The sequence below is a fragment of the Podarcis raffonei genome, chromosome 3 (genome assembly GCF_027172205.1).
Source record: "Podarcis raffonei isolate rPodRaf1 chromosome 3, rPodRaf1.pri, whole genome shotgun sequence".
NCBI classification, from domain to species: domain Eukaryota; kingdom Metazoa; phylum Chordata; class Lepidosauria; order Squamata; family Lacertidae; genus Podarcis; species Podarcis raffonei.
This window is the reverse complement of record NC_070604.1, coordinates 20,283,487-20,405,382: the sequence shown is the minus strand read 5'-3', so window position 1 is coordinate 20,405,382 and position 121,896 is coordinate 20,283,487. Positions and strand designations below refer to the sequence as shown.

General features: G+C 42.3%; 2 protein-coding genes and 1 long non-coding RNA gene across 4 annotated transcripts; 2 read left to right on the top strand and 1 right to left on the bottom strand.

Moving 5' to 3' along the window:
* The first annotated feature begins 2,807 nt into the window (after positions 1–2,807).
* On the top strand, positions 2,808–14,059 carry ALLC (allantoicase). Its single transcript, XM_053383621.1, has 10 exons — positions 2,808–3,755; positions 4,674–4,724; positions 5,454–5,541; positions 5,727–5,852; positions 7,235–7,314; positions 8,017–8,113; positions 9,661–9,734; positions 10,082–10,190; positions 10,752–10,879; positions 12,140–14,059. Exons 1-10 carry the CDS (start codon positions 3,666–3,668, stop codon positions 12,290–12,292), a joined length of 996 nt encoding a protein of 331 aa, XP_053239596.1. The 5' UTR covers positions 2,808–3,665; the 3' UTR covers positions 12,293–14,059.
* Positions 14,060–15,263: 1,204 nt separating this feature from the next.
* DCDC2C (doublecortin domain containing 2C) lies at positions 15,264–58,556 on the top strand. Of its 2 annotated transcripts, XM_053380730.1 has the most exons (15): positions 15,264–15,400; positions 16,049–16,380; positions 18,892–18,943; positions 20,259–20,335; positions 24,905–25,036; positions 25,820–25,957; positions 32,680–32,728; positions 38,374–38,527; positions 39,146–39,246; positions 41,131–41,190; positions 42,612–42,650; positions 46,978–47,035; positions 53,134–53,511; positions 57,945–58,082; positions 58,440–58,556. In XM_053380730.1, exons 2-14 carry the CDS (start codon positions 16,082–16,084, stop codon positions 58,043–58,045), a joined length of 1,638 nt encoding a protein of 545 aa, XP_053236705.1. In that variant the 5' UTR covers positions 15,264–15,400; positions 16,049–16,081; the 3' UTR covers positions 58,046–58,082; positions 58,440–58,556. The 2 variants fall into 2 exon arrangements, with proteins under 2 accessions (XP_053236705.1, XP_053236707.1); XM_053380732.1 differs by lacking the exons at positions 15,264–15,400; positions 53,134–53,511 and having other exon boundaries at positions 15,807–16,380.
* LOC128410056 (uncharacterized) lies at positions 30,766–34,695 on the bottom strand. The gene is made up of 3 exons (XR_008329376.1): positions 34,537–34,695; positions 33,930–34,045; positions 30,766–30,830 (listed from the first exon to the last, which is right to left on the bottom strand). It is a non-coding gene; the product is annotated as an uncharacterized LOC128410056 (long non-coding RNA).
* Positions 58,557–121,896: the final 63,340 nt, after the last annotated feature.

The following is a 121,896-nucleotide window of genomic DNA, read 5'->3' as shown; positions in this document are numbered from 1 at the left end:
TGAATTACTCAAGCTGCCAGAGTAAATAAAAAATGTCTGCTGTTTGCTCCAGGAGACACAGCACAAAATTGATGGCAGAGACAGAACTGGTGGTAGGTAGAAGAAACCAAATTCAGGTAACGGGCTTGGATCCTGAGATGTCCTGTGTCGGCAGAAAAGCACTTCCACTTGCGCAAGCCTGGTCCCTCTGAATTCGTTCAGCATAGGGCCCTGCTCCACCTCATTCCACACCATTCAAGTGGCAGTGGATATAATGGGCAGAGGGAGTCAGGAAAGCCCTTTTTCGTGAGAGCTTATTCGTCTCTGGATTCGCCACACTGACTCCTTTGCAAGATATCACCCTAAAACAGTTCTGGAAGACCTTTGGCAGGTTTAAAGAACTGAAGTAAAGCCAAGAGTCACCTCCAAAAAAATCATAGTTAACACTAAACTAATATTTGGAAATTAGTTTTAATATAATATAAAATAGATTTAGGAGCCCATTTGTACCCGTTACGGCAGTTCAGGAGATCTGTTGGCGCACGATAGAGAGTACCTATGCATGGCTTATTACTGAGGAGGATGCCATAAAAATAAGGATGAATTAAAGACAAACACTCAGCAGGAAGGAGCAGAATTAAATAAGCCCATTATTATGCATAGGTGTTGCCTTGAAAAGAGGAATGAAAAAGAAATGCAATACGATAAGCTGTTTAGTTTAGCCATTTTTCATTTAAAACAGGCAGTGGAGGATATAATTGACTTAATATTTCGTATTTCATCAAGTGGTTGGATTTTACCTTTAATGGCTCTTAGCTAGCTTCTGATGGAATTTTGTTTGTGTTAAATTTTTCATTTTATTTATTTCCGGATTTTTTTAAACATGCAATTAAATTTTATAGGCACATGTGAATAGAGAAGAGAAAATAGAGGTATGAAGACTTCTCTTTTCATAGCTCCTGGACAATTTTTGGTTTTATGTCAGTAAAACGTAAGTCTCTCCCCCCCTGCCCCAGTCTTTTTTTTAAAAAAGCTGTCCACTTTAGAGGCAAACTCGGAATAAATAAAAATATATATAATATAGCATTAATAAATTCAAAGAACCTTGGACAAATCTTGGAAGAAATAAGGAAGAGCGCAGCAAATCAAGAGGGATTGCTCGCTGCAAACAGAATGAGAGCATGAGGGGAACCATTTGCAGTGCTGATGGTCTTAGGGCCCTGGCAACTGATCAGCTTCTCAGGCTGTCAATTTGCTATTAGGAGAAAAACCACCCCTGCCTCCTGTTTCAGCAGATGGGATATGATGTGCATATATACACTCACACAGTATTACTACAGGCTTTCTGCCAAGGTAAGTCCACACTACATGAGAATGATCATCCTCTGGCTCTTGTGCTGCTAATACTGCAAAAGAGACCTTCCATTCCAGGCATGGTTCCAGGAGCAAAGTTTGTGAAGGCCAGGATCATGGTAGAAAATATGAGTTGAAAATGTGTCACAAACACCATGCTTCGTGCAATTTGCGAGGTTAATTTAAAATACGCTGCTTAAGAAAAATATATATTTTAGATTCATAAAGAGACTGCACATTCTTTTTGTATGTTTGTTTGAGGAAGGGGGTGGGCGTTTACATAGATCCCTTACAGAATCAATAAAGTCTAATGATTGTCTACCAGTTGTGTAACCTGCTTATCGGGGATTGTCCACCAATCCTTTTGAAACACTAGTAGTCTCTTCACAGTGCAGATTATTTACGGCTGTCGTGGACCAAAACTACTAATAGAGTAAGACTAATTGATTTTTATTCATTTCTCTTGACATGGCAAAGATATTTTGGACTGAATTATTTAAAATTATCCACAGGAATGTCCATATTTCATGTTTTCCAGTGAACTGTGAAAAGTTTCAATTCAGTATAATTTAACTATTTTGTTCCCATTTTTGCTGGTGTGCCAAGACGACACAACTTGGCTATTTTGCCTGTAATTGATTAGCATATAGTTATTAGAATATATAGCACTAGCTTTTACAACTGAACTGCCATTGCTCTGCATTGAAATAATTACGGTAGCACAATTAATCACATCTTATTTGCAACCTTGTAATTAAAAACAAAAATCAGCATGGTTTTATATTAATAACTGAAGAAAAGTAATCTTTTAACTGTTTTTACAAAAAAGAAATTGCAACCTTTCAGCAGTCCCACTTGGTCAGGAGGATGTCCAAGTATATAAACACTTGGACCTCGAAAAAAGATACTGACAAAAGACTCATGAGTAACTCTGCAATAGTAATAATATCTTCTCAGAAGTAAGTCCTATTGAATTCTGAGGCGCTTACTCCCAGGTAAGTAGGGTTGGGTTGCAGGCTAAACCTAGCAAACGTGGTAAATAGGGACGGTCCTTTTTAGTTCAGTAATTGGCTAAACAAAAAGCAGATGGAAGGAATAAACTTGTTTCAAAATGGAGGCAAGTAGGCAATGAACTGTACAAGGATCTGTATTGTGGATGTGGACCAGTGTTTTTATTTAACATCCATTAATGAGTTGGGGGTAAAGAGTGAACAGTGAGGTAGCCAATTTGCAGATGACACTTGATTGTTCAGGTGAATACTCAAGGAAAGAGCTCCAACATAATTTCTCCAAACTGAATAATTGGGCAACAAAACAGCAAACAAGATTCAGTGCAAGTAAGTATGTAACACTCATTAGGGGGAACGATTCCCAACTTAATATGTACGCTGACGGGATGTAAGAAAGCTGTGAAAAAGGGAAATTCCATACCTGGGATCATTATGAAAGGATTAGAAATAAAACTGCCAGCATGGAAGATTTATATATATCTATTGAGTTGCCAAATTGTGGAATGCTGGGCACACTTAAATTAAATATAACTGAGGTGGAAACAGTGCAGAAAAAGGAAAACCCAATGAGCAAATGTTAGAATTTCTTTCATAAGAGGAAAGCCTAAGTGCTTGGGGCTCTTTTTCTTAAAAGGCAACAAATAGATGATCATGAATAGAGTCTTAGTACATTAGGCATGATTTTGATGAAGTAGGTAGAGAAAATACTATTCTCCCTCTCTTTTAAACCTAGAAAGTGGTGGTCACCCTGTTAAACCAGTTTGCCATAGATTCAGAACTGCTGTTAAATTACAATAAATGTACAGAATTTGCTGCCACAAGATATGGCGACATAGCCCACTGGCTTAAATGGGTTTCAAAGAGGATTTAAGTCCATGAGGTGAAATGATACTTCAGTTCTAATGGCCACAGCTAAAAGGGAACTCCAGAAGGCCAGCCACATGGGGCCATTCTGCATTTACCATTTATAGTGGTGTAGTTGCTGTTTGATCCAGCATTTGCCTCCTTCTTTTGGTCACATATCGCTGTTATTAGCGAGTGAGTATGCTGCTTTCCTTTCCACACAAATTGTGGGTTGTGCCTGTACTGAGCAAATATCCATACCTGTAGTAGCCTTGTGTTCCTCCAGCCAGTAAATTCTCGCGTTATTTATTTAATCACTATTATTTACTTAATCAAATTACAAGTGTGCTTTTAAGAAAGGGGGAGCTTAATGTGATAAGGTGGGGATTTTTGATTTACTTTATTTTTCTTCCCTTTTAGAAGAGTAATATCTGTTTAACAAAACAAAACAAAAAATTCAGTGTGATCTTTTGAAGAAAGATGACCGCTCATCTCTCAGAAAAAAAGGGCAATGTTTTACCTGACTTCCTGCATCTGAATGACTTGGGATGCGAATCTGTAGGAGGGAAGGTAAATTCAAAGAAATTCACCGAAACAAGAGAGGTTCATAAAAGCAGATGATGTTTAGTTTTTGTAAATTTATTTTTTTAAAAACTAACTTCTAGAGATATAAAGTCGTTATCCTAATTATTATGATACCAAGATGTGTTTGTCTGTTTGAAAATATTTTGGTAATAGAAACAATAGATTTCCATAATTAATTTTGATAGCATTTTCAAATAAAAGTGCTGCATAAAATATTAAATCAAAAGCAGCTCCTTCCTGTAGGGCTACAGATACAATTGCACACTTTCAAGTGTAATGTTGATGTTCTTGTGCAAATGGTATCACAGGTGCACAAGTTTAAGTGTTATTGAGGCAATAATAATAGCAGTTGAACTAGGATTTGTGTAGTCTCTTTCTCACATACAAGACACCCATTGGATTTGCCTTTTGTGTTATGTGGCGTGAGCAAGCTGGTGCAACTGGATATCATCCTACAGCACCTTAAGCAATTTAAAACCATATCAAATATAGAACACGATAAGTATAATAGCAATAATAATAATAATAATGATGATGATGATGATGATGATAATAATTCATCTGTAGCATTTGATTCATTTCAAGATATCCAATGTATCCAGCAAGCCATTCTGGTAAAGATTAAAAAACAGAATTCACTACTCATTGAAACCCCCCCCCCCACTAAAACTCATTTTGAACAAATGCAGTTTTAGAGCTCACGTAAAAAACCAAGGTGAGGGCTGAAAGTATGTCTCAGGGAAAGGAATTCCATAACTTGGGGGGCCATCACTGAGAAGGCCCTGTCCCTCATACCAGCCTGCCTAATCTCAAAGAGATTTCCAATGTCGCATGTAAAATAAAATTAGTAGTTACATGTAAATTGCAGCTGTAATTCATGCTTCTTTTTTTTATTTTGTAAAGGTTTTATTTGCAACGGATGACTTTTTTGCTCCTGCAGAAAATCTCTTAAAGGTAGGTATGCAATATCTATATGGCTCTTCTTTGGATTGCAGATGTATTCTGGTGATAAAGGCCACTGCGATCCACTGATCAAGGGTGGTATATAAATTTAATAGATAAATAAAGGCCAATTAACATTCTAATGCTTAAGGTATTGTTGCACAATTGCCTTTTCCAAGCTGTGAAAAGTTTGGGGGGCCACACTCTACAGAGTTTCCTTTCCTTTGTATAAGAATAAGCATTTGGCCAATTGTGGTAGTGATAATATACAGCAGTTAGATATTTTCAGACTCTGGCCTTAATGACTGTACATGGAAGAGTGTCTCTTTAGGTGGTAATGGTGTGCAACTTCACTTATTTCAAATGGCCTTACATTACAAGGGCTCCCCTTATAAACTAGCTCTGCTTCATTTGGAGTCGTAGCCCACCGCATTTCTGAATTGAATTCCATCCTCAATGGCACCACTATATGGCAGCTGCTGTGCTAGGCCTTTTTCAGACTGACACCAATCTCAAGGGAATGGCCATAGGTGGCTAGCCAGCCCACTAGCCCTCCCCTTGCCCAGTTCACTTTTAATTTGGTTCATTTCACACAACGAACACAAAACCCCCGAATCAAGGCATTCTGAAGCACCTACTATAAACATATAGGTTTGTACTTCTGTCAGCTTTAAACCTTATTATAATGAAGGGCATAATGCAAGCACTACCTTGGTCTTTTTTATATATATGGTTGCTTAGAAACAACGGCCAGCATATCATGCAGACCTATTCACCGAGTTTGGAAAGTGGAGGGATGGATGGGAAACCAGGAGGAAGCGCATTCCAGGTAAAACTGCTGAACTGACATTTATTTATTTTTAGAAGACTTTTCTTTTCTGAAAAAAATTCTGAGATTATGGCGAAAGGTGGGTAAGGAATCTTGTAAATAAATAGGATGGAAAATTTCCTAAATCTACATATATTAACTTTGGTTGGGTGTTGCATTTTAAAGGTTCTTCCTTTGCGTCTTAGGTCATGACTGGTGCATCATTCAGCTGGGGGTGCCAGGTACGATTTATGGGTTTGAGGCAGACACATCTTACTTTGCTGGAAACTGCGCTCCTCAGATATCAATCCAAGCTGCTTGCTTGAAGCCAGGTAACTTAAGATCTCAAGAACTTTGTAGAGGTTCTGATTACGCTGTATCAGAACACGGAAAGGTGACAGGAAAGGGATCCTAGCGGCAGCAACATCAGGAGAACAGTCACATTGCCTGAAACCCAGTGGGAGATAAGCATCATTGAGAGAAACTTTTCTTCAAGGCCTAGGGCTAGAGCAGGCATTGGCAAACTTGGCCCTCCAGATGTTTTGGGACTACAACTCCCATCATCCCTAGCTGACAGGACCAGTGGTCAGGGATGATGGGAATTGTAGTCCCAAAACATCTGGAGGGCCAAGTTTGCCTGTACAGTGGTACCTCGGGTTAAGAACTTAATTTGTTCTGGAGGTCCGTTCTTAACCTGAAACAGTTCTTAACCTGAGGCACCACTTTAGCTAATGGGGCCTCCTGCTGCTGCTGCCACGCAATTTCTGTTCTCATCCTTAAGCAAAGTTCTTAACCCGAGGTACTATTTCTGGGTTAGTGGAGTCTGTAACCTGAAGCGTCTGTAACTTGAAGCGTCTGTAACCCGAGGTACCACTGTACCTGGGCTAGAGATTATGAAAAGTCATGGAGGGGGCAAGGGAAGCCAAACATGGACCCTCAGCAGGAGGGATTGGCTATTGGGAAAGTGTGAAGGAGACTTTTTCAGGTTTAGCTACCGGGCACAGGATTTCTAGGGACTAATACAGGCACCGGAGATCAAAAAGTCATAGTAATGTTTCACCATTCATGACTCTGCTTATTTTTTATATTATATGTGGATAGTTACCGGCACAGAGCTATGCTGACTATAAATGAACAGCAAGGGTATCCAGATGCCTCAGTTGGTAGAGCATGAGATTTTTAATCTGAGTCGTGGGTTCGACCCCCACGTCAGGCAAAAATATTTCTGCATGGTCCCTTCCCACCATACAATTCTATGATTCAATGTCTGAAATGGCACATATGTGATTAGGAGTGTGTACTGATTATGATGCAGTTATCCCTCATGCTGTTACGTTGTGCTAATTCCAACCTCATCGCCATCACAGGGACATCCTGACAGAAGCTTTCTTTACCCCAGCAGTATCAATGTAGTAAACGGCAATGGTCGTGTTGGCAATGATGGAAGCGGTTGCTGTCTCTCACATATCAGCAGCTTTTCATTTTTTCATGTTTCTGCGTGTGGTGTTCAAAGTCATGTTTAGTTTGCTCTTTAGTCTCCCCAAAGGACCCCCGCCCCCTTAGCCCTACAGTAGATACCCTGTTGCTAATATAATATTTTACGAGATAAAATAGTGAATCTAAACAATTAGCTTTTCAGAAGTGGATGTGGAAGAGGTTTTGATTATGCCCACATTATCTGCTTAAATTTCTGTTGGGCATATTGTCTTTGCAGAGGAGGTACCAGCGCTGCCAGCAAGAGGGAACAGAATAGGCACAGCCGCTTCGGATGAAGAGCTGAGGATTGTCAAGGAGGTAACTGGGATGCCTGTGTAGGAAAAGCACCAGATAACACTGAGTTATTGCACTAAAATTGCCGTGTTTTATCAAAATGTTAAGGCACATTATTTTAGACTACCTTCACCACCTATTAGTGTGGAGCGGTACCTATTTATCTACTTGCACTGGCGTGCTTTCGGACAGCTAGGTTGGCAGGAGCAGGGACCGAGCAACGGGAGCTCACCCTGTCACAGGAATTCGAACCGCCGACCTTCTGATCGGCAAGCCCTATGCTCAGTGGTTTAGACGACAGCGCCACCTGCGTCCCAATGAAATTGCCTCTTGGCATCTGCAAAATACGAAGGTGGGGAAAGGGGATAGGCTGCACGATGTAGGTGCCACATATAGGGAGTGACTAGCAGCAACCAATGGGGATAAAGGCCTATTATGCTTCTGAACTCTATACTATCTTCTGCTTCTCTGAACCATCTCCCACATATCCCCTCTTTCTCAATTTATTTACCCACAGCTGTCTCTGCAGCCCCAATCTCTAAAGCCTACTTTACAAATAATGATAAGGAATGAGTTGTTAAACCACAAGTTAACTATGAGTTATCCCAGACCACCCAACAAGCCATGGCTTGTTTCTCCAAAGAGAGCCAGTGTGGTGTAGTGGTTAAGAGTGGTAGACTCATAATCCAGTGAACTGGGTTCACATCTCTGCTACTCTACATGCAGCTGCTGAACCACTTGAGTGATTTGGTGGCAATGGTGAACGGAGGTGTCTGTGTTGGATACAGTGATGCTCAGTTAGGCCATCCTGGGAATATTTTAGGTAAGAATCACACCAGGCTTTGTTTATAGCCATTGATTTGGTTTCATGTAATGCAGCGTGATGTTTTCGTGAAATTAAGCTGTCAACTTTTTAGTGAACCGCTAAACAATCCCTCACAATTGTTGTTTATGGGAATAATCCATAAAATACTACGCCCATTAATGGCACTTATGCTCAGTAAACCCAAGTGAAATAAACAGGCATGGTGCAAGCAGTAGTGTTTGGTGAATTCCATTCTGTTTTAGCTGAGAGTCCAATGACATTGGTTAAGCATGATATTTTGCCCAGCTGAAAATAGTTTCTCCAGTTTATAGGTACAGTAGATGAATGGGCAGAGCAAGGCAGAGAATTTTGGATATAATTTTTCAGATATATTTTTTCACACTCCTCATTTCCTCTAGCATCAGGAAATTGCAGTGGGTAGTGGTTCACACATTCAGCTTCCTTCTGAGGAGAATGTAATTTGTGGTATTTCTTTCTTCCAAGACTTATTACAAAGCAGGGGAACAGAGAACCACTAGTCTTTAACACAGTACAGTGGTACCTCGGGTTACATATGCTTCAGGTTACATACGCTTCAGGTTACAGACTCCACTAACCCAGAAATAGTGCTTCAGGTTAAGAACGTTGCTTCAGGATGAGAACAGAAATCGTGCTGCGGTGGCGCGGCAGCAGCAGGAAGCCCCATTAGCTAAAGCGGTGCTTCAGGTTAAGAACAGTTTCAGGTTAAGAACGGACCTCCGGAACGAATTAAGTACTTAACCCGAGGTACCACTGTATTGGTTCCCCTAAACAGCCTGTTCTTGGATTCCTCTTGTTTCCCACGACTGCTTTTTGCCTGGCAGTTATAAATCTTCAGACTCCTTTGCTATTTATAGTAGAATTCCAAACACATGGTCATAGAAAATGAAGGAAAATATATATATATAAAGGAACAGAGTAAAAATCATGTCTAGATGAAGGATTTGTATTATCTGCAATATGGATGAAAATCAAATGTGATCTGCCACGAACACTAAATTCTGGGTTGCAATATTTAGTTATTGAATTAGTTTGATCAATTAATTGAAAATGGTTTTGTCAGCTACAAACATGCCTCTTATTAATTAGGGAACCCATAAGTACAGGAATGTGCTTAGTGAAAATTTGGACACCCTTGTATTTGAACAGCAGGTTGATATGCCATATCAGAAACTCATTTTGAAACTTCACTCGAATTAATGTTTAATATGCACAAGTCCAAATCCCTATTGGGTATGCAGAACTAATTGTGTGGTTCTTTGGAACCTGGCTAAAACATTTTTTCCCTTGGAAACTGTTGTTTTATTGTTAAAGAAATTTAATTAAAAAATCATCATTAAGTGACCAATTACAATATTTACAGTTAATTAGCTGAGGTTTATCTCATCAATAGATAGCCCTACTAAGTTCAGAAAAAAATCACTTTAGAACATATAAAATTAAGGAATAAGGTGATTCATAGTTAAGACTTTTGAGTTATTCTCTCTATATAGTGTCTCTATTCTTTTGTTTTGGTGACGGGTTAGGGCCAGGAAGAGCAAAGTCCATGAAAGATGGATGGGAAACAAGCAGAAATCTGCAAAGGCCACCCATTTTAAAGGTAAGAAACAAATTATTTATAACAACTCCTATCCAATTCCTAAACATAATTCATACACAGAAGAACACTGATCTTTAGAAGCTGCAATGAATGTAAGATTTTCAGTATTCTTCAGCTATTTCCTGTCATTAAAGTGTTTTATTGATCTGTATGATGCTTCCCATAACAACGAACACACACAACAGTATATTGAAACAATACGTTTCCAGACAAAATGCAGTTTTTTGAGCGAAGGAGATAACATTGAAACTGCTGCGTATTGGGATCCCCCACAAATGGATATTAATATACGAGTGGATCACAAGGGGGAATCAACCACTAAAAAAAAGTCTTCCTTTTAATTCCAGCTTGGTGACAAAGGAATCTTACTTGTACCAGGAAGTGAATGGGCCATCTTTCGATTGGGACATTCAGGTGTTATAACGCACATAGAAATAGACACCAGTCACTTTAAAGGTACAAATTTCTTGTTATGTTAGTCTTATGTCAAACCCTCTTTACCTAGATAACTCTGTGAAAAGTTTACTACTCTTCAATGTGTTTCCAAAGATTTTGGTCCAAATAGATAGATAGATATGGAAGATTTTGTTAAAATTCAGCAGATTTTGTTATATTAAATCGAGCATAATGAATGTTTTAAAAATTTGTCCCTCCTTTCAAGCTGTAACAATCAGGCAGATGTTTTAAGAAGCAGACTGTAGTGGGTAATATTCATATTTCACCTTTGAAAATGCCACAGGGTATTACTATATAATCTGTGCAGTATGATCCTAAGCATGTTTATTTGGGGGAGGGGGGACCCTCTTATCACTGAATTCAGTGGAGTTTTACCTCAGCAAGTGTGCAAAGGGTTCCAACCTTAAAATGCAACCATATATCTCTTTACTCAGAAGTAATACTTACTGAGTTGAATGGGACTTCTTCCTGGGTAAGTGTATATAAGATTGCAGCCCTAATTTATTTGGAAGGAACTATTAGTATATCACATTCAATTATTTTATTATATTTTACTATTAGGAAACTTTCCAGATACATTTAAACTTGAGGCCTGTATTTTGAGTACAGAAGAAGAAAATGAATATAATGCACAGAAGTGGACTTTGAAGCAAAGTCCAAAATGGAACACGCTGGTACCTGCAACAAAGGTCAGCTATGAATCTCTAGATCAACTGAATATGAATATATCTGTATTATGGGTGGGAAGCACTTTACAAAAAGCAATATGAGTTCCAGAAAAACAAAAGCCACAAACATACAACATCCACAAAGCATGTTCTCCTTCATGGAGAGCATGTGTTGCGGTGGGGTCTAACAGGACACCCCTTCTTGGTTCCTGGGCGGGACCATTTGGATGGCCATGACTGTGATTGGGCCAATTTGGGTTGTTGGGGGGATTTTGATGCTACCATTTAGAGGGTTGGCCCGAAGGTTATGTATTCTTGGCATGTAGCCTTTTTCAGTCTCTTTTGCTGCGTGCATCGGATCGCCCGCCCACCCTCCCTAATTTATGGTTGTTGCGTTTGACATTGCTATGCCTGTCATGGGGTCGTCTGCTTTTGGGGCAGGGGCCCAGTAGGAATTTTGTCCATTTGGCAGATTGGCTGGTGCTATTTGGTCTTTGCCTACTGCATAGCAAATCGTCACAACTCGTAAGGTTGCGGTTAGGAATTGGTTAATTTTTGGTTGGTGGAGATGTGGTTGGCAGTGCCTGCCCCTCCAATGCTGCTGCTGCAAGGGAATTCCGTTAAAGGAATCGAGGGGCTTGCTATGCTTTCATCCAAATCCCTAGTCTGGGGCTTGGGTCGCCCAAGCCCCCGGGAGCATGCGGGGAGAGGTGAGGGTCTGGTGCCCGGCTCCATTCTCTCCCCAATATTGTTTTCCCTTACTGGCTTTCGCTGGAATCCGGAAGTCAGTTCTGTCCCTGGACGGGGACAGATAGTTGGAACCAATGCCTAAGCAACCACTCACATTTATGTACAGTGGTACCTCGGGTTACATACGCTTCAGGTTACAGACGCTTCAGGTTACAGACTCCGCTAACCCAGAAATATTACCTCAGGTTAAGAACTCTGCTTCAGGATGAGAACAGAAATTGTGCTCCGGTGGCGTGGCAGCAGCGGCAGGCCCCATTAGCTAAAGTGGTGCTTCAGGTTAAGAACAGTTTCAGGTCAAGAACAGACCTCCAGAACGAATTAAGTACTTAACATGAGGTACCACTGTATTTTAATATAGTTGTGGCCAAAATTATGCCAAAAATCTTAAACAAAAATTCTGTATGAATTTAGATTTATTTAGGGGGTGGCTGGGGGACCTCGACACACAACTAGACAAAAAAATATAAGATTGGAATGAGAATCTTGTCTGCAACTACTATTACCAAATTTATTGTCTTCTTTCTCCCCCAGCTTAAACCTCATACGAGACATTTTTTTGATGGTACTGCCATAAAGATGCTGGATGTGTTTACTCATGTGAAACTTACTTTTGCTCCTGATGGAGGTGTAAGTAGGATGCGTCTCTGGGGATTTCCACGGGCCTTGCCAGACATGAGGAAGTAAAAACGTTCTCAGGAAAAAAGGCTCTGCAGAATTTCACTCATGGTTAATACAAGCCCGAATACAATTCATCTATCTGCATTCATTGAATTATACAGTTTTCCACATCATTGGTTCAAATGCAACAATTTGTTACGGTTGTACAATAACATCATTTCTCTAGCTAAATGAATAATTTACATATATATTTGCTAACAGGTTATCGGATTTGGGAAATGGTATTATTTCTTAAACAATGTTAAGAGGCAATGAATGCAGCTCTCGAACAGATAGAGCACATAAGGTAGAAAGGTTTTGTTTTTGTTTTTTAAAGCGCAGTTACATATCAAGCCGGTTATATTGTTTAGAGTGTTGGACTAGGATTTGTGAGACCCGGATTCGAATCTCCACACAGCCATGAAACCTACAGGTTGACCCTGGGCCAGTCAGATACTCTTAGTTTCTTGCCTTGCAGGGTTGTTGTGAAGATAAAACAGGGAAGTGTCAGAACTGCATTTGCCACCTTGAGCTCCTTAGGTGAAAGGAGGGATATTAATGTAATAATAAATAACCAGGACTGACCCAAGGCAGTTTGCTGCCTGATATGTGGCACTGCAAAAGGCATCGCCTGCCCTGTCAATAGTACCCAAAGCAGAAAATCGCACTTCTCCCCTCCCTGACAATAAGAATAAAATTTTAAAAACTTAAGAATTTAATGGCACCCAAAATCAGCTACCTGAGGTTTCCCCTTCATTCTGCCTTGTGTGAGGACCAGCCCTATTCATTAAAAATAAAATCAAATCCTATGTGTAATCTAATTTTCATCTTTGCTTACATTAGTCCGGAATATCCAAAATATGTCCTCATATATGATGCCATTTATCACAGCCTTATTCTATGCTAACTTGGAATAATAAATAATAATAAGAAATTATTCCTGCTTGATTTGATTGAAGAATTTGAGCAAGTGTGCTTAGGAGTGCAACGTTAAGTGATGCTGTTCATAAATAGCTGAGAGATTCTGAAACTATTAATTATCAAAACAGAGCAAAACTGTATTGAACATCTGTGCAAGAATATGCTTCAGTATGTCTGAAGATTGTGTACTAAGAATCAATCTTGCATTATTATTATTATTTGCTTAGATAGTTGTGCCTATCTTTTCCTTTTGCCATCTAAAATTGAATTATGTTATAATAAAAGAATACTTACCCTTCCTGGTTCGTACATTGCATACTTTATATTCTGTGCTTCCATCTTTTCCTATTGACCCAAATTTATTTAACTTTTGTTGGTACTTCTGGTTGTTTGTTTGTTTTGTTTTGGAGAGTGTGTGCTTTTCAGGTGTTGGGACACACCACCAAGCTAGCAGATCTCCTACTCAATCACATTTCTTTGTGGTTAACTTTGCCCCAGACATGGGTAGGCAAACTAAGGCCCGGGGGCCAGATCCGGCCCAATCACCTTCTAAATCCAGCCTGCAGACGGTCTGGGAATCAGCATGTTTTTACATGAGTAGAATGTGACCTTTTATTTAAAATGCATCTCTGGGTTATTTGTGGGGCCTGCCTGGTGTTTTTACATGGGTAGAATGTGTCCTTTTATTTAAAATGCATCTCTGGGTTATTTGTGGGGCATAGGAATTGATTCATCCCCCCCAAAAAATATAGTCCGGCCCCCCACAAGGTCTGAGGGACAGTGGACTGGCCCCTGCTGAAAAAGTTTGCTGACCCGAGCTAAAACAACGGTGGGGGTTAGAAAACGGATGTATAACACCCCTGCCCCATTTCTAGTAAGAATTAACGAAAAGATTTGATGAAAATAAATAGGCCTGCTTCTCCGAGTGCTCCATGAATGGGAGAACAATGCCCCTTTTTAGAGCCAAGTCACATGTAATAATAAAATTAATATATTTTTTAAAAAACATGGTTAGATAGGGTGGTATTGAACTGGGTTTGATTTAAGAGTAGACCCAATGAAATTAATAAATAGTACTAAGCTTGGCCCACATTGGGTAAAACAGAGTTGAATCCCACCCACGGTGAAATCCTATGCATGTTTACACAGAAGCATATCTCCAATGGGGCTTCCTCCCAGTTATTGGAAGATGCAGTCAGGGCTGGATTTAGGTTTGATAAGCTACTGAAGGTAATGGGGCCCTTTATACGTCCAGCTGTCCTTTGCCAACAACAAATTGTCGCTGTTTTTTGTGTTGAATGTATGTTATATGGTAATTTATGGACCTAATAGGTATATAAAGCCATTTGTCACTGTTGCTGTATGTAGGTTTTATTTTATTTGTTTTTTATCTTATATTTTGGAACTGTACATCGAGGATTTTTTCCTTTAAATTTTTTGGGGGTCCCCCAAGAGAGCGGGGCCCTAAACTATAGCTTATTTAGCTATACATTTAGCTTATGCGGTTATCGAAACAAATAATAATAATGATAATAAAATTCCTTCCAGTAGCACCTTAGAGACGAACTAAGTTTGTTATTGGCATGAGCTTTCATGTGCATGCACACTTCTTCAGATACAGCTATGCTCGTTTACCTAGGAGTCAGCCGCAATGAACACGATTTGGCATTGCACTGGGAGGCTTAAAAAACGTTTGCTTGCTTGTATCCCTCTCTCTCACAAAGTCACGCCCTGAGCCGGCCTCCCCTTCCAATATCTTGCTTTCCAAACGGTCAGGTCCCAGCTGAGCTGATTCTTGAAAAACAAAACACAAAACAAAAAAGTGTGTGGGGGGGAATCTGTTTCCTCCTTATTTTGAAATGCCCTCCCTTTCCCACAAGTGCATTTGCGTTGCTGCGAGAGATCTGCAGAAGGTTGTGCAGATTTAACAGGGCTGGCTCGTCGGTTCTTTTCTCTCAACGAAGGCGGGAAACACACAACCTGGGTTTTGTTTTGTTTGCATCAAGGAGAGGGCATAGCAATAAGCCCAGGCGGGGCGCGAGGCAGCAATCGATCTTTGTTGTGTGGGGGAAAGAATCAGGAGAGAGGGGATAACTTTGCACCCCCAGAAGGGGGGGGTGCGTAGTTGCAACTCCCTGAGGAGACAGCAGTGAGGAAGAGGAAGGTGCTGCGGGGTTTTCACCCTTTTATTTTAAACTGGAAATGAAGCGCGCGGTGAGTGAGGACTTCTAGATAATGGAGAAACTCCCGAGGAAAGGGGGGGTTCTTGGTTTGAGGGGAGCTGCATGTGGCCATTTTCCTTGACCCATAAGTGGGGCAGGCGGGTCACTCGGTTGGCTCCAAAGGAAAGCCGCCGTGCGAGGAGGCGCGCGCCCGCACAAGTCTCGCGCTTCCCGCCTTCCAAGGCTTCGGGATCGCGCGCAGCCCTCAGGGCGCCTTGGAATCCCTTTGCAGCCTGAGCCACCTCCCTCCCTCTCCCAATGCGTTTCCAGGGAAACCCTTGTGGGGACCTATTTTGTTGGCTGAGGGCTGCAGTCATAATCCTGCCACACACATGGCGTGATGTCAGGCTTTTATGTATTGGGGGTGTGAGGCTCAGGTGGGAGAGAGAGACACAAAGTTGCCCCCTGGAAGACTTTGGGGTGGGGCTAGGGTGGGGTGGGAGTGTCCCCACTTTGGTGCCATTATGAAGTAGGTGGTTAGAGGTCTGGACAGGAGATCTGCAGCCAGCTCCTCTGCCCCAGTTCCCTTTGCTTTGGGGTGTATGGGAGGGGTCCTGGATTTGTTTTTTGGGGTTTCCTTTCTTTTTTAAATGCACTGCTGTATATTTTGTGTTCTTCCCCAAACGCCACTCCTCCCCAGCCCTCGCTGTCTGTCTGAACTGGTGACTTCAGTATGGTGGGAGCGACTCGGCCTCGAGCCGTCTATAGCTTGACAGATGTCACCCCTGCCCGGACGATTTGGGTGTACCGTAATGGCGACCCCTTCTATTTGGGAAGGAAGTTTGTGATCAACCACCGCTACGTGCCTAACTTCGAAGCCTTCATGATACAACTCAACGAAGGCGTGGCCACACCCTTTGGGGTGAGGAACATATACACACCCCGCCAAGGGCATTCGGTTATGGACCTGACCGACATTGAGCAAGGAGGCAGATACGTGGTTGCCGGCAGGGAAAGGTTTAGGAAACTGAAGTAAGTATCAAGAGGTTTGAACGGAGGCGATCAGGAACAATTTGGGTGATGCAGATCCTGTAGTCTAGTGTATCAAAATGCGCAGGAACTTGAGATTTCTCTTCAATTGGAAACCGGAGTGGCTTTCCAAGACATGCATATTGTAGAGAATTTTCAGATGTTAGTCTTGCATAGGAAAGGATTGTCCTTGTATTTCCTAAGAAGATAGAATTGTAGAGCCTGGAAGGGATCCAAAGGGTCATTCCTGTGCAATGCAGGAATCACAGCTAAGGAATCTCTGAGGTTGACAGCACAGCCATATTCCATTACCTAGGCTTGACACCTGAATGTACTACACCAGAAAAAAGTGCCTGTGCTGCAAAAGGTTTCGTGTCCCCCTTCCATCATGTGGACTTTGCCACCTTGATTTGATTTTGCAATTTTGGCCTTTCAGATAGCTTACACTCTTTACAGAGATTAAAGGTAAAGGTAAAGGTACCCCTGCCCGTAAGGGCCAGTCTTGCCAGACTCTAGGGTTGTGCGCCCATCTCACTCTATAGGCCGGGGGGCCAGCGCTGTCCGCAGACACTTCCGGGTCACGTGGCCAGTGTGACAAGCTGCATCTGGCGAGCCAGTGCAGCACACGGAACGCCGTTTACCTTCCCGCCAGTAAGCGGTCCCTATTTATCTACTTGCACCCGGGGGTGCTTTCGAACTGCTAGGTTGGCAGGCGCTGGGACCGAGCAACGGGAGCGCACCCCGCCGCGGGGATTCGAACCGCCGACCTTTCGATCAGCAAGTCCTAGGTGCTGAGGCTTTAACCCGCATCCAAACCCTACCTGTGTAGACATACCCAAATAGGGACTGGCCTCTTAATACAGGACTGAGGAACCTGTGGGGCTTCAGATGTTGCAGGACCGCTGCTTCCTTCACTCCTGGTTGTTTGCCGGGCTAGGGCTGATCAGAGTTGAATGTAGTCCAAGAACATCTGAAGGACTCCCTGTTCATTACTCTTAACACAAACAACTTCTTTTCCTGCTTTGTGTCTTCTCCCTTTCCAGTGCTCTTTGATGGTGTTCACTATTCTGCTCTCCGTTGCCAATCCTCTTTCCTTCCCTCCTTCATTCCCTTGGTTACGAGCCCAAAACAAGTCTGCAGACTCTTATGATTACTTACTATTTCACTAAAGGGTGATTGAGTAAAAACATCTAAGATTTCCAACTTAAATGTGAATCTCCTGTCTGGAATACAACAGTAAAAAGCATTATACCAACGTGTTCCTGACATTGTTCTTGCTTGGTGAATTTAATGGAGAGAAGTGCAGGCAGAAATTGGAACCACTCACAGATAACAATTCTTTGAATACTGAAATGCAGCTTTCAAGGCCATTTATTTAAATTCTGAGCAGCGGTTTTGAGTAGGCTGTGTTTACATTCCTCTCTGTGTTGTAAGTGCAAACCCGTTTGATCAGATTTTTGTTTGAACCTACTTATGCCCTCACAAATGCAGGATGACTGCTGTTTGCATTTGTTTATTAGTGTTTCAGGGCAGAGGAAATAAAATCCATTTCCTTTCTCTTCTCAGAGTTCAATACATTTGGAGTAAACATGGAATGCAGAGGTTTCACTGTAGGTTACAAGTCTGTAAAGTGCCTATAAATTTGTGAATTTGGATGCCTGTGAAGTGACTCTTCTTATACAGTTGAAGAATTGAAAATGACACCACACCACAGTAGATTTAGAATAAACTGAAAGATCCCAAGCACGTTCTGTTTATGGGTATGGTAAAGTACAGTAACTTTACAGCGTCATTTTTCATTTTTTTATGCTTAAGCATTTTCTATGAGGCAGTCATTTGTGGAAAACTTGAATGTTTCTAAAACAACAGTCTTGTAGAACCTTAAAGAGTAACAAGTTTATTATTTACTTTACTTATTTATTTATTGAATTTATATACCACCCTATACCCCCAAGTCTCAGGGCAGTTCACAGAATAAAATCAGAATATAAATACCACAAAATACATAATCAAAATAAAAACAAAACCACCCAGGAACCCTCCCCCTCAACACATTTTAAAAGGGCATAAGATGTCAAAGGAATGTTTTTGCCTGGCACCTAAAGGTGTATAATAAAGGCGCCAGGCAAACTTCCCTGGGGAGAGTATTCCACAGACGGGGAGCCACTGCAGAAAAGGCCCATTCTCGTGTTGCCACCCTCTGGACCTCTCGTGGAGGAGGCACACAAAGAGGGGCCTCAGAAGATTATCTCAGGGTCTGGGATCCCTACTTCATCTAAGTCAGTGAAAGCTTATACCATTTCTCTCCTGCTCTGAGACTTCAAAACGAGTTGCTCTTTCAAAGTCAGATGCCTGTATCTGGTGGTACAGCAGCCTCTTTTTCTGTTACTACATTTGGACTAAGAAGATTCAGATAAATCAAGGTCCTATATTCCGTGAGGCCAAAATTTTTAACTAAATTTGCAAGCTGTTGAATAACATTTTGTTTATTCTGATTATATTTTTCCTTTTAAGTTATTTCAGTATAGGGGCAAAGAAACCTCAAAGAAAGAAGAGGGATGAGGTGGTGAGTATTTGATAAGTGGCGTTTTCATTTATTTGGCAGCAGGAAACGTTTGCTCAGTCTTCCTAGCACCAACTCATTTAAAAAGACAAGTTCAAGGCACCTTTGAAATTATGCTAAAGTCATGCTCAACTTCCATAAGCTCCAGCCAGCATTGCCCCAATGACCAGTGATTTTTAAATCCCTGGAGGACTGCAAGTTCCCCACCCTTCCTTTAGACCAGGGGTAGTCAACCTTTTTCATGGGTGGCGCTGTGGGTTAAACCACAGAGCCTAGGACTTGCTGATCAGAAGGTCGGCAGTTCGAATCCCCGTGACGGGGTGAGCTCCCGTTGCTCAGTCCCTGCTCCTGCCAACCTAGCAGTTCGAAAGCACGTCAAAGTGCTAGTAGATAAATAGGTACTGCTCCGGCGGGAAGGTAAACGGCGTTTCCGTGTGCTGTTCTGGTTCGCCAGAAGCGGCTCAGTCATGCTGGCCATGTGACCTGGAAGCTGTACGCCGGCTCCCTCGGCCAATAAAGCGAGATGAGCGCCGCAACCCCAGAGTCGTCCGCGACTGGACCTAATGGTCAGGGGTCCCTTTACCTTTACCTTTAGTCAACCTTTTTTCTTGATGGTAAAATTTCCTTACCGCCCACTAGTGCTGCAGCAACATGTGGTGTAGAACCCCCTACCGCCCACCTGGAATCCTGAAACGCCCACTAGTGGGCGGTAGGGACCAGGTTGACTACTCCTGGTTTAGACTAACCATGATTTGTTCGAGTTTATGCAAAACTGCAAACAGTGGGTAGTTTAAAAGTGGAAGCAAAGAAAAGAACCCCCACTGTCTTTCGATGCTGTAGTTTGCCCATAGAGAGACCTGTAAGTTTGGCCATGGAGTAAATAGACAGCTGTTTTAGGGAGGGTTTAATCAGGAAGACAGCATTGGGGTGGAAAGGCTAACCTCTCTCCTCCCGCATACCTGCGGTCCCAATCCAGATAGTTCACATGCATGGAACATCTGTTTTACCTTGAAGGGAAGGATCTTCCTCATTCTGCCTGCTAGTGACTCTCCTGCTGTGTGCCAAACAGCAACTTTCAAAGGTTGCTGAAAAGGCAGTAGTTGTGACACAGCATGCTAGGAAGTTCAAATCAATTGGGACTTTAGGCTCCTGGTGGATTTCTCCAACTTCTGAGCAAGTGTAGCAGCTTAAATTATATCATTTTATTTATATATGCTGCTTGCTTTAATTATATTTAATTTATATATGCTGCTTGCTTTAATTATTAAATTTTATAAACCTGTTGCATCATACAATTTGAGTTTCACTGTTTTGGCAGATTCGACCTGTGGTCCACAGTAATATAAAAGTACCTTCCAAATGGCAATCAAACTATAATAAGCCACTAAATATTAGGTAAGTATATGGTTGTTGCTGTTGTTATTTAAAAATAGTGCATATATTATGAACAAATCCTCAGATGTTATCAATGTTCTTCTGAAATAAAAAATAACTATAAAGATGCCTAGAGTGTTTGACTAGGATCTGTGTTCAAATCCTTAGTTAGGCATGAAGTTAACCAGGTGACCTTAGGCTAGTCATTGCCTGTGTCCGAAACATCACCACTAGGCACGTCCAAAGTCCGCTTCAGGGGCTTAATTCAGCCAGCCGGTTGGTTTAATCTGGCCCCTGTGGCAGTTTATTTCCTGGGGTAAAATCCTAAGAAAACCTCAACAACTTTCACCCTTCACTTTCATCAAATCTGGCCCTCTTTGAAAAAAGTTAGGACACCACTGCGTGGCGCAAACCATGGCTTGTCATGCACAAAGACTGGGGACAAATAAACAACAATCCCCAGCTTAATGTTACCTATGAACAGGTGCAGGTAATCTTGGGCCATCTAGATGTCTCTGAGCAATTCCCATCATCCTTGGCTGTTGACCATGTGCATTGGTCTTATGGGAGTTGTAGTTCAGTAACATCCAAGGGCTGGACGTTTCCCACACTTGTCTCAGAACCAGGGCTGCAAACGGGCACGACAGTCTTTGCTCCCTTTGTGTGCTACTGGGAAGGAGCAAAACTATTGGGGCACATTCATGGTAAACGGTTAACTGTGGTTTGCACACGGGGCTGCTACCTCTCAGCCTAGCCTAGGATTGCTGTGGACAGTGCTTTTTCTCTAGAAAGCTAACTCACCATGATGCTACAGTAAGTGCTACTCTTTTTAACAACAACAAAAAAGAGGTTCCAGTACTGCGTACCCTTGAGTGCCCCTTGGGGAAAAAAGCACTGGTTGTGGGGAGAGAATCATGTATGCTGTCCTGAGCTCCTTGGAGAATGGGTGGGATAAAAATACACGGAATAAATTACAGAACTTAAGTTTGTCTCCATGTGAGAGAAGTTTTGCAGAGCAAGCTGCTGTCTTTAGTTCTTTTGTAGTACAAAGGAAGTAAGCAGAGTACCAGGCTTTCACAGTGTTTCAGCATTCACAGCAACTAGTATTTGAACAATTTGTATTGCTTATCTGGATTGAGGGGTATCACATAAAGACAATCTAATTCTCACTTTTCCAGACTTCTGAGTTATGTAAAGCAAAATGGCAGGGATGGGAGTGTTTAAAAAGTACTTGAAAATGCGTTGGGATATCCTTGACCAGAAGGACTAACAAATACCTTCTTTAGACTATTCATATTTATTATTGGCACAATTATATTTGTAGATGAAATTCATTTTAATTTAGGGTTCATGGTTTGTATCTATGCCCTGAGAATTCCACTAGATGGCCCCAAATATCCTCTGATAGCAACCTATGTGGCTTTTAGAATTTTGTTTTAAATAGAAGCAGCCAAATATGAATATTTGACTTGAGACTTAATCTAAAATCACGATTTGAGTTTGTTGGTGTCTCTGGTAACGTCTCTCTCTTACATAAATTTGAGTTTGTTGGTGTCTCTGGTAACGTCTCTCTCTTACATAATAGATGATGGTGGTTCATATTTATGGATGGATGTTCTGTATTATTTTGTTAATACTATTGCTACAAGTCTGTCATTGCCTTTTGCTTGAACAATAAACCTATTTGATTTGAGACCAGAATTGTATATCAGATCATGGAGGTTTGTACCTTGCAATTTTGGGTACATAGCTGTACTAGGGATGATATTTGAATATTTATAAGATAAAAATGCACTTGTAACCACACACACACAATAACAGTTGTTGTAATGTGAATTAAATATCTGTTGAGGTCCTGTTACTTGTGATGTTTAGGAACTGTATTCAACTAAGTTGTTACCTTTAATCAGAGTAGACTCATTGAAATTAATGGACTTAAGTCTGTGCACGCATTAGTGGCTTAAAACACATCGAGGTTGCTTTCTCTGTGTGTTTTTCAAGTTCAGTTTGCCTGTTGCTGTGCACATTAGCATGGCTTGATGGGTACTGAAGCCACATGCTGTATGCCCACACCAGTAAGTGGAAACTGGGTAGTGATGTCTTCACCTTATGGAATTGCCCAACTGTTTCCCCACACAGTTTCCACCCCTGGAAATTCATAAGGAAAGCTCAAATGCACAGACCCAGGTTTCAATGTTACCATGTTCAAGTTGCCTTGAAGGTGGCTTAGGAGAAAGAACACCAATACGCAGTATTTCGCTAGAAACTACAGGATAATTCTGGGCAAATTTATGTGTACACGGATTCAAAAATGAGTGGCGGTGGCAAAATAGAACCAGAGTAAAATCATCATGTCTATTAACTTTGGCGTATTTAGTAAATAGGATAAAATGGGAGAGGCAGGGGCATTTATTCTGTCTTAATTTCTTTAGAGGAAAAGGTGGAATATAATTGTGATAAATTATTAGCTTAGAAAATCATGCAGTGCTATTCTTTGGAATGAAGCAGAGAGCTGTAATATCAAATCCTCAAATATACTGCTAACTAGCCAGATTGTGATCTTTGCTGCCCCAGAATGAACCTTCTCATTTTCTGTCTTATCTCTCTGCAGCCTTTAGGCCAGGGGGTAACAGGTTAGAAGCAAGTATGAAATACTCTATTAGAAGCCAAATTAACCAGCTGAATGGTTAGCAGAATCTTAAAAGCTTGAGCTCTGCAGCTCTCTTAGTTTCTATCAAGAAAAGCCAGTTTATGCATAAAAGACTTCTGGAGCAGGGTCAGCTGTAATGGGAATACTGTAGACTGGAAAGAACACCTCTGAGTCAGTCTCTCACCCCAAAAGTAATGAACTATAGCACTTCACAGACTTAAAGAGGAGCTTCATCCAGGTGATGATACACACTGTGTCCGTAAAGATACAATTAAAAACCAGGCAGCATCTAGCACAACATGTTACTATTGCTACAACAGCATATAATTAAGTGGTCCACCAAGACCCTCAGCAATTCTGAAGTGATCTGTGGGGAAAAGTTTGAGAACCACTGCCATAATGTAGTTTTATTGATACACTCTGTGATGCTAAAGCAGGATGTGAAAGTAGGTTGGGGTAAAGTATACAGAGCTGGATCTTTAGCACTCCTGCCACGAAATTAAAAGACGCCTGCTTCTCGGGAGAAAAGCAATGACAAACCTAGACAGCATCTTAAAAAGCAGAGACATCACCTTGCCAACAAAGGTCCGCATAGTTAAAGCTTTGGTTTTCCCAGTAGTGATGTATGGAAGTGAGAGCTGGACCATAAAGAAGGCTGATCGTTGAAGAATTGATGCTTTTGAACTATGGTGCTGGAGGAGACTCTTGAGAGTCGCATGGGCTGCGAGAAGATCAAACCTATCCATTCTTAAGGAAATCAGCCCTGAGTGTTCACTGGAAGGACAGATCCTGAAGCTGAGGCTCTAGTACTTTGGCCACCTCATGAGTAGAGAAGACTCCCTGGAAAAGACCCTGATGTTGGGAAAGATGGAGGGCACAAGGAGAAGGGGATGACAGGGGATGAGATGGTTGGATAGTGTTCTCGAAGCTACGAACATGAGTTTGACCAAACTGCGGGAGGCAGTGGAAGACAGGAGGGCCTGGCGTGCTCTGGTCCATGGGGTCACGAAGAGTCGGACACGACTAAACGACTAAACAACAACATGCTATTGTAGTCATAGTTAACCCAGCCTTATATATCAGATGTGTTGTTTAGCTTTTCATATGAGAGAGTAGAACTACTACCCCTTTCGTAGTAACGTGCTTTAAGGAAGTTAACAGCAGTGTTAAGAAAAATCCTTTCAGCAAATCTTGTTGCTGTATTGTGTGTGTTGGCTCTTCGTTTGATTACACTATTACTGTAGGAGGAATGATGCCCCACTACACAGACACACTTTAAGCAGGGGAAAATAGAGGAGTGGAGATTTGGAATAGCCATTCTCCAAAAATATATAGGTACTTCAACTGGCTTAGTGTCTGTCTCTGATTTATCCAAACTTTTGCTTCTTTTCAAAGCTTTTGCAGCCCAGTTCCTAATCATATTTACTCAGAAGTAAGTCCCATTGATTTCATTTATACTTAACTTCCAGGTCAGTATACTTAAGATTACAGCTTTAGTCTCAAAGTGGTTCCATGGATCTTTGCAGGTAGAGGAAGAGCCATTTTCTAATGTGAGCTTCGCTGAAGAAATCAATTGATTCTATTATCTCTTTAAAAGGATTGTGGTTTATTTCCTCTGGGAATTGTTGAGGACATCTTTTGTCGGTATAGGAGAAAGTAATTGAATTTTCAAAGGCTGTATCTTCCTTGGGTTCTCCAACTGAACGTATTTCACTTTTGTTTCCCCTATCATGTCAGATGGAAATGGGTGAAAATATACAATACTATCTGATGAGTTAAAATGTTTTGTCGGAGAGGTTGAGATTTGAAGCTTGTCCCTGAAATGCAACTAGCTGGATTCCTAATGAAACATATTCTTATCAGAGTAATTTTCTAAATATAATATTTTCCCCCAGAAGTTTCCTTACTTAAAATAGCTTGTTCCTGTGTCTTTTTGATAGTGTTTTCACAAATGGAGACATGTTGATACCGCCTGTGAAAATTCTCCTCCCCAAGTTCACCCTGAAAAGTTGGAATGGTGTCCTTGGATTGATAAATGAAAAAGTGTCTTCTCGCTCTGGGGGTATCCATAGGTAAGCAGTGCTTATGTGGCTAATGTCATGTGTACACAACTTCTGAAGACAGTGGTGGGAGTACACCAGATGCAGAGTAGACGGGATTGTATACACAGCCTTAGATTACTTTAAAAGCAGCTGAGTCACATTCATAGTGGCTACTAGCTATTGAAGCAAGACAGCAAGTATCTGAAGGCCAACTCCTGAGGAGCAACAGCAAGAGAGGTATATTGCCCACATGCCCTACTTCTGGGCTTTCTATAGTTATTTGGGTGGCCAGCATTGTGTCTGCACTGGGCCAGTGTAGTCTTCATGGGTTTAGCCAAGATTTGGGGAGGGGGCAAGCCTTTTGTTAGGCAGAGGGCCTTCTCGGTGGTGGCGCCTGCCCTGTAGAACGCCCTCCCATCAGATATCAAGGAAATAAACAACTATCTTGACTTTTAGAAGACATCTGAAGGCAGCCCTGTTTAGGGAATTTTTAAATGTTTATTCTGTTTTTAATCAGTTGGGAGCTGATTATTGAGGGCAGGACTCTTGTTTGGGACGGGGCAGAACCTCAGTTATGTATTTTTATTTATTTGTATTGATTCAGGAGGAGCAGCTGCCTTTACCTGCCTCCCCCTTGGCTACGCCCTGGTAGCCTTTGAAAATTGCTTCAGAAAAATGGAACCAATTTTCTTGGTTTTTCCAAAGTTATAATTAAACAGGCTGCTAGTGGAGCTGATAATTATGCACACTGGAGGGACTGTATTCTGTTGATAGGTATAATATACTTACTTTTTCAATATGCATTTCTTACAGACTGTTTACATTAAATGGCCAGTCTGTACATGGGTCTGATGAGCTAGAACATAACCATTTCTACGTTGCATGCGGCAAAGAAAAATTTCAGCCTTTGCCGTACTGGCAGCATCCTAGAGTTCCAGAAGATATTCGGCGGTGAGCACAATATTAATGATATAACTTAATTGATGTTACATTGCTGGGATATTAAAAACTGACATTATACCTCCTGTCACCCCCCAACCCCCCCGCCCTTTGCTTGGGTTAGTATAAGTATTTTGCTAATTTGGATTTCAGCCCTTTTAGCGGAAGTTAGTGTTGCTAAATTGTTCCAAATTCGATTGAAATCTGTAAACATTAAGCGCCTGAGTCCTGTTAAACGGTCTTAGAATGTTGCTTTCTTTATTGTAGGGAGTTTTTAGGGACAGAACGAACCCTTGTTTTCTTAGGCATTCGATAGATTGACTTTCATATTCATGTCACTTGGGATTTAAGTGCTAAACATTTTTTTGGGTTTCTTATAATGGGAAAGGGCAAACGCTACAGGACAAGTGACTTCATAATAGTTGAAGGAAATATGAAATCGTTTGGAAAGGTTTTATATATATTGAAAGCAGCAGCCTGAGCCCACAGCAGCCCCATTGCTTCAAATGATTGGTTCATAGCACTTCTATTTTGTACCAGTGGCATTTATTTTATTTCATTTTATTGTAATATTTTTATTAATTTTCCATTTCATAACATTTAAATACATCCTTATTATTCACATATGTTTTTGCTCATATGAGCTAATTAATCGACTTACCTCCCTCCCGTCTAATGGTTTCCCTAATTCCCTAAGTGTTGTTAATTGTTTACAAATTTCCTTCAAATATTGTACAAATTTACTCCAATCTTTTGGGAAGGCTTGATCGCGCTGGTTTTGGATTTTCCAGGTCAGTTTCGCCAGTTCTGCATATTCCACCATCTTTATCTGCCACTCTTCTATTGTTGGTAATTCCTGCTGCTTCCATTTTTGGGCTAAAAGAATCCTTGCTGCCATTGTTGCATACATAAATAATTTCTGATCTTTTTTCGGGATTTCTTCACCTACTATACCCAATAAAAATGCTTCTGGTTTTTTGTTTTTTTAAATGTACTTTTGTACATTTTCTTTAACTCATTATATATCATTTCCCAGTAAGTTTTACTTTACTGCATGTCCACCACATATGATAGAAATTTCCATCCTTTTCTTTACATTTCCTTATTTCTAGTCTTATACATATTAGCAAGTTTAGTTGGTGTTATATACCATTTATACATCATTATCATAACCTTTTCTTTTAAAGCACCACAGGCAGTAAATTGAATTCCTTCGTTCCATAACTTTCCCCATGACTCTAACTGAATATTATAACCAAAATCCTTAGCCCATTTATGGATATGTTTACATTTCATGCTAAACCATGTCTTAGCACTGCACACACTGGTTGGGCTTCCACCCCACCCCTGCCTTTCCTGCTCTCCTTGCATCCACCCGTAAAAAAACAAACACACAAATCCAGCCACTGTAGTTTGTTAAGGATTTCTGGGAATTGTAACTCTGTGAAGAGTAAACTACAATGCCCAGAATTCTTTGAGAGAGAGAATGTGCTTTGAATGTGCTTTAAAGGCATAGTGTGCACACACTCCTAGTAGGAGGACTTTGGCAGCTTTGGGGGCCAATTTCATTTAAATTTAGTCATTGCATGCAAACTCAGGATCGTGTTTTTACCACTAACCTCAGTGGTTTACCACTAACCTCTGTGGTTCTGAAGCTGGCTTGTTCTTACAGAGACCTTACATTTTAGTATTTATATCAGGCTTCCTCAACCTCGGCCCTCCAGATGTTTTGAGACTACAATTCCCATCATCCCTGACCACTGGTCCTGCTAGCTAGGGATCATGGGAGTTGTAGGCCAAAAACATCTGGAGGGCCGAGGCTGAGGAAGCCTAATTTATATCATAGAGGTGATAGATCCTGCATGGTAGTAAAATTGATGAGGAGTAAATTATAGATCTACTTCAGTGCAAATCTTCAATGAATAAAGTGCATCATGGTTTGATTCCTCCCCCTTTTTATTTTTGCGGGAAGAAGTTTTTAAACTGTTAAAAGTTTTTAAACTGAGCATAGTTAGTGGAAACCACTAACTACCATCAAAGTAACAGGGCAGGGGGTGCAAAACAAACCCAGAAAACCATAGGGAACTTGATCTTGCAGACAGCGCAGCACAAGAGATACTACTTTGTGAAAGAATTGGAGAACGTTGGATTCATTTCAGTGGATTTGTCTACTAGCCAGCAGCTGTTAGGATCTCTTCTTCTCTGTTTTCTTTTCAGTGCTACCCTCCTTTTCCCCCCTTTGTGGAAGAATCAAGCAGTGAGTCTGAGCCATTACGGCTGCTCCCCCCCCTTCAGAGCTCTTGCTCTGACAGGACACAGGAAGGGAGCTGGATGTGTTGAAAGCATAGCACAACTCTTGTGTTCACTGCTATGGCCTGGCTGCCTCTCTCGGTGAACTTACTCCAGGAACATAGGATTCACAGAACAGTTGGAAAGGGGATCCCAAGGGTCATTGAGTCCAACTCGCTGCAGTGCAATAATCTCAACTAAAGCATCCATAACAGATGGCCATTCAACCTCTGCTTATGAAAGTACAGTCATACCTCTTGTTACGTTTGCTTCAGGTTAAATCTTTTCAGGTTGCGTCCCGCAGTGACCTGGAAGAACCAGAAAGAGTTACTTCCGGGTTTCACCGCATACGCAGACGCTCAAAATGACATCATGCGCAGAAGCGGCGAATCGCGACCTGAGCACATGCAGACGCGGGTTGCGTTCTGCTCATGTTGCGAACGGGGCTCCAGAACGGATCTTGTTCGCAACCATAGGTACCACTGTACTACCTAAGTCAGGCATCCCCAAACTCGGCCCTCCAGGTGTTTTGGAACTACAGTCCCCATCATCCCTGACCACTGGTCCTGTTAGCTAGGGATGGTGGGAGTTGTAGTCCCAAAACAGCTGGAGGGCCGAGTGTGGGGATGCCTGATCTAAGTCAACAGAAATGTGGAAGAGATTTGTAGGCTTGTTTCAACCTGGCCAGCATCCTTTGCAGGCACACTGAATGCATGTTCTAGAAGCCTCTATGCCATAGTGTCTATAGTGTTGCGCCCTGCAGAGCCAGAGGGCTCACGGGAGTTTGGGTTTCGCTGAAGAACCAAGGAAAAAGTCTAAAACGCCAGAGTGACCACTTCCAGTGTTTTTATTGAAGAGCACCTGTGGGACGGACTCCACAGCAAGGAGATGGCTTAGTCCAGTGAGGGACTGTCCGCACCCAAGCTAAGATGCATACATTCATTATACAGTGGAATAGCATTTGTCAAACAGGAAAACAGGTGGCAAATGCCCAAACATTGCCAATGTTTCTCCTCTTTGTGCCCAACCTACCAGGCCCACAGATAAGGGTACCATCCAAGCTGGCCAATTAGTGGAGATCAAAGCAAGCTATGTATGAGCTCCATGCTACAGCAGGATGGGGTCATCTTGAGTACCAACATGGCGTAAGCAGAGCACCTGGAACAGTCCACCATGTAGCTGGCACCTGGGGGGAGCTCTTCTTTGCTCTTTTGCCCCTCAGCAACTGTTATCTAGCCATATTGACTTGAATTAGTTCAGATGGCCAAGTATTTTCCCATTGTTTTTATTCCATCCCACAGTAATGTTTGTTATCTCACCACAGTTTACTTTCTGTGTCTGAAGCTGGTTTTGAAGCGATTAGAAGACCTTTCATTATATGTCAATAACTCTACCACAATGTTGGGAGAGTTTTCTTGGTCTGTGGTTCAGGTTTCCCCCCCAGCTTTCATACTGATCCAATTAGGCTTGTGTAAAATAAAACAGATATTCTTAGTGTTTGTTCCCCAACCTAAATGCCTTCATCTCTTTGCTTATGAGGTTATGGTTGAGGGCAGCTCATTTTCAGGAAACACTTGTCATAGAACATTCTTTAATGTATTTCCATTTGCTCTGATTTAGCTCAGGAGCTAAATCCTGAAGGTCCATTCCTGAAGGTCAGTCAGACCATCTTGTTAGAATGCTTCTTTTTTTTTTTTGCCCCAGTCACTCTCTATCAGATTCCTTTAGCTGAGAGACATCAGGTGACTGACTTCTTGGAGCTTTGCCCACACTTTCATTAAGCCTCCTTATCTTGATATAGGCCTTGACTTAGATCCTTCTTTGTAAAAGTTATTCACATTCTCTTGCTCTCTACTTAAATACAGTCATACCTCAGGTTACAGACGCTTCAGGTTGCATTTTTTCGGGTTACGGATGCCCCAAAACCCGTAGTACTGGAATGGGTTACTTCCAGGTTTTGGTGGTTGCGCATGCACAGAAGCGCTAAATCGTGCTTTGCGCATGAGCGCCGAATCGCAACCCGTGCGTGCACAGATGCACCGCTGCGAGTTGCGAATGCTGCGGGTTGTGAACGTGCATCCCGCACGGATCACGTTCGCAACCCGAGCGTCCACTGTAATGGTTACTCATTTGTTTTGTACTCGGGGTTATGCCCAGTGTGTTTTTGTTTTTGTTTTGTTTCTTGTGTTTTTTTTTTGTGTAGGCGCAACTTTTGTGCATAAGCTCTGGACTTTGTAGAAAGCTACAAAGGGGCCGAGTTGCACAGTTATGCTAACTACAGCCTTACTATTTTCAGCCATGGTTATAAATAGAAAAGCAGTCTGTCCCACCAATTAAGCTTATTGCTTCAGCTGAGTGTAAACTCTTCCCAGAAACTGCAGTAGTGAGCAACAGTACAGGATCCAGGCAGCCAGTAGCCTTGTTTCTGTAAATATAATAAGAGCTGCATTTTTATTTTTATTTTGTTTAAAACTTATGGCAGAATTATTGACAGCAGATTTGATTCACTTGGCAAATGCTTCTGACATAGAGGTCAACAGCTTTCTCTTTCTCTTATAAAATAGGGCAGTATTCCTTCTTTACATCCACAGGTTTGCTGCATTAGACAGAAAGTGTGGTCTGTGATGTATTCCAATATCCTGAGTAAATTACTTTTCATGTTTAAAAATATATAGCATACATAGTTTATAAAGAGGCTTTTGAATATGTCTTCCTTCAGTCTTCCTTTTTCCTGTTTCTACAGTTTCCCTGCCCCATGTTTTTTTTATCTAAAAAAATGAATCATGGATATAAAATCAATTATGTCTCATCAATAGATGTTATGAAATATTCTTAATTTGCACAGTTTATTCCAACTGCAGAATCTGGGGTCCTTTCTCGCAGAATTTACAAAATTTGAGGCACAGAATACATAGGCTGACTGTGTGTAGTCACTCTCTGCTTTTGGCACTGCATATACTAGGCCTATACGGCCTAGGACCCTCGTACCTACGGGACCGCCTCTCCTGGTATGCCCCACAGAGAAACTTACGGTCTTCAAATAAAAACATCTTGAAGGTCCCAGGCCACAGAGAAGTTAGGCTGGCCTCAACTAGAGCCAGGGCTTTTTCGGCTGTGGCTCCGACCTGGTGGAACACTCTGTCACAAGAGACTAGGGCCCTGCGGGACTTGACATCTTTCCGCAGGGCCTGCAAGACAGAGCTGTTCCGCCAGGCCTTTGGCCAGGGCACAGCCTGACTCCCTCCCTCGGCAATCTTCGCAGAGCTCTGGCCCAATGGTGGCCAGTGGCTTGAATTTAATTAATTTTATAATGAATGATTTTAGAGTGTTGTTTGTGTTGTACTTTTGTACTGTTTTATTGTTGTTAGCCGCCCTGAGCCCGGCTTCGGCTGGGGAGGGCGGGATATAAATAAAATTTATTATTATTATTATTATTAGATAAATAAATTGTAATTCTGTACCTATCTGCGCAGACATTTGTCTCACTGAAGCCAGAAACTATGGTTGCCTGCCCTAAATTATTGCAGCCCTGCTTTTGTGTTCAGTTTCAGGAATAAAGAAAAAGTTAGAAGATCGTTTTGTTCTTTGTTTTTTTAATTGCTGCTGCCTAAGAACTGTCTAAACTTTACCTGGCACAGTCTCTAGTAATCACTCCCTTCAGAAGCAAAATGTTTGCACCCTTAAAAAAGTAGTATACATCCATTGAGAATTCAGTGACATTTGTAACTTCAAGAAGCCAACTGGATTTTGGTGCCTCTTAGAAGAATAAATGACGGTGGAAGCATTTACATGCTTCCAGATATCGATAAATGGTTTTCTAAGCAGAAAGAACATGCCTAGGGGAAGTTGTAGGAAGGAAGCTTCTACCCATAACTACTCATCACATTGTTTGTGGACTATCTAAGTTAAGCACCAAGCACCAAAGGATTTGAACCAGGAGTGTTAGAGACTGTGCAATAGTTCCTTAGTTGTTATCACTAAGAGTGAGTGAGCTGCAGGTGCTTACAGCCTGCAGAGTTTTGAATTCACTTGATTCCTGAGTCTTTAGGGGCAGCCCACCTTATTGGTCCACCACCCTGGACCAATACAGAGAACTACCGGTATATTGACTGTTTTCAGACCAGTGCAAAACATCAAACCAAGCAATATGTCCTGGTTTGTCTGTGGGCAATTGGTTATTGCCTGAGATAGACCTGCCATTATCATGTAGACTAGCGATGGCTAACCTGTGATTCTTCGGCAGCTGTTGATCTACAGCTTTCATCATCCCTGACCATTGGTCATGCTGGCTAGGGCTGATGAGAGTCAGAATCCATATGGGCAATACTTAAGTTTGTACTACCTTTCAGGATAACGGCATTTTAAAACAAGGTGGTTGTACTAACAATATTGAGCTTTACACTTATAAATATTCACATTAAGTAAATTACACTTTATATTTTTAGGTATTATTCTAACACACCTGGACCTCTAGAAAGACCCCCTCCGAAAAAGGTAAGATTATCTATAATGGCTTTTAAACATTCTTATATTCTCTCCTCTCCTCGCATTTAAAAACGCTGCATCAACAGCTGCTCACTGTCAAACAGACAAGTTTCGGATGAATTCAAGTTGGGCACATCCAAATGGATTTCAATCTCTGGCCCAACTTCAAGGATTTGCAAGGCTCTGTAGTCTACATGGAGCTCTGCGTGGACAATGTGTGTGAATTACGATACAGTGGTACCTCTGGTTACGAACTTAATTCATTCCGGAGGTCCATTCTTAACCTGAAACCGTTCTTAACCTGAGGTACCACTTTAGCTAATGGGGCCACCACACAATTTCTGTTCTCATCCTGAGGTAAAGTTCTTAACCCAAGGTACTGCTTCCAGGTTAGCAGAATCTGTAACCCAAAGTGTTTGTAACCCAAGGTGTTTGTAACCCGAGGTACCACTGTAGTTGGGATCCAATGAACTGCATGGCTCAGTCTGTGCTGTGAAGGAGATATTGCCTCCTGGCTCCCCGGCCACAGTTCCAACTGCGTTCATTACTGAGATAGCTTTGAACAGCAGATTGTGATATGCCAGAGATCTCATCTTCAAAGGTAGGTGTGTGTGTGTGTGTGTGTGTTTGTGTGTTTGTGTGTATACGTGGAATCAAAAATCCTAGGGCATGCTTAAACTGTTAAGTGTGGTTAAAGTACCATCCTTTTCCGTGTATAAGACTATGCTTTCTTAAATGTTCAAAATCTGGGCTCGTCTTATACACGGATAGTATCTTCCCCCCATTTTTTTAATCAGAGTCCCCCAAAATAGAGGGCGTCTTATGCATGGGGGCGTCTTATAGATGGAAAAATACGTTACCTCTTTGAATCCTATCCATTGCCATTAGCAAGAAAGGCAATGACCATTTCACGGTCGTCCAATATGTGTGCAACCATTCAAATGCACATCACCACAACCTGGAAGTGGCCAGAAAAGGCGTGGGACGGGGCAGAGCTGGCTTATGCATACTCTACTGGCACGTGGTGTGTGTGGGGGTCTGTCTTCCCACCTTGTTGTTTCATTTTCCTTGTAATGTGTGATTTGCAATACATTTATCACAGTCTGTTTCCCTGCAAAATTTCTTTGCGCTACAATAATACTTTATTTCAAAATTGTCTCCTTTTAATAGCTAATACACAAATAAGAAGGAAAAAATCTATTTAAAATACCTTCGATTGTGTTTGAACACTATAGTCTTGTTCTTTATATTATTATAGGCTTTAGGCCATTTTTTTTCATGTGGGTGAATCTTATAGTTATCAGAATTACCTGAGTTTGGAATTATCTGTAATAAGAAGAAGTAAAACATGAAGAAGAAATGTTCTTAATGTGAGACGGCAAACAGTAAAAAGAAGCAACTTTTATTAAAGAATGTGAGTTGCCTAAAGCCACCAAGTTTTGGGTTGAACTGAGGTATTTTTTCTCAGTCCTAATCATGCCCAGCCACTAGACTAGGGGGGCACCAACTTTTTTTGGACCAGCGAGCACATTCTGAGTTTTGAGAGACTGCTGTGGGTTCCAGTCACAAAGGGGGGGGGCATAACTCAATTAGGCTGCTTTTGGGAGGCATGGTGTCTCACACAAAATTAGAGAGGGGACAGTCATGGTAAAGCTTTCCCCTAATTGCATTTCTATACCAGAAGAGGCTTAACCTGTTGAATTTCTGCCTGCCTGTACAGCTGTTAAAGGCAAATATGCTTTTCTCCAGTGCCAACTCTGAACCAAAGTCCAGACTGTCACTTAAATGGGAGGAATCCCTGTAAAACGTGAACTTACTTCTGAGTAGACCTGGATACCATTGGACTGTAACTTAACTGTACAGTGAATACTTAATGAGTGCTTGGTCTTTAGCTGCCTAAAGCTCTCTGCAGAGTGAATCACATTTGCCTTTTGTGGAGATTCGTATTGCCTGGCGTTCAAAAGCCTCACTTTTAAAGTCCCTTCAGAGTGATGAGGGTATTTGGTTCTAGTGATGTCATAAAGGCACTAGCCAGCGGTCAACCCTTAGCAGTCAATCATACACCTGTAGTCTTCTATTTGGGATATGTTTTCACAGCCACCAAAGCAAAAACACCCACCTCATTCTGAAAATGCTATGACTAAACAGTCGGTAGTTGCAATCCTGTATCCACATACCTTGGATCAAGCCCTGCTAACTTCAGTGGGGCTTATTTTTGACTTGATATATAGGTTTGCTTGCTTTGTTGGGTCAGACTTGCATGTGAAACCTTATTTGTCCTATAAAAGACATCCTTATCAATATTGCTTTTTATTGACTGAAAGGAAGGCGAGTTATAGGTCTTCTCACCCAATATTTCCTTGTTTTCACATTTTGTTTTAAATGTATACTGCTTTTCACCAAAAAGCAACATTTAACTAAAATAGTAACATAATGTAGTAATATAACACTTTGTCATTTTCTTGGAAAGGAAGTAAAGAGTTACAACTTGTTTGCTTGTTTGTGTGTTCAGATATATAGCCCTCTTATCATATGGGCTTAAGATGGATAGTAACGTATTAGGTTTTAAAAGTTATATAATTAAATTCAGAGCAGCAGTGGGGAAATTCTGGCCTGCAGGCCTAATCCAGCCAGCCACATCCTTCAAGCTGCTCTGCCAGGCCTGCCCCAGAGCCTCACCCACCTATTAATCATCCCATGTGATTTTATGGCTTTTTTGGGGGGGGGTGTCGTTTTATGGCTTTTACCATTAGTCATCTTGCCATGACTAATGGATCATTTGGTGCATCTACCATGTTTTAATCATTAGATTGAAAACAAGCCCTTAAAGAGCTGGCAAAGTAATAATGTTATCTCTGATCTTAGCACTAAGCACCACAGCACAGCACTAAGATAAGAGAGATAAGCGCTAGAATGAGAGTGGAGGGAACATAGTGCTAAGATTGGGAGAGAAAATTCCTCTGGCAGAGGGATCTTTGTAGCCACCTGCAGACATGTGCTATAGTGGAGAAAAAGCTGGAAATGTGCTCTGTGCGTGTGTGTGTGCATTTTTCTTTTTTTAAGGATTCATTTTGTTTCGCCCTGCTCACCATTGGAATGTGGCCTACATTGTCACAGATCGTGAAAATGATAGAGATCTTCATCAGGTTTTGCAATGGATAACGCAGGCTGTAGCTCATGTTGCAGAATATGTCGGTCGTAGTTCATGCCACAATAAATGTGTTAAGGTTGTGTGTGTGTGTGTGTGTGTGTGTGTGTGTGTTTAATGCAAAAGATCTCTTACAAGTAAATTTATCTTCTGTCTTGAAGTTGAGTCATGAGAAGAATTTCCAAACTATGTAATAAAGATGGTGGTGATTTATATTGTTTATCAGGGGGCCCTTTAATTTTCTCTCTCCGCATGGTGTGATGTATTATGTGCCACAGCACTGATACTACTGTACCCTCCCTCATGCCAGTGCAGGTAGCCAAGCCTAAGCAAATCCCAGGCATATGTAAGAGACAGATATCATTCAGCTCACAGGCAGTGAATCTGTTATAGACTCAATCGGCGACTCCTGGCTTTGGACTGTAATGTGTTGGTAGTTGCATAAAGTGGTATTGGGCTCTCATGCATTCTTCGAATTGTATGCCTGTGAGATTGAGAAGAGGGTAACATAAATGCAGCACGTTGTCTTTGCGAATTGAAATCTAATTTGTTTACCTGCTTATTTCAGTTTTGTATTAGGTAGTAGAGTCATGAAGAGTAATAAAACAGTAGTTAAAAAAAGGCTTTAGGAAACAGCAACAGGGAATAATTTGTTTACATGTCTTCTGATGCTGCAAAATGTCCCTGTTAATATTAAAACCTGTAATAAAAATGCAAATAGTGGTGTTTGCATATATTTTAACACTTTTGTTGATTTATTGAATGCATGTGTTTTTACATGAAATACTAGACCTAATTTGAACATTTGCTTGCCTGCCTGCCTCTCTCAGTATAAGTATATGTGCGTGTTTGTACACAAACACATATACATACATACATAACATAAGTACTAAAGAGAAACTGTAGCAGGTGAAAAAAATAACATTAAGGGAAGAGAGCTATATCATAGGAACTTAACCAATAAAACCCAGCAGTTTAATGCATTATGCCAGATACGTAAAGTCCAGAGAAGAATGTTTGCTTCAGAGCTGACATTTCAGATTAGTAATTCCAGGGACAGGGCTGTATCTCACAATAAATGTGGAACATTCCCTGTCATCAGTCAAGATCATGAAGAGGCTGCGCTAGAGTTCAAATGTTAGCCAGTCTTCCATTTTAATAAATGCTCAGATTAAATGTGTGCTGTATGATGAAGTATGTAGGCTCCCACTCAAATGATGAGATTCACTTGGGAAAACAGCCAAATGTCTTCTGGTTTGCCTTCCACTTTGTTATGGTGAGAGAGAGATTGATTTTTAGAATAGGCCGAAACTTTCCTTCATGTAGGCTTGCTGAATACCCCAGTCACTTGGCCCTTGAAAAGCTACTTTTCTTTGCTATATCATACAACTTTGGTATCTCATACAACCTTTGTGTACTTTTTGATGTTTTGAATTGTTTATGGCTACTTTTGTTATGCTTGTCATTATGCATTTGATAAATGTATTGTAAGCCGCCTTGAGCATGGTCTTAACTTTGGATAGGCAGCATACAAATAAAATGGTTGATTGACTGATTGATAATTTTAAAATGTATTGAGATTATTGCAGTACAGTGGTACCTTGGGTTAAGAACTTAATTCGTTCTGGAGGTCCGTTCTTAACCTGAAACTGTTCTTAACCTGAAGCACCACTTTAGCTAATGGGGACTCCTGCTGCTGCCGTGCCGCTACCACGTGATTTCTGTTCTCATCCTGAGGTAAAGTTCTTAACCCGAGGTACTATTTCTGGGTTAGCGGAGTCTGTAACCCAAGGTACCACTGTAGGTCTGTATAACAACTGTGCTTTGTTTGAAGCAGTATTAGAAGCTGAGATATGAAAGCTAGGAGCTAAATGGCACCTTAAACCTAGGTTATGGGCGAAACTCCTTGTCGCAAAATGTGCCTAGAACAATGGGAGTTTCAAACACTGAAGTACAATGTCTCCGTCAACTGCAAAGCTATGAATTTTCACATAGCAGCTTCTGAATCAGTCCATTGTTCCATAAAATGTTAGTTTATAAGAGAAAGAAAAACTGTACCAGGCAACTCACTAAGGACTTGTGTTCGGTAGGTTCCAGGATCTATGCCAGGCACAGGCAAACTCAGCCCTCCAGCTGTTTTGGGACTACAATTCCCATCATCCCTAGCTAACAGGACCAGTGGTCAGGGATGATGGGAATTGTAGTCTAAAACATCTGGAGGGCCAAAGGTTGCCTATGCCTGATCTATGCAGTGTTGCTGAAAGCCGAGTACTTATTGAAACAAGCCCCTGACCCAAAATGAAAACAGAGTGTTGGGGAAAGGGCATTTGCCTTCCGGAATAGCTTATATAACCAGAGGCAGCTGCAGCTTGAGATATTTTGCTGCCCATGAATACTGAGCTGTATTAGTTTCTGAATCTTTTAACAATGTTGTTAGAGTAGTCGTTTGCTGCAGATCTAAAGGAATAGATGTTCTTTGGATGTTTATTGAGTGTGTTACCTTCAGCCTCCTACAGAACGAGCAAAACGGGGAGCCGGCATGCAGCCTGCCATACCACCATCCAAACGAGGAGCAGGAGATAGGTCTTCAGTTTATTACGCAGAACCCAAGAAGGCAAGTCGTGACGCTGAGGCTAATAAGCACCTGACATCCGATGATGGTAACACAAAATATTGTATCTGGTACCTAAGACCCCATAGTTAAATGCAGGCAGATTTGGTATTGATGTCCTGGTTTACATATTATGCTTATCTTTCTCCAGTTGTAAAATGTATATAGTCACTTAAGCCAAAATACTTGTATTCAGTGTAACATGTGCACCAGAGAAACTAAGCCTTAAAAAAAGAAGCTTATTAAGAATCAAATGCAAACCAATGCATATTTGCAGACATTACAGGTCTTTTTCAATGTTCTCACTGAAAAAGTTTTTAAATTTACAATTACAGCATAATTTCCATATTCTTTTACTAGATAAAAGCTCAATATTTAGTAACTGTTAATGTCTCTCTTATTTATAACACGACTCTTGCAACTTTGCATCATATCATCTTCTGCCTCCTTTTTATTATTAATACAGAAGTAAAACATTTCAAAATGATGAAATTTATCAGACTGCTGTTATTCAAAAATATTTATTGTATACAAACATTGCCCTTAAAGAGGTTATTGCTTTTTAGCTACGCCTAAATATTGTTATAATTTATTTATGCTGGTAGTTTTCACAGTGTGGAGTAGATAGTGATTAATACAGATATATTTTAATCCTGTTTATTTTCAGGACGGGGGGTCTATAAAGCTCGTACACCCCCAGAAGAAATTAAAGAGGCTCAGCAAATACAAGAAGATAAAAATTTGCAAGTGGAAGTACCTGTTGACCAGGTAGATTTAAAGTACATTTCTTCTTTCTGAATGAATTGATTATAGCACTTCTCTCTCTCTTTCATCTGCTTGTGCATAGAAACAAATATTGGGCATGATTGACTGGCCACAATCCAGCAAATTTCAGTGCATTTAAATCCCATTGACTAGGATGGATGCAGTCTACCCTGTGTAAGGGCAGAAGGCAGTTCTTACACAAAAGGATGGTGACTGCAATTTTACCTTCTGGCTGCTTCCCCATCTACTATGTTGAATTCATCTCTCAGGGGTCCTCCAGCATCTAGTGTAGGGTTTTGGGCAGAGCAAGGGGCTGCAATGGGAAGGAGGAAGAATAGAATAGGCCTGGTGATATGCAGAAGTGCCCTTTAGATTTCAGCTATTAGATTTCAGCTGTTAATTTCAATGGAAATCTTACGTGTATACTTAAAGCTTATTGCAGTTGGTGGGACAGAATTGCTCAAATTTGGCTAGATTGTAGTTCTGGATATTTGAATGTGTGTTTTTGTTTTCTGCCAGAAGCAAACCATTATTTCTTGTTCTGTTAAACCATTTGTTTTCAGTCTTTCCAGATTCTGGATGCATCTTTAGCCCCAACCTGAAATGTCGGGCGTAGGTTTAATTTTAAAATAAATAAATGTTTGTGTCCCTTTTTTCTCTTTCTGTATTTCCCCCTTCACACACTGTCTTTCTCAGAACAGATCTGCACTGTGGATATACTGGTTTTAACGTCAGTAAGGGGCGTGGGTGGCGCTGTGGTCTAAACTACTGAACCTCTTGGGCTTGCCAATCAGAAGGTTGGCGGTTCAAATCTGAAGAGCAGGGTGAGGTCCCATTGCTCTGGCCCAGCTTCTGCCAACCTAGCAGTTTGAAAGCATACCAGTGCAAGTAGATAAATAGGTACTGCTGCAGCAGGAAGGTAGATGCCGTTTCCATGAGCTCTTGTTTCCGTCACGGTGCCCCGCTGCACCAGAAGTGGTTTAGTCATGCTCACCACATGACCTGGAAAGCTGTCTGTGGACAAAGGCCAGCTCCCTCGGCCTAAAAAGTGAGATGAACACTGCACTCCATAGTCGCCTTTGTCTGGACTTAACCATACAGAGGTCATTTGCCTTTTACCTTTACCTTAAAAGTCATTCCTTCCTTTTAACAAAACTAGTGAATGGCACTTGTTACTTGTGTGTGCATCAAGAGGGAAGGAAGTAGAATTCCCTTCAAAAGATGTTTAACATCCCTGCTGTATAAACGTATACTTACCCCCCAACCCACATGTACTCAGTCCTTCTACTCTTTTTCTAAAAGGAAAAGCAGATTTTATCATGCCACAAATGAAGCACTCCCTTATGACCCACCTATTGAAAGCCAATGTACCATTACAGAGCAGGTGATGGAAGATGCCTTTGTGGAGCCACCATTTCATCCAAAGCCCTGCTGACTTACTGTGTCCAGGGCAGAAGAAGCATTCAGTTATGAACTCTCACCTGTACTCTAAAGTGAAGCAGTCTTGTTAGAAGTTTTCTACCTCATTTACCATTTGCAAAAACGGGACCTTAGGTTCACTTTACAGTTTGAGAGGACTTTACCCATTTCCAGGCTGTCACATTAAAATAAAGGTAAAGGACCCCTGACAGTTAAGTCCAGTCATAGACGACTCTGAGGTTGCGGCACTCATCTTACTTTACAGGCCAAGGGAACCAGCGTTAATATTGTAACACCAGTTTAGGATGGCAAGCTTTCAGTAAGGCATAACTAGTTTGTTTTCAAGAGTGGGGACATGGGAAACAAGTCGATTGCTTGATTTTTTTCTGATTTGTGATAAAATTACATAAGAGCATTTTTCTTTTCTTGTGTTCATGCAAATCTTTATTGGAATGCATCATACTCAAGGCTCCTGCTGAGGTTGTCCACGATGAAGACATTTATGCAAATTGGAGTACAGAAGAAGAGGTTAGTTTTGTTTTTGCAGTATTTGAGAACTTTTTTATACAGTTAAAATGGAATCTTGATCCTGGGGTGTTCCTTGCCGATTTTTACATCAGTCAAACAAATTAACTTCTTAACACCCAAAGCCATTCATATTGTGGCATTTGAGATGGGTTAGTATAGCCCCAGAAACTGCATTAGTTCAGACCTGCTGAGATCAATACTTTTATTTAGAAGTGTAGTTGTATTATTTAACGTAGACAATAAAAACATTTGTAACTACTAAGTATGCTTTCATTTCAGGGAATGAAATAAAGGAATTCTCCTTTATGCAACTTTAATAATCAGATGAAGCTTCTCCACCCCTAAGTACATATATAGCTGGAATGGCTGAGCTCTTGTTGCTGTCACTCAGAATTGTGTAAAGTTTCTAAGATATAATGTCCATTCTCATTATGACAGCCTGCAACTACATTTAGGTTTTGTTGGAGTCCTTTACTACCTTTTTGTAATAAGTTTGTAAACACAATGTGTAAACACAAATATTAAGCCTTTGCTTAATTTTAAGTAACTGCCAGGCCATGATGTCCCCGCCATAAGCATGGCTAGCATACCATTCAGATGGTTAGAGGGCAAATAGGGTAAGAGCCCCATTTTGTTATAGTGCACTTTACAGTTAATTTGAAACTGAATTTGAGATGGTAAGAGACCTGCTGGATTTTTTTGGGGGGGCCACAATCTAGTGCTGTCCTCTGTTTTAAATGTAGCCATGCAAATGCCTCTAAGAAAGCTTAATTATATCTAGAGATTTCTGGATATAACCTTCCGAAAACAAACCTCCTCTTTCACTATCATGGAGGTTCCATTTTAAGCATATGCATAACTTACTTTTTCAGAATTTTGCTTCATTCTCCGTTACCTTTCAATTATTAAAGTACTTTTAAAAGTAGTACTTTAATAGTGGTACTTTCCAGATGTATCTAAGAAGCTTGTTCATAAAAAGAACCTGTATTAAAATAAAAATTTGTACTCACACAGTTGTGTGTGTGTGTGTGTGTGTATAAAATTATTTTATTTTGACAAACTATAAATAAGAATAAAAAATTTGCACTCCATGACCGAGACCATTCTATTGTAACTATCCAACCTCCCAAAATTTCAACACCTCCTGCAATGGTTTGACCCCTTTCTGTTTTAACAGTACAAATTCTACAGACACCCTCCATATCTCCTCAGAATCATTTTTCCTGCACATTCCCTGTCTTACCTTAATGTCACATGTTAATTTATCATTAATAGCTATACCCCACACCTCTTTATACCATTCTTCCCTTTTTATAATCTGGTATATATTGTATAGTTTAGCAAAGTTGTACATTTTAGTTGTATGTTTAGATAACAGTAGAATGAAGGATTAATGATTGCTTGTGATTGTTATCATGTAGGCTGAAGAATATTATCAAGACGTGAAACCTGAGAAAAAGGTCTGTTTTAAATACCCAAATATTTCAGTGTATAGAAACTATGAAACAGCAAGAGTTGAAGTACCGAGTAGGGGGAATTGGGGTGCCCCTCTTTCTTCATAACGAGCATTTGCCCAAGTGAATTAGTTTATCAATTCAGGAGGTACAAGACCATCTTTCATGTCTCCCCTATTATACAGAAATGATGGAGCCCTTTATATAAAATATATATTTCTCCCATCTAGTCAGGCTCAGATAATAACAAAATAGGAAAGTGCTTATAGTGTGGTCCAGTCATTTGTAATACTTATGTGGACTTAGGGGAAGCACTTGGGATAGAAATTGCTTGGGAGCACAGCTTCCTTACACTGATCTGAACTGAGTATTCCCATTTACCCAAGCCACTGACTTTCTCTGCATTATATACTGGATTTGGCTTGGGGCCTGACAGGGGTGCCAACTTGAATAAAATATTGTGGGGGCCCCAGGTAAACCTGCCCCACATAACTGATCACATGATGTAGTGCATCCACACCATTTGAATGGAAATATCATCAACTTTGTGGGGGCACGACCCCCTCAAATATTTTATTGTGGGGGCTGAAGCCCCCATGGCCCCTAGAAGTTGGCTCTTATGGGGACTGAGTTGTCCTTCAATTTCCCATTTCTCTGGTGGCCTCCCATATCATCTCTCACGCTGTTTGTCCAACCGTCCTGAACAAGAGTTTCTTGGGGCTGCAGGGGGAAGAAAAGTTTGGTGGAAATTGCCTCCTCCAGTGGCAGCATCCCTGAACAGAGTTCCGATCATGGGAACATGGGATCGGAACTCTGTATACTAAGAGACGAGAAGGATGGGAAAATACTGGTTCATGCTGCTGAAATGGAATCACTTCAACATATCCGTGTAGTTAAGCACGCCACATTAATATCGGACTTAGAAAATTAAGCACATTGTTAAAGTTGAAAAATCATGAATTCTTGGCTGAAAGACAGTGAAGAGCAGTGGGCAATATTGGTAAAATATGTTACAGATTTGCTCTGGAAGCAGTTATGAAGTATAAACTGCTAACATTAGATTAAACAAGCTGTGGGTTTTAATATATGCAAAGATTTATAGTAATAATTTAGTGCTATTGATTTCTTTAGCAATCAACTACCAGCAAAAGAGTTTTCTTTAATTAATAATGCCCGAACTGCCAATAAAGTGTATATTAAGTGTTTTCTCCGCCAGTGAAATTTTGTAAAATCAAATATGTATTGATTTTATAATTGGCTTTCTTATTCATTGCTCACGAAATATATTTAAGTTGATATCTCTTCTTACTTTCTTGATACAGTTTTGTGGCTATGGTTGAAGTATTTTAGAACTTTGCTTGAAAATAGGATTGATATTGACCGAACCAGAAGTATTAAATGCTGTCGAACAGGAATGCATTGGGGAGAATCCTCAGTGTTAAGATTTTTGGTCCAGGGCTGCAACTTTGCAAACAGTGGGATTTATAGTAGAATCCTATGCTTATCTACTCAGAAATAAGCTCTGTTCAATGGAGCTTGTTTCCAGTGCCTAAGTAGATGTGTATAGAAGGCAGAGGCAAACTCGGCCCTCCAGATGTCTTGGGACTACAACTCCCATCATCCCTGACCACGGGTTCTGTTAGCTAGGGATGATGGGAGTTGTAGTCCCAAAACATCTGGAGGGCTGAGTTTGCCTATGCCTGGTGTATAGCATAGCAGCCTTAGTAGTGTAAGTATGCAGAGAAAAAAATGGAATTTAGCCAGTGTGTAACAGGACTGCAGCCTGGGGCTTTATCTGAATACTTTGCTTTATAACTATGGAAAATGATTAGAACTGTATTTATTATATCTGATGACTTTACGTCAGGAAAGGTTGATAAAAGGTGGATAAATGGGTTTTTACTCTGAAATGCAGTGTGTCCCGATAAAGCTGCTCCCAAACATTTTAGGGTAGGAGTTCTGGTACACATGAACCAAAGGATTACTGGATTGTATCCCCCATGTTAGCTCAAAACATGTCATTAATTTTAAAAGTTACTAGTTTGTCTGGAATTCAGGATGCCTCACACAATATTTTAAATGCTGCTACGTTCAAAAAAAGTCAATTCTCTCACGCAGCCAAAGCTGAATCACCCATTCAACAAATCTTCACTTCCTTTTATCAGTCCGTTCATTGGGCTTTGAAGAACGGAGTCTTAACTATTACATAACAAGCATACATTAGCAATTTGTCATTTTCTAGCAGAGAATGCCTCAGTGCTATAATAAATCTTGCCAGTTTTTAACTGCAGGTGCACCTTGTTTAAGACATTACAAAAGTGGATTTATTACGGCAATTATTATGCTGGTGTCTATGAAATATACTGAAATTTCATAGGGATTTGAATTGCTAGATTGTTCTACCCTGCAGTACAGTCTGTCAGCTTTTATCACATTTAAATAAGTTGGATTTAAAATCCGTATCCTATGAATGACTGCTAGCCCATATCTATCTATCTGTCTATCTTTCTATCTATCTGTCTGTCTGTCTGTCTGTCTGTCTGTCTGTCTGTCTGTCTATCATCTCTAACTATCTATGCATCCATGCCCCTCCTATTCTCATGCTGTGTGTGAGAGAGAACAGCTACTGTTGCTTCACTCTGTCACGTGATAACGATTGTCATGGCTTGAGCTGTATGGAATTCTAAAGAAATTCCATACAAAGTGCAGAATATGTTCAGCTTCCTCACCAAAACATCCTCAGCTGATTGAATTAATTGGTTATAGATATCAGATGGTTTGATGTAGATGTTGAGTGTGTATCTTGAAATCAGCTGCCTGACTGCTGCTTGGTGGTTGAATGGGGTTGAGCAGGCTTAAGGTTGTTCTTCAACGTGCATCACATCTGAGTGGCCCACAAGATCGCTGGGAGGGAGTGCTAAGGACCGTCAGCCCCCGAGTTTGGCATCTGGACATGAAGCACCCCACAGGCTGCCTTAAGGGAATGCTCCATGACAGCATTGCGGGGGGTAGGGGGCAGCCAATGCCTTTCCCAACTCAATGCCTTCTCTGCCAACTAGTTGTGGTGATTGTGATGTAGGCAAAACCTGCAGAGGTTAGTCTGCAAGGAGAATTCCTCTCTGGCCTCTGAATACAGTGACCAGTGTAATCCATAGCAAGGTCCAGCAACAGCTTTAGGCAGCTCGTAAACCACAGAAATGGTAACCCTGGCAGTTGGCAGAGCCACAGAAACACTTCTGCGCCTCTTTGCCGTATCTCTGGAGCTGGTAGTCAAAAAGTTTATCTCTGAGCCTGACGGAACAAGTTTTGTGGTGAAGAAGCCAACCCACAGCTGCCCGTTCATTGTCCATTTCTTCGTCTCACAGTTTGGCTTGCAGCTGTGGTTCATAAAAGGAGAGCAGTTTCCTTTCTGGGTGGCATCTATTACCTCATCATTTTTTGAATGACATGAAATAATAATAATTCTTGCCTCGGGCATACTCCTTCACTCGGGCTTTGAACTCTTTGCGATTGAGCGCTTCACCAGAGTATTCCAGTACAAAGGTGTTGAAGAGTAGGTCTTTTGCTGCTCTCAACAACGCCCCCCCCAGCCTTTCTTTTCTGTCAGAATGACTTCAACATCTGTGTGTTGTTTCTTCTGAAACCATCGGTTGGAACAGTACTCCCTATTGGGGCGTCTTGAGGAACATTCTATCATGAGTAGATGATTAAGACACTCTTTTCCACACGCCACCTCTCCTTGAGAAATGTGGGAGGAGAATAGGAAATCCAGCCTGGCTGCCGAAACCATGGCACTGCTGGCCTTATCAGGGAGTGGACCAGAAGGAAGAGGTTCTCCCTCCCCAGCCCCCAGCAGTGGCGTCCCCAGCCCCCACAGGCACGTCCCTAGCAGTCAGTGCAACAAGAGGAGACAGAAGCGCCCTCTCCAGCCAACAGCTACGCCCACAACAGTTGCTTCCAGCAGGAATGAGCCTTTCTGCAAATTCTCCCTTCCTGCTGCAGCCCTCTCCTGCCTCAGCCCCATATTGGCCTAGAAAGACTCCCTGCTCTCAGGAGCAGGGGAAGATGAGAAATCTCTCTGTAAGTGAAACTCCACTTATGGAGCTTGGGATTCAAAGCCTGTGCGTGTGTGTGTGTGTGTACACACACACACACACACACACATATATATTTATATATATATACATACACACACACACACACACATATATATATATATATATATATATATATATATATATATATATAATATTGCTATTCCATACTGATGATTATACTGTTTTGATGATCTAGAGTATTTTAGAACCTTAACTGATGTTGATTTTTGTTTCAGGAAAGAAAGGGCGTTTTCAAAAAAATGTTTGGATTCTTCTTCAGATCAAAGAAGAAAGGTATGTCATAAATTTATTTACAATACAAATAAGAAATAGCAAATATACTCCATGGCTAATCTGTTCTACGGTACCATTATGTTGGGATTACAGTATTTCTTTTGTGTGTGTGTTTTTGAAAACCAACAATGTAAGAATTACCATGCTTGGCTAGACCTAATTCTGCCGAGCTCAGCATTCTTTCTGCTGACATTGGACAACCAGATATATGCTAAGCATAATTCTTCAAGCAAGATGTAGTTCTGCTAGTCACCCTTTCTTGGTTACTCCCCATCATCTACAGAATTTGACTATTTCTTAATATGAAAATTATGCTCGTGGTTCTTAACATGAAACTGTTCTTAACCTGAGATACCACTTTAGCTAGTGGGGCCTTTGCTTCTCATCCTGAAGCAAAGTTCTTAACCAGAGGTACTATTTTTGGATTAGCGGAGTCTGTAACCTGAATCATCTGTAACCTGAAGTGTCTGTAACCCGAGGTACCACTGTACTAATGATTGTCACGACATTCTTTGGTAGTAGGTTCCACAGGTGAATGTGTGTGTGTTTGTGTGTGTGTGTTTGTGTGTATAAAAACTAACCAACCCAAACCACCCTCCATTGTTTGCCCTAGATTCACTGCCTGTCTGTTTCATCCGAAACGTTTTGAAAGCGAATACTTTTACACTCTGCACATCATTCATGATTTATTAACCTCTGTCCTTAGGGCAGTTTTTGATGCCTCATAAAGGCAAACCCAGATCTGCCATTGAATTGCATGCTCAGCACAGCTACAGCCATTCATGATTTCCTGATAAGCATACATGCATTTGTCACTTTAACCCTTTAATTGTTTGTGTGGGTATTTCAAAACAGATGTGCATCTAAAAGTGAATTGCGTGGTGTGGCCCTAAGTTGTCTTTTTCAAAAGTCAGACCAACTGTTGAAACTAGTGATCCTCAATGTGTTTAGCTGCTGAGGCTAGAAACCTCAAAACAACACTCTCACTGTCATTGATCAGGAAGGAGACTTAAAATTTGGCCTCTGAATTTTCATGCACAACTATTTGCAGCTGGTGTTTGGAGCTTGAAAATATGGTTCCCTTTGTGCTGAATTAGCACTAGCAAGGCTTCCACCAAATCATAAAACCCCATAGCTGGTGGATCTTGGCTGTGGGCTTGTGCCTTAAATCTCACTGTTATTTTCCTTTCCTTTCCTCTCTTCATTTTTTGGCTGATAAATCAATATGCCCAGAATATACAGGCAACCCCCCTTTTACATGCATTTGATATGTGCACAATCGTGTATACGTGTATCGCGCCAAACCTGGAAGTGACTCAGAAACATCATAACAATACCAATGAAACATCACTAAAATCAAGGCAGAGGCAGGATGGGACGTTTGCTCACTTTTTCACTTATACGTGATTCCGCCAACGCATGCAGTACCTCGGAACGTAACCTTCATGTACACAGGGGGCTGCCTGTATCTCATATTGTTCTCTAACTTTCTGAATGATTTATATTTTTATATTGGCATCTGTCTCAAGAGACAATGGAGTGTGCTTCCGGGGGTGAAAGCAAGCCACTGTGTTAGCAACACCGAAGCGAGCTCCCTGGAGCGCAAGCAGTGTGTAGCAGTCCTGGACTGCCCAGACAACAAGACCTCCTTGTCCCCCAGTCTCGCTGATGTGGTCCAAAGGAAAGGAAAGCAATACGTTTGCCACCAGCTTGGCTGCAGGAGTTGCCGGAAGGAGGCGTGCAATGTGCCATCCAACTCTCTTGGGACTCCATGCTGGATTTGTGTAGGGCAGGGGTCAGCAAACTTCTTCAGCAGGGGGCCGGCCCACTGTCTCTCAGACCTTGTGGGGGGCCGGACTATATTTTGAAAAAAAGAAGGAGAACGAATTCCTATGACCCACAAATAACCCAGAGATGCATTTTAAATAAAAGGACACATTCTACTCATGTAAAAACACGCTGATTCCCAGACTGTCCGCGATTAGGCTGGCACCGGCTCCCATGGTTGCCTACCCATGGTGTAGGGCTTACTCCTGAGCCTTTTCTTCTCCTGAAGATAGGCTGTGGAGGTTTAGGATCAGGGTTTTCCTTCTCCTAAATGGGATACCTTCCCAGGTTGACAAGCCCTATCTGCCCTTCACTTTGCTTTAAAGCACGTTCAGAAACCATTAACCATTGGACCCACTACTGGTCTTGTCCACTCAATCTGCTGGATCTCGTCTTTGCATTCGTCCCTGAGAGTTTGAGACCCATCAACTACTCTCACCTGGTTTAGCCTGCCAGTCGAAAAGCTTTGCAGCTGTTACATTGCATATGTTTCCTTTCCCCCTTGAACAATTTCTTCTTTGTAAAATACATTTTATAACAAATAAAGTACAAATGCTAACAGGAGGGAGGCAGGATTTAATCCCTCTGACCGGCTGTGTGTGGATCTTTGCCATGCTTATCTACAGCAAGTCAAAACTAAAAATTGGAGGTGGTAGCTCATAGTATGTGCATGGCACCGTGAAATGTCATGCGTGGAGGTGGGGGCTGCTTCAGATAGGTCTATGGGCCCTTTATACAACACAAAACTATAGGTTTGTAATGCTTTCCAGTGTAGGGCTTCCTCTCATTACTCCTAAAGTTTTGATAAAGGAAAAGTGAGTAACTAACATTAAATAACCGGATAATTTAGGTAAACTCCCGAGAGAGTGCTTCTCATATTTGCAACAGTGAGCCAGGAAAATACTTACAGCCTCTTGATTTAAACAAGCTGTCTCAGCAGTTCATCTTTACAGCTTAAAAAAAGAAAGAAAGAAAGATTTGCACTTGTGAGTGAATCCATATTCTGACAGCATTAAATGTTGGTTGTTTCTTCTGAAATATTTTCCAGCAAAGTATGGTAACCTATTCAACATGAGCCTTAACGCCAGCCAATTCATTCATTCTTGAGAACTATTATCTTTGTCCTGTCATAGACTCGTTTTGTCAGCTGGGAAGCTACAGAGTTATGCATTTTGTCCTTACACATGAATGCTATCTTTTTTGGTGAAGTTATATTCATTAACTGGCTTTTCATTGAAAAGCTGCTGTAGCTTCTGGACTACAAAAGCCTGAGAAATTCATTTGGGTAATGCTACATGGCTAGAAGTCTACATTTTCACAAATGTCTTGGTTTTAAGTATATGGTCTAATGCAGATTCTTTTCCCTTTGCGTGAGGTACCTTTGGTGTATTTTTTGTGTGAGAGAAATCTATCATATATATTTGCAGGGGGAAACACATATAGAAGAAGTCAGGCTGCATAATAATGCAGTTCACTGAAAGCAAGCAGCTGAAAGGAAACTGAAAACCCAAGGGTTAGTCTATCCTGGCAATGCATTCCCTTGATAGTAGTCACTGGAGACTCAACCAGACCTCTGGCATTCCTTTTGCTTTTTGTTGCCTTGCTTCTGCCCTCCCTGAACAGTAGGGACAGAGGGAAGCACGAAGCCTTGGCGTGCAAGCACACAACCATGGCACAGCACTGAGTACCAACCACCACTGTAGAAGTTGAGTCACAGAAATTTGCTCACTGTCTCTATGTCCCGTCTTTGACATATGGTGATATTTCTTTGGTTACCAAATTGCCTGGATGAGAAGCAATGTTGTATATCCATTGTCAACTTCAGCTCCCGATGAGCTAGTGCATCAAATATGAAAGATGCATAGGTACAATGTCAGGATTCCCATGACAAAGCATTGCGACTGTAAATGCTTGGTGGTTTTTAACCAGTTATTTTCTTCACCATCAGTCATGAATATACAACATGGTATCAACATGCATTGCATAGTGGTGAGCTCACAACCAGCAGCACATTGCTCAGCCAGCATTCTCCCTGCAAAAAGCTGTGCCAAACCAACAATAGTTATTGATGCATTAGGGCAGTGATGGCCAAACTTGGCCCTCCTGAAGTGAAGGACATGAGGAAGGAGTTGATAATGCCGGTGAGCTGCGCACAGGTGAGCTGCGAGCAAGCTGCTGGACAGCTCTGTGGAGGCTCCTTTTATTGACACAATATGCAAACCCAGGCAGATACATTTTGGGCTGTGTCCTTTACACATCTTCCAGTCCCGAGATTGTGGGGTGGTACAAAGCTATTCTGGCACCTGTTTCCACCGAGTCATTTTCCCCTTGCACAGTGTATGACGAAGGAGACAAAGGTCGCAGAGACAAAGGTCACAGACAGGACACCGCAAACTACTGAGACTGCAAAAGGTTAGACAGAGGGCAAGATGTTCAGACAGCTGTGGCTGCGGCTTTATCTGTGAGGAGGAGTGTTCCCCGCACCCCAAGGTCACGCACCCAGCGATCATTCCTATACCCTCCAGCTGTTTTGGGACTACAATTCCCATCATCCCTGACCACTGGTCCTGTTAGCTAGGGATGATGGGAGTTGTAGTCCTAAAACAGCTGGAGGACCAAGTTTGGCCACCACTGCATTAGGGCATCACCTCATAGGGAGACATAATTCTCCCATCCCACCCCACATCCCAGATATAAGTGGTTTAGAATGGGTTGGTGCTGATGATGAAATCAAGATGTGCCAGGACTTGTAATGCTATAATGCAGTGAGAAGACAATGTCAAAACTAACTGACTAGATAAATATAAAAAATAGATAAACTGGAGTGTGAAACATGGGCAATGTTATTGCTGATTGGACAAATATACTCAAGGACTTCACAGACATCCTTTATTCAACAGCAGAGGGAAGCTGAGTCCATGTTACAACATTGTGTAATCCAGAACGTGCAACACTTGGCAATTTGAAGCTATGGGTCTAGTACCTGCACTACTGCAGAGATTACATCCTTGTGGAAAATATAGCATGTGTGATGCATTTCTTATTATGGGACACTGTGGAGTGGATCAGCCGATATAGTTATCTCCTTACCATTCAAATGAACACGTCTCAGAGCAGCAGTGGATTAGCTGTTGGATGCAACTACACCACCTGATGATGGATGATTTTGGAATGGATGTTATTCAATCCATGTGCCAGTTTAGAAAATAGTCATGTGGTCTTTCAGGGGTGGTCTCTGACCTACGCTTGTGCCGTCTCAACACGCTCGATCACACTTCTCTGTGCCATTACAACTTTGCAAACCTTCATGCATGAAAGTTGCTTGTCTTACTAAATGCCTGGAGTTGAAACTGCTGAAGATGAAGAGCATACTGCTGTTGGATTTCAGTGCTAGCAAGCAGCCATTGTGTCTCCTGGTCTTCCGAACTATGAATATGCCCAAGAGGTGGTATATCCTGTCTTAGCAAAAGAAACAAAAACCAGCAGAAGCTCTCCACTTGAGACATTGCTATCCAGCCCATCCATTAGTTTCATACCAAAAAGAGTACCACGCTTAGAGAATTCCAAAGAGCTCAAACTATGCTCTGTTTGAGAGCAGTGGCACACTGGATAATTAGTTACCTATTTGTCATTTTTTCCTGGATGAATCTGGGCACTGTTGCATAGTAGGGGCACTTGGAACTGGCTCAAGAAAGCTTTGTTTGATTCATCTAGAATTCCGTACCTCAATATTACAGGAGGATCAAGAACATCAAAAAGACTAATAGACCTTGCAGAACTGGTGGAACTGGTGGAACTAACAGCAAAAAATAGGAAACCATTGTGACGGACTGTTCATGGAAGGATGAATATCTGAAAAAGATATCATACATGGATGAAATGGCAAGCAGGATTTGCAATACGAGCAGCGGAAGAAAAATGATAACATATGAAATAGAAGATACATCTTAGGAGAAACTTTTATTAGAATGCGGTATGCAAATAGGATGGGATTAAGAACAGCATGCAGGGAAAGGTGGGAAGTCAAAGTTTAAAGAGAAATCTATAACAAATTTGAAATCTGGAATTTATATGTTAAAGATTTTAAAGTTTTATAAAAATTTGGCACACACATAAAGAACATCAGTAGGGCTACTGGGTAACATCAGTCCTTGATCATCATGACCTAGTGAGATGAGGGCTGCAGAACCTTGCATCACTGCACCACTTAGCTCTTACTTCCTCATTACCTGGACCTCCATTTCATTTACAGTTACATTTTTTGTTCACAGGTGATGAGACTTTATTAGCTGGAAGTGCTGGGTCTATGGTAGGAACTGACAGCCACACAAGTAATGTCGGTGGCACCACTCAACCACCCCCTGTAGCTGAAGTGCCACAGAGTCCCTCTACCAGAATGGACAGTAAAGAAAATGAGGGAGATACAGACAGCATTGGTTCCCCAGAAATGGAGGGACAAGACGCACCAGCACAACTTGTACCTAAGAGGAGGGAGATGCAGGAAGAAGATGAACCATCACACCTTGTACCCAATGAGAAGACAGGACATAGTGATCAGCCAGAGGACCAAGCGGACTCTGTCAACATGCCAGAACAACAGCTGATGCAGAATGATGCAACTGGAGATGTAATAGCCATCAGCCAGGATGGTGAGTTGCCACATACAGGGAGAATGCGCTGTGCTGTCTGCCAGAGCAGAAATGGGATGCTGCTATGCATATGCTACAACCTTGGTCCCACCCAACTCTGCAACTCTGTGATTCAGTGATTCTAACTGTTATTGATAACTTTCAAGTGAAGACTGTGCTCATTGGGGAAGTTGCTTTGTTCTCTCTCTCATGGGTTTTGTTTCAGCCGAAACTTGCTGGAAACTTAGTTCCAGCACCTCTCAGGTGGGCGCCATTGCCATTATAAGAGAACAAGGGAAGGTGTTTATGGTGAGTTCTGGCACCTCTTTTCCTAGAAAAAAATGACACTGCTCTCACTGATGGCCAAATCAAACTATGGGAGTTGGCAAATCAATCTGGTTCGGAGTTAGGAATTAGCATGCTTTGGGAACTCTTGTCCCTTCCAGATACTTTGCCTCTTGTTAATGAGGATAGCTAGTTTACACCAGACTTGCTTTCTCTGTACAGCTTTGCACAGCCACCTGTAGAGCAAACTTGAAGGAGCTTAAAGAGTATCCTTGGAGTGCCAGCCAGATTGGGCACCTAGCTAGCACTCTGGACTTCTGACTAATAATGGTACACAACAGCTTCTCCCCTCTTATTTCATTTGACTTTTTTGCTTCTAGTGTGTCAAATTGAATACGGGTATAATAAATAGATCAGCTCAGAATATATTGTAGTGCATAACGTTTACTTTTCTGAGTAGAAGTCTCCATTTTCTTCCTCCTGCTCCCTACCCCCAAAATTCATTGCATTCCTTGAAATATCTCTAGTGTTGGTAATCAGCGCATTTGGTCCGCTGGCTTAGGCATAGATGCTAAAATACCCTAAAGTTAATTTTGTAATGCACGAAGCCTCACTATGTTAGAATCCGTGTAATAATGACAACAGCCTATTTACTCTTCCTCTCACACATAGTTTTCATTTCTTGGTTGATTAACTTTAGGTAGATAACTGAGTATTATGAATGTAATGAGAAGAAGAAAAAATCCATTGTGCTTTCAATTACTTCCAATAGTGAAAAGGTATAATTATAGAAGCTAGGAGGGTAGGTCCTCTGTATTATTTTGTTTATATTGCAGATGAAGCTGCAGTACTGTGTTTTCCATTAGAGCGGCCTAACGCTTTCCATCAGAGCATCCTATTTTCATTTCCGTCACCATGTTGTAGAAACATTTCAGGTCTGCCTCAGGCTGCAAACTTCAGCAATAATGATTATGTCATTTCCAGGAATGTGATTATGCGTAAAAAAACCCAAACCTTCCTCCTGATAGGCATATGCCTTCTTTCACTGAGCTCTCACGCTTCCACCCATTGGATCATGGATTTATTATTTATTTCATCTCACTTTCTAGCTTCTGTCATCCCCAGGCCTTGGGGCAAATCGCAGCTAAATAAAAAGAAAAGAAAGCTTTGCCACACCCAGGGTGTTGTGCGCAGATGTTTCCAAGGCTGCATTCTGTGTGTACTTCAAAGTCCACTTAAAAGGCATGGGGCTTAACTACAAATTACATATACTTATACACTAGCATGCAAGTTTGCTAATTTTTAAGCATAGATGGGAGAGGGTATCGACCGTTCTTGCTTATGTGTGCTGCTATAATGATTTTGATTATGGGATTACATTTCCCCCTCTAAGGGATCACAGAGATGTTCTGCAAAAAAGGTATTAACAATAATCTGGGAATGAATTAGCATTTTATAATGAATGAGCCGTCAGTTGAAGGATTCTGCCTCATTTGTTGAACATGCTGGAAGGTGTGTAGCAAATGAAATAGCAGACCGCATAGGCCAACGGGTAGTGGCTGTTTGTAGGTTAGAGATGTGAACGGAATAATGTAGTACTGTATTAAAATCCCCAGTCCCATTGACAACCAACCTACAGAGACCTAGGTTGTTCAGTCATGAATTTCTAGGTAGAAGCAGACTTCTTTAAAAAAACCACAACTGAAAATCAGTGCCCTGCTATGGCATGTAACACAACTTATCCCATGTATTGATATTGTTATGCTGTTTTTCTCTGCCAAAAAATGGCCAGTGATTGGAATCAAGGAAATCCACAGTGTTGTCAGGGCGTAGGGTAATTTTTACTAGGCATTGCATGAAGCTGACATCACACTGTAGACACACTGTTAACAGGATCATTAATTCTCTTGTCTCTGGTGATCTTGAGTCAGCAGCTGTCTCCCAACCAAAATTATCCTCATAACAGTCCTAAGAGTTAAAATTGATTAACACACCATCTACACCACCATTAGGTTGTCTGGAGCAAAGGCAGAATACAAAGGAACAAATCAATAACTCAATTTCTAATTTTAACTGATATTTATTTGCATTGTATTGAGTTCCTTGAACACCACTTAGAGACTATAATTAAGTAGTATATAAATTGTTTAAATAATAAAATAATTAAAAATATTGCTAAGCTTGAGTACAACAGGGAAATTTATTTAATTCAGCCTTTCCTTGTCTCTTCCTCACATCCTCCTGGATGCCTAAATATAATGTGGGACTTTCCCCCCCTGAAGTTTTGTTTACAACTAGACATGTAAAGTCGGGGGAAGGAGGTATTTTTTGTCCGCCATTTTTCAAAATATTCATCCAAAATATTTTCTCACGGAATGAGTCAAATGATTCGTAACGTAAGACTCTACCCATTCCAAATCTATAGTATTAAAGGATGAGAATTGCTGTGTAGATATATACAATAGTTAAATCCAAATGCTTTTGTCTACCCAGAGGGTTATTTTTATGAGAGGAGCATATAGGGCAGCGGTTCTCAATCTGTGAGTCCCCAGATGTTGTTGGACTACAACTCCCATCATCCCTGAGCTCTGGCCTTGCTAGCTAGGGGTGATGGGAGTTGTAGTTCAACAACATCTGGGGACCCACAGGTTGAGAAAGGCTGAAATAGGGCCTTCGTTTTCTTGTGAATTACTACTTTCCTTCTTCTGGTGGCCTTTGATCTACTTTGTAAGTACTGTCTTGCATTTCTTGCCCTTTTGATCTGTCCCCTCTTCTTGGGATGGTAACCCAAGCAAGGGAAGGTCAGAAGTTCCTTGGAGATGAATGTGTGTCAGTTCAGGACCACAGACAGTGCTCTTAACAGCTGAGGCCACATTGCATCAGCAAGGCCTTGAAGTAACTGGCTGAGTTTTACAGCAGGGCTAGGTAGATACTGACCGGAGCCCTTCCCCAATGATGACTCCTGGCCAGTTAGATGGGCTGATGTCTTCTACAGCCATTAGCTACTTCAAGGTAATGGGGTTTTAACCTCTGTGGAAGTCTCATCAGGGCTCCCTTGATCCTTCAAGGAGTCTGTGGGTGTTTAATCGTTTAGTCGTGTCCGACTCTTTGTGACCCCATGGACCAGAGCTGCCAGGCACTCCTGTCTTCCACTGCCTCCTGCAGTTTGGTCAAACTCATGCTGGTAGCTTCGCGAACACTATCCAGCCATCTCATCCTCTGCTGTCCCCTTCTCCTTGTGCCCTCCATCTTTCCCAACATCAGGGTCTTTTCCAGGAAGTCTTCTCTTCTCATGAGGTGGCCAAAGTATTGGGGCCTCAGCTTCACGATCTGTCCTTCCAGTGATGTCAAACTCTGCACTGTAAAGCTTCCTAGCCAACCAGCAGTACATGGACGGAGAGGGGTGGGAGCATGCAGGACTGGGCGAAAGCAGTTGGCCGCCCAGTGCTCTCACCACAGCCACATGGAGAAAGAAGGTGTCCAGTGGGAGAAAAAGAGGAGTTTAGAGTGAGGTACTAGTTGGGAGTTTGGGAATGGAGGTATCATAGCAGTAATAGGAATGCTGTACAAGAGTGGTCAGGAGAGTCTGGGGCAACAGTTCTAACATTAGAGGAAAGATGGGTAAGAAAGGTAGGGAAGACAGGCTAAGGAATCCTAACACCAATGTGGTATTTATGCTGTACAGAGGGTCACAGTGATGATGAGGGTCTCTGAAGTCTCAAGTCAGTGGTAGGAACTAAGTGGCACTACTCTGAAGCAAGGGTGTGGCTTGGAGTCTGAGAACTTTCCATTCATGTAAGGCTCTTTGTGCCCCCCACCCTGCCCAGTTGTACTTACAAGCTACATACATAAAGTGGATATTGGCTGCAAAAAGTTTCCAAAGAAACTCGCAAAGTCTGGTGCTGTTCTCATAGAAAAAATATAGTTTTGGATGGTAGCAAGCAAGGCTCCTATTGCCTGAAACCAGCTGAAGGCGTATGCACCTTTTACTTATAGAGGTACTTGTGTTGTGAAATAATCTTCATGTTAATTTATTGCATTTACAGTTATCGAGAAATACAGTTTAGTCAATACTCGGAAGCACCGAGTTCAGAGGAGAAACACTGTTAACTGCAAGACCAATGTGAAGCTGGCTTTCATATTTGAATAAACACTTATCTAATTTTTAGATCAAAATGAAGAAGCAAACGAAGATTCGAGAAAATTAGATACAAAAAAACCATCTTACGATAAGAAAAACGAAGATTTTGATGCATATGATTACAATTGAGGGGGCTATTTTGAACACCTTGCCATCTGTTACAAAGGTACAGTATATACTCATTGTGTCTCGCACACAATTTGTATAAATTTCCTACATTCCAGTTACTAAATCTAAATTTTAACTATAGATACAGATATTGCTTAATTATTGCTAGTGATTTAGTATAAAGATGTAGGGAATGGCCCATAGAACTGATTTTCATAAGTGTTGTCTTATTCTTAAAACAATTATGGGTGTATTTTAGGATGGCACTAGTCTAGCCCTAGTCACTGAAACATTGTCATTTGTATTTTAAGTACTGAGGGTGTACTGTATGGCAGTTAAATCTGTATGAAATATGACAGTAAAATATGAACTAGTAGCAGTGTTTTGTGTAATGCCATTTTTTCCTTTTTTCAAGGATTTTAATGTTGGAGCTCATGAAACATCTTGTTTATCACTGGAGGTACCATCACTATCATTTAAATATATTTAAAGAGTGCCATCTTTCCAGCACAAATAGAAATGTAAACTTTAATTACGGGTTATGTTTTCCTTATTTGTTGGTGAATATATACTGCTCCCCATTAAGGTATGGTGAGAATGAAGGTCTTAAAATATTTAGCAAAACTGCAGCATGCAGCGATTTTCACTATCCAAGTTGTTGACGATTAATTCTTTTTATAATTTCCTGATGAATTATTTTTTTCTGTCTCCCTAATCAGCTGTCCTGCTGTGAAATATAATTGCACTTGCACGAAAATTACCATCTCATGAGATGAATGAGTTTGATGATTAAATTTGGTAGAATGAAGTAATAACATTCTAACACTATAGTAGAATGGCATGCTGATCCCTTTGCCGCAGTTTGATGGCATTTCTAAAAGAACAGAATATGTTTTAGGAACAATTCAGTTTGACTCACAACAGAGCAGAGAAATTTTAAAGTAAGCCACAATCTCTTGGAAAACGAAAGAACTTCACCTCTGTTAAATAAAAAAATACCAGCCTTGATTTGTGGTCATCCAAATATAGCTCACCAAGGGTGTTTTTTTTAAAAATCCCAAAACCAAAATCTCTCAAGTCTGATAACAAAGCATATTTGCTGGTATATGCAATTACTAAACTGCATCTGAAGTACAGTAGCAGCCTGGCATTCGTATCAGTAAGAGACAGACTTCTGTTCAAATAACGTGAATTATCTGTTGTTTTATCCACAGAGAGCAGATACAGTTTTCTACCCATATTTTCCCGAATGATAAGCCCTAGTGTTTTTTCTCCTTGTCATTTTTTAACGAAGTTCATTATTTTTGAACTTGTAGCTCTCTCCCCACCCCCTCCAAATGAAATACAAATATTTGATGCAGAGCTAGCCAAATCCTAGATGAGAAACAACAGGCTCAAGACTACAGATGTGAACAGCTTTTGAAACTATTTATTTCTCAAGCTTGTCTGTCAAAATGTCCTTGGTATCTACAGAATAAAGCGAGTGGCCACCATGTTTCATTAGATAATGCCTAGGAGACAGAGCCAGACTCAATACTTCACACAGTCTAGCTCTTTCTTGCTGATTATTCCCCCTGAAAGGAGAATATCTAAGAGCAGTGCCAGAAGGAAGGAGGGTGAGACAAGCTAGTAGCTGCTCTTTTTACTTGGAGGGCATCATTTTCACATAAAAATTGTGACTGAATCAGGAATAAGACTGCTGCGGTCCCAAGATGCTGCTTACTTTTGTAGTTAACTCCATCAGAATGGAGTAGACATCAGGGAAAACGTGTGGGTGGGTGGTTTGCATACCCAGGTTACTTAGGAGTGCCTCTTAACAGCTTTGGGTGTAGGACAACCAGAGCCATTCCTATGCCGAGATAGCTTGGCTGTTTTGGGCCCTAGCATTAGTAACTCCAAGTTTGAAACCAGTTACCAGCAAAATTTAGACAGGCGCCTAACATAGTGTTGTTTAGATACCTACGAAACACACTTTTGTTTCAGAAGGCATTTTTCGTGAGTTGTGGCCCAGTCATGTTTTGGACGTCTATAGAAATGGTTTTGTTATTTTTAGAAGTTGGTTTTTGTGTGTGTGTGTGTGTGTGTGTTTCATCTCATTTTTATCTTGTTGTATACCACTTTTATGGCTTCAGATCATAGAAGCCAACTCCTTGGAGCTTAGATCCCTTCGCATCCCCCCAATAGAATATTTGAGGCACCTCCCCCCCCCAAGTTAATGGACATTGCCATTCAAATGGCGTGCACACACCACATGTTGTTATTGATTATGAGAGGTGGGACATACTTGGGTCGTCCCCCCAATATTTTATTCAAGTTGGCACCCCTGCATCAAATTATGAATGTGAAAATATATAAGTATACTACCTTGGCTCTTACAGAAATCTAATGATTGGGACAAAGCTTCTCTATCTCCAAAATGCACTTTTTCCTTCTAGACCTGGCTCCACAATATTGTTTTCTGTATTGAACAATGTTTTTAGGCTTTCTCAGACTGCTCATGTGTATGAGGTCCAAAGTCAGGGTTATCTTGGCAGTAATATATGAATCAGTGAAAGCTTGTGTTAGGGAGTAAGCCAGGAGATGAAAAACGTTGCCTTGCTGACCAAGCAAAGTGAAGCTTTTGGTATAACACATGCTGATTGGCATCTTCTGTTTTGTTTCCTCATTTGTAAATAAAACATATTATTTATTTATTTTATATTTCTACACTTTGCAGTCTCAGGGGAGAACACAGACCAAATCAATAGCCAGCTTAGCTCATTGTGTGAGATATAAAAATAAAAACAATATAAATTTAGAACAAATTGGCAAGCACTTACTGAATACAGTCATACCTTGCTTGTCGAACTTTTTGGTCTCTGTGGAAGCCGCCCAGAATGGCTGGGGAAACCCAGCCAGATGGGCGGGGTACAAATAATAAATTATTATTATTATGCTGTTCCGGGAGTCCGTTTGACTCCCGAAACAGTTCGAAAAGCAAGGCACGGCTTCCAATTGGCTGCAGGAGCTTCCTGCACTCAATCAGAAGCCGCGTTGGACATTCAGCTTCCAAAAAACGTTCGCAACCTGGAACACTCACTTCCGGGTTTGCTGTGTTCTGGAGCCAAAACATCCGAGTACCAAGGCGTTCGACAACCAAGGTACAACTGTATAGCAAGGACTTCTTCCGCCCCCGCCACCTTAATTTTTGATTTTGCAAATTCCCTTTGAAATAGAATGCAGTTTTGCATTTAATTTTGCAGACATTTTGTAACTGTAATTTTGCAGATGTTCTATTTAATTCCAGACTCTTAAACATTTTGTAAAATCCTAACTATTGGTGTTGTTTTTCATAAAGGAATTAAAAATCAATATAAAGCATAATTAAAACCTATAAGTTAAAAGCTAGTCTGATAACAGTTACAACAGTAGGCCTGTAGAAGCACTTATATTTTTATTTTCCACCCTTCAGACAAGTTTGAACTTCTCAAATCAAACACATACACACTCATGAGAAACAGATAATGTAGCAGGGTCTCTAATTTATAAGGTCGTCTCACACTTAGTGACGTGTTTATTAAAACTATAAAAAAGCCTTACAATAATTAAACATTAATGAAGCGAAAACGCTTCCATGCTATAAGAAGGATACCCTTTTGTGTGCATTCTGGATATCCTTTAACAGCACGTATGAAAAAGCTGAGCATGCAGTTGCTGTTTTCAAATATCAATTTATTGGCAAAGTAAATGTGGGAAAGCTATTGACACATCAGTGGAGTAGTCCTTGCAGCTAGATAATGCTGTTGGGAGTCATTGTAGGTGAAGAAGGACTTTCTGACAAGGTAGCAGAGATAAACAAGATTATGAATTATCTATAGAGCTCAGTTGGCTCAAAAGCAGGCTCACCTGACATTAGCATCTACATTCTGGGATGGAATCTGAATGGGAAAACTGAAGTGGAATGCAAGGACTATATATATATATTATCACTGATTGACCTTGGTGTGTTTGAGGCTAAAAACTGGGCCTGAGCATATGGAGCTGATTAATTTGGCAATAATACTTTGGAGCTGCACATAATGAGCAACCTGTAGCAACATTTCCTTACCTCTGGTGTTCCATGTCCTGCATCTGTTTCTTTGTTAGTCAGCAGTCACCTGTTTGTTTTATTATCTGATATATTTCTTTTCAGTACAGCAGTACCTTGGTTTAAGAATAGTTTGGTTTAAGAACGATTTGGTTTACAAACTCCGCAAAACTGGAAGTAGTGTCCCGGTTTGAGAACTTTACCTCGGTCTAAGAACGGAATCCGAACAGTGGAAGGGCACCAGCGGTGGGAGGCCTCATTAGGGAAAGCGCACCTCGGTTTCAGAACGGTTTCGGTTTAAGAACGGATGTCCGGAACGGATTAAGTTCGTAAACCGAGGTACCACTGTATTTGTAGCCTTCCCTTCAGCACAAGGTCACAGGGTGGTTTACAGCTTAACACAAAGTATGCAACAGGAAATACCAACATACCTAGCTTGACGAAACTTAAAACCAGCCATTTCAAAATACCTTGCGTATCTTGAAGCATTGGCATCATCTTGGCAAGACTAAAATGTTTCCACCTGCTGCTGGAACCCACTCAAAAGCAGGAGCTTGCCTGATCTCGTGCTCCCTGCTTTACCCAAACCTTTTTGCTTGCCATCAGCTGCCAAAATTAGTGTACTGATTGGTTCACAATAAAAGAGGCCAGTTGACCTTGCTGTGCTGGAGTTTAAATTCCCTGTGGACATGCCCCCCTTCGGCGCTGAATGGCTGGAGAAGCTCGGTTGGAGAATGGTTGGAGCAGCGCCAACAGCACAGGGAGGCAATGGCAGGAAGCCTGCCAATCTCCATCCCTTGGCCGGATGACGCAGGACTCAGGGCCTGGCTGCAACGCCGCCCACCAAATAAGGTAAACGTACACATCAAACTAACACCTTTATACAGATTTACAGAATTTTTTTCAGGAGTTGCGGTTGGCTCAGTTCAAATGATTTAAGTGTGGTGGTGATTACGGCTTCGTGCTATTTCATTATGGAAACATTTTGTATCAGATGAGCTCTTAATAAAACTTAACTTCCATGTGCTCTCAGGAAAACGAGTTTCCAGCAAAGCAGCTCTATTCTGGGGTGCCAAGCATTCTCACTGACACGTTCAGATAAATTACAAAGGGTTTACCAGCTTGCCTTGTGTCATAATGTGCCTTAAGAAGTACAGTCTGGCTAGCTCCTCCTAGGTCAGTGGTTCTCAACCTGTGGGTCCCCAGATGTTGGACTACAACTCCCATCATCCCTGAGCTCTGGCCTTGCTAGCTATGGATGATGGGAGTTGTAGTCCAACAGCATCTAGGGACCCACAGGTTGAGAACTGCTGTCCTAGGTGATTGGTTGGCGTATCTGTGGTGCTGGCAGTATTACAGGTGCCACGCAAGTCTTGTTCTGCAGTTGTAAGAAATTGAACTTTGAGTATGGCAGCAAAGGTGCCAGCCTGATGTCGATAGGGAGTTCCATTGGCTGGCAACACTGCTGTCCTCACTGTAGCTGCTTGAAGCATTTTTGTTAGGTAAGTCCATTAAGACATATGCTGAGAGCTACTGTGGTGTTGGGGTTAAGAGCGGTAGTCTCGTAATCTGGGGAACCGGTTCGCGTCTCCGCTCCTCCACATGCAGCTGCTGGGTGACCTTGGGCTAGTCACACTTCTCTGAAGTCTCTCAGCCCCACTCACCTCACAGAGTGTTTGTGTGGGGGGGGAAGGGAAAGAAGAATGTTAGCTGCTTTGAGACTCCTTAAAGGGAGTGAAAGGCGGGATATCAAATCCAAACTCCTTTTCTTCTTCTTCTTTAATATATTTTAATGTTAATTTTAATTATTTCAAAATGCTTTTATTGGGTAGCAGTTTTTATTTCCGATTTTAATATTTATTGTAAACCAGTTGGAGAATTTATTACGATCACGCGGTATGCAAATTTTCTTAAATATATGAAATATGTCGCCATGTTGTCTGAAATTCCTTTTAGCAATTCATTGAGAAGACAAATACTTCTGGTGAAGCATTAATGCTTACTACCTCTCTCCAGTAATTACTACAGATCTAGGGAAACAGGACAAGAAGTTTTGGTTCCCAGGAGAAATAATTTATCAGAACAGCTCCCAGTGATTTCTGAAATTGATTTTGAAAAGAGGGCTCACAGTGGCATATTAAACTGTTTTGAAGCATTGTTAGCTGTGGAATTGAGTTCCAGCGGGAAGTTTGGAATGCCTCCCCCCCCCCAAGTAATGCAATGGTAGATATTCTTCCGCCTTCACCCAAAAAGGAAAGCGGTACACAACCTGGTGTTAACAGAATAAATGATGCAACGAGGGAGCTGCAGCCCATGAATGGAAAAGAGGTGGCAAGGGAACACCTAGCTATGTTAAATGAATTCAAATCTCCAGGGCCTGATGAGCTGCACTTTAGGGTACTTAATGAGCTTGTGTATTTAATCTGTAGACAGATTACATCTTCAAGGGGGTGGGGGAGAAGACCTAGATAACTACCAACCGGTCAGCTTGACATTAATACCAGGAAAGGTCCCAGAACAGATAATTAAACAGACAGTCTGTGAGCACTTCGAAAAGGATGCCATAATTACTAAGACCCAGTGTGCCCTGTTGGAAGCTTACAGCGCCTGCTGTGGCCGCAGAGACCGATACAGGAGAGAATGTTTTGTTGCAGCTGGGGCAGATGAAGGTGTCTGGTTGAGCTGCTGCAGATGCACCGTGACGTTTTTTCTCTCTCTGCGCTCCTCCCAGTGGTCATTTCTCCTCTGGTCATTGCTATGGATGATGAACCTGACTGTCTCCATGCACTGCAGTCATATGCAAGGGATTCTCACATGGTGGAGTTGAGGTTGCCAGCTTTCATGTCATGTTTGCAGAAATATTTGTAATGCAGAGTTGGTCTGGTGCCTGAAGCCAGCTCCCTGTAAAGCACATCCTGGGGGCGTGGGGCGTGGATCCTGCTATTTTCCATTCTGTGGATGTGACCTGAGGCAAGAGTGTGAACATACTGTGAATGTGGGCTTGGGAGAGCACATCTTTGAGAGACTGTTCTGCTGTGTGATGCCCAAAATCTTTTCCCATGGGGATTTACAGCTATCCCACATGGTACAGGAACACCATTCCAAGATGCAAACTTTGAATAATATGCTGCAAACTGTTTTGATAGCCTCTGGAACTTCCCTAGAGAATGTGTGTGAAAAAATAACATTCTTCATATCCATTATGTAGGTCACATTCTGATAATATTAAATTAGTGTGTGTGGGGGGGAAATAAACATATGAGTCACCAATTAGCCAGTTAGATTAAAGACCCCTTACTGGTGTGAGTATAAAAGGAAATGAGGATATATTTTCATTTTTTATAGTCCCTCCAGTGAACGGTCAATTAATCTTGATGATGATAAAACTGCTAAAGTGTAACGGCATAAGAGTCCTTGCTCAGTGATGTATGCATTTCACTCCAACCTAGTTCAAACAGAGGCTCTCTTCTGACTGATAACCGTCAGTTTTGTGATCAGAGCCAGATACATCACCACGTCGTTAATGACGAAATATCTAGCTCAGTCGCAGACAAAACAAATCTTTTAGATTAGTTTAAACAAGAATCCTATCCAAAAAAATAAACACAAGGAACCTGTAAGCTATTTAAAAATAAAATCCTGAGAATTTTGGAAAAGAGCTATCCAGTTGTGTCCTGTTTATTGCAGGATGCAGTAGCAATTCACTGGGGGCCCTCCAGATAAATTATCGTAAATGACATTTATTTTCTAGAGTTACAGAAAATGTGCTGCCATCAACTTGGGAAGGTAGCCCATCTAGGAGAAGGAAAACTCTGACCTTAAACCTTGTGGGATATCTTCGGTAGAAGGAAAGGCCAAGGGGTGGTAAATCCTACACAAATCCAGAGTGGAGTCCCTAAGATGGTTGGACGGCGCCTTGGACGCCTCCTTCTGGCAAGTCCTATAGCCAAGCTGGTGCCAAATGCATTGCTCTGCTTTCCTTTGGACCACATTTGGGAGGGAGGGGGAGATCTTGTCATCTGGGCAGCCCAGGACCTCCATACACACTGACCAGGCTTGCACTCTGGTGGGTAAGTCACTTTGGGGGTGCTAATGCAGTGGTTTGACTTCACCCCCCCCCCAAGGGCACTCCACTGTCCCTTGAGACTGACGGATGCCAACAAGCTGTCATGTATAACTGTGCTAAATAGGTTGCACCCTTCTTTAGAAATGGGGGTGGGTGGGTCCATAAATACATTTCCTGCACATAGAAATCTGGCACACCAGGCTCTTCTCTCTGATATGCTAACTTTCCATGGGCAGGATATTTCTAGTATGTGAGGAGCTTGAAGCATAGAAACCTCCGCTTGCATTAAGATGTGGTGCAGTCTGATGGGGAGCCTAGCTTCAGGTATTTTTTAGGATGTCCTGCTCTGAGACTTGCCCACATTGTTTGTGCAGCTTTCACAAACAGAGAAGGCAATTTGTGCATAGTTTTGGGGAAGAGTCTGTTGGGTTGTGTGCGTGCATGCGTGTACATATCTCTGCCAATTACTCTGATGAAATTGCTGTGTTAATTCAGCTTTTGTCTCTCATCTGCAACGTGCTGCATTTGTTTTCGCTCTTGATGCTGCTGTTTGATCATGCTTTCACACACTGTTTAAATATGAAGCAAAATCAGCATGCACAGACTCTGACAGATAATCTCTTGCATCCAGAAGCAAGTAAGATGGAACAGAGAGGAGCTATATTCTGCCATACAGAACTAGATTTGAACAGCGCTTGTTGCTGTTTGGTTAATAGATTCGTATCAGGCATTTTATTCACCGAGTAGCTACTTTTTACATGCTGCATTCTAAGATAAAGAAGGAAGAATGGTGTAACAGCTACCAGAAGTCAGTTTCCAAAATCCAAGCCTGAATCAAATATTGCTAAAGATGAGCATGTGGATTCTGGTGCCAGGAAAATAATAATAATGACTTTGGGATTCTTAAGCTGCCAGGTAGCTCTTTTGGTTATGATCTGAACATTTTCCTGAAAATGTACCCTAGAGAGGGACCACAATCCCACTCAGTCCCTAGGTCAGAAAGCAAGATTCTACCAAGATAAGTTAAAGAGAAAAAGAATTGAGATGCCACCTGCCTTTGAAAAAACATTTTAGCATTTTAGAGTTCATCCTCTACCAGGTGGCTTTGAGAAGAAAAGTGTACCTTCAGAAATCCAGAGGAAATGCAGTATGAGATGAGATGGCCTATTACCATTTCTTAGATATTAATAGAATTAAATATGAGCAAAATTGGGAAAGCAATATATTTCTCTCATATAGTAGCTTAGGGCAAAACGGACCTAATGGAACTAAGTGTTTGTTCTCTTTTTTTGGATTGGGTGCTTGTTCAACCAGAGGAGGAAGAGCTCGTTTTTCTAAGGGTCATTTCTGAAGTTAACTGGTTTTCTTTCCCATAGCTTACCTTCACAATGCACACAAATACTTTCACATTATTTTGTTTCACTGAGAAATGACAGATGCTCATTAACATGCTATTCTGTCCCACAGTTTCCCAAGGATCATTTTCTCTTCATTTCCCCCTTCCGCAAAGAGCTTTATAATCCACGAGGTACTTACTCCAGGACAGACTTACTGTAGTCAGTAGGCCTCCCCCTGCATAAGAAATAGGTTTTCTGTTTTCTCTAGTGTATCTTCACCCTTTCACATCCATGCCAAGCACACAGAAACTGTGGAATTGTGAAATCGGATCAGTTGCCCAACATACATTCAGCTTACCTTTGAGAAGTATGGTCAGATCATGTTGCAGGAAGAGGCTAATTGGTTACCTCACTGGTGTGTGTGACTGTAAAAGGAGTAAGGTCAGGCAATTAGATTATGTTATGAGTCACAATTTCTGCGCTGGCTTCAGCATTTTTAGAATGTGAAATCATCCATTTCGGCATCTGCGAATTGAACATTATAGGACCAGAGTTCCCAAACTGGTCAGCTGTGTGTCTGTGAAACTAGAGTGGAAAACCATACAACATCTAACACTTTGGGGGGGGAGTTTGGGAACCAGTGTCACAGTATATAGAAGTGTTTCCCAAACTTGGGTCTCCAACTGTTTTTGGAGCACAGCACCCATCATCCCTAGAGAGCAGTACCAGTGATCAGGGATGATGGGAACTGCAGTTCAAAAACAGCTGGAGACCCAAGTTTGGGAAACACTGGTTATATATAATCAAATCCGCTCGATGGTGGTGAGCTCCTGTTGCTCTGTACCAGCTTCTGCTAACCTAGCAGTTCAAAAGCACACCAGTGCAAGTAGATAAATAGGTATCATTTTAGCGGGAAGGTAAACGACGTTTCCATATGCTCTGGCACTAGTCATGGTGTCTTGTGCCAGAAGCAGTTTAGTCATGCTGACCACATGACTCGGAAAGGCTGTCTGCAGACAAACGCTGGCTCCCTCAGCCTGAAGTGAGGTGAGCGCTGCACCCCATAGTTGCCTTTGACTGGACTTAACCATCCAGGGGTCCTTTACCTTATATGATCAGTGTATTTAAAGTATGCCTTTAAAGGCTTATTTTACCATGGGGTAGGCACCCACTATTTTATCACACATTTTCCTTACATGTAAGTAGAGTAGCTCAAGGCATCTGTGCTTTACCTATCTGTTCTACTAAATAAGATGCAGGTTGCAATGAATTCCTTGTTATCTTGAACAATCGAACATGAGAACCAGTCGGGTCCACTGGGCATAGCATGTGACCTGGGTCCACATTCCTGTCCCTTCCCATCCTTCTCTTCTGCCAGTCTTGCACAAATCTTTCTGCCACTGTTTACCAGTGCCTGGTTGTATTATTATTATTATTATTATTATTATTATTATTATTATTATTATGATGTTAGTGATAAATCTCCAACTAGTTTGGAAGTCACACTTGGATTGTGAGGGCATTCTTCCCCATAGCAAACCTTTTTAGCCCAAGCGTTACACTTGATCATTTGTTATGCTGCTGACATTCCTGAGTTCTGCAGATACCTTTGCTAATGCTCTCATATTCTCCCTTTGCTCTTACCCAAACTGCATAACCCAGAGTTTCTTTCTAAATAAGATGGAAGCTATGATTCAGCAATATCCAGATGGCCTGCAGGTTGCTCACCCCTGCTCTAGGCTGCCAGATGCGAATCCCTACCCTGGGGCCACCAGCACAAGATGGAGAACTTGGCACTGAAGTGTTGCCAGGGTTGTTCACTACAGCCAAGAGAACTGAAACCCTGATGTGACCATCAATTTCTCATGTCTTTTAAATGCTCAGCAAGAGCTGTTTTTCAGCGTTTAGGGCATGGGTAGGCAAACTAAGGCCCGGGGGCAAACTAAGGCCCAATTGCCTTCTAAATCCGGCCTGCGGATGGTCCGGGAATCAGCGTGTTTTTACATGAGTAGAATGCGTCCTTTTATTTAAAATGCATCTCTGGGTTATTTGTGGGGCCTGCCTGGTGTTTTTACATGAGTAGAATGTGTGCTTTTATTTAAAATGCACTCTGAGTTATTTGTGGGGCATAGGAATTCGTTCATTTTCCCCCTTCAAAATATAGCCCGCCCCACCACAAGGTCTGAGGGACAGTAGACCAGCCCGCTGCTGAAAAAGTTTGCTGACCCCTGGTGTAGGGTTAAGCTAATAATGGGTGCTTATATATTATTATTATTTTATAGAAAGCACTACTGATGAATTTTCTGCATTTCAGATTTGGATTCTGTTTGAAAGAATTTCTACGTGCCTCAAGCCCTCTTCGAAGTACTAGCAACCTCCATTAAAAATCTTATTTAACACAAAGAAAACCCGTACTTTAATATTTGCTGAGAGTGCAGTTGAAATTTCCAATAGTTATTAATCGTGGTGTGTGTGTTGTTGTTTTTTAAAAAAAATATAACAGTAGCCTTTGAGCATGTACACTGTGCTCACTTTATCTTCAAGGTGTCTTTGCAATACTAATTAATCCTCACATGCTTGAGATTTTGTGCTGGCTAAGTGCCAATCACCACCAATCCCAATAGGATGCATCTTCCAAAAGCTTGTTTGGAGAAGAAAGGGCAGCATTCTGTGTGCAGAGCTGCATCTGAAGTGAAGACAGTACTTGTGGCTGAAAGCTAATCTAAAAAGCACCATTATTTGCACCATCCTTATGGAGAGAACTTGTATTCTGTGACATATTCACTAGGTGGTGCTCATCTTCGTTGTTTTTTAGACCACTCTGCTTTCTTCTGTATTAAGTATGCTGAAATTGGACATTTTTGTCAGATTGTTTAAGAAGATCAGGAGCAACCTTTGAAACTTGAAAACGCAATACTGAATGGATGAACAAAATCCAACAAGGCACTCCACATAAATACACCATTTAAAAATTATTAATGGGAAAAGAAAGTCCAGAATTTGTACAAAAATGAAGAGGTGAAGCTAAATTAACATTTGGGAGACTTGTATACCTGAAGGAGCTTCTCCACCACCATCGTTCAGCCCGGACACTGAGATCCAGCATCAAGGGCCTTCTGGTGGTTCCCTCACTGTGAGAAGTGAGGTTACAGGGAACAAGGCAGAGGGCCTTCTTGGTGGTGGTGCCCTCCCTGTGGAACGCCCTCCCACCAGGTGTCAAAGAGAAGAACAATTACTAGACTTTTAGAAGACATCTGAAGGCAGCCCTGTTTAGGGAAGCTTTTAATGTTTGATGTATTACAGTATTTTAATATTTTTTTGGAAGCCGCCCAGAGTGGCTGGGGAAGCCCAGCCAGATGGGTGGGATATAAATTAATAAATTAATAATATATACAACAGTGATTTCCAAAGCACACAAGACATCTGTGCACACTTCCAGCGAGGCACCTGTGCACCCTTTGTAAGTATTTCCAGGAGAAGTCAGTGTTAAATGTTAATAACAAGCTAGCCTCGGGGAACTGAAAGGATCTGTATAATTTGCTCTGACATTTTTACAAGTGCCTACATAATATGCAGGAGTTGCGTGCTTGTTTGATGCAGGCAGGTATTTAGGGAAGGCAATAGTTTAATATAAAGGAATCAGAAATGAATGTCACTTGTGTTTTCATAATGGCAAACATACATACAAAATTAACTGGCTTGGAGAAAGATAGGCTTTTCCCCCACCCACCTGCCTCATCCCGCTTAAAGCTGACCATGATCCATTTTGAAACGCCAGAGAACATATATATATATATTTACATTGCCAAGCAAAATCCTAGTGTTTTTTGAGAGATGGGAAGAAAACGAGTTACCTATAAATATATTTCAATGTGTCCATACAGCCTGCATAATGTTGCATCATGAAACTATGTCCTGATGCAAAAATATTGTCTGTTCTGCAGAAAACAAATACTTTGGGGTGGGGCTCAGGGACCATGCTGCCAAGAAAGCATTAAAAGTCCAAATACAGCTCCAGTGGCGTAGCGTGGGGGGTGCAGGGGGGGCCAGCCGCACCGGGCGCAACATCTGGGGGGGCACGCTCGCGCTCGCAGCTCTCTGCCCCAGTGGCGTAGCGTGGGGGGTTAGGGGGCGCAAATTACTTGCCTTGCCCCGGGTGCTGACAACCCACGCTACGCCACTGTACAGCTCCTGAAACTGCAAAAACCTTACTTATCCATTACAGGCAAATAAATGGGACAGCTAGGTGTGGGTTTGGATTGCAACATTTTTGTTCCATGCCATGGTGGTGGGATGCATTTTGTGATATCCTTTATTGATTTGTGATGAAACACAGTTTAGGAACACTGATGGCTGATACAGGTTTACAGAAAGTTATGCAAGTAGCATTTGCTATTTAAAACATCTTGGGTCTCCCAGAGGCTGCTTATTTTCCAGTGTAGCAGTTTGGCAATTTGAGCAATGAGGCTCACATTTCTTTCTCTTTCTTTTTCCAGATGGAGCAAGCTGTATTTCAGTTTGCTCTTGTTTCTGTAGCAAGGGCCATGATATTTCTTCTCTACTACATGTCTCTGTGCTCATGTGCATATCTTCAGGGAGTTCTACTGAGCTACTGACATCCTAATTTTTAAAACACTTGAAGCATGGTGAGATTTTCTTTTTAGAGGATCTCTGGAGCTTTTCCATTACACTGCTCATAGATCCACCCCGATACCCTTTAAAAAAGAAGGGGGGGGAAAAGCTTATTTCCCTTAGGAATGCTACATGTCTGGATACATTACTTTCCATAGTTAGGGTAACTTTCCTAGAAACCTATCCTGTTTTCGAGGATAGCATCAATCTTGTCTCCCCTCCCCCACAGCATATCAGTTTAGAGTAGAATGTACAAAACATCTTAGTTTTGACAAAAAATAAATCCTGAAGATTACTAGGCCTTGGGATCCTGGGGTGAGAGGATAAGAGAGGAAGGAAGATATTTAAAAGAAAGAAGTAGTAATGAACATTATGGCTATAGAACATAGTGGACCCTCTGGATACGACCTTAATTCGTTCTGGGGGTCCGTTCGCACCCTGAAAATTATGTAAATAGAGGCATGCTTCTGTGCACGCGCGAGGCACGATTGAGCGCTTCTGCACATGCGCGTGCGGTGAAACCCAGAAGTATACACTTCCAGGTTTGCCATGGCCATAACCCGAAGATTCCATATCCAGAGGGATACGTAAGTAGCCGTATGACTGTACTTCTCCCATAGGCTTAGAAACACTACCTTGTTTGCCACAGCATATACGAACAGATTTCTAGTAGATCTACCATCCAATCCTAACGAAGGCTGCAGTCCTATGGACATTTAACTGGAAGTAAGTTGCCAGGTAAAATAGGCGCCATGAGCATATTATTTTCCTAGGACACCTAGGAAGCCAGGTGCCCTGGGAAAATTGCATTTCCCTTGGCTCCCGATGCTGGGAATGCTATCGCAGGTATTTCATAGCTTGTTCATGGCATGCAGGGAACCATGTACCCTATATATTTGATGGGACAATTGGCATGTGAATGTGCCGTTTCCCACAAGCAGCATGTTATGTATGCATTTCACTCATATTTCTGAGAAGGACTGCAGGGCATATATAGTACATATATTTCAGTTACATTATATGAGAGAAGCTGCATATATGTTTGCATGATGTACTAGCCAACAAAACTATCCAATAAATTCACAAACATGATAGACATTAAGAACTTTTTGACATTCATTCCCATCATAGTTATTTGCCGTAACTGTTCCTAACAACAGTTATTCCCTTCTACACACAATAGATTACTGTGTCAGATCTTTTTGGTGAGCTGAAGATGAACTTAGATTTTTGACAAATAATTTGCCTGGAGTTATCCTCTTGGAGTCTCGGCACTTGAGTACATTCCTTCATTATCTTCATTGATTGCTGATTTCCCATGCACAGCTCTGGTTTCTCTCTCTTCAATCTGCTTGAGGTGAATGGTACTTGACAGTGTTGCACATTATTTGTATTTAACTTCAGGCAGGCATTGCCGCCTTGGAGACACTTATGGTTTATTCAAGGTTGAGATGATTTAAGAGAAGAACCCTCTTGCCACAGACAATCCTGCTGAAAGTTGTTTAGAAAAATCACATATTGTGCAGCAACTCTTGGACATTCTTCATCAGATCACTGTTGTGGCAGTGAACTTAGTGGATGGTTGTGTGGTAGTATGTGTGTTGGGACAGTTCATAGCTACAGAAGACTCTCAAAGATCAGAAACGTTTGATTTTTGCATGGGTGGAATATAGCCTACTGTACTAAGGTAAGTGGGTTAAACCACAGAGCCTATGGCTTGTCGATCAGAAGGTCGGCGGTTCGTATCCCCACGACGGGGTGAGCTCCTGTTGCTCGGTCCCTGCTCCTGCCAACCTAGCAGTTCGAAAGCACGTCAAAGTGCAAGTAGATAAATAGGTACCGCTCCGGCAGGAAGGTAAACGGTGTTTTCGTGTGCTGCTCTGGTTCGCCAGAAGCGGCTTAGTCATGCTGGCCACATGACCCAGAAGCTGTAAGCCGGCTCCCTCGGCCAATAAAGCGAGATGAGTGCCGCAACCCCAGAGTCAGCCATGACTGGACCTAATGGTCAGGGGTCCCTTTACCTTTACTAAGGTAAGACTCTCATCTTGCAGGGTTGCCTTACTCCATGTGTGCCCACTTTGACCTTCAGAACTGGCAGTTTTCAGTGCCACATTATACTTATTCCACAGTTGTAAGGAATCAATTTTTCACTTTGGCAGCACCAACACTTTGGAAACTCGCTGCCTACTGACATCATGTGGACACCTCCACTGTAATTTTTTTAGTGCCTGCTTAAATCTTAAACTACTTTGTTTTGTTTTAGCAAGCCTGTCCAGACACGTGGTTGTTGATGTGTTTCAATATTAATTAAGAGATTAATGTAATCTCTTAATTTTAATTATCTTTAAAAGTTTTAATTTGTTTTTGCTTTTATTGGGAATTTTAATATTTCTTGTAAAGTGCTTGGAGGTTTTACTACTACCAGGTGCTACATTGAAAAAGAAATGCGTAAAACAAAACTTGTTTCTCAACCCACTTTTACCTCTGGCACTGGCACCATGGGCATCTGAAAGGGAGTGTATCCCTTGGGCTGATAAAGATCCCCATGTGAACATTCAGAATGTCTACATAGGAGAGGAAGGGGCAGTGTAGGAGAGGGTTACTAACAATTGAGACTCCCTCCTTTTACAGAAATTAGAAGGTGTCTGGAACAACACCCAGCTCATCCTTGTTTAGTCGTTTAGTCGTGTCCGACTCTTTGTGAGCCCATGGACCAGAGCATGCCAGGCACTCCCGTCTTCCACTGCCTCCCGCAGTTTGGTCAAACTCATGCTGGTAGCTTCGAGAACACTGTCCAACCATCTCGTCCTCTGTCATCCCCTTCTCCTTGTGCCCTCCATCTTTCCCAACATCAGGGTCTTTTCCAGGGAGTCTTCTCTTCTCATGAGGTGGCCAAAGTATTGGAGCCTCAGCTTCATGATCTGTCCTTCCAGTGAGCACTCAGGGCTGATTTCCTTAAGAATGGAGAGGTTTTATCTTCTTGCAGTCTGTGGGACTCTCAAGAGTCTCCTCCAGCACCATAATTCAAAAGCATCAATCAGCCTTCTTTATGGTCCAGCTCTCACTTCCATACATCACTACTGGGAAAACCATAGCTTTTACTATACGGACCTTTGTTGGCAAGGTGATGTCTCTAGGTCATCCTTAAATGATCCACTAACTATCCTGGGATACAGTTGCAGTTTAAAAGGATCAGGTTATAGCCAGTGATAAAGGAGGACCTCTGCCTCGTTTCCTGGGGACCTGTTACAAGCCAGAGGACTCAATACTGAGCTTTCCTGGACCAAAACTCTGACCTGGTACCAGTGGTTGAACATGCACAAGATCTGCCTATGAATCTTTTCTTTACATGGTGTTTTCATTGTGGAAATCATGGAAGGTGACCAGATGGCCTCTTGCCAACTTTCACACAGCAGCAATCAAACGGCAGCTGGTTCTACAAAATTCAGCTCACGTCGCCAGAAGCTTTCTCTGTTTCTCAGCACTTCGTGTGCTGCTCAGGTGAGATCACAAAGACTATTTGAAGGGCGCGCAGGTTGGAGCCATGGAAATTCTCCACTCAACGTGTTGAAAGCAGACACATGAATGCTTTTGATTAAATATGGAAAAGCTACATGGAAGCACTGGAGGCATTTATTTTGTTTTCAAAGTGTAACCCAGGGAAGGCAGAAGTCAGTACCTAGGACAACTGATAGCGAGGATGAAAAGGCTATTAGGCCACACAGGAACATGCTCTTTTCCCTACTATGTTTGAACACAACGAGCTCCTGAATTCGGAATATGACACATCTGTAAAATCATTGGGTGGTAGCCAATGTTCCTGTTCCACTAGTGCAAGAGGATTTCACTTGTGGAATGGAACTTTCCTCTCCCCTGCAGCACACCTGCACACCCTCAAAATCAGCCCCAGGGGGTTGGGGGACCCTCCGAAGGAGATTTTGTAGGTACACAGGGGAGGAAGAAGAAGGGGAAGTCCTCTTGCATGAGTGGAGTTTGGCTTGCAGACCTCAGAGCATTGGTTTTGTGTGATACTACAAACTAGATGCTTCTCATTTGTCATAGAATTACGGGTTGAATCTTATAGCAAACAAGCGGGAACTGCAGCAGAATATGGCAATACAGAGTGCTCCTGTCCAGGAAGCCAGCAAGCCATGTCCCCTCTCCCGGGATACTTCAGCCAATTCTGCTCACACCCGCTGATTATCCAGTAAAATGATTACATTGCCTGCAAAGCCCAAATCTGGGCAACAAAATGTGAATCTTGGTGGGTGGTGATCAAGTGTCTCTTTTTGGCAACTGCCAGACAGCCAAATTTCATGGTGAAACTTGAATTAAAGCAGTGGTTTCATGGATGCAGTTTTTAGCAAACTTTTGCATTGCAACAGCCAAGCTCATGATGCAGAAACTGAGGCTACAGAAAGACAACCACATCCCTCCCTGGAGAGCTGCAGGTAGTTTGAAGGAAATGGCACTATTTGTGTAGGGCATCATTGCAGATTTTTGTAAGCTCTTCCCCAGCAGGTCTTTTGCCCCAGGAACTCTTACACCAATCACATGAAGGGGTAGGGTGGGCGAATACATGTATGCCTCTACCCTTTTGCATGTAATGCTGGAAAACAGGGAGCCCCATTCCTTTCCACATTTCCCCCTCTGATCTGATAGGGTGCAAAGCTAACTTTTGTCTGTGCTCCCCGTGAATTATCCAAGTGATAACCCTGGATTGTTTCACACTGCTTCACCATTTGGATTAAGCATACGCCTCATCCACTTTTACATTTATATTGATTTTATGCCACTTTAACTGTCATAGCTTCCCCCAAAGAATCCTGAGGCCAGTAGTTCGTTAAGGACATATCCCCCCCACAAAACTACAATTCCCAGAGTTTCTTGGGTAGAGGGACTGGTTGTTAAACTAGTCTGCAGTGTAGATGTGTCCTAGTGTGAATTGACGTGTAACAATCTCATTGAAGTTAATGGGTTTATTTATGAGGAAAGATATATTGAAGAGACATCTGGCATATTCTTGGGGGGCGGTAATTCAGTGATATGTTCCCAACCCCCTTATTTGTCTTTCTTTTACTAGCAAGGCAAGCCACCCGACTTAAAATGTGGGGTAAAGTTTCAGGAGTCTTCCCTCCGGACATTCTCTCCAGCTCAAATGCACACAACACAATAAACACTCTGTCATATATAAGTTCAGAATGGGCCTCCGGGAACTCGGCACCCAACCTGACAGAGGAGGAGATGCACACTTTTGCCTTCAGAGCAATTACTTTTTTTTCTTTCTCATTTTGTCCTGCTAGAGTAATAAGGTTCTTCATTTCCTCAGTGTTGCAGATAGTAGCCGCAGGTATCGATGTGATCCATATTGCATCCCGTCCTCTTGCACCTGCTGTATATCAATCCTAATTAATATTGACTTAGTCTGCCAGGAGCTCACCATACAACTCTGAGAATTTATTCATCCACGGATGCACAATTTTAAACGCGTCGGTTTTTTAGCAAAGCAAAGCAAAGGCCTAAGCCCTCTTTGTGGATGCTGGATTCCTTGGCCAGCCACCTCCTTCTGTTTACTTGAGCCGTCATGCTATGATCAGCAGTTAAAAGTTTAAGCGGCTCCCTGCTTTCAGGGGCACAGAGACCCTAGAAATGAAGGAGACAAAAATGATATACTAACATACAACTCCATAGGGCTGACACCAATCTTGAGGGGCCTCGCGGTGACAGGCCTCGCTGGGACCCCCATGGCAGCAGGCCTTGCTTTACTGAACACAACATTTATCATTTTTGAGGGCTTAAGTCCTGCCTAAGGTAAAGGGACCCCTGACCATTAGGTCCAGTTGCGGAAGACTCTGGGGTTGTGGCGCTCATCTCGCTTTACTGGCCGAGGGAGCCGAAGTACAGCTTCCGGGTCATGTGGCCAGCATGACTAAGCCGCTTCTGGCGAACCAGAGCAGTGCACGGAAACGCTGTTTACCTTCCCACCGGAGCGGTACCTATTTATCTACTTGCACTTTGATGTGCTTTCGAACTGCTAGGTTGGCAGGAGCAGGGACCGAGCAATGGGAGCTCACCCTGTCGCGGGGATTCGAACTGCCGACCTTCTGATCGGCAAGTCCTAGGCTCTGTGCTTTAACCCACAGCGCCACCCACGTCCTGCCTAGCACCTGTTAATTGGGTGGCAGATTGTGTGTGTGTGTAAAGGCGGGAAATGTAGGGACTGTGGAAATCCTAGAGCTTGCTACCTCAGGAGTAACTCCCAGTAATCTCAGTGGGTTTGGGCTGCCTGGTAGATGGACTTGAGGCAGCCGCTGCAACTTGGAATGTTATAGCAAGGTATATAAATGTGTGGTGCTGTAGTTTTGAAAATAAATAAACAACAACATGAACTTCATATATCGGAGCTCTCAGAGGGATGAGGGGTTATGTGAACTCTTGTCAGGATGCTGAAGGCAAAACTCTGTGAGGGAGAGAAGAAGAAGAGTTTGGATTTGATATCCCGCCTTTCACTCCCTTTAAGGAGTCTCAAAGCGGCTAACAATCTCCTTTTCCCTTCCTCCCCCACAACAAACACCCTGTGAGGTGAGTGGGGCTGAAAGACTTCAAAGAAGTGTGACTAGCCCAAGGTCACTCAGCAGCTGCATGTGGAGGAGCGGAGACGCGAATCCGGTCCCCCAGATTACGAGACTACCGCTCTTAACCACTACACCACACTGGATTTGTTGCTTCCCCCTCCCTCCATTCCTTCCTTCCTTTCTGCATTTTTCAGTCTTCCGACAGGCAGAAATTCAGCAGGTGGGGAGGATGGGAGTCATTCAAATCAATGCACATTACTAACGTAGATCCATGCATTTCTTTGGCTCTGCTGTATGAGCAAGGCCAATGCAGGGAACAACCCAGTGCAGTGGATCGCTTTGACGTCATTTCCAGCAGCGAGTGAAGAAAAAAGTTTGTTCCCCACCCCAACTCCCCTCACTGGTCCTGTCCTGTATTTCACCAGAACAAAGGTGGCAACTCTATGCTTAAAATGCAAAGTTTTACATTGCAGTCAACGGGGCCTGCAGTGTGGACTTTTCAGTACTGATTGCTGTGACCTTACAGAAGAAACAGGGCAACTCTTGATGTTATATGATATTATTTTTTGGGGTGCTCTAGGAGGCTGAGGCGGGCAAGGGCCCACAGCCCAGCTCCCTAGCTGGCCAGGTGAGGCTCGCTAGCTCTGGGAGGAAGGTGTATGATTCCTCAGCTGGAGAAGGTTTGGAACAGGTGAGGGTCACCTGCCTCATCAAGCCCAGGTGCTGCAGTCAGCATGCAAAGTATAAAAGGGAAGCAGACCTGAGATGGTGGGTCTACTGAACTGCCTGTGTTGATGGACCTCAGCTTGGATACTCCAGGATCTCTGTGGGACTGTGCTTGTGTGGGACTGACCTCCAGGTCCCCTGACCCCTGGATCGGCTGCAGAGGCGGGAACCTGGCCTGACAGCACTTGGGACTTGGTGGCCTGCCAGAATGTGCACTAGCATCTGCTGTGGGATTGTGCAGTCCTGCGAGACTTGCTGCCAGGTACCCCGTGGTTCGGGACATATCCTTATATACTTTGTGTACATATTGTCTGTCATTTAAGTACTTTGCAAACACATTCATGCAATGTGTCTAGTTCCCCTCCCCGATCCCCCCCCCCAGTGGCACATTATCAGCTTTCCAACTGCATAATTTTTTTCTTAAAAACAATAACTGCACGTTCTATGTCCAGCTGCATTTCTTTTTTTAAAGAACCCTGCTACTTGGAGGTGTCATGTCAGCCTAGCTGTATGTCAATTTTAGATCGTGAACACATGCTGCATGAAAGTTCTTCCTTGGAAGCAGAAAAAGTGGAGGGGCAGGCAGGTTGTTCATCCATTTATTGCTGCTCCCTGGGTTGTTTTGATCAGAAGTCCAATTTTCTCATAAGAAAACACACTAGCCCTTTTTCTGGAAAAGCAAAACAAAAATAAATTTCAGGAAATGACTGGTACTTGAGATGAACTTATGTAGTGGAGGCTATGCCAAACAAAGAAACTAACCCTAAACCACTAGCATTTTATTTTGTAATGTTCATTACATTTGCATTCCATTCTTCCTTCTGGGGGTCTCTGGTATTGTCAGGTCCAGGTCTGCTTAGCTTCAGAGATGGAATCCAGGTAGATATCACTCCCAGTTCCATATTAAAAATGTCTGTGGGAATTCCCAGGGGAGAAACATTATTTTATTAGCACCGCTACTGAAACTCTTCAGCTCCTCCTTTTGCAGTTGTCTGAAATAAACCAGCGGTGCTGTGAGTGACAGCACATTGCAATATACAGCAGACTGCAATTTGAACTTGAGATCTCCCAATGTACCAAGCTTCCCCTAAGGTAAGAGTTCAGAATATGCTGGCTCTGGAATTCTGCTTCAGATGAATGTGCATCTGAAACCTCAAAAAAAACCCCACCATGTGTTACATCATGTGACTTTTCAAAATATGACTAACTTGGGGCATTGCTATGGGATTTACACCATACCAGGCATTAAATGCAAAGAGAGTGAGACTTGTAAAGGATAAATTTTTGTTCTTACTGGGTCAGAAAGTCCGCCTGTGTTTCTGCAATGTTGATCTTGAGTTTTCTATCCATTTTCCCTGGAGCATCAGGTACTGCCACAGTGAGAGACAGAATGCTAGGTGATGCGGTGCTTATGTCTCAGTATCATCTATTTGGGAAATAAAGGTTGTACTTGGAGACACAGACCATGTTAAATGTGGGATCAAATTGTTGTATGTATGTATTACTGTTGTTATAGGATTATTAAAATAACAGCTGCAAGGGGACCCAGTTTGGATCTGGACCATAGCACTGTTGGGAGTTGAACCCTTTCCCCTTGCACTATTCTCACTATGAAAATTATCTCTTCCCCTCCCCGAATCTGCTATTTGAGCTTGAAAGGGAAGGGCTATGGGTGCAAATAGCAATTTAACATGATAGCTTTGGCAGACATTGCCTTTATTTTATTTATATTTTTTAAAAATGTTTTTATTAAATATTTTCTTGGATTGCAAGAAACAAACTTAGTTGGTCTCTAAGCTGCTACTGGATATTTTTAATTTTTTAAAAAAATACTGTATTTTTTGCTCTATAAGACTCACTTTTTCCCTCCTAAAAAGTAAGGGGAAATGTGTGTGCATCTTATGGAGCGAGTGCAGGCTGCGCAGCTATCCCAGAAGCCAGAACAGCAAGAGGGATCACTGCTTTCACTGCGCAGCGATCCCTCTTGCTGCTCTGGCTTCTGAGATTCAGAATATTTTTTTTCTTGTTTTCCTCCTCCAAAAACTAGGTGCGTCTTGTGATCTGGTGCGTCTTATAGAGCGAAAAATACGGTATATTTCGACTGCGTCAGACCAACACGGCTACCTCCCGGAATCTAAAAGTACATATAGCATCTCTGCTTTCAGTTCATAGGGTCCTTTATACAGATCAGTTATAGTCTATGTGACACTCTAATGTTATAGATGGTATAAGGTTGGGGGAGAAGAGAGGGGGTGTTGGAAGAGAGGGGAGGTAGGGAACTTTTATTCTTTTGCATAGTGTATGTGCAAGGTATTTGTGTCAGCTTCTCGTGGGTAGATTTCTATTCATTTATTAGTTTTTGTTGGTGGTGGGAAATATTGGGGGTTCAGAGCATGGTTGGTTGCCTTCAGTTGACTGCAGTGAGGGTTTTTTGTGTGTGTGTGAGAGAGGGAGGGGGTTGTTAGGTCAAGTTAGCAATATTGATTCATATGCTGTCAGTGGGTTCTTGTTGTTGTCCTTTTGAGTTGTGTGTGTAATAAAGGGGAGCCACGCTGGGATGAAGGCGTCCTCTTTTGTTTGCCCCCATGCTAGTTTCAGTTAGTTGCTTAGCTTTTCTAGTAGGGCTGTTTCCCATATGATATGGTACCAGTGGCCCATGTTCACTCCTGGCAGGTCCCTCCAGTTATGATGCTCCTGGCTGCTGAGGTTGGATCTACACACATCAAAAAAACATTTCATGAAAATGCATTGTAAACCTCATAATGGGAGATCACTTTGCCGAAAGACGGAACTCCACAGCGCCATCTGGTGTCTCAGTACTATAACAAATCTAATATATATATATATATATATATATATATATATATATATATATATATATTACTAATGTAGCTGAGTCCTGAGAGTAGGTGGCTTAAGAGTCTTTGTAGTGTGAGTGTGTGTTATTGTCTTGGAAGATATTCCAATACCTGCTTCTAAGACCTGCTTTGTTATTTTGCATATTTCTTGTAAGACAGATGTCCAAAAGGGTTCGCTTTGGGGGCAAACCCACCACTTGTGGAATTATTTTATTTTATAGGCTGCCTTTCTGGGCAATGCCCACCCAAGCTGTTTTAGAACAATATAAAACAAACAAAAAGAGGAAAACGGTGATAGAAAAGTATAAACCATCCAATGTTTTCAGCTGCCCAAATATAAGAATCAATATGAGCCAACAAAACATTAAGATTTTAATCAGCAGCTGCAACCACAGTCCACCCAATAATGTGTGTTTTTTTGTCATCAGAAATGTGGTGCTTACCTTTCTCCCAGCAGTCACATAGCCACTATTAATTAGAAAAAGACGTGCAGGTGTGATTAAGCATTTAAGATATTGCACTATTTAGTGAGGTCTGCTTGATGGATGTATTTGGGATTAAAATATATTTTACTGCAAATCAGATTGTCATAATCCAAGTCTTTCTCCTGTATCCAAACCATATCCTGAAGCATAAGGTTTTGCCATTTTTGCCCAGAATTCTTTGAAGGAAATGATGTGCTTCAGTTGTACCATGCTTTGAAGGTGTTGTGTGTACCATTTTCCAGAAGTATTAATTTTCCTTCATTTCATGTAGCCTGATAACCAAGCCTAACAGGCCTTATTACTGTAACACAGACAGACAATAGGCTTCAGAATGTGTCCCAGAATCCTTTGCAATGTATCGCATGCATGAATCGCTATGGAACTGGTTACCTGAGACAACAAATTTGATTTTCCCCCCTGACCTAGAGGAAGGTTGACATTCTTCTATGAATTGGTGGGGCCTCGTGTATCTCATGTACCAGGGACGTGGGTGGCGCTGTGGGTTAAACCACAGAGCCTAGGACTTGCTGATCAGAAGGTTGGCAGTTCGAATCCCTGTGACGGGATTCGAACTGCCGTTGTTCAGTCCCAGCTCCTGCCCACCTAGCAGTTCGAAAGCACATCAAAGTGCAAGTAGATAAATAGGTACCACCCCGGCAGGAAGGTAAACGGCGTTTCCATGCGCTGCTCTGGTTCGCCAGAAGTGGCTTAGTCATGCTGGCCACATGACCCAGAAGCTGTACGCTGGCTCCCTCGGCCAATAAAGGGAGATGAGCGCCGCAACCCCAGAGTCGGTCACAACTGGACCTAATGGTCAGGGGTCCCTTTACCTTTACGTGTATCTAAATTTTGCAAGTCCCTTTCACCCATCACTTTTAATTAATTACTCTGCTTCCTGTTCCTGTCTTTACACAGTCATGAGCTGGTAAGAGAAAGAAAGGAATAGTATAAGAATACAGCCCAACAGGGAAGCATCTCTACAATTTCCCCTCTAGGCATGTGGTTTTGTTTTCTGGAGAGTTGGGGTCACAAGCATGCTTGATATTTTAAAGAGCCAACAGGGAGGAGGTAGAGGGGTGCTGTACATGTTATGGTCACAAGGTGTCAGTGTTTCTCCAGATACATATCAGCCTTTGCCTAGCCCACTTCCTAAGAAAGTTCATACAGTAAATCTGTAGATTTATGTCAAAACATGTCTTACAATCATTTAATTAGGAAGTGAAGTCTCAGTGTGGATCAGAATGGTGCCCTTCTTAAAGTCAGAATTGTTTTAAGAGGTTGACATACATGAACAGTATTTATTTTTGTATTAGAAAAACTCTTTTTCAGCTAAAAACAACCCAACCAATGAAACTAATTTGCCACTATGTGTAGCACATCTTTTAAAAACAACAACAAACCTAAACCAAGGATGAAAAAGAACAGAGGTGATATGCCTTTTTACAGTCTGTCATAATGCATATATTGGGGAGTTAAAAAAAATATGAATTGAACAAGGGCTACAGCCTCAAATGTCAACCTTTTCTGTCGAAAGTTAACTCAGATTTCCTACGATGTCCCATGACAATTGTGGCTATAACTCAATGAAGAAATTTACTGTGACAGCCTATAGATTGTTAACTTTCTTCCAAACTTGTGTCTAAAGTTTCTGTGGTTAATGGGGAAAACATTAGGACTAGTAGGTTCAACCAGTGAAAGAAATTCTCTCCCCATGATTTCCCAAAGGGTTATGGTTACTGACTCCTAAAGTTTGATTAATTCAGCAAATGTGCATTACCGAGTGAAAGGCAGGCTCGCAGCCGCTCACCCAGTACTTACTTACAGTACTCTGAATTTTGTGCAGCGCACTTCAGTGGAAGTGAGGAGCTTTTGACAACAAGGATAAATGGGAATGTTACAGTGGTGGAAAAAGCAGAATGCAAGGGTCAAATTATAATGCGGCACTAAATGCATCCTCTTTGAATCCCATGGTTGGGATCTTCCCCTTCTCTCTTTTTCACTTGCAACAGCCATGGGGGAGCCACTAGGGACTGCAGTGTATGGAAGCAGGGGGTTAACACCCCCTGTGCCATTTTTCCACTGGAAATGGCCCTCTGGCAGCCCCTGACAAAAGCAAATTCAGGTGCAAATACAGTGGTACCTCTGGTTAAGAACTTAATTCGTTCCGGAGGTCCGTTCTTAAACTGAAACTGTTCTTAACCTGAAGCATCACTTTAGCTAATGGGGCCTCCTGCTGCCACCACGCTGCCAGAGCACGATTTCTGTTCTCATCCTGAAGCAAAGTTCTTAACCCGAGGTACTATTTCTGGGTTAGTGGAGTCTGTAACCTGAAGTGTCTGTAACCCGAGGTACCACTGTAGAATTTTAGGGTAGGGAATTCCCCCTCCCCCGCAGTTATTTTGATATTTATTTTTTAAGTTTCTAGGATAATAAAAAGGCCAAACCCAAGATAATATAATACTTATTATGCCCATTTTTATCAGGTTTACAGTGGGAAAGACAAGTTCGGATGTTGTTTCTATAGGTTGTGGACGGAATCAAAGATGTGTTTATTGTCGTGTGACCTCAAATCATTCAGCCTCAGCAGGGTGTTTCAGACTCGACTACTTATTATGAAGCAAATAAGTTTCAGTATAGCTTTTTGCCCTAGCCTATCCCTGCTATGCTAGGAGCCAATGAATATTTGTAGCACTGTTCAAGATGTCATAGCCCTGCACAATGTCTGGATAGGAGAGGGCAAGTGAACAGTTTGGTTTCAGGGTACAAACGCAAACCATAATAGGTGAGACTTGCAACAAAGTGTGTATCCAACTATGTGAGCTATGTGAGCGTTCCATCAGCACAAGGACTCCCCCTTTCGTCTCTCTGCATACCCCCAAAATCTGCTCCAGAGGCTCTCCAAAATCTGTTATGGGGCTCTAGGGGATTGCATAGGGGGTGTGCAAACGGGGAATGGGGCTGTGGGGGTGGGAGTCTTGGTCCTTGCACTGGTGGGATGTGTTATTGCCCAGATCCTCTATGATGTTGTGGTGGCCTGGGACTCGGACTTGGACTCGGAAGCAGAGGAGTCTCAGTCTGCACCAGATCCTTTGCCTCAGGCATCACCTGAACCAAGTCTGGGGCCTAATCCTGAAGAGTCCCAGTGTGGCGATCACACACAGGGCCCCCACACGTTTGATGGTCTATTGACCCTGTGCCGCCTCTGCGATTGCTTTTTCCCGCTGCCACCATCCCGTATCTCACGGGGACACACAGAGTCCAGTCAGTTGTTAACATAAACAAATAATCAAGTTTATTTTTAAATGCGGGAACAAGCTTATGGTTCCAGTTAGTTTTTCTTGACAGTTTCTTAATCTTAGTTCCTAACAACTTCAACCTGATTATTCCCAACTATCTATCTGACTCCACCTAACAATTCCTCTCACTCTCTCACAATACAACTCTACCAACCCACACCTGAACCTCCCTCTTCCTACTTCAACTCAACCTCAACTCAACTCAACTCAACTGACTTTCAAAACCTCTCACTCTAACTTTTATTCACCCTTGCATTCTCACTGGCCAATCACATCACACCTATTTTAACCCTTTCCTTATGACCCATCCTAGGAGGCAAATGCCACACCCAGTCTGCACAGGTTGAACACCAGCTGAGCCGAGTCAGGGGCCAGAGCCTGCCCTGGCTCCAGATGCGGGGATTACCTCGTTGCCTTCAGGTGGGCCATCACTTACAGCTGCTCCACTACCGGTTTGGTCAGGGGAGCCTGAGGCGGCCCCTGGGTCTAGTAACCCACCGACGTCTCCCGAGCTGCAGAGACTAATGTCTGAGAGAAGGAGAGACCTGAGTACTTTCAGGAGGAGTGCTCGCCTTCAGGCAAAACAGGGAGGTGAGTTGCTGGGGGATCAGGACCGGCCGTTACCCCGACAAAGATAAAAGGCTGTCGAATCCCGCCCCAGGTTGCAGGAGATCCTGTACCTGTCCTTGCCTGGTTTCCTGCCTCGTGCCCTGCCTTGACCTTGTCGGACTGACTCCTAGTGGAACCTACGGATTCTGGACTGGACCTGGACCGCGGTTCTCGGGTTAGCCCCAGGCCCAGCACAGATGTGTCTGTCTGGGGAATAGTCATTTGGAAAGGAAGGTGATTTTCAGTGGAGAAGCTGTGATGGGGCTTGCTTAACTCTTCACCCTGTTACTTCTCTCTTGGAATCCCCATAGCTTGCTTACCCTTAGCCAAGAGCTTTCTGCAGGCTTACGTTGTTATCATAAGGCTTGCCCAATCAGTATGCGTCTCTGGAATGTGGTCCAGGGCATAGAGCAGTAGTGAGCAACTTACCGTATTTTTCGCTCTATTGGACGCACCGGACCATAGGACGCACCGGACCATAGGAGGGGGAGAACAGGAAATTTTTTTTTCTTGTTCTCCTCCTCTAAGTCAAGGTGCGTTCTGTGCGTTCAAGGTGCCTTCACCCGAAGCCTCCGGAGCCCAGCGGGAGTTCCCACTGGGCTCTGGAGGCTTTGGGTTCCTTTCAACCAGCTCTTTGGGGCTGGCGGGGGGGGTGAGCGCTGCTTTCCCCCACCGCCAGCCTCCAAACCAGGTTGGGGAACAGCGGGAAGGCGGCGCTCCGCCTCCTCGCTGTCCCCTGAGCTTGTGGGGCTGGTGGTGGGGAGAAGCGCTGCTTTCCCCCACCGCCAGCCTCCAAACCAGCGCGCCCCAGGCTTCGGGATGCAGGCTGCTATCCGCAAGCCTTGGGATTCCGGCGGGCACTCCTGCCTCGCTCCGAAGGCTTGCGGATAGCTTCCTGAAGCCTGCGCACCGACCCCTCTCGCTCTCCAAGCTTCAGCGAAAGCCTGCATTCGCTCCATAGGACGCACACACATTTCCCCTTAATTTTGTGAGGGGAAAAAGTGCGTCCTATAGAGCGAAAAATACGGTATTTCTTCTGAGGACATCATTTCCACATGTGCAATCTCTTAGCAGCCCCATGCCACCAGTGAAAGAGAGGCTGGAACCAAAAGTGGACGAGACCCATTTCCTTTTTCTTCCTCTCTCTGCCACCCCCATTTCCCCCTCCTTGCCACTCGCATGAAATTAGGCAGCAGTTTGTCGAGCCCCGGCATAAAATTTGGCCCTTAAATCTGGGGAGATCGCAAGGTCAAGCCTTTCCTTAGTTATAAACTCATTATGAGGCTGAGGGGCATTTTGTAATCTGAACTCTTTAGCTTGCGATCTGTGAAATGGGAATAATAGTGACTTAATTTGCTATGGTAATAAATAAAAGGAAAGCTGGAAAACACATTTAAAAGTACTGTATAAATTATTATACAAAGCAGATGCTTCAGAGTTTTACTACCCCACAAATTGGAGGAATATCATTGGCATCACGAAATAGCATAAATGTGAGCGAGTGCAGTTCTCAGTAACCTTGTACAAAGGGCAGTTTCGTCTTCCATCTTTGATAACATCCTCCCATGCATACAAACCAATACAATGCTTTTTTAATCCATTTACTTCCAGCCTTTTTCTTTCCTTTTCCAGGAACATTGCTGGAGGTAGTAAAGAGAGAGCCCAGCGTTTTACCTTGCCGCTTCTCGCTTGGGCACCTCATTCCAATGAAACGTACTGCTATTTATAGCTCTTCTGTGTTTACTGGCTGTTAATGGGTCTGCCAGCCACTCTAAGATCCATTTCAATCTAATTTAGCCAATATATCCTATGGCTTCCAATATACTATGCTTTGCTGAAATCTAGTCCCAGTTAGCTTATTATGGCCCCTTTGGTCACTTCTTAAAATCAATGCAGCCAATAAGGCTTTCCTTGTGACTCATGATGCTGCTGTTTTAGAAGGCCCTGTGAGGCAAGCTAACACCCACGGAATCATAGAATCGTAGAGTTGGAAGGGACCCAGGGGTCATCTAGTCCAACCCCCTGTGATACAGGAATAAGGGTCAATTGCTCTGCATGGGTGTTGGCATGCCAGTGACAGGATGTCTATCATTTGAAGGTACTGCTTTGACACCTGTAGTTCAAGCCCAGGACCCTACGTATTAGGACAGGCATAGGCAAACTCGGCCCTCCAGATGTTTTAGGACTACAACTCCCATCATCCTTAGCTAACAGGACCAGTGGTCAGGGATGATGGGAGTAGTAGTCCCAAAACACCTGGAGGGCTGAATTTGCCTATGCCTGTATTAGGATGATAGTGATACTACTACTAACTACTACCAACCATATAGCAACAGCAAGAAATATAGTGTTTATCTTGCTTATATCTCATAGCCACATGCTCTCCAACATCTATGATGGCATTCATTTTGGGCCGGAGAAAGGAGCTTTCAAATGCTCAATCTCCCAGTCACTTTGCTTTTCAAGGGAAGACGTGAAATTTACACACACATACAGCTAAATGTAGCAGTTAAGAGTGTCGGATTAGGACTGGGAGACCAGATCTCAAGTCCCCATTCGACCATGAGGTCCACTGAATAAGCTTAGGCCGGTCACTATCTCTCAAACTAGCCTACCTCACAGGTTTGTTGCAGGGATAAAATGCCACCTTGAGCTCCGTGGAGGAAAAAGCGAGATATAAATGTAATAATACGAAAGGTAAAGGTGAGTAGGATGTACACATCAACATGACCGAGAAGACATTACCCAAAATCTCTTTTGATAAGAGATTTGGACAATAGCTGCAAATTTCTGGGAAAATAGAAAGGTCGCAGTGCTTTATAACCTAGCCTGCTTCATATCACACGGTTGCTGGGAATCGGCTACTGTGCACTCAGCATCTTAATTTTATGAGTAGGGGGAAAAAACTTACTGAGAAGGAAGCTGGGAATGTTAAAGTGATTAAAACAACTACCTCTTTATTAGTCTACGTGGTACTAGTTTTGTATAATGAGCTGCATAATTATACAGTGCAAAACCCCTGATGCCTTACATTATAGGAATTAGATGCTTAAATTGTAAAATAGATCTGATCAGCCTATGAAAAAAAATATTGCAGAAATAATCTTGGTTTTGGTTAAAAATAGTGACAGCTTTTTTGAAACCTTGTAGGCTGAAGACAGGGGACGCGGGTGGCGCTGTGGGTTAAACCACAGAGCCTAGGACTTGCCGATCAGAAGGTCAGCGGTTCGAATCCCCGCGATGGGGTGAGCTCCTGTTGCTCGCTCCCTGCTCCTGCCAACCTAGCAGTTCGAAAGCACGTCAAAGTGTAAGTAGATAAATAGGTACTGCTCCAGTGGGAAGGAAAACGGTGTTTCCGTGCACTGCTCTGGTTCGCCAGAAGCGGCTTAGTCATGCTGGCCACATGACCCGGAAGCTGTACACCAGCTCCCTCGGCCAATAAAGTGAGATGAGCGCCGCAACCCCAGAGTCGGTCACGACTGGATCTAATGGTCAGGGGTCCCTTTACCTTTACATTTTAGGCTGAAGACATGTGGGTTTAAGTATTTTAACAAAGGTGACCCACCAAGTGGAGCTTTGTCTTTGTTCAAAACGCAGTTGTAGTTTCAGGTTGTCAGGAGCACTAAGAGTGCTGCTTTCCCTAGTGCTACTGGTTCCTGGCTCACTGCCACCAGAGCAGAAGGAAAAGGTGGGTGAAGGAAGGAAGCGACAGAGAGATTGAGACCTTCTTTCACCCCACTCTTTCTGCAACAACTGGGAGGGAGCAGCTGGTTTATCCTCTGTCACAGGTTGAAATCTGCACCAGAGGAGCACTTGAGGAACGGCTCATAACATACACCTAATATCGGGGACGAGTGTTTCAACTTGCTAAAGACTGTAAGCCACATCTGACTATTAAATGTTTCAGCAGCATCTCTACTGATCTCTGCACTGGAAGAGAGAATCCCTTAGCATTTATCTTAGAGCATCCTGGCAACATATTTATAATAATAATGTAATAATAATTTATTATTTATACCCCGCCCATCTGGCTGGGTTTACCCAGCCACTCTGGGCAGCTTCCAACAAAACACTAAAATACAAAATAACCTATTAAACATTAAAAGCTTCCCTAAACAGGGCTGCCAAAAATTTGGTAGTTATTTTTCTCTTTGACATCTGATGGGAGGGCGTTCCACAGGGCGGGCACCACTACCGAGAAGGCCCTCTGCCTGGTTCCCTGTAACTTAGCTTCTCACAGTGAGGGAACTGCCAGAAGGCCCTTGCTGTGGGACCTCAGTGTCCTGGCAGAACGATGGAGGTGGAGACGCTCCTTCAGGTATACTGTACCGAGGCCGTTCATAACAGCCAACTTCCAACTAATTGGGAAGTACCAGGTCAAAATGTGGGATGAGTGGATGAATACTAGGGTGGATCTACACACAGGGGGAAAACCCCCACTATAAATAAATTTGAATATAACAATAGAAAAAAAATCCCTATGGAAATTTGTGTAGAAAAACTTTCTGCTCTTTGGCACCATCTGGTGTTGCATGTTTATAACACATTCAAATCGTTGTTTCTTTACTAACGTAGCTGAGTTCCTAGTCACTGAACCATGGGAAAAGTTAGTTGGGGCCCAACAGAGTGGAGGTTGAGCCAAAATGGGTGGAGTTTGCCGCACTGCAGAATTGTATAGCTCTGTTTTAATTCTGTGTGCTATACCACCTCTCTCTTAGCCCACTGCCCTTCACACACTTCTCTGCAGACAACATGTGGACTACGAACCACATGTTCCTTATCTCACTTTCAAGGGAACGTTAGTTGTTAGCCCTGCTCTCCTGTGATCAGTGGTGTAGTATGGGGGGCATAGGAGCAGATGTCCCAGTGTAGAATTGTTAGGGGGTGCAAAAATTCAACACCCATTGCTGCCTCAATTCAGCTGTGTACTTCGGATCTGTTGAAAATGGCTTCTTCATGTGAACCAGGAAATTATATCTCCAGACAATGGAACAACTCATCATTTCTTATCTCTGTGGTTGCAATCTCCTGGGTGACGTGGACATTGTTAGGCAGTTGAATGTGCATGCGTGCGTTCCCTCCCTCCCACTTGCTCCCTTCTGCATAGCTCCGGGCACTGGCAACCCACGCTACACCTGTGATCTGATTGGCTTGACTTGCAAGAGTAAACTACTGCAAAAAACTGACACCGCTTGCCTCTACTTTCAGCCAGTTGTGATTACCTTCTACCTGGGATGCAGGCATACTCTTATGCTGCTTATAAAAATTCACCTGTATTAAACAAAAAGTGTGTGTAGTCCCAGAATGCACAATTAAGGACACCAGAAAACGCAAAACACTTCCCCATCTATGCAAAGAAATATGCCCCTCATTTTAGATTCCAGTAGACCAGCTAGCTATTTCGGTGCCTTTGCATTGAAGAAAGTGGTGTTGGAGCCTGCATATGATTTGGTGTCAATGAATCTGTATGGAGTAAGATGAATGAAACAGGCAGGATGTGATGTGATGTGGCAAGGGAAAATTGATATTTCCTATTAGGTGCTCCATAGACCTATCTAGATCAAGTGTGCGGAACCTCTGGCCCTGCAGATCAAAGCATCGTAGAACTGTAGAGTTGAAAGGGACACCAAGGGTCATCTAGCCCAACCCTCTGCAATGCAGGAATTTCAGCTAAAGCATCCATATGGATGTTGCTGAACTACAACTCCCATCATCTCTAGCCATTGGCCATGTTTACTATAGGTGATGGGAGTCCGATTTCAGCAACATCAGAAGGGCCAAAAGTTACGTACTCCTGATCTGTATGTTCCCAATGGACTATAGTCCACTGTCCATTACTTCATTTCCAAATAAGTGTCTCATTTTATATAAGTAAAAGAAGCTAATTTGCCCCCCACCAAACATCCAGTGTTATGTCCTCTGATTCCAGTGCCTTACATTCTTTTTGAAAGTAGCTTATTCACTGAATTCTGCAATGCCATTCTTAAATCAGTTTTCATCAACTGCACGGTGTTATTTCATACTCAGTATATCCATATTAGTCATTTCATCAGTTTTATGTTCCTATATGTTCCAGTTCTGCTGAAAAATCTGAGTTGATGGGGGGCCTGACTTTCTGACTCATCGCCATTTCCTCCTGTCAACAACTCCCCACTCCACAAGCACCAGCCACATTTCTTGCCCCAACCCCTCTGCCATGTTAGTGCAGAGGTTGTTTGGCCATCATATTAAAAGGAACCATGGCAGTAGCTTTGACACACATTCAAGAAGGAAATAATCTTGAAGATATAGGCGTTCTACCTAAATGCATCTCAGCCTTCATGTGGCAGGTACTGCTGGATCTTGTTTAAATTAATTCTAGAAGATGAAATATACTTTAGCGAAGGGCCAAGGTGGTTAGCCAATGTGCAGGGTTGAAGGAAAGCCAAGAGATTGTGTCATGAATTTTGGGGAGCCCTTTGCATCCAATAGGGGCTAAATTCATTTATTTTTTGGATGGGATCTTGATCTGTGGTGGAAGGTTTCTTGGAGTGGGGGTGAGGAACAGCCTTCCAGCTGTGAGAAAAATGGCAGAGCTTGCAGAATAGGAAGAATGACACTTTGCAAAATGAAACTGAAATTTAAAAGCTCTCTTTTTTTAACATTCTTATTAACACACGTGTTGGCAGGGGTGTACCAGCCAGGTGCTTACTTCATGAAATAAACAGCTTATAATTCATAATGCTAGACATTATTACTCTATGATTTTGTAAAAATTAATAACTATAATCTCATAAAACAAAGTTTAAATGGACGGAAAAAACTGTATTTGGCCAAAAGTGCATACCGTTCCCAAGAAAATATAATTGTAAACAATTGTTATTTCTGAGTTCTTCAAAATTACCTGTAATACCCAGTGCAAAGAAACAAACGGCTCAGCGCAGTGAGTGCCAGATCTTCATTCTGCTATCCAAAACCTGCTTCTTAGCAGAATATGCTCCAGAAAAACCCCAAGCTCAGATGGTGGGGTTGAGGTTCAAACTGCCTGGAGGAATGAGGAAGAACAGTAGGAATTAAAAATGAAAAAGCGCAAAATGTTGCAAAGGAAAGACATGCTGGTTTCTTACATTGATACTAATTACATCTTTTCATTTTCCAGTGGGAGGGGGCACTGCTTAAAAAAGAAAGAAAGAAGATAGGCAGGACTGGACATACCCTGAGAAATGTTGGATAGTCTCAGTTTACCTGAGCCCACTCTGAGATTAACACCTAGCAAATGAAGGTGTTGGGGGAATGAGAGGTAAAGGAAAGTGTTAATTAACTCACCCAAATACAGCTTGTACCATTAGACACATTAAACCAGTGCACCGAGATAGTTCACAAAGATTCCATAACCTACGGGACTGCCTCTCCCGGTATGCCCCACGGAGGACCTTAAGGTCCATAAATAGCAACACCCTAGAGGTCCCGGGCCCTAATGAAGTTAGATTAGTCTCAACCAGAGCCAGGGCCTTCTCAACACTGGCTCCAGCCTGGTGGAACGCTCTGTCTCATGAGACCAGGGCCCTGCAGGATCTGATTCCTTTCCGCAGGGCCTGTAAGACAGAGTTGTTCCACCTGGCCTTTGGCTTGGAATCAGTTTGATCCCCCCCCCTCTTTTTCCTTTCTCCTCCTGTGAAGAGGCTGTATCCTAATGTTTTAATGTTGCATTTTAACCTTGTTTTTTAAATTGTATTTTAATCAGCTTGTTTTTATTATTGGTTGTTAGCCACCCTGAGCCCCGTCTTGGCTGGGGAGGGCGGGGTATAAATAAAATTTTTTATTATTATTATTGGGGCGGGGGGGGGGATACCTTTATTAGGCCAACCAAAATGTCACAAAATATTTTGCAAGCCTTTGAGCTCTCCAGAACTCCTCATCAGGCTAAATGGTTAACAGAACAAAGAGAGAAGGGAATGGAAAAGGTTGGCTGGCGATGAAACCACAGAGTGTGCATCTGGTCACAGCCTCAAGGTGGAATGTAGGAGGAGGCAGCAGACATGCAAACAAGGCTTTGTGAGGTGGTGCTGTGGAGGCTTCAAGTTGTGCCAAAGGCTGCTGGGTAGAAGAAACACACAGCAGTTGACAGCATGTTACAATTTCCTCTGCCGCTTTGAAGGGGAAGTGTCCAAGAGAAGACACTTCATTACTGTCACCAGACGAAAGCCTGAGTATAGGGGTGCTGCAGAAATGACGGATTGCGAATGTACGTGAGAAGGTTGAAACTACTGCTGTGCCGGAACAGGCGCTCCAGTTTCTCTCGTTTTCTCCCATTGCAAATGAAGCTTGCGTGTTTCTGCCTCACCCTTGGAGCACTTAGGAAGTTATTTGGAATTTTGGTGGGTGTAGGGGTTTGAACTTACCTGGAGTAGCCAGTGGGGTCGCAGGTAGGGTGACATTGTTCACCTGACTGCTGAACACCAAGCATCACTGCTTGTTCCTGAGATGGGGAGGTGTGTGGAGTTCAGCACTGTGACAGAGCAATTTTGATGCTCCTACTGCTGCACCATGCTGACCTCCACACACATCTCTGTTAGAATTCCTGATCTATGATTGCAGTCATAGGATTGTTGTCTATCACATGACGGTATATGTTTTGACTCCACAGAGTGGGAGGTGACAGAGACAGGATGGATGTTTGTGTTACTGTGTTCCGTGAAGTGGGACTATTGTCCTTTGTTCTTTTGCTCCTTGCTGTCTGATGCTAGAGAGAGAGGGAGCCATGTTGCAGTGCTCTGTGTCTGTTTATATGTAAATAAAGTAGATTAGCCAAAATGCTGAGTTGCTGAGGTCTGTTTCGCAAAATGCACAAACTCTGCGGATCCCTAAGTGTGCTGGTGTCGGTTGGCATCAGTCGCTGTGTTGATCGGGCTGAAGAAAGCTTTTGAAGCTACTGAACGATTGACCAGGAGAGAGAGAACATGCCAGTCGGGCGTGTGTCTCTGCCAGGGTCCTACTCGAGTGTAGGCTGAACTCATGACAATCTCCTCCTCAGATACCAGCAGTGATGCTCGGTCTTTGGAAAGCAGGTGAGAAACGCCACTCTACCTGCACCACCCACCACCAACTACTGCTGCCCTTTTGTGTGAGAGACATGAACCCCCACTGCAGAATTAAGGCACAGGTAGCACCCACAAACCACCCCCTGCTCTCTTTCTCTCGCGATGCCATGCCCTGGTCCTTTCAGGCAACAGAAAGAGACAGGCTCCTGTTGCCTGCTCCACAATCACTCACTTTGTCCTTTCCAGATAATTGGGCAGATGTAACATCGCCGTCATCAGTCCTAATGAGTGCAGGTGTTCTCTTGTGTTCTGCAGTTTTGGAGCAAGAGCATTATCCCCATTGCGAATGAATCACACTGCCTCTTTAAAGAAAAGAACGAGGTTTTGCCTTCCGTGGAGCTGCTTCACTGTAGTTCACTCTTGGGCAAGAAAGAAAAGAAATGAATAATCTGGACACAGATAAGACCTCTGACAGCAATCAAAGTAAATACTTGTGAGTTTTGCCCCTGGAGCTATAACCAGCCGCATCTGCTTTTTCAGGATGACACCACAGGAGCAATTATGTACTAGCCCCCTGTGTAATGCTCAATCTAATGACCACTCACAGGGAACATTACAATGTTACCCCTATGACATTACATTTCAAAAACGGGCAGGAAACATTCTCTTTTTATTTGCTGTAATGTTTAATGATTTGTGAAATCAACAGCCACAAAATCCAGCCTTTATCCATCTCTCCCCCCCACCCCCGGTCAGGTAGGAAGTTCAGATTATTCTTTTTATATGCATTGCTTGGCCTGTTTATCTGCTCAGTTTGAGAGTTTTACGGAAATGCACTGGGACCTAATAACCTTAAGCTCACTGTATGTGGGTGTCGGGTTGGGGAGAGATCTGTTTCCACCAATATTAAAAGTGGGTTGGAGAACTCATAAATGCTCTAAAAAGCAAAACAAACAAGCAAACCACACAAAAGAGAAGGCATAATATACCAGGCAGGTACCTGTGTTAATGGTTTGGCATCACAGACTATTTAGCTTTTCGCCTGATAAATCTGCTTGTGGGTGAGAAATGACTGCCATTTGGGGTTTAAATAAGTCCTCTTTTTTAAAAAAAGAAGATGATAGGGTGAGGATACTGAAACTTCAAACTGAATCATGAGCTGAAGTCTGGAAGAAGAGAGGTAGAAATTGGGCAAGAGTTGCCACCAAAATTTGACCTAAAGCAAAACTGTTGGAGATCCTCTTGAGGCAAAATGGCTGAAGAATTTGGAGGAAAGCTTAAGGGATCTGATTGACTAGTAAAATTTCTCAGGAAAGTCCCTCCTGTCCCTAGCTTCTCACAATATTTTACCTAAAACAAAATTTGAAATGAATGCTGATACTTCTTTTCAGGCGAAACAGTCAAAAGATTAAGAGAAGCTGAAATACTTTATTGGGTGTAAAAATTTATCAGGTACATTTGGCACACCTCCCTAGGCAAAATCCAATACGCATGTATGCAACATGGTATTCGGCATAACATTAGATAATGCCCATATCATTTATGCTTCTAATACAGTGGTACCTCAGGTTACATACGCTTCAGGTTACATACGCTTCAGGTCACAGACTCTGCTAACCCAGAAATAGTACCTCGGGTTAAGAACTTTGCTTCAGGATGAGAACAGAAATGGTGCTCTGGTGGCGCAGCGGCAGCAGGAGGCCCCATTAGCTAAAGTGGTGCTTCAGGTTAAGAACAGTTTCAGGTTAAGAACGGACCTCCGGAACGAATTAAGTACTTAACCCAAGGTACCACTGTACATGCGACTCTCAACTTTCTCAGGGGTTACGTTCTGGGGATAGCATGTAAAGCCAAAATTGTGAATACGTAGTCAAAGCATATTGAGTTCAATGGTGCATGAGATTACCAGAGTTTTCCCCCCTAAACACCCCCTGTGACTGAAATTGTGTGCACACCTGTTTGCAACCGTGGTGGGAGCGCAGCAGTGTAAATGGGAGTGTGTATACTGCCTCAGACTAGCCTGAAAATGTCTTGGTAAAACATAAAAAAGGTAAAGGACCCCTGACGCAGTCCAGTCACAGACGACTCTGCGGCTGCAGCACTCATCTTGCTTTACAGGCTGAGGGAGCTGGCGTTTGTCCACTCCGCAGACAGTTTTTCTGGGTCATGTGGCCAGCATGACTAAGCCGCTTCTGGCACAACAGAACACCGAAACCAGAGCAGCGCACGGAAACACAGTGTACCTTCCCGCTGGAGTGGTACCTATTTATCTATTTGCACTTTGATGTGCTTTCAAACTGCTAGGTTGGCAGGAGCAGGGACTGAGCAACGGGAGCTCACCCCATCATGGGGATTTGAACCGCCGACCTTCTGATCAGCAAGCCCAAGAGGCTGAGTGGTTTAGACCACAGCACCACCCACGTCCCTTTGGTAAAACATAATGGACCCAAATACATCTATTCTAAAAGCTACTATTTCTATGTGTACTGAACGTTTCCAGAACAGCTGGTTATAATTTACTCTTATTATTTTTAGCAACAATAACACTCTGGTCTACTTTCCAGGCTAGGTACCTGTGAAGACCTCTGGCATATGCTAGTCTTGAGACTAAATTACATCCTATGTGGCAGATATGTGATAGTTTTTTCTTGAATGTTGATGTTTGTTTTAAACTTCTGGGATGTGTCTCCCACATACGATTGGTTCCATTTTTCTGATTCATGGGGGTACAGGTGTGGAAATACCTTTTCTTCTGCAGCGTGAAGTGTGTATCCCCATGTGTGTGATTTAGATTAGGGAAATGGCAAAGGTGGGAGGAGTTTAAAGCCACAACCCTGCACCAATCACATGTGGACCCTTCCATTGCACCTGGTTAATGTATACCAGGAAATCCAGCTTTCCTGTCCAATGGCTTGTGTAGACACAAATGTCATATATAGATATGTGAATATTCTGTTGTTTCTGGTTTTTCAATAATTAGTCTGCTTAGACTTCACCCATGGAGCTCATATTGCTTCATGAAGCTCTTTGGCAGGAAACCAATGTTAGGTTCTTGGTCTTTTGATTTTTATATTGCAAATTAAAAACGAAAACGACTCCGTCTCTCTACAGTTAAGAGAGGCAATCAGCTACTAATGGAAATGTTTTGCACCTGCCAAACGCTGATAGTCTCTGTGTCTTGACTGTCGCCGTAGTCCTTCACAAGAATTGAAACCACTGGGGGGGGGGCGAGCTCTTTTAAAGCTGGGAAAGGAAAAGTGAGTGGTTAGTAAATGAGGCAGCCTTGAGCTTAGGTATAGCTTGTTCAGAATCCCAGGCCTTTTCTGCCTGTTTCTTTCACTATATTGCCCTTTACAGCTGCTGTTGATTCTGTCTCTTCAGTTATGGAGACATAAGAAACTTCTGTGACCACTTTGGCCATTGTGGGAGCAAGATGGCGGACTAGGTGGGCCATTGGCCATATTCAGCAGGTGGTTCTTATGTTCTCATGACCTCCCTGCTGGTTTATAGTTGACTTTGATGCTTTTGAATTATGGTGCTGGAGCAGACTCTCTTGAGCGTCCCATGGATTGCAAGAAGATCAAACCTATCCATTCTGAAGGAAATCAGCCCTGAGTGCTCACTGGAAGGACAGATCCTGAAGCTGAGGCTCCAATACTTTGGCCACCTCATGAGAAGAGAAGACTCCCTGGAAAGGACCCTGATGTTGGGAAAGATGGAGGGCACAAGGAGAAGGGGACGACAGAGGACGAGATGGTTGGACAGTGTTCTCGAAGCTATGAACATGAGCTTGACCAAGCTGCGGGAGGCAGTGGAAGACAGGAGTGCCTGGCGTGCTCTGGTCCATGGGGTCACGAAGTGTCGGACACGACTAAACGACTAAACGACAAGTTTCATTTTGAGAGCTGATTTGTTCAACGCTACCCCTGCCTTAATTAAACCCTATGTCTAATTCACTCTCAAAGTGATTTGACAATAAAAATATAATCAATAAATGCAATTTTTGGCACCTGTCTGTCTCAGGAGACAATAGAGGGGTGTGCCTTGGGGGGTGTGAAGTCAAACTGTTAGAAGGTTACAGTGCCTGCTGTGGCTGTAGCAATAATCATAATCATAGAGTTGGAAGGGACCCCAATGGTCATTTAGTTCAACCCCCTGCAATGCAGGAACCTTAACTACTTCATCCATGACAGATGGTGGTCCAGCCTCTGCTTTAAAAACTCCAGTGAAGCAGAGTCCACAACCTCCCAGGGGAATCCATTCCACTGTTGAACAGCTCTTAGTGTCAGAAAGTTCTTCCTGATGTTTAGTCGGAATCTCCTTTCTTGTAACTTGAAGCCATTGGTTTGAGTCCTATCCTCTGGAGCAGGAGAAAACAAGCTTGCTGCATTTTCCATGTGACAGCCTTTTAGATATTTGAAGATGCCTATCATAGCTCCTCTCTGTCTCTTTTTTCCCAGGCCAAACATACCCAATTCCCTGAGCTGTTCCTCATAAGGCTTGGTTTCCAGACCCTTTATCATCTTGGTTGCCCTTCTCAGCACACATTCCAGCTTGTCAATATCCTTCATAAATTGTGGTGCCCAGAACTGGACACAGTACTCTAGGTGTGGTCTGACCATGGCAGAACAGAGTGGTACTATTCTTTCCCTTAATTGGGACACTATACTTCTGTTGATGCAGCCTGGAGTAGCATTAGCATTTCTGCTGCTGCACCAAGTTAAGCTTGTGGTCCACCAAGTCCCCTAGAACCTTTTCATAGGTATGACTAATAAGCCGGGTGTCTTATATTTGTGCACCTGGTTTTTCCTGCCTAAGTGCAGAACCTTACGTTTGTGCCCATTGAAATTCATTTTGTTAGTTTGAGCCCAGTTCTCCAATCTGTTAAGGTCACTTGAATCCCAGTTCTGTCTTCTGTGGCGTTAGGGACCACTCCCAGTTTTGTGTCATCTGCACAAATTACACGATTTCACATATAAAAACAATTATAGCAATGAAAACAATTAAAACAGCTCCCGTATGTAGAAACAATTAAAAACAATTTCATATGTAAAAGCAATTTCAAATCCAGTACAGACACAGACAGGAGTAAAGGCACCCTACTGAACAACTGAAGGTGCTCAGAGTATGGTTCAGAGATAATCTCACTTTCCAGTTCCAGAGCTCTGGAGGAGGACTGGTATTTATCTTTCTGCTGTTGCACTTTCCGCAGTGCTTGGAAAACCTTCCAAAGCGCAGTGTGATGCAGATAAACCCCAGTCCTCCGAAGCTCCCTTTGATGCCTTTTGCTTTAGGACCAAATTAGATGTAACCTGGGAAATCCACAATCAAATCCCTTGGGATCTTTTCTTTGCTTAAAAGCAGCCGTGGTGTGGGGAGTGGACCAGGAGCGCAGTGGGGAGGAGGTGAGGCTTAACCCTTTCCCCCTGTACCATTTCCCCAATGAAAATCTTCCTCACACTGTTATTAGTCCCTAAAGGGGAAGCATAAAGACTACTTGTATTATTATATCCGTCCTTTTCTCCTCTGTGGCTAATAATTGGGGAATGGTATGGAGTAAAAAAAATCCACCACTACTCTGTGGTCTCTCCCTGCAGGTTGCTCCCCTCGTCGCTGTTTTCTTTTTAAAATTGCAAATAGAAAGAAAAAAGAAACAAACAAACAAACAAACAAACAGTGGCTCACATCAACAATAAGAATAACCCATCAGTCCTAATTTAAACATACAGTGTTACCTCTGGTTACGAACTTAATTCGTTCCGGAGGTCCGTTCTTAAGCTGAAACCATTCTTATCCTGAGGCATGCTTTCACTAATGGGGCTTCCCGCTGCGTGCACACCTCTGGTGTGCTATTTACATTTGCATCCTGGGGCAAAGTTCGCAACCAGGAGCAGCTACTTCCGGGTTAGCAGAGCTCATAACCTGAAGCGTTCGTAACCAGAGGTACCACTGTACATATTAATATAATCAGTGAGAATAGGCCCTTTCAGTGGTGTCCCCCGCTGACCTGGGCTTTTGGCTCTTAATCTGAAGGGTGGCATTGTGGCCTCTTCCAGTAAGGTAGGACCAGTAGTCATCCTGTCTTTTATTTGTATAGCTGTACTTTTAGCTTTCTATTGTTTTTCTTAACTGCTTTCATTGTAAGTTGCTTTGGGTCAGTATGTGAGAAATGTGGCCAGCAAATATAATAAATGGCACCTATAATGAAATCATCACGATATTGACAACAAATTATCAATGATGCTGATAAAAATATGTTCAAATGGATATCTGAACAAGATGGATGGGGATAAGATAGACCTTCACATGTAGAAACACAGCTGTTTTCAGACAAATTAGGGGGAAAACACCAGATGATTGAGCATTGCCTTACCCATGTCATGTCTAGTTTGGATCTTAGGTATGAAGCTATGTTTAATCTCTCTTCTTGCCTGCTACTTCTCCAACCCTAACACACCTCAAGCCACTTTGCCCCCCTGAAGAGTCTTCAAAAAGTTTCTAGTTATAAATTCTACCCCGTCTGCTTTCCCCTTCCTCAAAGGTTACTTTTTCTTTGAGGGAAAAAATGACCAATGGAATCCTATTACAACAATACAGTTTTGCTGTATCAAAGCTTTGTGGAAAGAGATTTAATAATTTAAATTCTGAAGTGGTTACTTCATCAAATATGATTTTTACTGCAGTCCATCAATGTTTTCTTCAGTGTAGCAGCCTTATTTTTAATTATACTTGCTTGGACTAAGAAATCCTTGGCATCTCCAGATGCTTTGAAGCCATTATATTCCCAACAGAAAAGAAATTCCATAAATTCTATGGTTAGTATGAATCAGTAATATAAAAAAACTTCATTAAAAATATCTGTCAGGGGTTTTAGCCTCTGGGAACAGTAGCCCAAGACGTGGTAGCTTGGTTTTCTTTATTCTTTTGCCTGACTACACTTTTTAATAATTATTAGGTTCATTAATGTAAAGCCAGCCATGAAGGATTTTGAGAAAGTTTTTTATTTGCTTGAACATATAGTAGCTTGAACATATAGTAGAAAAAGCTTTTGGGCATAGCCCATATTCTAGAGATATTTATTTTTCTGGAAAATGTTTCTCTACTATTTGTTTTTTTAAAATGTTTCTCTACTATTTGTTTTTTTAAATAACTTTTTTGGGGGGTTTATAAACAAAGATCATTCAAATAATAAATACTACAAACAGTCCAAGTCTTCTCATGTCCCCAAACAGCATACCAAATTTGCAATAATATCTACAGCATATGGTTCATTATTAGAGGTCATTGTATAGGTTCTTGGTTCATAAATTGGATAAAAAAAAAAGGAAAAACAGGATAGAACAGAATTAACGGGTAACATTCAACAATTTTCACTAATTTTATGATGGGAATTAACTGTGGAGTGAGCAGTAAAAATTATAATCCAGATTGGGGGCCATACAATCTTGAATGAAATGTAAAACTGAAATCTTTTGGATTTTCTTCATTCCATATATCGTATGTTTGGAAGAGTTGTATATTTGGTTTCAGTGCACCAAAGGGCAAATTAAATCGAAACTTTTAAGAGACTTAAATTTTAATATCACAATTCACAAAATTATTCAAAATGATTTGGGCACTAAAACATTTTCTTTTGCATTTGAGAAAGATAATCAAAGATCGTTGTATTACTTAGTCTTGCAATTTAAAATAAATTTAGCAGTTTCAAGTTTCGTTCTTTTCATTTTTTTCTACATGACATCTATTCTTGAAAATTGAAGTTGTATGTGTGTGTGTGTGTAGAAGTAGTTAGCCTTGCCTATGGTGCAAAATAGCCTGGCAAATGGGCCATTGGAAAGTTATCTTTGAAAAAGAAGAAGAAGAGGAGGAGTTTGGATTTGATATCCCACCTTTCACTCCCTTTAAGGAGTCTCAAAGCGGCTAACATTCTCCTTTCCCTTCCTTCCCCACAACAAACACTCTGTGAGGTGAGTGGGGCTGAGAGACTTCAAAGAAGTGTGACTAGCCCAAGGTCACCCAGCAGCTGCATGTGGAGGAGCGGAGACGCAAACCCGGTTCACCAGATTACGAGTCTACCGCTCTTAACCACTACACCACACTGGCTCTCAGTTCCCCATCCTTGCTTCATCCTTTGACCAGACAACCTTTCACAGAGAGGACACCTTCAAACAGAAGACTGACCTCTGATATACCTTCAGACAGAGAAGTGTCCTCTGTATAGTAGGATACATGTTCACCCTAGTTGTCAGTCACTAGTTGGCCTTCCTACGTGGCTTGGAATGGGACATAACTTACCCAAGTCTGGCGTGGAGTTATGAGGATTGCTGTGTTTAGCTTACAGAAATCCCATGAGGATAAATATTAATTTATGAGGTGACTGGTTATTACAGCAAATGGTACCATATAAGTCGCCTTCCTAGACCCCCACCCACTTGAAATAAATGCTGAAGAACTCGGCTTGTCTTCTCCCTTAATGCTTTCTCTGCTGTTTGTAGGAGTAGTAATTTAAATCTTTCTTTTTCAAAAAGAAAGAATGAAAGAAACCCAAAAACACAAGCTATAAAAATTAAGCATCTCTGTGACGAATTGACCTGTAGAATATAGGCATAATATATTGGAGGAACAAATTGACATTTACTGTTTTAATCATGTTATCACCCCAGTGGTAAAACAAACAGGAGTGTAAAATGATAATCTTGATTGTTCAGGTCTCAAGCCTTCTATAAAAATGCAGAAAATAAGCAGCTGTGTTAATGGTTTTAGAATGCCAGCAGGCATTCGCACAGGGGGAGCCGGAGGAAGACGGCACCACTAAATGTCAGTTTTATTGACAAGAAGGAAATAATATCTTTAAACACTCCCCAAAAAGCGAGACTTCAAAGACTTTAATTAATATGCCACGGAGGTGCCACACTAGAAAAGTTTCTACAAAAAAACAAAGCAAAACAATTACTTTATCCAATTGTCTCATAAAAAGACAGAAACATCCCTGTAATATACACACTACATCCCACTTGCAAAAGGGGACACAAGCTCACTAAGTTAACCGCAAGCTTTGATTTTGTATGAATTTTAGCTATTGGCAAAGGCAGAAGTTGCAAATGTGTCGTTATGACCCTGTTTATTACTACTGCTGTCCAGATCCCTAAACAGAAACGGTACTTTATGTTTTCTTTGAGCCTCTCAGCTTGGAATCCTTCAGGTTTATTGCTGTCGTTGCCAGAAATGATGAAAATAATCTGTACTGCATTGACATCCATAGGAAACTACCTACGAATTTTAAATTGCTAGATTAGACATTTTCTGTATAACTAAGAGAGGAAGGGGAAACTGTAGCTCAGTGATAGGCAAAGTCCAGCAGAGTCTGGCCGGGTTGAGTGGAGGGAGGCTCTCCTCTGCTGCCCAGTGCAAAGGGGTTTGGATTCCTCTACCAGCGCTTAATTCTGCTGCAATTTGTGCTTATTTTAACAAAGGAGTTTACAATCTGTCAGGTGTGCGTGCAGGAGCCAGGCCCTGTGACCAATAGGACTTTGCAGGACTGGGGGCTTCTTAAGTTTGTTCTGAAGAGGCAAGGCGCGGCCTCACAGCACCTGGTGGCAAGAGCTGGAAAGGGATATAAGGTCAGCATTTCCCTTTGGCTCTTTGCCACAGCAACACGCTTGCTGTGTTCGGCTTCTTGCTTCCTGATCCTTGAACCTTGGCTTCTTGACTCCCTGCTTCTTGATCCTCGGACCCTTGACTTCTTGACTCCTTGCTTCCTGACCCTTGGACCCTCGGCTTCTTGACTCCTGGTTCTCTGACCCTCGGACTCTTGGCTTCTGACTTCTGGCTTCTGGACCCTCATTCCTGCTCCCACCCCACCATCTTGCCCCGGTTACTGACTTCCCCTGCTGGGACTTGGGTCGCCCGTGAACTGGACTGTGACACAAACTTGCAACACACCTCTTCTGTTTCTTCCTCAAGGCTTCCTGGTAGCCCAATGAGGAATTTAAGGTAACACTGGGAGATCCAATGTACCCTAATAGCTTTTGTGTTAGATTATTGGTGTGAGTTTTGGGGATGGGTAGTCTGTATGCCTGAGCCCCCTTCTAATTCTGGGATCCAGCACAGATTCAGTTCACGGACTAGCCTGGTGAAGTAAGATAACAAAGGAAGTGGCTTGGCGCCAGAGGTGAAATGGGTGGGCCCCCTCTTTCAACTGCCTGGCAGTTAGAAAGACAAAAGCAAAGAGTTGAGTTGTGTGAGCTAGAAGTAAGAAGCTGCAGGCTGGGCAGCTGAGAGACAGACCCATGCCTATTTTCTGTTGGAATCCAAGGTTGTGGCTATGAGAGAATCAAGGCCTTCTTGCAGTGTTAATGTTGTGCAGCCCTCCATCATAAAAAGGTAAAGGTAAAGGACCCCTGACAGTTAAGTCCAGTCGCGAACGACTCTGGGGTTGTGGCGCTCCATCATAGGCTCAGGTTATATATATGTGTATGTGTAAATAAACTAATAAAAACACAGCAGTTTTCGCTGCCCTCATCCCAAGGAAACTGACCCTTGGGAAGGTGCCTGGAACCTCTGGAATCTCACACCACTCAGATTCAAGTGGTTTGGAATGTGATCTATTCCCCCATCCTCTTGAATTGGGGTCATATCGATATCCAGTGTAGTGTAAGCTGATGTGAGGGGGCTGCAGTGGAGAAGAGAGAAAGCGAAAGTCTGTTCTGTTTATTGATGGCAATATTTGGATGTCCCTCATAATCATTATATCCAGTTATGACATTAAAGGGGTCTCTAGAATACCTCAATAGTCAGTGGGTTGATAATGTCTTCAGTAATGGCGCAGGAGGGTTAGACTGGTTTAATGATTATCCTTCTTCCCATGAAGTTGTGGTAATTCTGTGAGCTGCGGATGGGCAAGCAAACAGCCTCCCCAAACCATAATTCCCAGAATTCTCAGTGGTGGCAGGGGGTGGGGGTGAGTGGTATAGCACAGATATAATGTGGGGCTGAAAAGGCCATGGTAGATGTGTTCCAAGCCCAATAATAAGAAACTGGTTGTTGGTTTTCTTTGAAGTCAGTGGATGTTTCTCCTTTCAACTCAAAGCTGTGAGTGGGCTCAGAAGTATAAAATGATTGAAAGTTTGCTTGGATATATTATGAGTTTGTGGGTGCCAGGCGCCTTAATCCCTGGATATGACAAAGGCTAAAATATAAATCAGGCTAGCTTCCTGATGAGGTAATCACCTGGGTGATGAGCCATTATGAGAACAAAGGAAAAGGGCACCCCCTTCAATTCTTAGATAGTTAGAAGGACAAAGCCTGAGTTTTAAGGCAGAGTTTTGGGGTTCTGATGTGAACTTGAAGCAAAGCAGAGAGAGAAGGAGTGAGGGAGCACCATGCCAGATCTCTGATTGAATCCAAGGCTGTGGCCATGGGAGAAGCAGGACCTTCTTGGGATCTTAATGCTGTGAGCCTTTCCATCGTAGGCTCAGGTTTTATATGTGTGTAAATAAACCATATATCATAAAGACACCACAGTTTCTACTGTGGTGCATTCCCAAAAGGAAATACAAACTCTGAGTGAATTCCTGGCATCTCACACAGCTCAGAGACTGGAGTGGTGTGCAACAATATTATACAGTGTTTCGTTTAGCTCATCACACCTGAAGTGTTCTCATGACTGTATACTTTTAAAATCCCACAAACATCACCTGAGATGAAATATCATACAGTTTTATGGGAAAGGTGCACTAAAGGTCCACAATAGCCTATTTGAGGATTACGGCACTGGAGTTTGAGGCTGGTGATTTATAAGGCTCTATCGCATTTGAGCTCATAATTATATTTGCCAATAAATTTCCTGGGCAAGCATCATTTGTAATGTTCACATCATTTTATAACAAATGTTGTTGTAAATGGCACTTTCCTCCCCCTCCCCAAATGAGAGACTGGCTTGTCAGAATGATCTAAGATAACATAAAAATGAAAACCACCATCCCCCATAAAAAATTACCACTAAAATGATATACAATAAAAGTCATTTGGGCCTTTTCAGGGTCATGAGATGTAGGAAGTTCCATGGTTTTCCATTCAAGTTATTGAAGGGAGGTAAACATTTCCTCTAAATATACATATATTTAAGAAAGTTTGGGAGAGAAAATGAAGCATTTGCGAATTGCTTTGTATATTTCAAGATCTCTAATTACCTTTGAAATGTAATTCCAGCCATGAAAAGTGGTTATATATTTCACTCTGACTTTTTTTTAACCTATGAATTTGAAGTGGGATGTAATTGCATATTGTTTAAAGAACAATTGTTTCTAAATCGGGAGGACACTTATTCTCAGGGGCTTAAGTTGAGAATTTCTTCAAGCATTGCTGTATTTAAACTCAGTTGCTGAGGTGTTATAAAGGCCAAAAAGTCGAAGTCTAATAAAACAAAACAAACAAACAAAAACAGTACCGTAGATCACATGTTCAATTTGTGTCATCACTGATAAAAGGAACTGCAGTAGCAGTCCAGGAACTGCAGTAGCAGTCCTGGACAACAAATTCATCCAAGACTCATATGATCAGGCAGGTAAAAGTAATATTTCATAGATAACTTATGGAATTCATTGCCAAAGGATAAGGTGATGGCAACAAACTTAGATGGTTTTTAGAAAATTAGACAAATTAATGGTGAATAGGTTTATCAACAGTTATGGCAGGTACCTGGAACCTCCCTGTCTGATGGTAGCATTCTGTAGGGCTGTCCACAGAAACAAAATACTCACAGTGGAACTGACTTTGTTGGCTTGCAGAGGGGTTGTGTGGCTCAGTGGCTTGGATTGAGGCAGAGGGCTGCTTTACCTCATATTCTGAAGTTCTTGATGCCTTCTTGATTGATCACAATGGGTAATTAACCAATGCATATAACTTCTTCATATATTGGCAGAGTTGAATGAAATTTACAGACATAGCTGCTCCTCCTGTGATGATAAAAAAGGTAAAGGACCCCTGACAGTTAAGTCCAGTTGCAAACGACTCTGGGGTTGCGGCGCTCATCTCGCTTTACTGACCGAGGGAGCCAACATTTGTCCGCAGACAGTTTTTCCAGGTCATGTGGCCAGCATGACTAAGCCGCTTCTGGTGAAACCAGAACAGCACACAGAAACGCCGTTTACCTTCCCGCCGGAGCGGTTCCTATTTATCTCCTTGCATGTTGACGTGCTTTCAGACTGCTAGGTTTGCAGGAGCTGGGACCGAGCAACGGGAGCTCACCTTGTCGCGGGGATTCGAACCACTGACCTTATGATTGGCAAGCCAAAGAGGCTCAGTGGTTTAGACCACAGCGCCACCTGCATCCCTCTCTGTGATGATGAAGCCTGCCAAATGTCAGACAAATAATGCATGCCCCCCACAAACTGCTAGGCACCTTTAAAGATCAGGTTTTTAATAGACTTGCACAACGGCAGACTAAGTACAAAGTGCTGGTTTTGTTGTATAGAGCCCTACACAGCTTTGCAGCAGGAGACCTCACCTCTTATATACCCAATCAATAGCTGTGTTCTGCACGTCTCCTGCACATACCATCTTATCAGAAGGTCTTTTCCACAGCATATAGGAATCAGGACTTTAAGGTTGGGGTGCTTACCCTTTGCAATTCCCTTCCCTTGACTATAAGACAGGTATCCATTCTCTTTTCAGCACCTACTGAAGACCTTCCTCTTTCAAGAAGCCTTTTAACTTGAGTTCTTTCCCAATGGTTTTTTAAATTTTTTTTTTACAGAACCACAGAATTGTAGTGTTGGAAGGGACTATGAAAATAGTCGAACCCCCTGCAATACAGGAATCTTTCACCCAACATAGGGATTGAACCCTCGACCCTGAGATTCTCATGCTCTACCAACTAAACTATCACCAACTGAGCTATTGTTTTATCACTTGTTGTTTGCTGCCCTGAACTGCACCTGCTGTCTGCCTGACATTTTTCATTTATGGAGAACTTGATGGAAGTTACAAGAATAACATCAAACTAGTGAAAACAATTCCTAGCCAGAATTAAGATTGCCGGAATAAATATCAACAACCTCAGATATGCAGATGACATAACCTTGATGGCAGAAAGTAAGGAGGAATTAAAGAACCTGTTAATGAGGGTGAAAGAGGAGAGCGCAAAATATGGTCTGAAGCTCAACATCAAAAAAACGAAGATCATGGCCACTGGTCCCATCACCTCCTGGCAAATAGAAGGGGAAGAAATGGAGGCAGTGAGAGATTTTACTTTCTTGGGCTCCATGATCACTGCAGATGGTGACAGCAGCCACAAAATTAAAAGATGGCTGCTTCTTGGGAGAAAAGCAATGACAAACCTAGACAGCATCTTAAAAAGTAGAGACATCACCTTGCCAACAAAGGTCCATATAGTAAAAGCTATGGTTCTCCCAGCAGTGATGTATGGAAGTGAAAGCTGGACCATAAAGAAGGCTGATCGTTGAAGAATTGATGCTTTTGAATTATGGTGCTGGAGGAGACTCTTGAGAGTCCCATGGACTGCAAGAAGATCAAACCTCTCCATTCTTAAGGAAATCAGCCCTGAGTGCTCACTGGAAGGACAGATCCTGAAGCTGAGCCTCCAATACTTTGGCTACCTCATGAGAAGAGAAGACTCCCTGGAAAAGACCCTGATGCTGGGAAAGATGGAGGGCACAAGGAGAAGGGGACAACAGAGGACGAGATGGTTGGACAGTGTTCTTGAAGCTACCAGCATGAGTTTGACCAAACTGTGGGAGGCAGTGGAAGACAGGAGTGCCTGGCGTGCTCTGGTCCATGGGGTCATGAAGAGTCAGACACAACTAAACGACTAAACAACAAAAGTGAAAACAAACCTTAGAAACTTTCCTGCAGCACCGAAGAGGTGTCAACACCTTGAAACTGGCCCACTTTACGTTTGACTGTCTCTGATCCGGTGTTAAAGTGAAGGCTTCACAAAATCATTAATTACATCAAGAATGACACCCATTAGCCTGTGAAACACATGCAAACCAATTTACCCAACATTCACAACAATAAAGAATGCGCTTATTGGGTGGGAATAGTACATTTTTCATAGAACAGCACTTTGGAGGCTGGAGCCATTCAGTATCCCACCAACAAAAATGTAACCTTGAAGCGGGACAAACAGAGCTGCACAACAGTAAGGAGCCACTGGTCATTACTCCTTTTACTGCACAAATGACTGATTTAATGGAGCGTTAATTAGGCAGTTTGAAGTCCATTTCTACCTGTAGGAGAGTTGGCCCATCATCTCTTTAATAAAGTTTGTTGACATTGCAGACTGATTTATTTTATTCGTACCAGGAAAAAATAATACCCCTTTTCTGAACCCACACGACATTCCCTTGTAATATTTTAGGAGCTTTGCACCCTAGTGCTGTTAAGCGTGGTAATTATGTAATTGCACATCATTACACATTTTGGTGACATGATCACGCATGGGTTCCACTAATTGTGTAATTAGACCTAATTACAGCAATTGTGAAAATATATGGTAATGAGGTAGGGGGTGGGGTGGGGGAGCTTAAAAGGCAGGGGGGAAAGTGAAATCAAAACCAGATTCCATTAATTTGCATATGAATACTTCAGAGAAAAAGATCATCCTGTACAAAAATAAAAGGTTTTGATTTGATCTTTGTTGCAGGGGTGGGCAGAAGGTAGATCTGGATCTACTGGATGGTTTAAAATTGAGTGGCAAAGGTTTCTAACTCTCAATGAAATGTCTCCCCTAATGCCCTAAATAATTGTGCTGAAATGAAGAAATTGTGTAAAAGGAGTGTGGGCTCCTTCCAGTTCTGGTACTCAAATTCCTGGACTCATAATTATTTATTGCTATGTATGTATGTTTTGCAGAAAGCTTTGGTTGGTGTATCTCAAGAGTTCTATTTTATTTTTATTTGTTTTATGAAAAGCTCTCACAAGTATACTTATCCCTCTTCTATAGCATGCTGTACTTACAGTGAGTGCTTTCAACACCATCAGTGGTGCTGTTTTTTCCAGAAAAAGAGGTGCTGGAACTCACAATGAACACCTCTTGTTCTCTTATAATGGCAATGGCACCCAACTGAGAGGTTCCAGAAGTGAGTTCCAGCAGGAAAAAAGCCTGACCATCAGTATCTCAAACATTCTGTGTTTACTAACAGAGACCAAGAGGAAGATTTCAGGACTGTGATTTCAGGAGAGAGCGAGAGAAGGTTAGACATAATTTTGAACTTTTTATCTGACATCCCTCCTGGTTTGAATGTTATGGTTTGCCTCTGACATGTTCCAATCACTGCTCATGTGAGTCCATCACCCATTGTATTAATGTTGGAGAAGCGTATTTAAGGAAGCTATAGAGGGTGCAATGAGGAAGCAGAAGTCCCAGATTGCAGATGTACAAGTGGTTGCCAAATTTGAATTCCGAAAATATTTCCAGTGGTTATAGTCAGGGAAGCCAGAACAAGGGCAGTGCCTGGTGGCTTATGGGCAGAATCATGACAGAGAAGGTGGAAAAATCAAAATTAGAACTAGAATTACTTGAACCTAAGACGAAAGTGCTTTCAAGAATGTACAACTTGCTGCTTAAATGGAATACTCAAGATGAGACAGTCAAATCAGCCATGATAAAATGGGCACAAGATATTGGATACAACATTATGTTTGAGGACTGGGAAAGGTTATGGACCACCGGTATGAAATTTACGGCATGTAGTGCCTTAAAGGAAAATATTATGAAAATGATGTACAGGTGGTACATGACCCCAGTCAAACTTGCAAAGATATACCATTTGTCTGATAATAAATGTTGGAAATGTAAGGAGGCTGAAGGAACTTTTTACCACCTCTGGTGGACATGCCCGAGGGTGAAGGCCTTCTGGGAAATGATTTATAACGAGTTGAAAAAGGTATTTAAGTATACCTTTCAGAAGAAACCAGAGGCCTTCCTCTTGGGCATTGTGGGCCAGAGGATACCTAAGAAAGACAGAACCTTCTTTCTATATGCAACGACTGCAGCAAGAATTCTCATAGCTAAATACTGGAAGGCACAGGAGCTACCCACACTGGAAGAATGGCACACACAACTGATGGACTATATGCAACTAGCCGAAATGACTGGCAGAATCCGAGACCTGGGAGAAGAGGCTGCGGAAGAGGATTGGAAAAAATTTAAGGACTATTTACAAAAACATTATAAGATATATGAATGTTAAAAATTTGCTAAGGTTTGAGGTAAATATGCTTCAGTATTGAAATTCGGAGTTGATAGAAACAAAGTTAATGATTGAGAAAAGTTTTAATTTCAGAGTGAATAATTAGATGAAAATACAAAAACACAGGAAACAAGGTATTAATTTGCTGTTTATATTTATTATAAAGAATGCAGGGATGGAGGAGATGGGGAAGTCCAGTGGATGATGAAAAAAAAAAAAAAAGACTTCGAAAAATGAATTTTTTCTTGTTTAATTTCTTTTTCTTTCTGTAAAACCGCTTTTGTTGTGTTATTGATGATGGATTTAGATTCTGGAAAAAAGCAATAAAAAAATTTATAAAAAAAAAAAAAAAGAATCATGACAGAGAGCACAACTTGGAGGAATCTAGCTAGGCAGGAGCAGATTTTAATTTGGAAAATCAGCAGCAAAAGCCAGGGCTAGATCTGTTGCGTCATGGGTGGAATGTGTCAGGATCTGGGTTTAATTAGCTTTCCAGACCCCAGTAAGTGCCAGCTCTAGGTTTGGGAGATCACTTGGCCCTTGGTAGGTCTCCCTCTCTGAGGAGGCCCATCAACTCATAGCAGCTCATTGCTTGCCCTTTCCTACTGGGGCCGAGCCACACTACTGCACAGCCAGAGAGATACAGTGAGAGACCGACACTCATTTTCCTTGTTCCTGTCACTTGCTCAGAAGGGGCAAGTGAACAAATGGTGGCAGCAGTGAGTTCTGGAGTGGGCCCCTACCAGGGTGTGGACCTTGCCTCCAGCCCTGCAGTGCTGAACGCCTGGCAGCAGCCCTACCAATATTGGTTACCTAACAGGACACTGGCTGGTAATTCTGCATGAAAGCTGCTACTGAATCTTCCTCAACATACACATGGGAATAAACTGCTGATTCCTGCAGTTATTAGCACATCAGTCCTATGAAGGCAGCCCTGTATCAGGAAGTTTTTAATGTTTTATGTTTTTATATGTGCTGGAAGCCGCCCAGAGTGGCTGGGGAAACCCAGCCGGATGTGCGGGGTATAAATATTATTATTATTATTATTTATCATTTAGAGACTGAAAAGGCTGTCTAAGACTCTGCATTGCCACACTGTCATTTAGGATTGCCATATATTGTGTATTATTAGAGGTTCCCCTTATTCTAAAATGCTACCAAAAGTTGAAATTTCACATTTTGAAGCTATATATAGCCCCCCCCCTAAAAACACTCAGTCTTTATGGGGGAATTCCATTGGATACCTGGGGATTTTTTAAAAGCAGTACAGTATGCCAGTATTCACTAGAATTATTTAGAGTTTACCCACTTCTCCCTGCCCCCCTCCTCAACTCCCATGTCATGTACAAAGGAGTTTTTTATTTGTACAGTGTTACTAAAGATAGCTAAGTAATAACCATGGTGCAGATAATCTTTTGTGGGAGCTGAGGGCCTGTTTCCCCCTTCAGCTTTATTCTGGCAGTCAGACATGTACTCTTACCGAGGTGAGAATGCCTTGGGTTTTGTTTTGTTTTAATCTAATTTTAATTGCATCTTCTGCTGGAGATCCAACCAAATAGGAGGTTTTAATTTCCTGGAGGAACACATCCCAGCTCTCCCAGCATATGGAAAATGTCTCCTGCCTGATTGTATCGGCTAGGAAATGAGAAGATTTAATTCCTCTGGTAGCAGCTTTCTCTCTTTCTCTCCTCTCATTAAGCTTAGTCAGGAAATCTAGCTGTGAATTCCTTGGCCCCCTCATTTGTCCACCCTAAGCAGGTGACATGGTAGAATCTACCAGCGAGGAAATGCAACCTTTTGCAGGGCCCATCATTAGGCTGCTCGGCGACGTTTTGTCCCGGATTCCATTTTGTGTGTGACTGAATGCGAGTGTGTGGCTCTTCCGTTTCATTATAGCCGGAGGAAAGAATACGACAGGCCAAGAAGCTTCTGTAGTGTGAGCCCTGCGATTGCAACGTGGTTATACCAGGGATTAATTTAGCTCCCTGTATGCAGCCTGGCTCCCTGCTGTGTAGGAGTGGAAGTTCTTGGTGCTTTTATTTAGAAGCTGCAGTTTCCATTAAATTTAATCACTTCTCCCTGTGGCTGCAAATGGAAGGTGGCTCTGGTTACACTTAATTCTCTTCCTTGGCAGCTTGCGTGATGAAGGTGTGGCTTCTAAACGAGGGTGTCTTCGAAATGGGAGAAGCTAATATGCACCAATGCTGTCTAGGTGAAGCTGAAAGTGTGATAGGCCGAAGCCAACTGCCACAAAAATATGAAGTTTGCTCTTTTGTTATATGTTTCATAAAAATAGACAGCTCTTTCCTCCTACACAACTATCAGAAGGGGAGATGTGGCCAGGAAGTAGAAAGACATCACGATCCCTTTCTTCTAATCTGAAGCGACAAAACCCCCACACCAACAAGGGAAGCGCAAATCAGGCAATTTAGGCTTCTCTCTGTTTCTTTTTCCAGTCTGAAGTTCTGTACATTCCCACATTTCCGTATCATTTTGCAGTTTAGCAAGCAAAAAAGCTCATTAGAATTCTGGTGCAAATTTCTTCAGTGGAGAAGGACATTTCCCCCTCCTTTCAACTCAGTACCCTCTAGACAAAGTGTCTGATTCCTTCTCCAGCACTCCTTTGCACCTCTGACACGGGGCGGATTGGAAAGGGTTGAAAGGATGAGCATGGGACAGGTTTTGCTACCTTTCCCAAGCTCCAAACTTCCAACACTGTTGTCCAGATTTGGACATGTGGGCAGTGAAGCCAACCTGTCAATCATGTGGCATCAGAGTTATGTCATGTGATTGACAAACACCTGTCAGAGTTGGCCCATGGAATGGAAGCCAGAAAGATTTCTCACCCCAAGTGTTATCAGTTAGTGGGGGTTTGAGGGTGCAAGGTCTAGGGGGTGGGTGGGGTTAATGAGGGATGGCTGGGGTTTTCTGGGGTTGGCAAGTAATTCAAGCCACATTACTTGGCTGGAGAACTGCATTGCAAAATTCAGGGAAATGTGAATTTCTAAGGTTTGGTTCTCTTACAGTTTCAGAAAATGCAGGTTAGGAAGGTTCACTTTAAAGGCAAACTGAATTGAATTCCCCCCATCCCTAACACCAACCAAGTCTAGGTATATAGACACCAAGATTTAATATGCATGCATATGCCCTTATTTTATTTTTTAAATTCATATACCACCCTTCATCCGAACATCTCAGGGGGTTCACAAGCGTGTTTCAAAGTTAATGAATGTACATTGTGGAGATGTGGCAGCATTATTCAAAGTTCAAAACAATTCATGAGAGCTTAAATTGCTGAACCCACCCTAGTGTCCCTTTGTGTGCCAGACCCCTCCTCATCTTACCCTCCCTAGAATATCTGAAGGGAGCTAGAAAGTGAACTCGACTGAACACACAAATCTCCTTCTGATCAGGGAACCTGATAAGACAGGGTGGGCACATCCAATTTCCCTCTCCAGTTTAAACACTTGTGGGTTCTTTTGGGGTCTTGCATTGGGCTAATGTAGAGCCAGTCCGTTGCTGGTTGTGTGAAGGAATATATAAAACAAACTTGAGATATTTGGGGAATTTCCAAAAATAACTGAATAACAATGACCATTTTATTCATATGCTGCCCATCTGACTCACAACAATATATTAAAAATACAATAAAACACCAAACATTAAAACTTCCCTATATAGGGCTGCCTTCAGATATCTTCTAAAAGTCAAATCATTGTTTATTTCCTTGACAACTGATGGGAGGGCATTCCACAGGGCGGGTGCCACTACCGAGAAGGCCCTCTACCTGGTTCCCTGTAACTTTACTTCTTGCAGTGAGGGAACCGCCAGAAGGCTGTGGACTCTCCTTCCTTGGAGGCTTTTAAGCAGAGGTTCAATATCCATCTGTCATGGATGCTTAAGTTGAGATCCCTGCATTGCTGGGGGTTGGACTAGATGACCCTTGGGGTCTCTTCCAACTCTACAATTCTATAGAATCATATGATTCTATTATCTTGTTGTAGATGGAAGTTCTTTGAAATGGCAGATGGCAACTCAGTAGGATCTACTTGTAGCAACATAGCTGTCAACTTAGATTTGAAAATAAGGGACCAGCAGCCTTGAAAATAAGGGACCAGCAGCCAAAATAAGGGACCTGCAGCCTCACCTGTTCCAGGCACTCCAGTCTTCCTGTCCTCCTGCAGTCTGGTCAAACTCATGCTGGTAGCTTCGAGAACACTGTCCAACCAACTTTGTAACCAGAGGTCTGAATCACATGCACCACAAGGCCTATGCAACCTCAACTTAAGATGGCTCCCTGGCGTGGCTTTGCACTGCAAAGTTTGCAGCAGCATGTGCAACAAAATGGCGTCCAGCATTCAAAAACCCCCTCAGCTTGCATTAACTAGCCACACACAAGGCATGCAAGCTCCACCCCCCAGTCGTTCTTAGCCGGCAGGGAGGGAGGGAGAGGAGCTGCTTCCTTTGAAATTTAAGGGACATCATTTAAGGGACATCCATCAATAAGGGACAGCAGCAGGACATGGCACTGGAATAAGGGACTGTCCCTTCAAATAAGGGACACTTGGCAGCTATGTGTAGCGAGCATTCTGGGATGCAGTATGGAAGTGGAACCTTAATTAGAGATGCTGCTTGGGACCAAGCGTAGATCGCCTCAGCTGTTCTTGCCATGTTTAATTGACAGTGGAGCATTGTATTAAAAGGGAGGGTACCTTCCCAGGAAAACCCCAAAATATTATTGTGTATGAAATGTAAGCACTGAGATAATAGGCAAAGTTACAGAGCCAAACAGGAGCCACTGTAGATAGCATTCACTGGATGAGAAAGTGACAGAGTTAGGAGTTGCAAAAGCCACATTTCATTATTTGAGATTTCCCCCAAAATGTGGCCATGTAGCCTCAAAGGTTAGATGTTATACTCCGATCAGCTGACCTTTGAAGTGGGCATTAGCGTAAACCTCCCTTCCTTCCAGCTTTATTTGTTTACATTCTGGGGGCAGACACCTGAGGGATTTTATAATAGGGTTTTGCTTGCAAAGTAGCCAGTGGTAGTTGAATTATAGTTCTGCCGAGGCAGACAAAATTGTATAACTCCAAACCGAATTTTCAGCCATAAATCATCATAAATATTCCAAGACCAGTACCCACTGGCTATAATACAAGCGCAACACTGTTATTTTTTCCCCCTTTTAAATGAGATGTTAAAAATGTGTTCTTTACTAGTAAGACATGTGGTTATTCTTTGTTATAGATTCTGCTCGAGCTGATTGGTTGACATTTTTCTGAATCTGAATCCATAAGATGTAATAGCTGAATCAGATTTATAATTGGTGCTATAAAACTACAGACGTATTGTTTTGAAATATTTTGTAGTATGCAACTTCATAGCCAGAACACACACAAAAAAATATCTTGTGGTACTATAAAAGATGAACAAAATGGTTGCAGATTGAGATTCCTTTGGCAACTGTTTGCTTTATTAAATGCATTATAGGGTGCTTCTAAATAATAATATAATAATAATTTTATTATTTGTACTCCGCCCATCCGACTAAGCTGCCCTAGCCACTGGGTGGTTTCCAACATATAAAAACACAGTAAAACGTTATACATTAAAAAGCTTCCCTATGCAGGGCTGTCTTCAGATGTCTTTCAAAGGTTATATAGTTACTTATCTCCTTGACATCTGATGGGAGGGTGTTTCACAGTGTGGGCACCTCTACTGAGAAGGCCCTCTGTCTAAACACCTAATCACTAGGTGTTTAGTGTGCAATTGCCATCTGTGAGTCGCACACATCTGTGTGGCATCATAACCCAGTCATTGTTATCTTCTCTTTTCCCTGTGGAACTTCTAAATTTTCTGAGACTTTGAAAAGGCCAGCATCTATCAGTAGATAGATAGAGGAGCATGACCTCCACAGGTGTAGTTGAATTTAGCTCTGCTCTTCCAACTTCCAACTTTTTAAAAGGGCAGATTAGATATATCAAGATATATCAAGAAAGTGAACCTACCATGGCTCTACACGTCCTCATTATAACATTTGTGATAGCTGCCATTTTATGACACTGTTTTTTTCTTACAATATTTTTGTCATTATTCCTCAAGCATCTTTCAGCTACAATTTGTTTGAATGGAAGAGAGGTATAAGACTACAACTGAAATATTTTATAATACATATAATCTCAATATGTTAGCTGTTTTTAATTCTGAATTTTAAGATCGCTGTAGCCCACCCTGGGACTTGCTCGTGAAGGGTGGGCAAGATATTTAATAATCATAATAATTATAAAAATATCACACTACAGTGATGTTTTATTCATTTTAAAAACTTTGCTGGTCACTGCCATTAAAAATGCTGTTAAAAGGCCCACAATGAGCAATGTTTTTTTTTAAAAAATAAAAATAACTATTCACATTATTTTAGCATAGTGTTAAATCACCATAATATAAAAAAATAGCATTATGGTGATACAGCGATATAATTCCTTTTCATTGTTTTTTTTTGTCTTCCCAAAGTGTCTGTTGTAATAATTAAAAGACTGATTGTCCTCGCCAAACCCACACAATAGAGGCCAGAAGCTTGAGAATCAGACGATAGCCCTTTAAGAAACAACTCATTATAGTGGGTGGGGTTAACAGTGTGAGATAACTAGTCTTAAATAACCAACATATTTAAATCTATTTAATGGATGAAGGGGTTAAAACCATAGAGTTAGATGTACTGCCAGGCTTAGCTCATCTTGGGAGGGATTAGGTAATCAAGCCTCTCTTTTCCCCAGTCTATCTGAGAAGCTCAATATGTGAGGTCTGAGCTGGTTGCTACAGTTCAGACCACATGACTGTTACCAACCTCTCTTGAGTTCCCGTACTAATAATTTAAGAACTTTCACCACAGTAAATAAGTTATTTTTCTTCTTCTACTTCTTCTTTGGCAGTCACTCGTAGCTGAGTGAGATTGTCTTCCATGAACACAGTCTTAACAGTGAGTCCACAAGTGACTGTGGAGGCCAATTCTGGATCCAAACGTCCTTCCACAGTGGGGACATAGGTTTCCGGGCAGGAGTTGATCACGGTGAGAGTTTGCCAAACATGCCTTCCTCTTAGCACGTTTCTCCCTTCATCCTGAGTTCAAGCGTCTTCAAAGTCCATGACACCTTTGGTAAAGGCTGTTCTCCAATTGGAGCGTTTGCAGGCCAGTGTTTCCTAGCTGTCGGTGTTTATACTACATTTTTTAAGATTTGCCTTGAGTGAGTCTTTAAACCTCTGTTGTTGACCGCCAGCGTTTTGCTTTCCATTTCTAAGTTTGAAATAGAGTAGTTGCTTTGGAAGACAATAATCAGGCATCCAGAACGACTGAATCTGTATCCACCACCCATGTGCCAGTTCATGACTAGGGGCTTCCAGATTTCACGGTCCTGCCCCCATTACCATTTGTCGATCACCATGGGATGCTTTTAGGTTTGGGATGGGTTTTTGGAAGATGCCTGTGCGTGAATTTGTTTTATGTGTGTAGATCAGTGCACACTGATCAACACACAGTCTTTGCAGTAAGGCTCTATTGCAATGGTATGAGTATCACAATGACTGGTAGTTTCTTATCTGGTGCAGCCTTCATCTGCCTTCACAGCCGTTGTAACATACCACTTCTCCTGCCAACCTAGCAATTCGAAAGCACGTCAAAGTGCAAGTAGATAAATAGGTACTGCTCCGGCGGGAAGGTAAACGGCATTTCCATGTGCTGCTCTGGTTTGCCAGAAGTGGCTTAGTCATGCTGGCCACATGACCCGGAAGCTGTACGCCGGCTCCCTCGGCCAGTAAAGCAAGATGAGCACCACAACCCCAGAGTCGGCCACAACTGGACCTAATGGTCAAGTGTCCCTTTACCTTTACCTAACATACCACTTGTTATCTTCCACCTGTTCTGTTGTTGAGGACTTCTTGGATCATTATTTGTGTAGCTCCTCCCCATTGACCTTACCGCCTTGGGTGACCCTGCTGGGAGTACGAGACTCCCGATGGCTTTGCTCACAAGGGTCATAGGAACACGCAAGCCCACTCACCACGACAAGGTGATGATCCAGCGAGTGAGTGCAAATAAATACTGGGTGCTGGGTGCTCTTCATATGGATGCATTTTTGAGACACCCTTATGATGGAAGTAATCAGAGCTGGGTAAAACCTTGGCAAGCACATCACAGGTTAAATTAGAAATTTAAGTTGCGTGCAGAAGGTCTCTGGTTCCATCCCCAGTGTCTCCAGGTAGGGCTGGAATATCCCCTGCCAGAAACCCTGGAGAGCTGCTGCCAGTCCATGTAGACAATATTGAGCTAGATGGAGCATTGGTTTTGCCTTAATATAAAAGGGTATCTTATGTTTTTGTCCAATATCTGTGAGGGGTAGTGAAGAAATCGGGATACCTTGGACCATTTTTTCTGAACCAAGCCAAGGACTCAGAAACCCTTCTTGCCCTTGGTGCCCAGAGTTCATAGTCCCCAGAGGCCCTACCCACCGGCCCCCTCTCCCAAACTCCTTTTTCTTCAATTGTTGATAGTGTGAGCAGCAGCAGGGACATCACCTGAATGTGTTGGGGTGCAAAAGCCAGCAGGAACTGTAGATCTCCCAAGGGCTGCTTCGTATATAAATCCCCCAACATTATGGTACTTTTTGGAGTGACTTCTGGTTATTCCTTTTTGCATGCAGAATAGTAACTCTGAGTCCACAAATGTGCTTCAGTGATTCCCCAACCCCTTTCTAACCAAGGGCTATAAGTGGTTGTTTTTTTTTCTGAATAAAGGTAATCTCGGTGTAGAGGAAAAATGTATTTGTTTTTGAAGCATGGGCAAAAGAGTTTGTTTTCTCCAAGTGCCCAGGTTTGTAAGCCAAGTGTCTTGGGAAACCAGCTGTCCTGGGAGCCCAACAGCAGAGGCTTGGCTCTAGTAGATTATTTAGCACATTTCTTAGAAGCATTGGCAATGTTGTATAGTTGG

Excerpts from the sequence above, each read along its gene's own strand:
- ALLC (XM_053383621.1), top strand. The coding sequence starts at position 3,666 with ATGACCGCTCATCTCTCAGAAAAAAAGGGCAATGTTTTACCTGACTTC. Across the intron at positions 3,756-4,673 it reads GCGAATCTGTAGGAGGGAAG|GTTTTATTTGCAACGGATGA; the intron begins GTAAATTCAAAG and ends TATTTTGTAAAG. Across the intron at positions 8,114-9,660 it reads CCATCCTGGGAATATTTTAG|GGCCAGGAAGAGCAAAGTCC; the intron begins GTAAGAATCACA and ends GTGACGGGTTAG.
- DCDC2C (XM_053380730.1), top strand. The coding sequence starts at position 16,082 with ATGGTGGGAGCGACTCGGCCTCGAGCCGTCTATAGCTTGACAGATGTC. Across the intron at positions 41,191-42,611 it reads ATTGGAGTACAGAAGAAGAG|GCTGAAGAATATTATCAAGA; the intron begins GTTAGTTTTGTT and ends GTTATCATGTAG. Across the intron at positions 47,036-53,133 it reads CTTCAGATCAAAGAAGAAAG|GTGATGAGACTTTATTAGCT; the intron begins GTATGTCATAAA and ends TTTTGTTCACAG.